This window comes from Biomphalaria glabrata, chromosome 9 (genome assembly GCF_947242115.1).
Source record: "Biomphalaria glabrata chromosome 9, xgBioGlab47.1, whole genome shotgun sequence".
NCBI classification, from domain to species: Eukaryota; Metazoa; Mollusca; class Gastropoda; family Planorbidae; genus Biomphalaria; species Biomphalaria glabrata.
This window is the reverse complement of record NC_074719.1, coordinates 9,193,693-9,319,043: the sequence shown is the minus strand read 5'-3', so window position 1 is coordinate 9,319,043 and position 125,351 is coordinate 9,193,693. Positions and strand designations below refer to the sequence as shown.

Here is a 125,351-nt window from a genome sequence, read left to right as displayed (position 1 = left end):
CATGTAAATTTCTTTTATAGGGGTGTTTTGGGGCCAATTTTTTGTTCGGGCCTTTTGGTAAAGGATGCAGTTTTGAAGGACATGGTCACCATTCTCAGGTGTTATTCCACAAGGACAGATTTCGCTTATTCCAAATTTTAGCTGGCGAAACATATGCTGTCTTATTCTGTTGTGTCCGTATCTGAGGCGAAAGATTAGACGTTGATTATGTCGGAATAGTCAATAGCAGGCGTCTTCTTTCTTGTGATTCGGATGAGAGGTTGTCCATTTGTCTCGTTTATTCTATTCACTATTACTTTTTTTCATTTCTTCCAGAGAAATTACAATGTTCGATTGTGAGTTTGTTCTCACACTCTTAGCGAGTGTGTCGGACTTTTCATTTCCCTCTAGTTAAATATGTGCTGGTATCCATTTAATTACAATTTTTTCTGTTGTTGTTGACCTTTTATTAGTGTTTTATAAGTGTTTTCATGAGTCGATCAATTTTTACTAAGGTTTTTTTTTTAGCGGTCTAAGAAAAGATAAAAGCCGCTACTCATTGAGGTGGAATTTAAGGGTTCTACTTCTTCCCGGACATGAGTTAATGATTTTACGATTTAATTGACAAAATAGTTATTTAAAGTTATTAAATTTTTACTACCTTACTATTTTAACTGTGAATTGACCTTGTTTTTAATAACTTAACTAAATAAAAATTAGCTTTTGTGAAATGAAGGGAGAGTAACCCTTTAGGGATTACGGGCACGACGTAGCCTAAAGTGTGCCGTTGTGCCAAAAACTTAAAATTCAAACAAAATAGAGCAGGAAAAATAAGGCCGACAATATAGCGAGGACAAAAATGCGCACAAAATAGCGATAGATTTGTATAAAAAGAAATAAAGTACTTTAAAAAAGAAAGATATAAAATATACTTTTTTAAAAACTTATATGAAGCGTAGTCGTGTCAATTAGTATGGATCAGTCATGTCATTCAATTTGTAATAGATCTAGATTCACAATCGTGATGATAAAAAAAATACACATGATTGTCAAGGTGCTGTTAGTCCTTTCATTTGTTTCAACTGCCGATGTAAATACTGCCTTTGAAGAGGTATATGATGGAGTTTCTACGATCTCTTATGAAAGGTAAGGCCTGTGCCAATAGTGCCAATCTCATCTATAGCACTTATTGTCATTCAAAGTGGCCCGTTCGACAGCTCCACTGATGTCTCATTATTTTGTTTCTACATTTTAAAACAGTGCTCATGATATCCTATTTACTGAATCGATTTTTAAACATGGATTTACAGGGGCGTAGCTAGTAATTTCCCATCGTTTGGCGGCCCCAGGGGGTTCGGCCTCATTGGCTCCCCTGAATTTATACCTTCAAGTTACTATAGGTACAGATATTTTGTTGGTTGAAAAAAAAACGAAAAAAAAAAAAACAGGACGGTGATTGAGTCTCCCGTACAAACTAAATGAATCGAAGAGACATGGACGACCTCGGAAAAGCCGATTAAACAAAACTTAAGATTTGCAAACGATTAGGGACGCCTAGTTTACTTTAGCTTACTTAACCACCAGTTACTCCCCTTCGTCCCTTCTCCTGCTAGTGAGAACAGTTCTGCGGGACTAAATCTTGGAACCAGACGTGAAATATACGAGAAACTGCTCTCTGCGAAAACTTTCACAATGATACTTCATGCAAATTAATTATTTAATTAGGGCCTAATATTTAATGTTTAAAGGACGACTTAATAGAACATCAAACACCTATTTGAAACATAATATCCGTACTAACGGGTGATGAACCTGCAATTAAAAAAAACATTTCCAGTGTGTCTGGTGTGTCCAGTAAAACATATTAATTGTTATTTTAATTGGTTAAAATTTGAATAAAGGTAAATCACTCTAACTTACAATGTTGCTTTGAATTACTTTTTCACTCTCGCCTCAAGCCAGTTAGAAATTGGTGCTACAAACATGAAACTGATAAATAAGCAAAGGTGAAGTAGGGGGATCTAACGAAAACAACACAAAAACATGGCAATGGGTCTACAAGACAAACATGTTTGGGAACCACTGGCCTAGTCTCATAGTCGCTTCATGACTGAAGGGGGCCATATAAATATCTATATATATACATATATATATATATACATATATATCTTATATAATAAAGACGTTACTTCAAAAAAGATGATGTTTACGTCCTACGCGTCATGCATTCAGTCATGCATATTAACCAATGACTTAAACTCTGCCTAGTCACTGGTTTTCCTGGCTAGCTCAGGCAACCCATTCCATGCTCTAATAGCGCTAGGGAAGAAGGAGTATTTGTACAAATTTGTACTAGCATATGGAGTCAGTATTGTGCCTTTATCTTATCTTATCTTATCTTATATAATACAGACGTTACTTCAAAAAAGAAGATGATTACGTCCTACGCGTCATGCATTTAGTCATGCATATTAACCAATGACTTAAATTCTGCCAAGTCACTGATTTTCCTGGCTAGCTCAGGCAACCCATTCCATTCTCTAATAGCACTAGGGAAGAAGGAGTATTTGTTCAAATTTGTACTAGCATATGGAGTCAGTATTGTGCCTTTATGTTTGATTGAGACTGTTTATTGGGTGACCGGTCACTTCATCCTCGGTCACTTCATCCCCTGGTCACTTCATCCCCCGGTCACTTCATCCCCGGTCACTTCATCCCCGGTCATTTCATCCCCAATTAAATATTTTATATATAAATATGATTATCTAGAATGCTTTTTGACATTTTATGACTTGTTACTAATGCGTTTATAGTGTTTCCTCTTCCACTTTGTTTTCTAAATGAGAAATCTTATATTATATTGTAAATCTGGGTGTATACTTGGCTATAGCGCTTTTATTGGATGTGGGGGTTGTAATATCATAATATTATCCGGATCGAAGGCCAAAGTTTGGTGGAAGTAGTAAAAATAATTTGAGAGATAGAAGTGCGATTACTATAATTATGACCGTGCCGCTGATAACTTATCATCAAACGCCAAGGTGTGGTGCAAGTAGTGGAAATCTTTTGAGAGATTGAAATGCGATTACAATAATTATGATCATGCCGCTGATAACTTATCAACAAAGGCCAAGGTGTGGTGCAAGTAGTGGAAATCTTTTGAGAGATTGAAATGCGATTACAATAATTATGATCATGCCGCTGATAACTTATCATCAAAGGCCAAAGTGTGGTGCAAGTACGACCATGTTTCACTTTATTTTATTTTTCAATCGCTCTTTCTTGAAAATGGGCGCGTCATTTTTAGCCTTGAAATAAGGTTTTATTTTTTTCTAATAAAGGCGGAGTTCACCCATCCTCGTGATATCATGTCGCCTGTATAAGTTTTGCTTTAATTCCTTTTAAACATTAACGTGTTACAATTTTGTCATTTAAATAAAAAATGAATACATTAAATATTGCTAATTTCATGATTTTTTAAAATTACAATTTGTTAGATAAAAATGATCAGATGATGACAATATCAGGAGTTGTTGCGACTATGGATGAAATGACCGAAAATAGCTTATTGCATTAAATGTTGTTTTTGTTTATATATATATATATATATATATATATATATTCAAGAAACTAGTTTAATTTATTTGATATCCTTAAGTTTCTTTCCTTGCGTTGTATATCAGAATGCTAGACGTTTGTTTAAACGCTTTTTTGAAATTTAATGTTAAGATAAATATTTAGGCATCATTTCTATTAACTTTTCTTAATATTTTTTTTTTATGTTCCCTAAGCTATCTCCCCCTGAACGCCAAGGTCTTAAAGCTAAGAAGCTAGGCTTTATAAACAAAAGAATAAACGAGCTTAAGATTTCATTCATTTTAATGTCATCAACATTTTGATCATGTAATGCAAAAGTTCACAATCGCGTTAAAAAATGTTTTATCATTTTCATCTTATATTCTGTTAGGTGACAATAATTCAGGGGCAGTAATGTTGGATAATTTTGAATTCACGAGTGATCATCTGCCAACTACAGGAGAAACAAAACCTCTGAAAAAAAAAATAGAAAAGAAAAAGTACTCTAATAATAAAAGGCAGTTACATCGATTGTTATAATCAATAACATTATTTGTAATAATTAGAATCATTTGGATACTTCAGTGCGAGAAAAATGGCATTTAATTATTATTAACAAAAATACAACAATTTTTTTTAATTTGTATAGGATAGGAACAACAATACTTCCTTATTACAATGTGTAAAGTTGTACACTAACAGAGCGATTGTTTTTCACTTTATGATTAATAAATGTTGGGTTTAAAAAAGGTGGAACATCTCTAAATCCACTCCCACACCCCCCGCCCCCCCCCCCCTGAAAGAATAAATGTTAAACGAATGTAAAGATGCACTACATGAAATAATATTTCAGTGATAGCCCTTTAGATATACATTTAGAAGACGATGTGCACAATGTTCCTGAACATTAATTTATTCAACTCTTAATGACTAGGGCCTACATGCAGAGATACCCGAAGACGTGGACTCTGTTCAAGATAAATAATTCCTAGTTCTTTGGCCAAATTTAAATTTATTTCCTTTTTTTTTTTTACTTTGAAGAATTACAATGGTCAGACTAGAGCATTTACCAGTGTGGCTAACGAGCTAGTAATTCTTTTCTCAGCGATATAAATCTAGTTATAATTTTCTAGTCAACTCGATTAAGCCGTTTTCGAGATCCGTGCCCGGGTTCCAACCAAACAACCACCCACCCAGATGTTTGCACGAAGTTACAAGTCGATTAGAGCTATAGTAATAAAAAGAGTGCCAGGTGAATTTCAAATGAAAAGATTTATATATAAACTATAGTAAGGAGGAATAATATGGAGACTACATATCAATGTGCAATTGTTATCTAAAATATTTTTTTTTATAAGTCTATTGCCGAAGCAGGTATGGATAGCCTTGTGTGTGATCAGCTGATACTTGTTACACTGGCCTGCAAACTGTAAACAGACTTATGTTAACACTTCCCGTATAAATATATCGTGATATGGCCATGGGGTCATCTCGACTGGCGTTTCTGTCATTTTTAGGAGGACTTAATGGACCCTCTATAAAGAGTGAGATCGTCAGGGTCACACAATTCAGTCCAGTACTGTGAGCCCTGTGTGAAGCCAGTCCTATACATTAGAGTCCTAGACGAGTCTAGTAGAGTTTAGTACAGCAGTACGGTCCTCTGCAGTGAAGCAGTCAGTGTTTCTAGTTGTTAACTGTGCAGTATTGGCTGTGAAGGTATTAGACTCATTCAACAATCTCTTGATTTGGAGTTGTCAAGTTGTTGAGTTAGCTTTTTTTTTCTGTGCAGTGTTAGCATTTTGCCAGATACGAATCCGCAGCAATATGATGGAAGTGCTTATGAGAAGTTTATCAAAGTAAAGTAACAATGTACCTGTCGTGACATCCTACCAAACCTCTTCCTCCTCCCCCCCCCCCAAAAAAAAAACAACAACAAAAAAACAAAGAGCATATCGCGTTAGATTTGCCGAATTAGAGACAAGATCCGAACTGACTTATAAAGTTTCAACACACTCGCCATTGCGTAAAGAACAAATTTCAACGAGAAAAGTTGGCAACAAGTTATAAGTAAAGTCCATCAGTGTAGGCAGTATCAGTGCACTGCTTCATGTTCATCTTGTGTCACGACTTTTCATTACTTGATAAACATTATTAGTAAAAACAAATTAATACTACACTACCTACATGTGACCAAGAATAAAGATTTAAAAGTCACGAAAGCTAAGCTTACAATAATAAATAACATAAATTATAATGCTAATGAGTGACGCCTGTCAGTAATAGCATTTGATGAGAACGAAGTCTAAATTGTTATTACACGTCCACTCACTTGCAGTATTCACAGCAACCATCCATATTAGTTGGACACATTAGCTCCCTGGGAGCTTTGTTACACCCTAGAAATTTATCGCCGTATTCACAGCCTGAAAAATAAATCAAGAGTAAGCACACAATATATATTCACATCATACTGGAGATTTTCAATCATGTTAGAAAAATACAAGTATCTAGCTTGTTCTTGTATAAAATAGAGGAAGTGCTGTAAATCTATTTTAAAAACAAGATATATAATAAACTGTGTGCATCTTTTTGTATCGCAGAAACTAAGCTTATCTGTTTGTAGCAATAGATTCTGTCAACATAAAGGAAGCATTGGACTTTTACTCTATGATATAAACTTTTCGAAAAGAAATAGACAACTAGCTTGTGGTAATAACGGAGATTTGATACGAAACTAAACTAACTGCAACTTTGTTGAAATTAGAGCTCAATATCTTTCTTTTTTTGTTAGTTTGCAAAAGTGACGTTTGATTTAGCGTCCTTGACATTGTATAGTTTACGGTGAAAATTTCCAGTTGAATCTGATTGATTTCTAATTATTTTAGCAGAGATTTCCAAAAGGCAACCAATTTTATGTATAAAAAAACAACAGTGAAGTGTCAATCTATATACACAGGCTTCCACTGTAACATAGTTGACAAGAACCAGTAGTCATGTTACTTTCAAATAGATTTTATTTGAAAGCAATAAAATTATTTTGTTACAAAGTAAAAATATCTGATAAATAGAATAAGCTTGAAGACTATCGATGTTTTACAAGAAACTGTATTGTATCTAAAATATACTGTAAGTGTATTGTATCCAGAACGTATCTATTGTCGTCAGAATATGCGATCTCGTTTCCAAGTAAACATTTTACAATTACATCAAACTGTGTAATGATGTCATTTACTTATCTGTAAGGCCAGTATAATGATCAGTTATATGCCTGCATGACCTGTGTAATGATCAGTTGCATGCCTGCATGACCGGTGTAATGATCAGTTGCATGCCTGCATGACCGATGTAATGATCAGTTGAATGTCTGCATGACCGATGTAATGATCAGTTGCATGCCTGCATGACCGGTGTAATGATCAGTTGAATGTCTGCATGACCGGTGTAATGATCAGTTGCATGCCTGCATGACCGGTGTAATGATCAGTTGCATGCCTGCATGACCGGTGTAATGATAAGTTGCATGCCTGCATGACCGGTGTAATGATCAGTTGCATGCTTGCATGACCGGTGTAATGATCAGTTACATGCCTGCATGACCTGTGTAATGATCAGTTGCATGCCAGCATGACCTGTGTAATGATCAGTCACATGCCTGCATGACCGGTGTAATGATCAGTTACATACCTTGCAAAAGCTGTATAAGATCAGTTCCATACGTTCATGACCTGTGTAATAGTTAGTTAAGTTCCTGCACCACCTATGTAATAATTAGTCACGTACCTGCACGACCAGTATAATGAGCTTTGCAGGTATTACAACAGCTGTGAAGTATAAACGGCTGATAGCAGTATGAGGATCCTTTCCTTGCTATATAATCTTGGCATGTTCCACTGAAGTCTGTAAACTCCAGCTTCCTTTGATCGCCAAACAGGCAGACCGCTAAAATTACATTGAGGTCATTAAATAGTTGATTTAGTCTAGAGCTCAAGACACAGAAAAAGCTTTGTTAACATATAGTTCATTTGGTATTGACAGGAACAGTCACAAAGAAGTCCGATTTGGTGATACAGTACTAGTATTGCTTTAACGTTGTGATGCGTGCTTAAATATTGTTATTTATTGTTCTTTTTTTACTGTTTGAAATAATTTGAGTATTTACTTTTTTAAATAAAAGCATTTTAAATATAAATTAATGAACGTCTTCAGGATATTTAAAATTAAGAATCTTTCTCTGTTTAGTGTTACACGCCTAGTGTATATGCGAAGTCCTCGAAAAATGGAGTTATCTATATGTTAAAACTGAACCTTACCTGGCCAGTTGTTTTTTTATCTTAAGCCCTTTAGTATTTACTAGTATTATTATTATTATAGCTTTTACATAGCGCTACTTTCATGCTTATAGTATGCTCAGAGCGCTTTTGGTCCAATCTCATTTGTGGACCAGTGGGGGGGGGGGGGGTGAGGGGGTATCTAGGAGTTGGTTTTCCCTTTAGGCGCTCAGTAAACACAACTCTGCCCGAGTCGGGTGTCGAACCTCGAGCCCCCTTCTAGGTAGCCAAGCCAAGCCAACTTCAAGCGCACTCGGCCACGCTTCCCAAGAAGATCAAAAAGATATTGGATTAATAACTAAATATTTCTTTAAGACCATGCCGCTTGCCTTGTGAATGTGTCTTATGTTGACGGTAAGCGAGGATGGCTCCAAGGATAGCACAACCACCACTTCATTGGCATTCCCCAACTCATGTCTGTTACCCAATAGATATTGGAGAGGTAGCTAACACATAGGAGTTCAAGCTAATGACTCCTCAGTTTCGTGATGGTATACTTTACACAGTGATCCCCCAAGCTTCTGTTAATGATTCAATTGTTGGTAGAAAAATGTTAGAAGTTTTCTAATTAGTTTCCGCCACTGCAATACTTTTTTCATGCAATTCTTTTTCAATATTTCAGTTTAAAAGGTTAAGATATTCCGGACTTAAAAACTATCTGTGCGCCGAACAATTATATCTGTGTCAGGGTCCAGTTCTAGTGGGAGTAGGATGTCTATCTGTGTATTGGCGAAGCAGGACGTTTTGGTGCCGCCGTTTTGGCACGAAGGTCGTTTTGGCGCCGCCGTTTTGGCGCAAGGGACGTTTTGGCGCGAAATACATTATGTACGTTTATTGTATTATTTAGTTAAAAAGAATTATGCATATCTATGTTTTGCATGAGTGTTTGTGTTAGGACATATTTTTCACGTACAGAAGAAGAAATATTTGTGTCCGCTTTTTTTGGTATTTAAGTTTGTTGTGTAATTATTGTTAAATCTCTACAACTACACAACACCAGGCTGCCATCGATACTTCACAGTATGCACGCATGAAATAGTCAAAATTATTAAGTTATTAAGACTTTTGTTTCGTGAGAGCGGGGGGGGGGGGGGGGTAGAATATATATATTCTGTTTGTCTCGGCATAAAATAGTGTAAAATTCTGTTTGTTATATTTTTTAAACATATTTTTAAGCGAAAGACATTAGCAGCTTTCGTACATTATCCTATACTCTTAAATGAGCAATCCAAATTTTATTTCAAAAACGTCACGTACAGGTGTATTGGATATTAATCTAAAGATAAATCTTTTGTTTAAGACAGAAACTGATGAAGAAAGTTTGAAGGTAGGCCCCTAGTGATTAGTGGCTGAAGGTTACCAGTAAACAATGAGGATATAGTGTCCCCTGTACAGAATAAACAAAGTATTATCAGAACCTGGTTAAGAACTATTCATGGTTATGGCCGAGCAGCTCTTGAATAGTGATTGTAATTGAATATGTTCTAAAGTAAGTTAACATTTCCAGACAACCAAAACATACATGAGATTTCATTTCTTAATATAATTCATGTTCACATACACTCGTTAAAGCTAGAGAGTTATCAAAAAAAAACTTACAGTTAAGATTATGTGGAGCTGTACTGTCTGGCAAGCATTTTCCTTTTTTACATCTCTGTAATACAACACACACTTGTACTACATATAATTTTTTTTTCTGCTTGAGAATCACTGGCAGGTTTTTACCATAATCAGCAGTGTATTTTTTTTTCTTTTGATAGCTAAGTACTTATAAAAGTTTTTACATTTGCAAGTACAATCCGTTGCGCCAGAATCACATATGAATTTAAGTACAACCCTGCAGCTGTTCTAATAAATCTAGATTTTATTCATATCCTCGACACGACTCCAGCATGATTCCTTATCTTGTGACTTTTAACAGGGAATCATAAGGAAATTAATGCATTTACAGAAAAAACAGTACACTGATAGTAGGTGTGAAATGTCAATCAACTTGTAGACTAAAACTGAAAATAACATCTAAAAACCAATATCCTATTTAAGAACAAACTGAGAGTATTGTCATCTAAATTTGAATTAACTTGCCGACAATGCTAGGTTTAAAGAAACATATTTTAGCTGCTTACTATTTACCTTATTTGTGTCACAGACCATACCGTCTGATGGAAATGCAGTGTAACACAAATTGGTGCCAGGTTTCTTACAATGTATTACTGAACAAATTCTGTCTCCACTTGGGGATAAATTATTGTAGAAACTCCAGTCCTAGAAAAAAACAAGCAGAATATAAAAAAAATCATTGTAAAAAAAAAAGCTTATCTAAAGAGGGATAACTTCGCCCTTAAAACTATATATATCAATAGTTTAAAGTTATCTCCCTTATTCAATATTAAACAAAAGTATTAATTTCAATTTTTGGATTAATTGGATTTTTTTTTGTATTGGAACATGTTTTGTTAGATACAAAACATAATTGTTTAAAGTATCAACTTGATCGGAGAAAGTGTGGGGGAGAAATAGCATCGGAGAAAGTGTGGGGGAGAAATAGCGTCGGAGAAAGTGTGGGGGAGAAATAGCATCGGAGAAAGTGTGGGGGAGAAATAGCGTTTACGGTTTTTTAAGAGGACTAACCCTAACAAATTTAGCCATACCTATGAATACTGAAAAATTAGTTTCCCTTGCTGGTATAAGCAGAAATTAACTAATTACCAGTAATTAGTTGACTAATTGGTTACTTTTTATTTTATTGATTCATGTCTTGTCTTTGCCAATGATTAATTATGCGAAGTTTCAACTTGATCGTTGAATGGGTGTGGGAGAAATAACGTGTACAGTCAGACAGAATGAGTTGATACAAGCTTTGTAAAAAAAAATTGCAGAAAAATTAAAGCTTATGGATTATGGTCTTTATAGAACTAATATTCTATTCCAATGACGTCGAATCCAAGGCCCATACACATATGTACGCCAAGGCATACACGCCTGCATACACACACACATGCATTAATGAAGTAACTATTCTTGAAATGTATTTGATATATGAAACAATGAAATGGATGACTTACTAGACACATGTATGAGTTTGAAATATTTAACGCTCTTTGACAAATGACATTAGGGTCCAGGATATGGCCAGTATATGCTCCATAAGTGACTGCTGGTTTTGTTGAAGCAGGATTTGTAGTCAACAGGCAGTTACTCCTAGTGTGCAATAAAACATTAAAAAAAAATTAAACCAATGTCAACTTAAAGTTTAAATAAAATACTTAACTAAGCAATCTTATTTTATTTTAAATGAAAAATAATGACTAGCTAAATATAGCATTATGGGGGAATCGAGCATCGAACCCACGACATTCGAGTAATTAGCATGATGCTCTAACAACTTAGCTAACCAGCCTTGTAATTAACAGTTTAACGAATGGAAAATAAACTGACGTAGAGAACGGCATATAACATTCACAGCTACTGAGATCGAGTGCCAGTCGAGGTGAAGACCGAGAGTTAAAGTTTCTGATTTTCAGAACGCCACTGCTTCGCCAAACATTAGCATGAGAAAGTTAAGGTGTTTGGTACTTGTGCTGGCCACAGGACAACCTCGTTAACAGTAGGTATAAAAACAGATGGGAGATAATAAAACCTGCCCTATGTATCGTAGGGTCTAAAAGGATAACCAACTGTTTATTTTACAAGCAGGACTGTATTAAATACTGTGCTAGAAACAGTGACTTATTAAACAGTCTGTTGTCTGTTTAGTTATACATTTTTTACGTAAAAATATTGCCGGGGGTGGAGGGAGAGAGACGAACAGGGGGACGAACTAAGGCCCTGCTCACGAGGCTGCATCGTAATAGTAATAGTTTGTCACTTTTCAGCATACCATCCGGTCCATCTGTCACAAAGTCTATTGTATCTTACCAATCCGGTATTGACTGAAAAGCAGTGTGATAAATATCTTCGCCAATTGTTTCCAGATTTTCATGAACCAAAGACTTGTTAGTCATTTGGTGTCAGGGTTTATCCGCATATGATTCATCTAAGGCCCTGCGTGACGCTACAACCGTATTTTTGTTCTTTCTCTATTTCAATAAATAGTTGAAGCATGGTTGAAGTGCTTTATTTAATTTTTCAATATAACGCGGATAATTCTAAAAATAAATCGTCTTTTTCTTTCCCTTCAACATTTCTAGAAACATTCATCGACTTACGTAAGAGTTGCCAAATAATTCTTTATAGCAGTCGCCGAGATACTGGAGAAAGACCATCGGTTAATAGCCGAGGCTCTGGAGACTGCAGCCATGATGTAGTTACTTTGTGGGCCATCGTGATCTGAACCTAGTCTGTAAGGGATTAAATGTTACACGAGATGAAATACAATTGAATGAATCAAATGACTATCAATGATAAGCTCACCAGCCTAACACCACATGGAAGAGGGGTACACTGGTATTAAAATTTTGGGGTCTTGTGGTGTTATGACTCGAGAAGTCAACCTCGAAAAAAAAAAAAATTGGGAGTTTAGCACTTTATACGTTCAGAGATAGCAACTATGACATTGGTGCCAAACCTTTGACGCCCCTGGGGGAGAGAATGCATTTCTGACAAAATTACATTGGCTGCATCTCAGCCAAAAATGGGTCCACTTCAAGGGCGGGCGACGGCATGTGGGACTTAGTAAGGCCATCATTTAACTATGGTAATAGAAAGACAGATTAAAAAATAAATGGACTTACAATGTCTTCGATTCCGAAGATTAAAACAAAATAGATAGATAGATAGATAGATAGATAGATAGATAGATAGATAGATAGATAGATAGATAGATAGATAAATAGATAAAGACAACATTAGGTTCTAGTATCTACCTACATGTGTCCTATCTCATGGGCAGTAGTTATTGCTGTGGCGTAGGTCTTGTTAAACTCCCCAACACCTGAAGCTGTTCTTGAGTTGCACATTGCCCCCAAGTGAGCATACCCTCACGAGAAATAATAATAGACCTTATGTCAGTCAGGGAGACACGTGTAGTGGCGTAGCTAGTGTTGGGGGATGGGATCCAAATGTGAAAATCCCCCGCCCCCCCGGGAACGAGTGTCTGAAATTTGCTTGTACATCAAACATTACGCATTATCTCTTGTAATGATGTCGAATGTCAAAATGCAGGGGTCCCTAAAGAGCTTCCCGGGCCCCAAATCCCTAGTTACGCAACTGGACACGTGCCTATATTTAAACATTCTAAATGTGAATATTAGCGATTCATCTGTCGGAAAAGTATAACTAGCTGATGATAGCGATGATCACGTTGATACAGGTATATCATCATTATTTGTGCACTTTGTAGCACTCCCAAATCAAATGTTACAAGCTCTTACTTCTAGAGCTAATACAAGAAGTATCTATTTTGCAAAGATACTGAATATGAATTCTAATAGTACATCCTAATTGTACATCCAAACAGTACATCCAAAAAGTACATCTTAATAGTACATCCTAATAGTACATCTTAATGGTACATCCTAATAGTACATCCTAATAGTACATCTTAATGGTACATCCTAATAGTACATCTTAATGGTACATCCTAATAGTACATCCTAATAGTACATCTTAATGGTACATCCTAATAGTACATCCTAATAGTACATCCTAATAGTGCATCCTAATAGTACATCCTTAAAGTACATCTTAATAGAACATACTAATAGTACATCCTTAAAGTACATACTAATAGTACATCCTAATAGTACATCTTAATAGAACATACTGATAGTACATACTAATAGTACATCCTAATAGAACATCCAAATAGTACATCCAAATAGTACTTACTAATGGTACATCCTAATAGTACATCTGACATTTAAGTTCTACTCTAATTATTTTAATCAAATGAAATATTTTTTTTTAATTATCTGCATCCGTGTACTCAGTACTCAGTGTATACATTTATAACGTAGAACTACCTTCTGTCGAGTCATCTGTTCCTCCATAAAGGTCATACCTACAAGTTGCAACAATGGAAAAAACAAATTGTTTAATTAGATGTGTATCCTTCTTTATTCATTATTCAAATCATTACATTAACTTCATACTTGGAAATTATACATTTCATCTTACCCAGTCCATAAAAAGGCGAAATCATATTTTAGCGTATTAAATGAGTTGTGGGTTGCAAGCCAATGATCGAAGGTTGACAAGGCGACACCGCGATCTATCCCGTTAACAATACCATGTTCTAGAGAGGTGGCAGGAAAAACATTCGTCGTCTGTGGGAAGATAAAACATTTTCCTGCATTAGAAATTGAATTGTAGGATTTCACGCCTAAATCAAAAGAGGAGAAATTAATAATAATTATTATTAATTATTAATAACTGATAGACTTGAGTCATAAGAACAAGCTTTATTCGAAACTTTACACACGAAATTAATGAAAAGCGCATCAGATAGTATTATAAACACATTATTAGAAATTAATGATAATGATAATAATAATTAAGAAAAACGGACCAAAATGTCCAACTTTCTAAGATGAATCTCAACGCTGACACCATTAGCAGTGAGTGAGCTCAATAAATTGTTGACCTGTGGCAAAAAAAACAACAACAACAACAACAATAAAAACTGGTCACGTTTTTTGACAAAGGAAAAAAAAATACATAAAAATTGATTCGATACAAATATATCTTGTAGATAAGATTTTACTAGTCAGCTACAATCAAGTGTAATTCAGGTAAAGGTGAATGGATTTAAATGTATTACCTCTGTTAGGGTATAGACAATATCTTTATTCAATTCTGCAAGAGCCTGTGTGCGTTTAGTAGCTAGAGTTGCTGTTCCTGGAATGCTCCTAATATATCTTTAAAAAAAAAAAGAGCAAGGACGACTACACATGGTGCCTTGTAAAATAAAATTATAAATAATTTAAACAAATTTATTGCATAAACTAGCTGGATATTACCCGCGGCCTGCGGGTTTAGTTTATGTATTGCTAATTTAGTGGACTGGATTTAGATCTATGTCAAACTTGACTAATGTTTCTTCTAAAATGTTCTTTTGAAGTTTCTCTCTTTTGCCATGTATGTGTGTGTAATATATATCAATAATAGTTTGTTACACGTTTCTTAAATATAGATACATTTAGTTATTAAAACAGGTTTACCCATTTGTCAAAAAGTTTCGTACTTTAATAGAGATACGATCAGGTACTTTTTAACTGTTTTAGGGGCCCTGTGGTTGTGATATGGACATGAAACATACACTACGATCTTCGCTATGATCTAAGGAACATATATGCCAATATCAAGATTTGGTGAAACTGTTTTTATTTCTATGCCGGAAATACATACATACATACGACTTACTTCCTACTTTATATTATATAGATATATTTATTTATTTTAATATCAAAGGGAACTCAAAGCATGTTAGTAGTTAGTTTACATACTGCAATGAATTGGTCAAGGCAGTAGTGTCATAGCAGTAGAGTGGCTTGGAGATTCAAACCCTAGCTCGCACCATTTTTTGATTTTCGACATGGTCTGATTTTGTTTCTTCTTAAATAAAGACAGGACGAAGATTTGACATTGTAAAAAAAAAATATTTGATTATTTTCGCAAGAAAAATACTGAGAAACGTCTTACGCTTTAACAGTCTCATCATCTACAACGAAGTATCCTTCCGCGACATACTGGGCAGCTGGAAGCAAAGGAATGTCAGTAATCGTTTAGAACTTGTGTCTTCTCTTTCTACGTTCTTCAACTCTCTTTTGATCTTTATTTCTTCCCTCTTTCTCTCTTTCCTTGTCCTCTCTCTCTTTTTCTCTCTCTCTCTTTCTCTCTCTCCCTATTTATCTCTCTTTCTCTCTCTCCCTCTTTATCTCTATTTCTCTCTCTCTCTTTCTCTCTCTCCCTCTTTATCTCTCTTTCTCTTTCTCTCTCCATCTCTCTCTTTTTTTCTCTCTTTCTCTCTCTCTTTCTCTCTCTCTTTCTCTCTCTATCCATCCCTATTTCTCTCTCTATCTCTCTTCTTCTTTAGTGTATTCTTTCTATTTCTTTCTCTTCCTCTATCAAATAAAAAAGAAATAAACATATTTGAATATTATTGTATAGGTGAATATTTTGTAAGGTAAAGATTACAACATCACAATTTAAACCTAGATCTACTTAATATTGAATGTTTCTCTTCTTCAAAAAGTGTATATCACCTGTGGCCGTGTTCACTAACAAAGTGATAACTATAGCTACCAGGCAGCTGTTGATCTTGTCATCTGAGATAAACATTGTCTGAAAAAAAAAGTAGTGCCGTTTTGCGGCGTATTAATACAAGTTCATCTGAATAAACTCAATTGAAATCTTTTGGATGTAAAAGATTATTTTGTAGTCAAAAGCTCAGGTTGAATGCTTGTTTTGTTATTACAAAGCTTATATCAACTCACTTTGTCTGTCTGTCTATCTAGTAGAAAGTTTGAACATGTTTTCTCTCCCATTTTGCGTTCTTGGATCAAGTTAAAACTATTCATAATAATTTATAGTTGATGACGATTCACGAATCAATCCAAACATTCACAAATTAACTTATCATGTAGTACTAATTAATTAATTTTGTTATTTATAGCAGAAAGAGAGCTTTATCCTGTAATGTTCAGATAAATGGCAGTAGTAAGAGTTTTTTTTTCCTTGCATAAGCTTTGTTTTTTTAAAGTATTCTTTTTTCTATTGCTTGGTTTGAAATGCTATATGAGGTTATGAAATTATATTGTAATCTTTCCTTTTGGCTGATCATTGAGCAGACCCAAATGATAAATCTGTCTTGCGGTAGAGATGATCTGCTCTGTGACACGTTAAGGAAGAAGTCTTGTCAGTCTTGTCCCCATGTAATAGAACCGGACATTTTCCGTGGAGTCCTTTTTCTTCACAAAAAAAATCGAGTTTCATACCCTGCGTCGTCTAAACCAATATTAAAATCTGTATTTTTCAGGTTCAGAGGAGTTTTGTCGGAGTCGTACTAGCTAAGGAAGGAAACTAGTTGTTTGCTTTGGTCCAATCTCTTTGGTGGAATTGTGGGAAGAGGAGCAGTTAGGGGGAAGGTTTCCGTGCTGTAATTTATGTCATTCTCATAAAAAAAAAAAAAAAACTTGAAGAGTTTTAGCATAATTTATGACATTTTGAAGAGGTAGACCAAAAGTAATTCTATATCTCCCTGACACCGCAACAATCCTGGACTGCCAAAAAATAATTGACAACTACCACATTTCCCTTCAGAACTGCAACAGCTAAAAAAAAATGGCTTCTTATTCGATTCAAATGAAGCATTCAATAGGACAAAATAAAAGATTAGAGCTTGGACTATTAACGAGATTTCGTTTTGAATTATATTTAGTTTATTGAAATTAAAAAGTATAAACAAAATTAAAACACAAACCTTGTAATTGTTAAGCTTTCTAATTCTTTGACTCCAACTCTGAAATTTGGTCTCAAAATTGTACACATTAATTTGGCCACGATTACATATAAAGATAAGAAAGCCTTGAACCAAAGTAAAAAATATTTCTAGTTTTTTTAAGCCTGCTCTTAAATATAGACCACAGCAAAAAACGAAAACATTGTATATATACTGTTGTGACTTATTTTTTAGAATTACATAAGATACAATAGTTCATTTTTTTCTTTTCTCATTTACAATCTATATGATATTGATATATATATGGAACAGTGTCGGTTACATTATAGGAATATGAGACAATTTTCCCATGGTGAGTGCTCCTCTCGGCCACTTATAGCAAAAGGGTCCAGGAACGGGGGCGGCGCGCCTTGTACGCGGTATGGTCGGCTTAGCCCATTCAGTCACAACGGCCACTACCGCTGGAGGACCTCAGACAGGACAGGGGTGAAGAGCCCCATGCCCAGGCCTGGTTGTTGGATAAAGGCCTTTATATTAATCAACGGGATAAGGGCGCCTTTTAGGCGCCGATTCCCTACTGGACTTCTTTTGAAGGTGACAGATGTATACTTTAGTCTTATATTGAAGAAGTTTATCATTAAAAAACTCGGAGGGGCTTTTGAAATCAAAATCCCCCTTAGCTATCCCCTTGGAATTTGGGCATTGTCGTTTGCATATTTTTGTTGTTGTTGTTTTATTGAAGAGATGGATTTAACTGCAAAACCCACAGCAAGGCGATTTTAAGCTCAACCCCCCCCCCTCATTTGGCTGAGCTGGGGCAAGTGTTGGTTTAATATTAAAATATCAGATATAATAAACAAAATAAAAGCAAAAAATTAGACACAAATTTCAATTTTGGGAGGTGGGGATCGAACCCCAAGAGCCCCCCTCCCCAGGCTACGCCCAAGATACACATGAAAAAAATCTTATCTTTGAGTCTGTAGTTTCGAGACCTAATACTTTTTACTACGCCGTGAGGATTTGTAAGTGCCGTGACCTATATACGTTTTTGTTAGACTATCTAGATTAGCTAATACCTGTATAGAGGTCAAGAGGGCAAGGGCAAGTTAAAAGTATCTTTCGGTCGTTTGAACTTACCGGTTGACCTTTTCTTGGACAGAAGCGTTCTTTTGAATTCTTTTGTTTTAATTGTTCTGTCATTACTGTAGTGAAAACGTCGTGGAAGTAATTACAAATCAGTGTTATAGTAGATAGTCACTCCATATGAGTTGATAACATTATTTTGAGATCCTTATAAGAGTTTTTTTTTTTTTATCACTGCATAAATAATGTAGGTATTTAAATGGGAAGTTATTTTATATATTTGAAATAAACAATCAAACAAAAGAGCTTTTTTGTACTCCCCCACCAAAAAAAAAAAAAATAAAGTTTATCTTTTTTTTTAATCTTTACCTATTCCTTAGTCTCTTGGACAGTTGGGGCACCATGCAAGATTTGTTGACCGTCTTTCTCCATTCCCCTCTGTCTTTTGCCTTAGATAGAACCTTTTTTAATGCTGTCTCCCTATCGCTTTCTCTGTCTGCCTCTTCTTCTTTTTCCTGGTACTCTGCCCTGAAGGAAGGTCTTTGCAGGCCCCGAATTGTAATATTTCCATAGATTTTTAGCTTGCTTTTTTTTTTTCCTCGTGATGTTCAATCGCTGAAGTAATCCTAACTCCAGACTTTTGGTTTGTTTAAATTGAAAGTTGATCTAATATTGATGATGAACGTATATCTAAAAGTCCTGTTCCTCTCATAGGAGACTCAATATTTCGTCTTACTGTAGCAATGGTCGCATGGCCAGAGTCTAATGATTCATTCTATGACATCGCTAGAAGTCGGAAACCATTGCCCATTCTTATATCATCAGCTCATACACATACAAAGTTATGCAGACACATGAACAAATATATATAAACACTGTAAAACACTCGCACACACACACACATACAATTATACACATAATGAAATTTAAAAAAAAAAAATAATTTCAGGTAGAAAGTTTTATTTCATTTCAGCGGTCTTTAGAAATCTCTTTCTCTTGCGAGCTGAAACAATAAAACAAAACAACAAATATTTAAGTTTGATCCCATAAAGATTTATTGCTATTCACTTTATTATATGGTAAACGTAAGCTAGAGGCCTAATTATATCTCTCTCCTTTCGCATATGGTCTGAATCTGACTCTGCAGGGGCTATTCTTACCTTACCTTATCTTATAAAATACAGACTTTACTTAAAAAAAAAAAGAAGATAATTAAGTCCTACGTATTACATGTCAATCTAGTAATTGTTATTGTAATATATGTTTCGTATCTATATTTCTTTCTTGCTATATGTTTCTATCTATCTATCTATCTATCTATCTATCTATCTATCTATCTATCTATCTATCTATCTATCTATCTATCTATCTATCTATCTATCTATCTATCTATCTATCTGTCTGTCTGTCTGTCTGTCTGTCTATCTCAGATATATTACATAGATAGATGATGCTCAAAGAATGAGTGAAATATCAATAAAAGGTATTCGAACTTGAAACCCCTTGCTTTGATGACAAAGTGTTTTACAACTTGGCCACTTCAATAGACAATAGCATTCCTAAATATTAAGTAAACGAAGAAAGGCAAACAAAAAGAAAAGAGTTCGCACTTAAACCTTTATTTTAAAATCTTGTCTGTGTCTGTCAGGGACACCTTAACATTTACATACAAACAGACATTAGGAAATCTACTTGGATAATGTAGAAAACACATACATATAAACAGACTTAACATATACTTGAATAAAGCAGAAAACACATGCATATAAACAGACATAACATATACTTGAATAAAGCAGAAAACACATGCATATAAACAGACATAACATATACTTGGATAAAGCAGAAAACACATACATATAAACAGACATAACATATACTTGAATAAAGCAGAAAACACATGCATATAAACAGACATAACATATACTTGGATAAAGCAGAAAACACATACATATAAACAGACATAACATATACTTGAATAAAGCAGAAAATACATACATATAAACAGACATAACATATACTTGAATAAAGCAGAAAACACATACATATAAACAGACATAACATATACTTGAATAAAGCAGAAAATACATACATATAAACAGACATAACATATACTTGAATAAAGCAGAAAACACATGCATATAAACAGATATAACATATACTTGGATAAAGCAGAAAACACATACATATAAACAGACATAACTTATACTTGAATAAAGCAGAAAACACATACATATAAACAGACATAACATATACTTGGATAAAGCAGAAAACACATACATATAAGCCAGTGATTCCCAAAGTGGTCTATAGAGACACCCTCCCCCCAGGGGTCTACGAAGACTTCCAAGAGGTCTACGAAAGTGAAAAAATAAATTGGGGGTCTTTGAAATGTCTACGGGGGTCTACCATAATGGATTTCATTTAAGTAGGTCATGACTTTAATTTTCACATTCCATTATTGTAATCATTTCATACGCTATATATATGATTTGCACCTTAGTTACTCCTTTAAATATTTATTCTGCTAGTCAAACGAAATGATTGTTGTATTTAATTTCAAGACTTATTTAAATAGATCAATTTTGTCTACGTGTAAGAAATATAGATTGTACAGCATTGATTTTTTAAAAAAAATGGGATTCAGTCCTTCCTTGTCAAACAAACTGTTTCCTAATATGTTTTTTTTTATGCTGATATGAAACTAATTACGCTGGAGGATCATTTGAGACGATGCCAATCTGATAAAAAGATAAAGGTTTGAAAAACTTTTGAACTCTCAAAGACCCACAAAATCTCTTTTCAACATCATTTAGAGAAGATGCTGGTTTCTGAGTGTCTTATTGTGTTATATTTTATTATACCCAAATACGGAAAACACTATAGATAATACATTGATTTTACCAGCTGTTGAAGTAGTTTTAAACACTTGATTACACAGACCTACATCTGATATTATTAAACGAATTTTTTAAGCAACGTTATAATTCATACCCGGGTACCACCGATGTGCCGGCAACTTATTTTTTCTCAGGGTTCACCCACGAAACCTTTCACGTCTTTGGGTATAACTGCAAGGCAGCAGAGGTTTGAATTCAGTTTTCCTTCTGCTAGGTGGGTTGCATGCCAAGGCTAACGAGTCCCCCTCGCCCAAAGCTTACTGGTTTAGGCGCCAATTACTCGCCTTTGCACCTTCTCCTGTTAATGAAAACAGTTCCGCGGTCCCAAACTTTGAGCCATGACATGAAAGATCAAGAAATACACGAGAAACTCTTTGCGAAAACATTTACACGGCACATAAAGGCGAATTAATTAGATAATACTTAATGTTTGAAGGACTACTTCATAGAACAAGAAATTCCTATGTGAAACATAATATCCTTAGCAACGAATGATGAACCTGCAAAAACCTTTTAATTTCCAGTGTCTTTGGTGATTTCAGTAATAAATAATGTTATTTTAATTGATTTTAATTTGAAATTTATCAATAAAAAAGGGATAGATCGCTATAACTAAACTGTAGCTTTTAATTACTTTTTTTTTTCACTCTTCGATTTAAAACAGTTAATAATTTATTTAATTAATGGAGTTGATGAATTGGTAGAAAGGAATTATAAGTTAAGTACGGGGTCTACAGAAAACCAGAAAATATGTCAAGGGGCTTACGAGACAAAAAAAAGTTTGGGAACCACTGATACAGACAGACATAACATATACTTGAATAAAGCAGAAAAAAACAAAACCAACCTGTTGTAGAGACGTCTACATGCTCTCACAATAGCCAAGTAAACTACTACAAGAAGAGAAAACGTAAGGAATGTCTTTACTCTTATCTTATCTTATATAATACAGACGTTCCTTCAAAAAAAGAAGATGATTACGTCCTACGAGTCATGCATTTAGTCACTAGTTATTTCATTTCATAGTATAATTATAAGTATGTTATTGCCAGCACACAATATTTTTAAAAATACATGCCATTTCTGAATGGTGCGTTTATTTTCACCATAAACAAAAGAATGCTAAATTGACTTTCAATGCTGGAACTAAATCAAAGCTACAAACGGTAGATCTTTAATTGACAAGAAAGACATAAAAATACTTTTTTTGAAAAAAACAAAACAACAACACAAAGCTTATATTAAGTGTGATTAAATTTTTTATAGATATAGACAAACAATAAAAAAAAAACAATACAAAGCTTATATTAAGTGTGATTAAATTTTTTATAGATATAGACAAACAATAAAAAAAAAGCATTTATAAAAATAAAGGGAATGACCTGAATTCGAACTTGTCTGATAATGTTTTCTCAAGCTTCTCAAGCCAACGCGGTAACAGTTGTGGTAGTGGAGAGTCTATGAACATTGAAGATTGTACCTATTGTTATCTCTTGTTTCTAGTTCATGGTTGTTTTCGATAAGCCTGAGACGGCAGCCTAATATAAAGGGCTCTAATTCAGCTTTTACCACCACTTCAGTCCAGTACTATTTCTTTCCCTTGTTTGAGATACCGAACAAAGACTTTTTTTCCAAAAGTTAACTAATTGGTTACTTTAAAAAAAAAAATTGATTCTTGTGTTGTCAGGTAAAAGAAATAATTTTAGCTTGAAATTGGGTGTCGGAGAAATAACTTGTACAAACTTTTGCCAGACAGACAGACAGAGGGAGTTGATATAAGCTTTGTAAAAATTTGATTCTGTAGTGCTAAAAAGTGGAACAAATATTATCACTAGTTTAAAAAACATAGCTATTCAACACGCCCTTTCCACTCTGATTCACAAATACATCAAAAAAAAGTTACAATTAATGGATTTGCCTTTTTTTTTTTAACGAAAACCATCAAAAAGTAACATATAATAAACAAATATTGCCATAACATTTTAATTATATTCTACACAAATAATAACAGATATGCATATCTTTTCAAGCTAGGACTATGAATGTTAATACGGACATGTCTTTATGTTTTATACTTACTGGCAGAAATAGCCATGACAACATTGTTTGTCGTTTGAACATGAGTGAATACAATGTGACCTACATCGGTTCCGAGAGGATAAAACCAGGGAAAAAAATGAAACCCAAGATATGAATATATATATATATATATATGAAGTGCAATGCAATTTTAAAATAAAATTAGATAAACAAGATGCTTCAGCGGCAGGCACACACAAACACATTCATACGCACACATACACACACACAGAGAGAGAGAGAGAGAGATGTAGAGAGACAGAACGAGACGTAGAGAGACAGAGACAAAGAGAGACAGAGACTCAATAAGCTAGAGTTATTTCAAAAAAACAACAAAAATAGCCACATCTTGTGTTAGCTTTCAGGAAGCCTTTGGCTTCCAAATTCATTGTAAACGAGGCCAATCGTCATACTAGGCAGGAACACCGTCCTACAGCGTCACAACCTGTGGGCATTGGGGAACAGTATCTCGTTGTCATGTCACGCCGGTACACTTTACGAATAAAGAAATATATTAATATCAATAGTGGAGTCATATATATATATATATTTATATAATGCTCCTTCTGCCTCGAAAGTCAATGAATTCGCCATGATGAATAAATGGTTTTAGTTTCTTGTTGAGTCGAGGCAGAACCTGGTGTCTCATTATCTACTTAGTAAATCTGTATTTTATTTTTTTAAATCTTATACTTTAATGAACAGAATATACCTGTGAAAAAATGAGTGAATGTTGATCATATAAAAGTATTATATCCTAGTTTGTTTATGCAAATGTACAATAGATAAAACAAAACACAAAACAAAATCTATAATTTGGTTTATAAATTAACCAAAGTACAGAACGAAGTCACAATATAATATTTTTATTTTGAAATGAAATAAGCCAGTGATGCCCAGCCTAATTTGCCCGACGGGTCATTTTAATTTCCAACAATCGCGGGCCATATTACAGAAAAAGTAAGAAAACTGAACGAAATTGACCTGTAAATATTTTTATTTAGAAATGTGTGTATCTTATACTTACATTAAGTCATGTGATATTTGAAGTTTATATTTTTCTTTGTCCTTTAGAAAATGGCTTCGTTTCACAACTTAGGCTAAAATGTGAGCAGCAACTCATTGTCTTGTCTTTATTTCGGTAAATATTCTCATCAATCCTACCAGCTCTACGCATAGTTTAACTATCTTTTATTCGCAGCTCAGACCAAGAATACCGTCATAGTTATTACATAATGCCTTTTCTAAGTTTTTTTTTTTTTTTGAATAGTCAGACTTTCTTTATAAAATAATCATTTGGCTTATTAGCATGTTCCACAAAAAGTAAAGATCCGGCTCAACTTTTGCTAGTAAATTCTACATTCAGTCCCATTTCATAAACACAAATGTTAAATGTACCAATACATAAGAGAAAGATTAAGGGTCACGTCATAAGTAAAGAAACATTTGTCAACCTTTTTTGTTTTTTTTTTGGAGAAGAGATTTTCGACGTTTTGCGAGCCGGATTGAACCCCGTCACCGGCCGGATCAGACCCGCGGGCCGTACTTTGGCATCACAGAACTAAGCAATGTGAAGATAAAAGTGACTTTATATCATACCGTCGCTCAACGCTCAATATTTCAATCACAAGCATCAGAATCAAGCAGATAATAAGTAGATATGTTACAGCATTCATTGTTGTCTTTGTCTAATACCTTATAGAGATATGATAAGAAACGCATTATTTGTAAAGTAAACCACATTTTGACCAACTTTTTCTCTACTGACACTATTTAGTTATTAAAGGAATAATTTTACAATATCTAGAGATTACATAGGACTAGCCCCATGATACCTTAAGTAAATTAAATACTAATACACGATTTAAAGAAATATGTCAGAATATAAACTATTTTTAATGGAGTAGTGTAAAGCTTAACTTTTGTAGCAGTGTCTATAATTTAACACATTTTAACATTTACGCTCATAAAAAGCTATTTTACATCTAGTGTCTCTAGTGCTAGTGACGGGCTCAGATCTTTAAAATGTGTTTCGACATTGGCACTAAAACTAGGAAACTTGATGATGTAGAATATTCTAGATCTATAGTAGAAAGTTAGAATTAGACATCATAGTGCAATGAGGAAGGGGAGCAATCCAAGCGGGTTTAAGCTCGCTCAGAATTGTCTTTTCCTCTTCTAATTTAAGTGTTTACTCCAGCGCTTGTTTTAGTTTCAAACCAAAAGCCATTAGGCTAAATTGTTGACTATGACTAAATGCTTTAATATAAAAACAAAGACCATCGCGAATGAAGAGATATAGAACCAGGGTTACAACAGCAATGGAACCGCACGTTGATCTTCAAACTACTGTCATAAAATGTAAACTCAATGTCCACATTACGTCATCCTTAGGGCTCGTGAAGACCTTCCTTCAGTGAACAGTTCCAGGAAGAAAAAGAAGAGGAATCGATGGGTAGACAACATCAAGGAATGGACAGGCCTGTCAGCGAATGAAATTCTTTCCAAGGCAAAGAACAAAGAGAAATGGAGAAAGACGGTTGAGAGGTCTTGAATTGTGCCCCAAAGGTCCAACAGTTTAAGGGATAGGTGAAGGTGAAAATACAAAATAAAGCATACTCTTATAAAAATACTCGAAAAAACTCAACGATTAACGTACATTTCTTATACATTATGCATTATACCATTATGTATGCACTTCGTCTCGAGTGCAATGAAAGCCTGGAAGGGTTGCTCGAATAGTGAAAATAATGACATAACAGTTTAAGTATCTAATAGATATACACATGGCTAGATTAACACACGAGAATACGGTGGACATTATTGAATTCTTTTTTTTTAACACGAACGTCTGTATTTAATAAGATAAGATAAGATGTAATATATAATGATCTGAGCTCACCAGTAAATATTTGCTTAAGTCTACTTGGTTTGAGTCTCTTCAAAGTACGATGCTGTAAGTTAAGCTCCCTAAGCTCTTCACATTATATAACCCCAGGTCTTTAATAGCTATCTCATCAATGACATGTTTGGTCTTGCACCGAATCACAGGATCAAGCAGACGGTACGAATTGACACGTCATTAAAAACTAATTGATATAATCTAATTACCTCTCAAGCTGGGCTGGAAAAGTCGGATAGTCTACCTGGCCATTATCACAAGTTCATAACGAATCCAATTTAATGAGGAAAGAGGATATCAAGAAGCAGACATAGATTTACGGCAGTGCAGCCTCCCAGGACTTCATCATCATAGGGGAGGCTTTCAAAAACGAATCGATTAATAAATTTCTGAAGCTATGCATAATCAATATTTTAAAGGTTCCCTAAGGTTGTTATTGTCGAAAGTGACATTCCACTATCTATAAAATGCTTCCAACGGCATGCGTCTCAAATGGCCTCTGACAACTGGCCTTCACGTGTGGCTCAGATATTGAGTCCGGCGGAATTTTTTTTTTTTACTAAAAGGAGAAGGGACAAACGCGAGTAACTGGCTCCTAAACCAGGAAGCTTCGGGTAGAAAGGGGCTTGTTAGCCTTGGCTTGCTACCTACATAGGAGAAGGAAAATTCTGAATTCAAATCTCTGCTGCCTTTCAGCTACACCCAATCATTGGAAAGGCTTCGGGAGTCAACCTTGAGGACACATCAGGAGATGGTGCGACACACAGTGCTACATCCTGGCAGAACCTGCGAATCCGTTGAGCCCAAACTGTATCAGCACTGTTGTGATTACAAGGACTCTTTTCTCATTTAAAGACAACACAAAACATACATAGACATAAATGGAACAGACACAACATAGATTTCATTGAGCGACTACACACAGACAATTTGATCCTGTTCGTGTTTCCTGATCAACGAGTGGCGTTGATAATGTCTGACCTAGAAATATTGTTTAAATCGTGTTTAGCAATTTTTTCGCTCACTGCATCATGCTCGAGACCTAGACAAGCTCTCTACTGGGACCCACAAGGAAAAGAAAGGCAAGAAGACCAAAACAAACATGGAGGAGGTCGGTAGAGAAACAAAGATGGCTGAACGGATATGGAATTCCTAGAGTCCGATGGCGAAGTACTAGCCCTTTGCTCCACCTGGAGTTCAAAGGATTAATTAACAAAAACAAACAAAAGCACATAAAACAGTTTAATATGATAGTTTTTTTATACATATTTCTATAAAATAATTATGTAATACATTATAATAAATATTATATCAGACTATTAAAATTACAATGAATATAAAAATCATAGTTTGTAACACAAAATCCTGCCGGCAATGTCTACCTGTATAGATCTAGTTCATACTTTTCACTATATTTATCCACTGCTTCTAAAAGTTTTAGTTTCTAAAAAAAAAAAATAGCATTTCTCTTAATGTTAACATGTTTCTTAGCGATTTAAACCAATGAGATCCAAGCCTGACAGACAAACGAACAGACCAATACCTTAAAATAATAACGGTTTTTCCCAAGTAAGCCTTGAAAAAAAAAACACAGACAAAACATTACAAATATTTTTTAAGATATCTTTGTCTTACAAATCTATTGTACCCTTCACAAAATAAAATAGCGCTACTCTTAATATTAGATCGCGGGTTTTTCCAGCCCGTCAATTTTTCTTAAGGCTATTTTTAGTTGCTGTTGTTGAGAACATCGTAGTTGGCAACGAAACTGGATCTTAAAGTAAGACGCAAAAAAAAAACACAAAAAAAAACACAGACTTCAAGTTTCAGAAAGAAACAACAAACAACAGACAGACAAAAACAAAAACAAAACAACGTCTCATTCTCTCCTGTTTCAAAATGTCATTACGACATTGTGATAAAAGTACCAGTCAAATTTAGTCCAACGATAAGTATTTTTAGACCTTGACAAGAAATAATGCACTCATTAAATTAAATCCATACGAAATTAATGACTGTCGGGGTAATTGGATATTAAAATAAACAAACAAATACAGCTAATACTACTACTAATGATAATAATAAATTAAGGATAAACAGCGAAAAAATAAAATAAGACAATTTAGTTAAAACCTAGTGTACTCCAACAATACTAGTGGGTACAAGATTGGCTATTTCTTCTTTGAAAAAAAATTGTCTAGAGTTGTACCTGGTTTGCCTTGGCCTAAGGCCGGCCCTGGTTATATACACAAATGCACGATATGTAACATTCTTAGGATTCAGTTTAATACTGTCTTTTTATGTTTATAAGTCTGGATCTACATTACCAAACTAGAATTTTATATACATTGAGTAAATTTATACGAGGGCGTTACTAGGATTTATTTCAAAAAGGGGGTGATAGGGGCTAGTTAATAAATCTTTTTTTTTCTTTTATGTATAATTATGAATTAAAAAGTAATCACTTTTACAAAAAAGTCACCAGCTATTTTACAAAGTGGTTGATGTCACTCAACAAAACATCCTATACATTTTGCGCTACAAGGAATCTTAAAGATAAATAAAAAGAAATTTCAACCAACTGATTTAACCATACACTTTAAATATAGACCTACTTTGCTAAATTAGGATGCTCGAGTAGAAATCCTAATAAAGATAGGAAATGTTGAACTCTAGATTTAAAGCAGCGATGAAACAACTCAGGTGCCTTTTCCAAACAATCAGACATGATGAAACACCTCAGGTGCCTTTTCCAAACAATCAGACATGATGAAACACCTCAGGTCCCCCCTTCCAAACAATCAGACATGATGAAACACCTCAGGTGCCCCCTTCCAAACAATCAGACATGATGAAACACCTCAGGTGCCCCCTTCCAAACAATCAGACATGATGAAACACCTCAGGTGCCCCTTTCCAAACAATCAGACATGATGAAACACCTCAGGTGCTCCCTTCCAAACAATCAGACATGATGAAACACCTCAGGTGCCCCCTTCCAAACAATCAGACATGATGAAACACCTCAGGTCCCCCCTTCCAAACAATCAGACATGATGAAACACCTCAGGTGCCCCCTTCCAAACAATCAGACATGATGAAACACCTCAGGTGCTCCCTTCCAAACAATCAGACATGATGAAACACCTCAGGTGCACCCTTCCAAACAATCAGACATGATGAAACACCTCAGGTGCCCCCTTCCAAACAATCAGACATGATGAAACACCTCAGGTGCCCCCTTCCAAACAATCAGACATGATGAAACACCTCAGGTGCCCCCTTCCAAACAATCACACACGATGAACTCCTCAGGTGCCCCATTCCAAACAATCACACATGATGAAACACCTCAGGTGCCCCATTTTAAACAATCACACATGATGAAACACCTCAGGTGCCCCCTTCCAAACAATCAGACATGATGAAACACCTCAGGTGCCCCATTCCAAACAATCACACACGATGAACTCCTCAGGTGCCCCATTCGAAACAATCACACATGATGAAAGAGTTGGGGAAATACAAAATTTGTAAAAGTAATTATAGCTTTTGAGATCTAAACTTGACAGACAGATGGACGGACTGACATCTTAAAACAATAATGTCTATCCCTCCCCCCCCCCCCAAAAAAAAAGGAGGGGCCTTGAAAGCAAATAAAAGCATGTTATTTTACAGATCTTCATAAAAGATTGGCTCAGAGCAAATTAGCAAGCTGATTACTGTTATGACACAATTAAAAAAAAAACATGTGTGTGTGTTTTCCAAATATACACGTTCTAAAAATAGTCTCGGCTGTGTAACATGTATATTTGTTACATGTATTTTTGTTGTGTGTCTGTTTCCCAATAAAACTCAGGTAGATCTATATATACATTATTTTGACTTAAAGTTTATTGCACCACGTAAGCACTCTCATTAAACTCTATTTATAGAACACTCAGTTCCGAAAAAAGCACACAAGTAGCGTGGAGAAATCAACTAATTCTAACAACCGGCACGTGCTGAGGTATCCCATTTCATCTCTGCGTGCCAACTTTCTTTTCACTACTGACAGCCACTTTGACATGCCTGACAAGTGCAGTATGTTACAACAAAACAGAAAACCCCATTTCTTTTAGTTCTTGCCATGAGTCTTTCTTGTCTCTAGTGTTCATTCTTTGTTTCTCTATGTCTAGTTGAGCTCTCATCTTCGTCTTTGATAAAGTGCTTCATTCTTTAGTGCCAGTGAACTAAAATGGATTAACGCTCTAGTGCGAAGTGATTCAATTAAAAGTAGATCCTGATTATGACGTAAATTTTGAAGAAGTATTTTTGTTTTGTAAGGTCGAGAATGAAACTAGTTACGTTTTATAGTCACGTGACATCAATTTTTGTGAAATGCGCGGTGACATTGTTTTTGTTGTTGGTTGTGACAGCTCGTGCACAAGATATAGGTAAGTAAGCGTGATTAGGGTTTGAACCTAGTAGCAATGTCGTGATTAGGTTTGAACCTAGTAGCAATGTCGTGATTAGGTTTGAACCTAAAAGCAATGTCGTGATTAGGTTTGAACCTAAAAGCAATTTCGTGATTAGGTTTGAACCTAGTATCAATGTCGTGATTAGGTTTGAATCTAGTAGCAATGTCGTGATTAGGTTTGAACCTAGTAGCAATGTCATGACTAGGTTTGAACCTAGTAGCAATGTCCTGATTAGGTTTGAACCTAGTATCAATGACGTGGTTAGGTTTGAACCTAGTATAAATGTCGTGATTAGGTTTGAACCTAGTATCAATGTCGTGAGTAGGTTTGAACCTAGTATCAATGTCGTGGTTAGGTTTGAACCTAGTATCAATGTCGTGATTAGGTTTGAACCTAGTATCAATGTCGTGAGTAGGTTTGAACCTAGTATCAATGTCGTGGTTAGGTTTGAACCTAGTATCAATGTCGTGATTAGGTTTGAACCTAGTATCAATGTCGTGAGTAGGTTTGAACCTAGTATCAATGTCGTGGTTAGGTTTGAACCTAGTAGCAATGTCGTGAGTAGGTTTGAACCTAGTAGCAATGTCGTGAGTAGGCTTGAACCTAGTAGGTTGTCCTTTGGGTGAAGATTGATCATATGGTGTGTGGCATAAGCAGCATGATTACTTCAATGAGGGGATCGAGTTCGAGTTTCTAATTCGACATTTGATTCAGCTGAGTTTATTTTGCTGAGCGCGCATAGGCAGTAAAGAAGCTCTGGACGCTGTCTCTCAAACAGCCCTTTCCCTACCATCCTTCTCTACAAACAGAAATTGAGCATGCATTAGAGCATGAACATGGCGCCATACACAACCAATAATAATAATAACAGAACATTCATAAGTAGGAAGTGATAAAGGAACTACAATGAGTTTGGTTTCTCTTTAATGACCCTGGCAGCGACAGAGAATGAATACTCGTTCGTTTCTAGCTTAATAATAACACTGTCTCATAATATAAAAAAAAAATTAAATGAAAAAAAAAAAACAAAGAAAGTTTGGGAACCTTGGCTAGGACAATCAGCGTTTATGGAAGTTATATAAGATAACAATGTACCCCATTGTTACATCAACCGAGGGGATAATGACAACTGACCTCACAGATACCTTCAAGGCCCTTAATATTCATAAGAAGAATCTCGTTGCCTCCCAGAGGGCGGTACTGCTGTACTGCCACATCATCAGAAAACTCCTCAGTGGAAAGTGATAAAGGAACTACAATGAGTTTGGTTTCTCTTTAACCTTCAAGGCCCTTAATATTCATAAGAAGATTCTCGTTGCCTGTCAGAGGGCGGTACTGCAGACAGACCTGCCACAATTCCTCAGTGGAAAGTGATAAAGGGACTACAATAAATTTGGTTTCTCGACCCTGGCCGGTGCCAGAAAATGAATACGGGTTCGTTTCTCACAAAATAACAATAATAATAATATAAATAATAAGAATAATAATTCTTTTAAAATTTCCGATTTTTTTACATAGGGACAAGTTTGACGTAACTCAAAGCAGGTCATCTTTACCATTAAACAGAAGGCTTTTTCTCACGGCAATACAAGACCGAACTGTCAGTACTAAAATATGAAAAGCGTATCTTTCCGAAAAGCAGGTGGATGAGTCAATCGAATGCATAATGACAGGATGTTCATCTTGTCAGATTATGCATACCTGGGTCGCCATCACTAAGTACCCTAACCCTAACACATCATAAAAAAATCGGGTTTGAATCCTGGTGAAGACTGGGATTTTTACTTTCGGGATCTTAGGGCCACCCAGCTATCTATAATGGGTACCTAAAATTATATGTGGAAAGTAAAGATGGTTGGTCGTTGTGCTGGTCAAAAGACACCTTAGCTAACCGTTGGCCACAGAAACAGATGACCTTTACATCATCTGCCACATAGATCGCAAGGTCTGAAAGGGGAACTTTTACATTGACATCGCGGTAACACTATCTTACCGAACAAATAATGAAAACATTAGCATGAAAATAAATTGAGTATGTAAGTTAACTTAAATGCTAAAATCATATCATTATTGAAATAGCCGTGCAAGGACAGTTAACAAACTTCCGTAAGCTCTAGTTGTAATATGTTTTAGTCACTTCCTGTTCCAGATAACCAGACGCTGTCATGTCTGCCTGGTTACCATGGAGAGGATTGTAAACTCGAGTGTAGCACTGGCTGTAAGTTCTTGGAATGTGAGAAAACCAGCGGTGTGTGTGACGACGGATGTAAGGATGGCTACATCGGACACTTCTGTAATCAAAGTAAGTCTCTATGTTGATAAACCAAGATAGTTTTAGGATAAGCATTTATGATAAGTAGACTAGTAACGACGCGATCAACTGTTATATATATAAGTGACATTTTGAGAGTTTCCGTACTATCATTTGTATAAATACTTTTTGTAGAATTATTATGTATTAATGCAACATGAATGTGGTGAATACGTAATAGAATAATAAATAAATGAGATTCATAAAGATAAAATCTCAATTTGATTAGCAATTTAATTATCTGCAGAAAGTTCTTTTATTCAAAATATAATTACACAAATCTTTGGCGATAGTCAGTTTTTTAAAAGGAAAATACATAATGCATATCAGTTATATACAATGTAAACATCAATTTATAACATTAGCAAAAGCACAGTTAATTAGGCATATGGATGAAAATACTTTTACTGTTGGGCAGTGGCGTAGCTATGGTGGGGGAGAGGTTCCAAATTTGAAAATCCCCCCTGGCCCCTACTTGAGAGCAGGGGGGCCAAATGATTGTCCGAAATTTTGTTTTTACATTTAATATTACGCCATTATCTCATGTCATGATGTCGAATATCAAACTGCAGGGGTTCCTAAAGAGGTCAAGCCCCTTGGCCCTAAAATCCTTAGCTACACCACTGTTGTTGGGGGCCGCCACATAGAGGGAAACTGCATTAAAGGTTGTGGTCAAAAGGTTGAGAACCACTGCTATAGATATCATAAAAATAATAATTATATATAGTCATTCTAAATTATCTTATCTTATAACTGACATATATTCATTTTAAAAGAGTATTGTTCTTTCTCTAACTCTTGTTTTGAAATATCGGCAGCTTGTTCCAAACATTATTATGGCACCAATTGTTTGACCGTCTGCCCAACCAACTGTGCAGACGATGTGTGTTATCACGAGACCGGAAGTTGTACCAATGGCTGTAAACCTGGATATATTGGGGACCACTGTAATGACGGTGTGTATTAATATTGATTTTTGACCAGCAACTGTCAGGCTTGCATTCAGAGTTGTCAGTTAATAAAAATACAGGACAGTTCATCTTCTCAAGAATGATTCATAAGTATAGGCTAATTACGTATTGAATACATGCAATTATTTTTGAATTGAAGGACTAATTATAATGAAGATGAGATTCAATACATTAATATGTCAACATTAGGTATATAGTTCTACAAAACAAACATGACATGTTAACTCTTTCTCTCCTAACTGACGATACCAGCGTTGATTCCACCAGTATGTGGTAAATAATGACGGAGAGAAATAGTTAATGACTAAATCCATGATTATATTAATATTATAGTTCTGTACATTGTGATGTCATGTCATCGACCGGATAACTAATAAACAGCTACACCCGCTACTCATCTACATTGGTTCTGACTTAACGTTGCTGTGTATACTAACTCCAGATTCAACTCTAGCACTAGCCCCCCCCCCCCCACCCCTACCTGTGGAGACATTAAGTACCAAGTCGTAGTAACACGGTTCTACAAAACTATAACGGCGAATCGATAAACCCTTTGAAGTATGGAACTCAAATAGTACCCTAAGCAGAGGTAAATTAAACTGCACTACACTGAGACAGACAGAAAGCGCAAAAAAAAAAGAACAAACAGACAACAACGAAATTGCCGGAAAAAGACCAAGCAAAAATAAAAACAAACAATTTTTTTAACCTTCAAAACTGCGATGAATAGCCTACATCATAGCTGATACTGGTGCTACGCTACGGTGGAAATATTTGTTATCTGTTTATTTTGCCAGAAACACGTTTCCATGCTTCAATAAAACTTCCCGCAGAACAACGCTCCCCTGCCCCCCCCCAACACAATGTTCTGGTGCTCAAATTCTATAAGACCCCTGTCTGACTCGTTCATCTTTCAATCAAACGACCCGCAACCCCTTAAATACAAACACTTAAATAACGCATTTCTGGTTTGTTTGACCTAAACATGCAGACAGAGAAAGGGATGGGATGACAACATATAAGAATGGACAAGCATGTAAATGAAAGAGATTCTATTCAAGGCAAGAAAAAAAAAGAGACAAATGGAGAAAGACGGTTAACAGATCCTGTGTGGTGCCCCAATATTTCAAAAGACTAAGAGATAGGTGAAGGAAGGTGGTCAAAAGCTGAAACTTTGTAAAAAAAAAAAAAAAACAATTAAAAAATGGAATCCCTATTTTAGCATAAAAGTTGCACATAGTAGTTATAGACCAGCAAGGGAATAACGCAAATGTCTTGGGTTCGATTCCATTCTGTACGAACATTATATTTTTCAATGAGAAATATGAAAATTCTGTTTATTATATTTTTTTAACATAAAGTGGGATTAGATTTTATTATTCTTAATATATGGATGCATACATTTTGACTCCATTTTTTATTGTCACACTCCACTTTGAGAGTTTCTGTTATAGAGAATGTGAGGCGCACCCTCATAATTTTAAATCCGGACCTAAGGGCAGTGTCAGCACCCTGCTACGCCAATGTATATATGTTTGTGGGTTAGTCTTTGTGCACGCTTTCATATCAGCCTACTTTAAAAATTCCATTTTGTGCCTATTTAATTTTGTGTTTGCTTTCTTCACAGAATGTCCAGGGGGCTATTACGGAGAAAATTGTCTACTGACCTGTCCATCATCCTGTGCTAGTGGGGTCTGTTCACACATTACAGGACATTGTGCTGAAGGGTGTGTAGCCGGTTTCAAAGGCCCTCTTTGTGAAACACGTAAGCACAACACTTCTGAATATTGTGTAACAATGAAGATCTATTTTAACGAATGTTGTCTAATTAAAACAAGAAAACAAGTTCCCCTTTCAGACCTTGCGATCTATAGGGTAGGGAGCTCAGGATTTTAAGCTCATCTGTTTCTTTGTCCTACAGTTAACAAGCAGGGTGTCACGTGGCCAGCATAACGACCTACCGCCTTTACTTTCCCCAACTAAAGTCAGGTACCCATTAGAGTTGGATGGACTCAGGGTCACCATAAAAATCCCGAATTAAAAATTTCAGTCTTCACCAAGATACAACCCAGGACCCCAGGTTCGGAAGCCAAGCGCTTAACCACTCAGCCCCTTTTATTAAAAAGCATTTGAAAAAAAGGAATATATATTTTCTATCTGCTACCGAAAGTTTCATTTATTTATATACAAAAAAGAAATATACATGAAAAAAAACATACTAATATTCATAATCTCTATTAATTTTGTTGTAATTATAAAGTTATTATAATATTCATATATATATATATATATATATATATATATATATATATATATATATATATATATATATATATATATATATATATATATATATATATATATATATTGCTTTTTTGGTAAAAAATAATAGGTGCCGGTACTCAGTAGTTGATTGCCTAACTTTTAACTACTAAAAATTAATAATATACGTTAAAATACAAGAAAAGTTTCTTTTTTTCAAAAGGTGCCTGTACGCCGTATCGGTGCGTACCGTCACAAAAAAAACAACCTGTAAATATATGTGTAAATGTGTATAGACTTGGACATTAGAAAAATGTCCACATTTAGTGTTAGCGAATAGGCCTTGGCGATGTCTTATCACGCTCACATCTGCAATATTTTAATTTATTAAGATCTCTGCCTGGTATGGCAATATGAATATTAAAAATAAAAATAAATAAATTTCATAAAATCCAAAATGCTACTGGTAATGGCATTAGCAAAAAAAAAAACCCATTAAACTCCATTTGGGCAGCAGTTTGAAAAAGATTCATAAAAAAGCTAACAAGATTTTAGAAAATAAAAAAAAATCAACCTTTGGTCATACACCTTTGTGTATATAGACATAAACATCTCATAATGTATATGTTATGCAATAAATATGTTCCTAGTTCGTAAGCCCCAGAATTTAATTATTTAAAGATGTATACATATTTTGTTTATATCATAAACCTTTTTGGCTTCTCAGATTCTTACCATTGCAAGACTCAATGTTTCAAATACCTGTCATATTTCTAGATATAGTATTTTATGGGTAGACAAATTGTGTTTGAATCAGTTGTCACACCGGTGTATGAAGATAAATACAGACTCTCTTAAAAGCTCAAAACCAGAAACAATTTAATTCCATAAAATAGAAATACGAAATATTAATTTGATGTGTTGTTAATGCGCGCGAGTGTGTAAGCGTATTAAGCTCTTATGCAATAGAAGTTTGATTATTATAGTTTCCTTGTTTCAGCTTGTGAGACAGGAGCCTATGGAGAAAACTGTCACCTCTCCTGCCATAACAACTGTGACAACTATGAATGTGATCATATCTCTGGTGTTTGTAAACAATGCGTCAGTGGGTATTATGGCGATAGTTGTGATAAAGGTCAGTGATCGCAGTCAAACACGTACTGTGTAAGATTGTTTGATCTCATATGCATCGATGCCCTCTAGTAACACATTAAAATAAACACTATTGTGACACTAGTGACACATTGAAACAAACACACTAGTGAAAACACACTAGTGACACATTGAAACAAACACACTAGTGAAAACACACTAGTGACACATTGAAACAAACACACTAGTGAAAACACACTAGTGACACATTGAAACAAACACACTGATGTCTCATTGATACACTTAGGTGATAATTATATATATAAATACACACAAGCCATACGTTAATATACAATATTGATACATTAGTGAACACGAATCATATATTATAGATATAGCATAGATATACAATGATAAATACAAAGTGATACACTGATATAAATAAGTGATACACTGATATAAATAAGTGATACACTGATGTAAACAAATTATACACTGATATAAGCAAATGATACACTGATATAAACAAATGATACACTGATATAAGCAAATGATACACTGATATAAAAACGTGATACAACTGTTATAAACTAATGATACACTGACATAAACAAGTGATACAACTGATATAAACAAGTGATACACTGATATAAGCAAATGATACACTAATATAAACAAGTGATACAACTGATATAAACTAATGATACACTGATATAGACAAATGATACACTGATATAAACAAGTGATACAATTGATATAAACTAATGATACACTGATATAGACAAATGATACACTGATATAAACAAGTGATACAACTGATATAAACAAGTGATACAACTGATATAAACAAGTGATACAACTGATATAAACAAGTGATACAACTGATATAAACAAGTGATACAACTGATATAAACAAGTGATACAACTGATATAAACAAGTGATACAACTGATATAAACAAGTGATACACTGAAACAAACTAGTTTTACATTTATAACAATTCGATAACAACGTTATACACAAAGGGATATATTTAGTTCAAATAAATGATACTGATGTAACTCCTCCTTGACACCACTAACAGAATGTGAGTCCGGTTCTTATGGAGATAGCTGTCAATCGAACTGCTCCACCAATTGTCTCAACAGCGAATGCCATCACATAACAGGAGAATGTAAAGACTGTGTTACAGGACTTCAGGGTCACTACTGCGATGAAGGTAAAGCTTACCTCGTAACTTAGCAATCTATTCAGAACAATAAAAATGACCCTATTTTCATTGTTGGGAAGTTTTTTTCTGTCATATTATCTACAGACTAACAATTATCTTATCTTTAAAAAAAAAAAAAAAAAAAAAAAGATGTTACTTGAAAAAAAGATGTCTACATCCTATAATTCTAGTGTTGCATAATTATTCATAGTCGATGACAATACACGAATTAATCCAAAAATTAACCAATTAGCTAATCAGTTAGTACTAATCTATTAATTTTGTTTGATATGACAGAAAGGGAGTTAAAACCTGACTTATCTTTTACAATAAGTGGCAATAAATTAGCGGTTCGTTCCCTTTAATAAGCTTTTGCTTTTGTTTTTTTGCTAGTTTGTTTTTTAATGGCTTCCCAGCTCTTTCCAGTCCACTAGGCTTCATCTAGTACACTGCGTCGCCATGTTCTTTTTGGTCTTCCACTACATCTTGTGCCATGGGGGTTCCACTCTAAGGCCTGTCTAGCTCTGTTGTTGGTATCTTTTCTAAGGGTGTGACCAATCCATCTCCACTTCCTCCCTAAGGCCTGTATAGCTCTGTTGTTGGTATCTTTTCTAAGGGTGTGACCAATCCATCTCCACTTCCTCCCTAAGGCCTGTCTAGCTCTGTTGTTGGTATCTTTTCTAAGGGTGTGACCAATCCATCTCCACTTCCTCTCTAAGACCTGTCTAGCTCTGTTGTTGGTATCTTTTCTAAGGGTGTGACCAATCCATCTCCACTTTCTCCCTAAGGCCTGTCTAGCTGTGTTGTTGGTATCTTTTCTAAGGGTGTGACCAACCCATCTCCACTTTCTCCCTAAGGCCTGTCTAGCTCTATTGTTGGTATCTTTCTAAGGGTGTGACCAATCCATCTCCACTTTCTCTCTAAGGCCTGTCTAGATCTATTGTTGGTATCTATTTAAGGGTGTGACCAATTCATCTCCACTTTCTCTCTAAGGCCTGTCTAGATCTATTGTTGGTATCTATTTAAGGGTGTGACCAATTCATCTCCACTTTCTCTCTAAGGCCTGTCTAGATCTATTGTTGGTATCTATTTAAGGGTGTGACCAATCCATCTCCACTTTCTCTCTAAGATCTGCATCTCTATATTTCTCTGTTCACCCATCTTGAAACTTTTAAAAGAATTCATAAAATGTACTTTAGCAAGTTTAGTACATACACATCAATAGCTAAGTGACTTGTAAGGGATCTAACGATAAATCTATTGCAGATTGTGACGATGGTTTCTATGGAGACAAGTGTACCAATGTCTGCTCATCTGACTGTGTAGAGAATAAATGCGATCCTGTGACTGGTGTCTGTAAAAGCTGCCCAATCGGATCTAAAGGAGATTTATGTGACAAAGGTAGCCAAGTTGTAATGGATTACATCATTAATTAAGACTTGAGTGAATCCTTTTTTTAAAAAACATTTTTCAATAAACTTACAAACTCTTCATGGGTTCAACGTGGAAACTGGACACTAGGTGGACACGGATGTCGAAATCGGCTCTAACGATCTTCCCAGTAATATGAAACTGTAATTTTTTTTCTTTGTGTAAAAAATATTAGCTAATGAACCACACGGGGATAACTCTGAATTGACCATTATAATTTTTCAAAATATATGCATCTTAAAAGTAAATCTGGTCTTGAGATCTATATTATAATAATAATAATAATAATTTTATTTATAAAGCGCTGTTAACAAACAAAATGTAGGCTCAAGGCGCTGTAACAACATTACAAACAAAAACACGAGAGTTGAAATGACAGTTAATCTAAAAAAGTTTTAAACAGATAGGTCTTAATGTTCTTCTTAAAAGTGGTGTAGCATTCTAAACACATGCCAGGTCTAAATGCGGCCTAAATGCGGCCTTATGTGTACATGAGATCATTAGAAATTGAAATGAGTTTTGTTGTGATTATTTAAGTACAAAAGTATGTATACTGGTGTACAATACTGTACAAATGATTTAAGGCCAGAGAGATTCACTTAGATATGTACTAATTGATGTGTCCAAATGTAGTCTAGAAGTTTTGCTGTATTTCTGTTTGTAGAATGTGACAAGGGTACTTATGGTCAAGGTTGTCTTCAACTGTGTTCTGTCAGGTGTACCAACCTAACATGTGATCGAAAAACAGGACGATGCCAAGTTGGTTGTGTTGATGGTTTCTATGGAGATATGTGTGAAAAAGGTATTTGTTTTATTTTCAACTAATACAAACTGTTCTTCTTCTAGCCAGCTTTTTTGCTGCTGAGCTGTGTGCTTTTTTGCAGACTATGCCTAGGAAAAATAGTGTGCTGCTTTCTTCAGTTGTTCAGCACTGCCGTACAGGGTGTTGGTTATGTTAGGCTGTAGTGGAAGTAGGGTCTGCCTAAGGAGGGTTAGGAAGGGGCATTCAAAGAGGATCTGGTTTACGGTTTCATTAGGGTGGGTGCAGTGTCTACAAAGGGGGAGTTGTGTGGAATTTATTGTGTTCAGATGGTAATTTAATAGAGGTGTGTGTCCTGTTCTTATTTGGAAAATTGTAGATTGTTCTTTGCGGGGGAGGAAGTTAATACTGTCCAGTTTGTTAGGCGTAGTCATTTCTCTGTACATGGCTCTGCCTGTGTTTCCTATTGCCCATTAGTTGAGCCACTCCTTTATGTGATTGTTGACTAACATTGATCTTAGGGTGAGGTAGTTAACAGGTCTATCTGGACATTATCTGGTTGTTCCATAGATGATCCTGCCTTTGATAGTTTATCTGCCTTTTCATTTCTCATGATGCCAATGTGTCCAGGGATCCAGTGTGATATTGATATTTAATTTTGATATCATCTGATGGATTATCACAATTAGTGTTGTTACCTCTCTTGGGCTGTTTGAGGTGCTGCTGTTAAGTGCTTGCAGAGTAGATTGGGAGTCTGTAAAGACAACAATATCTGATGGTGGTTGCACTCCTTCATATAATTAGTTTTCCACTGTATATAGTGCTATGGTAATTGCCTCAATTTCGGCTTGGAAGTTTGAGCAGTAATCACCATAGGGTGCACTTATTTCAAAGTGTTTTTTTTTTTTTTGGGGGGGGGGGAAGACCAGAAAGGCACCAAGACCAGCACTGATGGTGGCTTTGAAGGCCGATATGATTTAACTTGAATCTAGTCAGCACTGGATATTTCTCTGTAGTCCAAATTAAGAGGTCATCTGCGTAAAGTGCCTTATTGACCGAAAAGAGGTCCGAGAGGTCATTCATGAAGATTAGAAAGAGGGTGCAGCTAAGGGGCTGTTACAAAACGTATCTATCTATCTATCTATCTATCTATCTATCTATCTAATCTTAGTCTATATATATTCATCTATCTACCTTTTTTCTTTCTTTCTTCTATTCTTTGTTTCTTCTTGTTTTTCTTCCATTAATCTATAAATGTATATCAAAAATGCTTGGGCCAATTAATAAAACATTATAACAAATAATTATTTATAACTTAATATATTTGTTTGCTTTACTTTATTATATAGGTTAGTGGCGTCACTAAGCTTCGTATTTCCCGGTGTGGCCCTCACCCGCCGCACTCCCTATACTAGTTTCGCCGCTGATGTATGTTATAGACATTCTGAAAATCTTCACCTCTCCACCGAACTCGGTTCTGAGCAGCTTTCTTCATCTGCTCCCATGTCATTCCGGTATTCACAGCTTCACTGATGACTGACCTCTTTCAGGTTTGCTTGGGCCTGCCCACTTTCTTCTTTCTTTGCCAAATCCAATCCTTGCAACATTGGTAGCTGGTTTTCGCAAGGGTGTTCTATCCAGCTCTATTTTCGCAAGGGTGTTCTATCCAGCTCTATTTTCGCCTTTTGATGTCTTGGGCTATGTTTTTTTTGTCTCGTTCTCTCCGACAAATAGACAGTTGTTTTCTTTTTTGCCCACTTATTACTAATATTCGACGTTGGCATCTGTTAACAAAGTCTGGAGTTTTTCCATATTTGTTTCAATGACTCTCCATGTCTCTGAGCTGAACAGAAGGACAGACTGTATCAGGAAATATATTTTTTTGTTTTACTAAATAGAATGTGCGAAAGGTACCTTTGGTCCACGATGCAGTAAATCTTGTCCAGGTGGCTGTCAGAACTCTGTGTGTGATCATGTGACCGGAAACTGTACACTTGGATGTTTGCCAGGATACCAAGGTCGTTTATGCAATGAAAGTAAGTATGTTAAGTTAACAAATAGTACCAGAACATTGTCTTGTATTCCAAAGTTTAGGAATAAATGAAATATTTACGTGACTAGACTAACCCATTAGCGACCTGCTTATTTTGACTCACTTGTCGCACACAAAACCATTGTCCGAAGGAGGTCTCTGTACGTTCAATTTTCGTCTTCGACGCCTGCTTTCATATTGGACTTTTATTTTGGGACTCATAAGGCCCCACATGTTTGCCTCTGACCTTAGTGAGATCTGTTTCAGAGACCTTTCAGAGACTTTCTGCTTCCAGCTGATTTTCTTGATGTCTCTAAGGACAAAATGGCGCCAGAGTTGACGTTTCTTAGACACACACACCACTCCATACCACTGCCATGAATAGGGCTGCAGCTTTGTTGGAAGAAATGGCAATTGATGAGCCTCTGAGCCTATTAAACATGATTAGAGTTGATAAAGGCTTATTCCTTGTTCCATATGCTAGGACAAATTCGTACAAATGCTCCATCTTCCCTAGTGCCATTAGAGCATGGAATGGGTTGCCTGAGCTAGCCAGGAAAACCAGTGACTTGGCAGAATTTAAGTCATTGGTTAACATGCATGACAAGATGCATAACGCGTAGGACGTAATCATCTTCCTTTTATAAGTAACGTCTGTATTTTATAAGATAATATAAGATAAGCTTGTTCAAAAAAGATCGCCATTGGCATGCTATTATCCTCCACACGAGATAGGTGTTCAAACCAGTGAAGCGGGTAATTGGTGCCTCTAAATAGAGAAATGGTAAAAACATTTTCTACTTGATATTGTAGGAAGAAATTCTTTGAATATGTTAGAGAGAGGATTGGCTGGTCAAATTTTCAAATAAAACTAAAAGATCGTGAGACCATTTCTTTTTTCTGAAGACTGTGCCTAGCGGCTACCTTGCGTGTAGGAATTGACCAGGTTGGAGGTCAAGCTGTGTGCATGTCAGCTATGTTCAAAATATGGGTCATTGTTTGTTTTGTCGTTGCTGTTGTTGGTGTTGTTGTTTTTGTGAGGCTCAGACCTAAACTTGAGGAAGCTCTTGAAGAGATATATTAGTAAGTAAATAGTGGTCAACCCCCTAACCCAAAATAAAAAATATCGGGGTCATAGAACGTTGACCTTTTGGTCAGTAACTGTTCCTTGTTCACTGTACTTAAAATGTAACATTTTTGTTAGTCAAGCAATTCTATAACTCGAATGCTTTGTACACGTGATTTATATTTTATATGAATTTTGTATAATACCAAAGTAGTAAATATGTTTCGGGATAATAAGTTTAACGAAAATTGTACCTAACACTGTAACTTTTCAGTGCGTTATTGTAAAGGCACCACAGTACCTGCAGTTGTTCCATTACTTTGAGAGATAGAAAGTTTAATGGATACACAACGCTCAACAACAAAAATCCCTGACAATTACATGACTTAAACACAATATATACACATTCATAATTCTCTTTGCTTTTGTGCTCAGGACAGAGAAAATAGCCTGGATAACTACACTAGTATTTAGCGAAGTTAGTTATAATAGAAATAAAAACGATGCTAAAATGTACATGATAGTCTTCTCAATACAATGTGGCAAATTTCAGCTTGTATGCTGGGTTACTATGGCGACCGATGTGAACTTATCTGCCCCAAGAACTGTGCCGGCAGTGAATGTCACCACGAGACGGGGCAATGTTTGAAAGGATGCAAGGGGAACTACTGGGGATTGGATTGCTCATCCAGTGAGTATCATAGAATTTTAACGATTACCTCCCTTTGATGCTTTCGCCCTTTTTGTTTTCTTGCGATTTTCTATATTGTAACGTACCCTAAACGTTTCGTTGATTGCCTAAACAAAGTTTACATTTAATAAGAGGGTAACTATGGAAAAAATGCTAATTATTTCTGTTGCGTAGTATATCATTCATCGTCATCTTCGTTACCTATCAAACTCAGTAAAACAGAAAGCTCTTTCTCTTTTTGTTCTCACAGCATGTAAAATTGGTTACTTTGGAGTCGGTTGCAAGACTGTATGTCCCAAAAATTGTGAGTCAGCAGTGTGTCATTATGAAACAGGGAACTGTCTTAATGGATGCAAGGACAACTTTTGGGGAAGTGATTGCAGTTTATGTAAGTAGCTTGTAGTACTTTACAATAAAAATACCTGTACAAGATACTTTCATAGTAATAACTATTTCTATTTTAATCTCTCCGATCAAATGCTATTCCCACAGGATAGTTTGGTTGTACGAAGCTTATATCCACTAATGCCGTCTAGTACACATTTAAAACACTTAATTTCTCTCACTACCCATTCTCAAGTTTAAACTTTGAACTATAATTCATTTTTTTCTAACTAAACATGAATCAATGAACAAAACAACTACAATTAGATCATTAGATAGTTGTAATTGATACATCTTGTTTGATGTCAAAAGAGGGAATTAAATCTTCCAGTATTAAGAAATATGACTGTAAACGTGAAGTTTTTCCTATATATATATATATATATATATATATATATATATATATATATATATATATATATATATATATATATATATATATATATATATATTTATTTATTTATTTATTTATTTATTTATTTATTTATATATATTGCTTTATATATGTCAGATTTACCATTAAATACACATATTTGTTTACACCAGCTGGAGATTTCAACGATAATTCAGCTGATGAGAAACGCAAATTTTATAAAGGTCTCTCAGGTTAGTTTTAATGTTTATAGAACCATACTTTCATAACTGATCGACTCACATACAGAAGCTCTAGTGTCTAAATTTTGCGTTGATTTCCACTTATTGTATTTTCTGTATCTGAGGAATGTCTCGTGTTTGTATGTTTCGTATCCTGGAGATTATTTTGAACTTATGATTAAAGGCTTGATATCGAGTCATATATTATTTCTTTGTATTAAGCATTGATATATAATTTTTATTACAAAATAAATATAGGCATGTCCACATCTACTGATACAGATATAGATAATTAGATACATAGTACTAATACTGATATATATGCCTATAATTAATTAATTTAATTATTGTCCAGCTGAAAGCCGCAGTGTCCTGCTATATCTACTCATGCATGAGTACGACCGGACTTTAGAACGAGCTCAGGTGGAAATTAAGCGAGGGCGTCGACAAAGGGAGGAACTAAGGCACTTACTAGGAGACCCCTCCTGATGAGCATTCTTCGTGCCAATGAAGAGCTTTAAATATATATATATATATATGAATGTCACATTAATATAAGTTTCGTGTGTGTGTGCCTGTGTGTGTGTGTGTGTTTCAATCATAGTGACCGTGTAACATTTTGTGATGCTCTTTTATTAAGATTCATGTGTAAATTAAATCATTGAAATTAAAAGAAATTAAACAATGCGATTTGTGTTCACATTTGTTTTTATTTATTTAAGGTTTCTAATTGACGAGGTTAAATGTTTTATTCTAATCAATGTCAAGGTCACTTGCATTTAAGAAACATTAGTTTACTTCACACGCATAAGAGCTTAGGACATATATATATATATATTACTTTGTTTAAAATTGCACAAGAGTTATCTCTAACTTCTAGATACATAACTTCTCAACACTGCCTGCTTTCTGTACTGCGGATACACCTTATAGTTAGACATTTATCGCTATTTATAGTTACTCATTAATCTCCAGTAAATATTTACTTGTTTTAATTACTGCACTAACCGAACTTATATTTCGATATAAGAAATATGCATTGGAGTTTTTCACGACAGATTTAAAGACAAGAATGGGCTCTTAATTTGCAAGTTCTTATTACATTCTTTAAGCAACAAATGCAGTCCTCGGGTTACGTCTGTCCCTTGTTTCGACGTAAGTGGTTTTGGGTCGTAAACTTCTTGAAGATAGATAAGCCGATATGGAGGAATCTAGGAGACAATAAGGCAATCTAATGGAAAACTTAAGAAAAGAAAAGAGGAAGTTTGGCAGCTTTTCCTAAATAAATAAATGAAGAAAAAATTTTAATGACACATTATTAAAAGGTCATTGATGCCAACTTAATAATATTAATTTCTTTTCACGGCAAGTGTCAAAAGTTTGATATTTAAACTTAATGTTATAAAGTGCACTTAATTTTTTAAATAAAATTAAACTTCATAGGTAATCAACATTTTATACCGTCTATACACCAGATACACTGAATAGTTAGGTATTTATATTTTCCCCTAAAGATAATAAATCCCCAATAAGTAAGAACGAAGTGGTAAGCAGATAGAAGGACTCGAAGCGCGCACCACACGACCTCTAGTGTACAGTGCTGCCAACGAAACGTCCCAATACTACGTCATAATTACAACTTCAAAATGTAAAGGTTATTTTTTTAAAGCGAGAATTCCAGTGAATAAAATTTAGAGTTAAATGAAGCGTGGGAAGTGGTCCAGAAGTTCCAGAGATCGAATCCGGCAAGTTGTCATCCTAAGCGGAAGTTTGGCCAAGACGTGATAATCTTTGTTTTTCTGGCTACCCGGTCGTCCGGTATTCCCGCTGGACTGCTGGTCAGGCGTCTCGATCGTCCCTGGTTCATACCCTGACCACTGTCATCCCCCGTCGTCCTTTGGAGGTTTGAACTAGGACGTAGAGTGTCTTCAACTCTGAAGTAACATCCGAAACATGTAAGCCGTTTTACAAACATTTTACAATAACATTTTACAAACAACATTTTTACAAACAAGATTTTACAAACATTTTACAAACATTTTGCAAGACCTGAAACTTACATGGCATTTGTCATAACTTCTCTGTTACCTTAAGGCGCAATTTTTAAACAATTTCTACAAACCTTTAGATTTATCTTAAAATCACGACATAAAATGAACTCGTGTACATGTTCTTAATAAACCCACATTCCTGTGATATATTGTTCCCTGAATTAAATGCATGTATTCAAATATTTAAAAAGGCACGTATTATAGATCTACATACTTTTTTTTTTAATTCAATACCAAAAAATATCAAGTGAATAGAAAAAGTTAAATAAATCTCTTTTAAATGGTAATCGATCGCTGCTATGCCAGATCAGCGTGAAGTTATGTTTACAGTACAAGGTGTGGACCAGGATAGACTATTCATACCTCGCGATATCTGGATTCTTTCTTCATATAACCTGCAGGCATGATTGAGTGTATCCCAATGCATCGATTGAATAACTAAATAGGACTTCTATACCTCAAAGAAAAACCAGGAATCAAAACGACTGAGATGAACAATGTCTTGAATGGAATATGTTTATTTTAATACATATTTCATTTTGTCTTTTCAAAAGTGTCCCTATTGATTTCTTATATTTGCTTAAACTCAAATGTCTCTTTAAAATTTAATAAGGTCTTTTAAAACATATCAAAAGTAAGAAGTCAAAAGTGTAAATACACAACTATAATATTTGAAGGGGCCATTATATCATATTTTAGCTAAACATTGCTCTTTGTCAATCAAATGTATAGGATTAAAATATATTTTTACTTTTGACACTGAATTATCAACTTAAGTTCCTTTAGTATAACTGTGCCATGTGGTTTAATAATGTGTGAGATCGATAACATTGTGTATTAATCAATGTGTTGGCCTGAATTGATATGGCAAATATCTGAGCACAACAATGTGTAGAATGTGTGGAATTGCCAATGTCTGGGATCCATAGCTAATGTGCGACATCTATATAATAATAATATCTTAATGACTAAGATTGATATACATGCTGACTATTTCAATGTAAAGAGTTAATAAAGTGTGCGATAATTGTGGGGGAGGCTGAGAATGTGTGGGTGATGTAGTGTGAGAGTCAACTAATGTACACTTATATATAAATTGATCATTTGTGGGATTTTAGAATAGCTTTAAATTGTCTACGTATTACGTGTATCTCTAGATACAATATTTTAATATGAGAACAATGAATTCACTATAGAGAACAAATGATAGGAAGGATTGTTTTGAGGAAATCTGTAAAATAGTTTGTTCCCCTCTTCCAGTGTTGCTTGCCGGAGTTGTGGAATCACAGAGTCGATGGTTCGTGACTTGTCAGAACTGTCCATTATTTCTCTATAGTTATGTCATCGTATTCTCACATTAAAATACAGTACTGCCAATATATATGTAACATGTATACTTCATTCACTGGTTCAGCAGCAGGGCCGGTCTTAGGCAGTGGGCCCCGCGCTTTCATAGGCCCGGCGCTAATTCAGGGTGTAATTATTAAATTGCAAAATATATACGAAAAACTCCTGGAAATCTCCTGACTTTATTAAAATCTCCTGAAAACTCTTTAAAATCTCCAGAAAAATAGACAAAATTGTCATTTGTGAGTGCCATTAATTATGGAAGACGCCAATCCTACGCGTGATAAAAGGACAAAAGGCATTGTCAGCTTTCATGTAATAATCGGAAGTTCCAATACTTTATTTACTTTTATAGTCACTAGCATATAAATATGCTATTGGTTACAAGGCTCGTAAAGTACAGATCGCAATTTTTAACTTAGTCAAGTCTTATACAAAATCTTAATTTTCACTTATTATCCTTATTCCCACAGAGACTAGGCCCCGCGCAATCAGTTTCGCATAGGGCCCCACAATTGCTAGGACCGGTCCTGTTCAGCAGATTTAAATTTGTTATTAGTTTTACGTTTATAACTCATAATTAATAATGATAAGCTTATATTAAGATATCATCAGACATATTTATTTATTTAGAATTGATATGATTAGTATCAAACTATCTATATTATAAAGTAGAATGTGAGGAGTATGTATGTATGTATGTATGTATGTATGTATGTTACTTATAGACATCAAAACCGCTTGACCAATCTTGATAAAACTAGGCAGGAATGTTCCTTGGGTACCAACTTAGACCTTAGTGAATGTATTGTAGCCCTAAAACAAATGTAAGACCCTCAAAAAAAATAAAGTTGTCCGACTCTATTACAGCTATAGTATTTTATGGATCTAGGCCATGTCTACAATGTTGACATGAGAAAGATAGAAAGGATTTAGACCTAGATCTAATTTTAAGAAATACACTTTGCGCAGATAGTTTTTTACTTTGACACATGAAAAGACAAAAGAAGATCCATTGATTTCATTATATAATAAAATTAACCTTCAATTTTGTGTTTCAAAAGCATTTTTTACATTAATTAGTTCCTGATATCTGTGACTACAGATTTCCTGACGAACATTCTTTCATTAGACAATTCAGTAATGAATCGCGTACTAAATATTAATTCGTTTAATTGTTTACTTTATAATCCCATCCCTAGATCTAAAACTCTAATTCAACTCTAAGATGATAAAACTTCTCTTCGCACAGATAGTTTTATACTTAAACACATAAATATATTAATTAAAGTCCATTCATTTCATATTTTGATCAAATAAACATTCAAATTTGGTTTTCTAAAGCTACATTCGTTTACGAAAGCTGCGAAGCCGAGTTGAGATAGGCCTAGATCTATATTCATTCATGAATCGCGTACTAAAAATTATTTCGTTTAATTGTTTACTTTATAATCCCATCCCTAGATCTAAAACTCTAATCCAACTCTAAGATGATAAAACTTCTCTTCGCACACATAGTTTTATACTTTAACACATAAATATATTAATTAAAGTCCATTCATTTCATTTTTTGATCAAATAAACATTCAAATTTGGTTTTCTAAGGCTACATTCGTTTACGAAAGCTGCGAAGCCGAGTTGAGATAGGCCTAGATCTATATTCATTCATGAATCGCGTACTAAAAATTATTTCGTTTAATTGTTCACTTTATAATCCCATTTATTTAACAAAGCTATCGCTCTTTTTGTTTTTAATAGATAAGAATGTATCGACTTCGGGTAAACCATTTTCGCAAAACTAATTTTATTTTCGTAGCGAAAGAGAAATAACGTGAAAAGATCATTAGCTACGTTTAACATACATCTAAATCCAATCCACTAGATTATTCAAAAGCAAATGTTTTAATTTAAAAAAAAATGGATTTAAGCCTATTAGCTATTTTTACATTGACACATTCGCTTTACTTATTACATTATTATTTCGTTTAATTGTTTACAAAACACTCTCAGTGACTATATCGAAAGTAATGCGCAAATAAAGACCCGCGGGTCGCGGGTAACATATGTCTAGTGTAACATAAACAAGGACAGACAAGAGGTCGGACGAAAAATCATACTCAAAATACCATGGTAGGGAATATTGTATTTTACGATATCTGTGACATAATGATTAATCCATTAAAAAAAAGACATAAATAAGTTTATCATATGACATAACAATAAGTTAATTACGACAAATAAATGTTTGAAATGCATAGACCCATGACCTAGTAGATAGCCAGTGGCGTAGCATCCATGGCGAGAAGGGGTTCATTGAACCCGGGCCCACGACCATTAGGGGCCCACAGCCTGAAGCGTAGTTTGTATAAATGTTTCAAAGTTTGACACCTCGAAGTGTTTTAGGAATGTCAATGTGTAGAATGGGAACAGGAACTCATAAAACATTTCTTTATATGTTTGAAACTCCGTTAACTCGTTTCATTCTATTTAAAAAATTGTACAAACATTGACTTTTAATTCGTGTTGGAGTTCTGCTTCAAACGTAATAAGATTATTAAACAGCTACTCTACTTGCATTGGAATGTCATTTGGTAAATATACCGATACATTCAGATCAATCAATTGTTTTGTCACACATTACATTCGTCTTATTGGGGGAGGGGGGCTACCAAAATATTCTAGAACCCGGCCCACGGGTACCTTGCTACGCCACTGTAGCCAGCAATGTATAAAAATATTTAGTATTATACAATTATGACTAATAGTAATATGTGATCTCTATGTATTCCCAAATTTTACAAAGAATTTACTATTGTTTTCTTAATAGGAATATTGTTTTACAAAGACTTTCTAAAAACAAGAGTAACTTGTCAGATATTTAGTAAAATCAATTTTTCATGTTGTAACGTAATGAAGTCAGTCTGCCATGTTTCCGTACAGAGTTCTAGTTCGTCGCATATTGAGGTTGTCTTTCTTCAGAAATGACGTCAGCTCATCTAAAGACGTCAGCTGCCTAATCGTCGTGAACCTCACTGGTTTCTGCGTAGGACCTTTTCTACTCTCTGTCTGAGGAGAGCTTTCACGCCATTGGCTGGGATCGTATTTCTTCTTTCTGCGTTGCAAGCTTCCGGCCGACTGGCTGTCCCTCAAATTCTGCGAGCAGTATTCTATCACTGACCTTAACATTTGAGATTTGCTTGTGGAGTAGAAAAGTTGCCTCGCTATCTCGTAACAAGCGCTAACAAATCCCAGAAAACATAAGCCTGGAGTGAAGTAGTAAATAGAAAAGTTTTTACTCCAAGTAAACAGAGGGCAAGTCCAAACAGAACAACACAATTACAAGCATCAACAGGTATTGGAGATTTTCATGTTATATCTTTGTTTACATTTTCAGTACATACAGAAAAAGTGCATAAAATGTTATACAGTTTTAAAAATATATATGAAATTAAAATTTAAATAATGATATTTATATTTATAGATTTACTTCCATTTTTTTGAAAATCTTCAATACATTTTTTTAAGAAGCCAATTTCTTGGCTATCAAGTTATAACATATATGAAGCTCGAGATTTTATATGTAGAGATTACATCCAATTTCCTATTTCGTTTTACTATTATTTCAAGGTTTCAACAGCTAACAACAAACAAACAACAAAAGATATAGTGAAAGAGAATTTAGACTTGAGTGAAGTTTTAAGAGCAAACAAAAAGGGCAAACAAATAAATGAAGATAAAGTGAGCAGTGAGATGAGATAGTCAGTGTTTAATGGTTTGCAAAAAGAACATCTTTGAAACGATAGCAAATGTTTGTGATCATTATTTTACAAGCGCACAGTGTTTGTCAAAAGTCTTTTATAAAAAGTATAGATGTTGTTTTTTTTTAAATAATGATACATGTTTTATAATTTAAATAAAATATTGCATACAATGTTTCAAAAGATTATACAAAAATTTAAATAAAATTAAAAAAAACAAAACATCAATGTGTAGAGAATGAAGAGCATCTTTCTTTGTGTGGTCCATGGACTTATATATCTTGTATCTAGACTGGACATGGAGATCTTTTAAAACCACAAAAAATATCGTGAATTTTATTTTTAAAGTTGAAACAAGGTATATTATGTAACATACCGCATCCTCAATAGCAAAGTGTTTTTCTCAACCCTAACCTATATAACATATAATTAAATTTTTAGATCTAGATCTAGTAATTGAACATCAAAAATAAGAGTACTCTCTTCTCATATTTATTATTTTGCAATTTTTAGATACATAATCTAGAAAGATCTAGATATTCAATTTATTTAAATGTACATAAGATGATTAAAATCAACAAACATGAATTATTTCGATCTAGAATTTTTGAAACATTATCTCAATGGAAACTAACAGGAAATGGCTTTGTTTCATATATTAGCGTGAATATATAGTTCTGTGATCAATAGCCCATTCTAAAGAAAATCCGAGAAATGATTTTGCATTATTTCTAAACTTTGAAAACTAAAGATCATTACTTTTCAAAGACAGAAAAGATTTCCCTTAGAGCTCCAAAAAGAGTTACGTACATAAATATATATATATATATATATATATATATATATATATATATATATATATATATATATATATATATATATATATATATATATATATATATATATATATATATATATATATATATATATATATATATATATATATATATATATATATATATATATATAGGTCTGTGAATCGATCAATCGCGGATAAGAATTTGTTACCAGTTTCCGGTCTAGATAAGTCCGTGGTCTTATAGACTGGATTATAGTTTTGGATGTGTTTGTAACAAAAAGAATTGCATTATCTTTGAGAAAAAAAAAAGGGAAAGACTTTCTTTGGGTAAGTTTTCACATTTTGTCTTGTTCTTTCTTTATTCTTTTTCTTTACGAACAGCACTACGATGCAAAGCGTTCTATCCCGCCCCTACTCAAGGACCTTAAAGATGAGATTAGAGGCCCCTAATCAATTTCTGCTTGTGAATCAGATACATTTTTTGACACTCGTGTCCCGGGATGGAATTTTGCATCATTAAAAAAAAAAGTCATCAACTCAAAAGGGATTGAGCTTCTGCGGTTTTAATATTTACTGCGAGGAAGAGCGGGGCGATGTTTGTAGGGCTGGAGAGCACCGAGTCTTCTTGGCCCACCGGCCTTACAGCACGGGTTTAGAGAACATCGCTTAACAAAATGTGGCCAAATTCTGCTTGGGAACCTATTTGACAGAAAAAATAACCAAAGGTCAATAGGAATGTGTTCCACTGGGCCAAGTTCTCACGTACCGACGTTCTCAATACTTGATGTTAATCATGAATAAGGAACTCTATTTATCTCGTTGGTGGGGTGAGACCTTTCTTCTCTAGAATATATTCCTAAACTTATCTTATCTTCTTATCTTATATAATACAGACGTTACTTCAAAAAAGAAGATGATTACGTCCTACGCGCCATGCATTTAGTCATGAATATTAACCAATGACCTAAATTCTGCCAAGTCACTGGTTTTCCTGGCTAGCTCAGGCAACCCATTCCATGCTCTAATAGTACTAGGGAAGAAGGAGTATTGGTACAAATTTGTACTAGCATATGGGACGAGGACTTAAGAGATTGAACAAACAGGGAATGGAGAAGGTCGGTATTTCAAGGAGTAAAGACGGCAGGATGGACAAGGACCCTGCTGGGGGGAACGGCCTACAACAGAGTCCGATTTCGAACTACTGTTGCGGCCCAATGCTACGGTGAGAGTCAAAAAAAGTCAAGTCAAGAGATTTCGTCTCCATGTTTGTGACCGACCAATTTTAGAACGTGAATATTGTGTTAAAGTAAACAAAGTCAAATTTCATCAGACAGAGCGTCAGTGTAGCCAGAAAATAACTGTAATGAAAAGAGAAAGAGAGAAATAGTATACAAGTTTTAAATTGTGTATAAAATAGAGAGTCTATTGATATACAGATTTTTTTTAAAAAATACTGATAGCAATAGTGAAAGACTTTAAAAAGTACAACCAAATGTTAAAATGGAAACATTGCACATGGGAATATAATAAAACATATTTGATATCCAACCCTTTATGTTTTTTAGTTATACAAAATCTCCGTTTCTACATTAAGGGCACAGTGCTGCTGCTCGATTATCTTTGACTTGATAAAGAGATATAGTTTATACATGGATACATATTTGATAGCTTAAAATGCAATAAAATGGATCAAGAATAACAGATAATAGAGAAGAGAAATATGCAACCAACTGTAGACTTTAAATGATTACAAATAAAAAATTTCATAATAAATAAAGTGAAACAGGCAAACAAAAGTGCAGCCGGCGCCATTCACACCTTTTTTTTTCATGATTTAAACAGTCTTAAAATATTTTGTTGAACATTGTGTCGGTAAGAGTATAACTTTACAAACACGCATTGATTCATACTTGTTGACCTACTTGAAGATTCTGTTAGAACTAGAGGCACACAAAGTAATCTCTTGCAGGTAACTCTCACGTCTTGCATTAAATTGCACAAGCTATAAATATATACGAGTTGCGCCCCATTGCAAATTGAGTGTACTGCGTTATTTATATAAAAATAAATATAGTAAATATAAATAATATACTTGAACAATTCATCAAAAAGAGATTAAAGAGTTAACTATAATGAAATAAACAACAGAGTTGGGGGAACGTTTTTGGTTCAATAATAGATAAGTTTAAATAGGTTGTTAATTCAACATCCATCACAGCCTTCTTAAACTTTGCAGTAGACTAAAAATACTGGTGTGTTTTTTCTGGGGATTAGAAAATGTCCGATCTGTGTATTTTTCCTCCAACAATGTCGGCCAATCGTCTGGGACTTGCGTCTTTGACCTCTCACCTTTGAAGGATAGCTCGTAGATTTCTTCCGTTCCATCTTCCAGCATGCCTTCTCTCGCCCTCTGGCTGAACCTCTGGCGTGCTTTGAGCACCGCTTCAGCCTCCCACTCGCTGGGTATTCGCATGAAGGTTTGACAGTGCTCCAAGAAGTTTCGGAGCTGCGATGTCAAGGACGAGCCGTTGAACAGTGTAGCGAGTCGAACGCATCCTCCAGCAAAAGCGAAGAAACAGACACCTAGTCAAACGTAAAATGTAAGAGACATCTAGTCATACGTAAAAATATGTAAGAGACACCTAGTCAAAGGTCAAAGTCTTGCGTAAAAAGTATAAGAGACACCTAGTCATCCATAAAATGTAAGAAAAAATATAAGAGACACAAAGTAATGCGTACCAAATGTAAGAGACACCTAGTCATACATAAAATGCAAGGGACACCTCGTCAATAACAGTCGAATGTCAAAGTAATACAGATACTAGATAATAGGGACTCCTATTAAAACTTTAAACTATACATCATTTTACTAATAAAATGTTTGAACTCTAGAAAAGTGTGTACAATTTGAATTCAACCTGATCACATAAAACATATTTTGACATTTTGGTTTTGAAATGAAACAAGAGCTTTGAATTAAATGATTTGATCACAGCCTAAACAATCCCAATGTGCAGAGAAAAAAAAAAGAATCAATATTCATATCGACAGAAAAAAAAATTAAGTGAGAGAGAGAGAGGGCAAGAAAGTGGAATAGGGTTATATGGAATAAGAGAAATGAAGAAGAAATGGAGAAGTTAGAGTAGAGAGAAAGAGACAGAGGAGAAAGATTTGAGAAAGAAAGGGGTGAGATAGAGGAGGAGAGAGAAATGTGTAAAAAGTCAACAAATAAAGAATGCACAATCTAAAAAGAAACATTATCTACACCCCTCTCGAGGCTTATGCAAATAACATTCTTGTCAATAAGTAATCTTCAGTAGCAATGCGTGCATAGCGATTGAGACACAAACATCTCTTCATCTTCTGCAATGTATGTACACCACTCGTGACCGACTTTTTTTTTGTCTTTAGACTGGGTGCATATACAATTTTCGGCCTGGACCCTGGGTACATATACATTGTGGTCTAGGCCCTGGCACAAAATTTTTCATCTTGTGCCCTGAAACCATATGATTTGTCGGCATAGGCCCTGTAACCATATTTTTTGGGCCTAGAACATGTAAAAATATAAATATTCAAACACATTTTTTTTACATAAGCCCTGGAACCATATAAATCCCAGGGGCCACATCTCCCACCCTTCAAAAAAAAAAGACCTTCTGGGGTTTCATCGATATCATCTATGCCCATAAGTTTCAAGGAACTGAATAGCAGCGTGTCTAAGACCGGTAAGGCCTGTTGCCCGTAGTTTGGTCATCACTGACCTAGTCCAATGCTGCCCAGCCATATACATTTCTTACACTGATCTAGACCTCTACTTGTTAGCTTTGTTAGGAATTGAACTCACCTGCCGTCCTGTCAGGGTTCAAGTACTCAAACTTCCTTTGCATGTCAATGTACAGAATGTCGATAGCTGCATTGGTTATGCCCCTTTTGTTCAGGCGACACTTTCTGAAGAGTGGAAGGGACATTGATCACACAAAGAGACACACTACAAGTATTTTATAGAACACATGTCTACCTCTATTTACAGCCCCTGGTATTTACTATATGGGAGCAAAAATAAAGGTACCCATTTTACACCTTGCAATATATGGGGACAAATGATGTAAAGATCATCTTTTACTATGGCCTGGACGACGTTTAAAGAGATTGTTATGTGGTCAGTACAACGACCATCCATTCACCTTTACTTCACAAACATATCCCAGGTACCAATTACAATTTGGTGGGCTCAGGGAGCCATAACCGCACTACAAATATTGAAGATCGAAATTTCAATCTTCACTTAGATTTAAACTCTAGACCCCTCAGTCTGTCAGGAAAGTGCTTGACCACTTGGCCACCACACTCCGCATTTACTATATGGACTAGCTTATAAAGTTTGCTAATGGGTTGGGATGAGGTTTCCAGTTCCACGCTAGTTATAAAACACAATATCAGAATTGAATGCATTTCTATTGTAATATTATTTTTTAACTTTTTAAAGCAGTGCAATATGTCAATGTAGTTCAAACGAATAAAAAAATAAATCGCATAAAAACTCAAAAGTGTATTTTGCGAGATCGCCACATAAAATGAATCTATAGTGTTTAAACATCATAAGGAGGTGCTGTGCCTGAGCAGTAAAGAACTTGGCTTTCGAACCTGGGGTCCCGGGTATGAATCCTGGTGAAGCCTGGGATTTTTACTTTCGGGATCTTAGTGCGTCTTTGAGTCCACCCAGCTCTAATCGGTACCTGAAATTAGTTGGGGAAAAGTAAAGGTGGTTGGTCATTGTGCTGGCCACATGACACCTTAGCTAACCGTGGGCCACAGAAACAGATGAACTTTACATCATCTGCCCCATAGATCTCAAGGTCTGAAAGGGGAACTTTGCTTATAGTGTTTAAACTACAGTGTTTTCGATAGATATGTTGAGAGTAAGACTAATTGTGAATGGGTAATGCAGAATAAATAAAAGGCTACCTTGCAAACAGTCGGAACATTGTTGGTCCCATGCGCATGGATCCTTTCACACCAAGACATGAAATAAAGATGTCCGCAATCTTTTCCAGGATTCTCTCGTCCTCAAAGCTCTTCCCGTACACAGCCGGGAAAATTTCCCTCAGACAGGATTCTTCCTCTTCGTATTCTTCCTCGGATGATTCCTCTTGAGAGTTCTCCGATGTCTCGTGAGGAGCATCCACGTTCTGGTCGTCCTCATCCTCCGTTTTGACCTCCTCTTGTTCCTGTGAGGGTATCACCGGGGGAAGGTGGTCAGAGGTGTCCATTCTCTCGGGGTCTCTGTGTTTTCGCTTGTGTTTACGGTTTTTGCTTCCGTGTGATGAGCTCTTCCGATTGCGATGTCGGCTCTTGTATTTCGAATTGGTGGGGCCTTGCTCTGTGAAATGCACCTCCCCTTCGCCCTCGATGAACACTCGGCAGGTCTCGGTACGGACGAACTTCGGAGACTCGTCAAAGATAGACTTCTTGCTGTCTCCGCCTTCGTCTTCGTCGTTGAATTTGATGGAAATGGCTTTTTCCCTTCGGCGATGACGCCTATGCCTGGATCTACTGTCAGCAGTGTCCACGTCCATTTCTTCTTCCCCTTCTCTTAGCTTTCTTCTGGTGCGTTTACGTCTGACAATAATAAGATAATAGAAAACAGATTTTATTAGTACTTAGACCTTATAGCAGTGGTATTCAAACTTTTTACGGACTGGGGGCCATGCCACTTTCCACCATAATGGAAATTTCGTTGAGTTCAATGTAAAGCACTGCCGGCAAATATTTTAAGATCTGGGCTGCACCGCATCAAGGGAGTATTAGGCCCGCAGTCCGTAGTTTAGACATGACTTAATTATACATTTTGACATTCTATTCTACACATATTTATTCATTTATTGTAATTTGTAAAATATTTTTGTAATAATTTTTACAATGGTTACAATCAACCAATGATACAGGGTTCAAATCCTGTTTATACTTGGAAAGATGACAATGGTTTGAAAAAAATGTTTAGCATAAAACTAAAATAACATCAAAACATCGATTAAGGACATAATGCTAATGGTCTGTTTTGGTGAGACATCCTTTACATTTGGAATTCTATAGAAATATTAAAATAAATGGGGCTTTTCTATAGACCGTTGTACATTGCAACAGATTTCTTGAGGGTACCGCTGTTTCCGAATTTAACAAGAAGGTGTTGGTGAACTTTTTATTTCAGATATTTTGAACACAAAACAGGTCTGAGTTAAAATTGTTAGAAAAATATTATTTAAGATTACGATCCCTTCAATGCTAAAGAAAGTTCCCATTTCTAAATTGGGAAAAAAAAGAGTTAGCTATAAGGCATATAGAAAAAAATAAAGTATCTTTTTGATATGTCGGTATTATTTAATATACCCTGATTATCTTGTCCAGTACATGCAATTACGAAACATTATTGATGACAGTATAATAACTGGCATTTCAAACGTAAGTGACATTTAATGTGTACAATGATAATACATTTAAGAAGGTCGATTTTTTTGTTTTGTTTTGTAAAATAAATACCTACTTTATTCGTGAGTACCTTGCTATATCCTACTGGGGAGCTAGACTAACGCCTTCATTAAAATAATAAGTTTCACATTGCAAGAAGTTCGATTATTGGCTTGAACTAGAATTGCTAAAAAAAACTACGTCAGAGTATCTCCCTGTTTGGAGAGTTAATCAACTAGAAGACCAAACTGGAAACCAAAACAGAATCAATATCGCCATTATGGTGTTTATTTCGTATTGATAATGCAGTTCCACTCACTGAATAAAACCCTCATTTTAAACTTCTTAATGACCGAAGACCAATTCAAGCGTATCTGACCTTTTTCTTGTGTATTTATTTTTGGGCGCTATCAAAATCAGAGTGTCTCGGATCAACTTCCGTTTGATTTCTTCATCCTTGGAAGAGATTTTGTACTCAACGCCACCTGTCGGTGTCTCGTGCTCTTCCGTTATGCTGAGGCTCGGGTTAGAGTTCACTTCAAGTAAAGAGGGTTCCAAGTCTTTCAATAGAAGGATATCGAAGCCCAAGATCTAAGGGAAAAGAAAGAAATAACAGAAGTAAATATTATTAAGTGGTTTGGAGGCGCGGTGGATGAGTGGTAAAGCGCTTGATTTTCAAACCAGAGACCCGGGTTTCTATCCTGGTCAAGACCGTATTTTTTTTTATTTCGGGCGCCTCTGATGGGTACCTAACATTAGTGGGGGAAATTAAAGGCGGTTGGTCATTATGCTGGCCACATGACACCCTCGTTAACCTTGAGCCACAGAAACACATGACCTTTACACCAACAGTCCTATAGACCGCATAGTCTAAAAGGGGAAATTTATTTTTTACTATTCCCAAGTTTCTGATACAGAATAACAAGAATTCGAAATATTGATAAGATAAGGACTTTACGACACGGACTGTCAGTTCTACTCCCTTAACCACGAATCAAACGCCTCGTATTCCTTCAATGAAAAAGCCCATGGTTAGTAACTACAACAAATCCAGCAGTTCTTTGTGCGGAAAATACAATAAAATAAAACAGTTGCAATATGTTTTTATATATAAATGGACGAACCGTTCAGTATTTCAAAGAAGTATACAAAACTACACATTGTAAAAAAAAATGTAATACATGTTTCGGATGTCGCTTCATAGTTAAAGATAGTCTACTTCCTAGTCGAAGTCTCCCGCAGGAAGAGGAAAGAGGGCACTACCTGGCAGACACTCACAATAATAATAATAATAATAATAATAATAATAATAATCTTTATTATCAGTAAGGAAATTTGTCTTACAATTTGTGCATTACACCAAACAAAAAACATTATAACTATAAGAAACCAAAGTGTACATTCACACCAGACTCACTCATAATTTACATGTGACAAAGTTTATACCAGATTGTTCTTATTTAATGATTTGATTGCCAGCGGAACAAAAGAGTGTTTGTGTCTGTTTGTCTTTGCTATCGGTGTCTTGTATCTCTTTTGTGATGGTAAAATCACAAAATCCTGACACAAAGGGTGATTCTTTATTTCGAGAATCTTGTTAGCTTTTTTTTTATAGATGTTTGTCTCAAACAACTGCCCAAATGGGGTTTGTTTTTTGCCAATGATTTTGCCAGCAGCATTTAGGATTCTATAAAGTTTATTTTTATTTTTAATGATCAGATTGCCATACCAGGCAGTGATATTGAAACTTAAAATATTGCAGATGTGAGCGTGAGCATAAAAGAAGGATCCCGTATTGCAGATACCATACACAACAGTATTAGAAAGAAGGGAAAAATTGCAACGACGCCTGATGATTGCATATGCCCAACCCGTGACTGCAGATGTGTATCAAGGATTGGCCTCTTTAGTCACACAAGAAGTTGCAAATGGAAGAGATCATCTCTCGAGACATAAAATGCCACAGCATTATTTTTTTTTCTTATGGATTGGAGTGAAGATTTTAAAAAGTTTGGCTCACTATCAGCTGTCGTTGCCCGGCCGTGTGGTTGGTGCTATTGATTGTTGTAACGATGGTCCCGAATTTAACCTCCCCTCTCCCTCTTTGCTGTCATCCCCTACAGCCCTGCAGGTTTGGACTTGGGAGTAAAAATCGTTCCTTCTAAAAGAACGCCTAAACTGTAAATACAACCATAAGAAGTAAATCTACCGTGTTAATAAAAGTAATCTAATATGTGTGGCGATCACACATTATTCTCGTACACTAAATATCGTTGGCTAAAACTAAGTTTTTTTTTTGCACAGACAAATTATGTAAACGCCTAGGGCCCTTACTGCGCAAAAGGGCATCCGAAGTTGTATTTTATCCACATATACTTTGTGATAGGGGAAAGAAGATCTTTTAATTCCAAGCGTCTCCATCTACGCCTAATGCTTACGAGCAGACGATAATTTTACGATAATTCTATGTTGAATCTCTTCCTAACTATGACACTGTACCTGGAAGCAAGTGGGTCCCAGTTTCCCAGGGGGTATAGCTCCCTGCAGCTCCACTTTCAACTCTCCTGCCACTGCTATCAAAGTCAACGTAACCATCTTATCAATCTTCTCCCAGAGAAGGTCTACGTCATGACCCAGTTTTTCAATGACCTTGAACACAGCAGACAGCTTTCTCTTACTGCCTTCGTCATCCTGGTTGGAATGAAATGAATAATTAAGAAGCCCTGTTGGTGTATAATGACGTGGGTCTTAATTTATTCAAATGTAGAGAGTAGTCTGAAGTTAGTACTACTCTTCTACGTTAGAGGCTATTTTCAGAAACGCTTAAAAACGCATATCGTTTATCTAGAGTCTAGGCTCTGAAGCAGGGTAGGTGCTAGGAAATGTATGGTTTTACAAAATAATAAATGGGCCCTTTAATGGGGTGGCCTTGGAAACCATCTATCATAGTACTGGTACAGTGCCTGTTATTATGGAGCGCTATTAGAGCACATTCCTTAAGTCGATCGTATTAAGCGAATCCTAGATATGATTCCATGGCGTCTACAAAATATTTGCATACAATTACTACTAATTAGTGTGCTCTAGAGGAACAATTTGAATGGAAATTAATTAAAAGTAGTACATTTTGTATATTCTCTCTCTTCATCTTTTATCTCTCTCTCCCTCTCTCTTTACCTCTCTCTCTCTCTCTTTCCTCTAGCCACCATGAATAAAACTGACGTTGATACTGGTTAAGATGACATGGGCGAAGAGATTCGCCAATAAGAAGAAAAAAGTACTACAATTAGATGATTAGAAATGAACTCCTATATCCTAATTCAGAGGGCCTTCTTACTGAAATGTGAGACTGTGGTATTATTATGGAATGTGTGTGTGTATGTTTATATGGTGATGGTGGGAAGAGGTTAGCGATTGTCAATGATGCTACATAAGTGGCGTTGTCGTCACTTGGTCTTAGAGGACACGCCTCTAGAACGTAAAAATGAAAAATTGTGTTAGATTTTGTTTAAAAATATTATTACTAAAGTCTACTACAGTTGTTTCATCTCATTTCAACTTGATTTAAATATAAAAATAATATAAATAAAGTTCTATTTAGTTTTGTTCACAAAAGGAAGTTATTAAAGTTATTTGACGTTTTATTAGTTAAGATACATTACGCCTTCAGCGGTTTAGTTGTCTGCTATCAGTTTGGTGCTACAAGTCAACGACTAGTAACAACAGTCATCAAGACAAAAAATTACTAAAACATTAACAAAAACTTGATCAGGAAATGAGGCCATGAGAGCCAGAACTATGACATCAACTAGGGGGTGTATGTCTCTTAATATGCGTTCCTGTAATAACTCATGTAAACAGTCGCATTTCTATTCACTCAAACTACTAACCTTGTCAGAAATTTTAAATTCCGAACTTTTCTTATTGAGTGAGTAGTTTGTTAAGTGCATAAAAGTCTCAGCCATATTTTTGTTATTTGGCTGCTCATACGGGACTGTCGAAAATCTGGCCAGCCCTTCTCTGCAGATGTGAAACTCCAGAGGTTCTATAGATTTTAGGACAACATAGACCCTGAGATCAAATTTAAATCTGTGGATAAAATATACATCTACATTGTTAGCAATAGAAACAACTGCTATAACATTATGAGACAAACTATGGTCACGACTAAGACGAGATTATCAAGTGGATATTTGTTTCCCGCCTTCTTTGACTATATCTATTAGCCATCTAGCTCTAACAAAGCGAGACCAGTCGTCATAGAAGGCATGAACGGGATCTGCGATGTACTGACCACAGGTTGCGAAGTCCAACGTCGGTATTCAGGCCTTCTGTGACGACTGGCACAGTTCAGAGTTTAAAGGATACTCAGTTTACTTTTTCAACGCTTATATTTACTCGTTTTGTTTCTTTCTTATTTATGTGGGTTTTTGCAATTGGGTTTTCGACTACTTCTACTCATTCGATTGTCATCGAATTTTGCATACAAGCTCATGCTGGATGACAACCCTAGTATCAATAAACAAGGTTACAAAGACAGTTTGTGTGGAAACACAAACTCAAAATCGGCCCCCGATTTTGTCCCCCAGCCAGGTAGAAAGCCAGGTAAAAAGGCAGGTTTCAATATTTTCAAAAAGAATATGAATGAAATTCTATCAAAGACAAATGACAGAGAAGAATGGAGAAAGATGGTTGACAGATCTTGCGTGGTGCCCCAGCGGTCCAGCAGACCAAATGATAGGTGAAATTGAATGTGAAGTCGGATGTGAACCTGACCTAACTAATGTCTTATAATGAATATATAATTGATCTAATTGTTTTGTAAAGGGCCAATCTCTTATTCCTCAAGAAAAAACATTTTCGTAAAAAAAAATAATTTAAAACTCCTTTAGTTAAGTGTTCTATAGCTGCAGTGTCGCTCTGCAGTTCACGCGATTATATGAAAAACATGTTATTAATTGTTGTTTTAAATTATGTCCAACTTACATGCATACTAAATAGTTTTTTTCTCTTTAAAAAAAAGTAAAACATTTTTGTGTGCAAATGTAGTGGTTAGTATAACAGAATTTACAGAATTTACATAACTTAGCAATAGAAATGTAAAAAGAGTCATCTAAAACCGTTTGCGTAAATGTGTTTATAATATGATATGATGTTATTACTAAAGAGACTCCCTTGTCTCTTACTATTTATATTGAATAGTTGTAAAAGTGGTGTACTTTTATGAAAAAAACTTCTTGCATCAGTGTGATTTTAAAAATGAAATTTTTCGCTTTCAGAAAAAAAAAGTAGCCTTTGCATCAGAAATTTGAATGGTCTAAAATATTATGATGTCGGATTTTCACTATCTCTTCTAAACGGGACGGATGGACAGACATTCCACACAAAACTAATAGCGTCTTTTCCCCTTTTGGCAGCTAAAAATCAACCAATTAATTAATCAGGTAGTCGTGATTAATTAATTTTGGTATCTAAAATATATTCAAAACGCAATGAGTTAATGGGAGATAATCTTTGGGTTAAGAATCTAGCGATTAGAATTGAAAGGTATAAGAGTAAAATAAAATAATTAAATATTAATTTAAAGTTTATACTTATGACGGTATGTATTTTAATCAATTATAAAGACAACTTTGTTATGAATTTGTTAATTAACATTGACTTAAATCCTTTTTTTATAAATAATATCTCTCCCATAAAAATACATTAAATTAAATTCATTAGTTCCAGAGAGAATTGATATTAACCCATGTTCATACTGGATATCATTATTAAGCACTCTTTTAAATACAAAATAATGCAAGAAAAAAGCCTAGGCCGCAAGGATTCCTATGATGAAAAAGCTAAAAATGAATAGCACTAATGCTGAGGTTTCCTTACAAAAAAAAGACTTTAAAATTAACATAATAAAAATTACAAAACAACGATTATATTAAAAGGCACTACCGATGACTCTATAAAAGGCCAAGTGTGCGAATTTTACATTGAAAAAGAGTTACGTACAAAAAAAATCTATATATATAGGTCTGTGAGTTGATCAATCGCGGATGAGAATTGGTTTCCGTTTTCCAGTCTAGATAGAATATATAGGTCTGTGAGTTGTAAATTATTTGCATAACCGAATCAAATGTCCATGAAATTGCGCTTGATTGATAACATTTTATTAAGTGTTTTCTATGGCCCCTCATGTCATAAAATATTCATAAAACTCATAAACCTGAAAAAGAAGAAGAGGCAGACAGAGAAAGCGATGGGAGGACAACATAAAAGAATGGACGGGCCTGCCATTGAAAGAGGCTCTAACTAAGGCAAAAGACAGGGAGGAATGGAGAAAGACGGTCGACAAATCTTGCATGGTGTCCCAACGGTCCAATAGACTAAGGGATAGGTAAAGGTACAAAAAAAAAATTGTAGATATAGAAATAACTATGTTGACATTTGCTTACTTTTGATTATACTAATCAGTGAGGAAGACATATTTGTTTATAGTCATACTTATCAATGAGAAAGACGTCACTCAGATACTCCTGGATCACGTGATTGCGGCCGTTGTAGTGGTTATATTGTCTGGGGTCACGTAATAAATAAATGCCTTCACCTTGGGAACCTTCACTGGGCTTGACTATAAACATGGGCTTATTTTGGGGCTTCTTTTCATTCATACTTCTAACCTGAAAATGAGCAAAAAATAGTAATATAAAGTCTAAAATTTTAATCCTTTTAATATGAAGAAAAACTAGGATGGTAAAATATCTCTTTCATCTGGAAGCAGCGGAGGGGTGCGGATCGCCCTGGAAGACCCCACAGTAGTAAAGTAAAGTAAAGTTCCCCTTTCAGACCTTGTGATGTAGAGGTCATCTGTTTCTATGGTCTACGGTTAACGAGGGTGTCATGTGGCTAGTATAATGACCAACCGCCTTTACTTTTCCCCAACTAATGTCAAGTACGCATTAGAGCTAGGTGGACTCAGAGGCGCCCAAGGATCCCAAAATTAAAATTCCCAGTCTTCACCGCCATCTGTCCCAAGCCCGGGTGAGAAAGGAGGAGGGTTTGGCGTGGGGCTAGCGATCCCACCCTGTAAAAACACTATTGCTACAGAAACGGCAAACAGCTTGCCGCTCAATACGCCGAACGGCGCTGGAGGACCTAAGTCGAAGTCTAAGTCACCAGGATTAGAACCTTGGACCCCCGGTTCAGAGCCAGGCGTATTCAGTAGTGTCAGCACACAAATTGAACTGTCTAAATTACAGTGGTTCTCAACCTTTTATGTTCGGCGACCCTTTTTACAATCCCCCACTTTACCGCGACCCCCCCCCCTCTCACACACACATACAGCAATAGAAGAATAGACAATAACAATCCATATTTTCAATGGTCTTAGGCGACCCCTGGCAAATCGTCAAGGGGGTCGCGACCCACAGGTTGAGAACCCTTGGTCTAAAACAAAGTAAGGTTCCAAGTAACTTTCTCATTAATTAGCTCCCTTTATTGTGGTTAACAGAAAAATAAAAAACACAAATAATTTAATAGGGAAAGAGTTTTCATTTAAAGAAAATAATGATAGGAGCTTGACGCCAATGGCTTATCGCACCCGTTGACACCAAGTTAGCGACAACTTTACTTACGAAAATGTACATCTTCATTAACATAAAGACAGTAAAGAATATTTTAAAAAAAAAACAGTTATCAACGTAATTTCTGTATTGGAAGTAATGCATACAATGGAAATAATTCCTAAAGTTACTGCCACTTCCTGTACTAAGTGAAAGTGAGCGCATGTTACATGTTATTACCTCAGTAACGAAATCATTATACTGGTGTGGTAGAAACCATGTTCTTGGGAAAAAGTTATATTTCTCTGGGAAGACAGATTTCATAAATTCCAGCCATCTAAAGAGGTTGACTTTGTGAAATATTTCTAGAGATCCTGTAGATGTACATCAAATAGATATATCGAACTTAATCAGCACAGCACTTTAAATAAATAAGACTCAAATGTAAATAGGCTTGTAAGTACTCAATGCATTGAACTTTGATGCAGACACCTTTCAATTTAAAACAAAATGTTAAAATAGTTATTGTATAAATAGTTATTGTTACGACAGGACAGAAATAAATGTATACCTGGAAATTTGTTAATTTGTCCTGTAAAAATATCACTTTGATCAAAGTACGAGATGGCGTGCCACGTGACGTCACAGTTCTGATCACGTCGCGGAAATGTGTACTGTGTTGACAAAAATAAATAAACAATAAATAAACAGATCTTTATGATGGGTATATTGGAGTAAACATTACCACTCCGAAAAATAAAAATCGTGTCCCGCTAGTGCCTTAACCAAAATATTCATGTTATTGAAGAGTTTATGTAGTAGTTTTAATTGCATATTTTTTTATTTCTAAGTTCTATGTTGCTTAATATCTGCATGTATCTACCAATACCAAACAACACAACGGAGATTTCACCTACCTCTCTCCAGCCCAGATCTCGTATGACTAGCCTCAAGACTTCACTGTTGCTGCGTGCTTTGTGCGTGTCTATAGTGACCAGACTTCTCGATGCAGATTGTCTCTCTTGCTGACCTTTGTTTTGTGTTTTTTCAAAGCGCAGCAATGCATTCGTGGTCAGCTCCCTCCTTTTCAGGATAGCCTCCTGTCTAAAGTTTGTCTTGTACGGACTGTTCTTCTGCTGATACATCTTCAATTCTCCATCTCTGTCTATCTTGAGTGAAGTCATTGTCTTAAGATTATCGTATGAACACTCCTAGATTGGTCCGTCTCTAGTGCAGAAGAACGTGTCGACTACATTAAGATACCTTTTGTGATCCATTGAGCACTAATTGGTTTGATTGTATGGCTGATCTGTTGAATGTCTCGATTGATTTATTTCTGAATTAGGAAATAGAAAATAAATGTATTTAACCCTTAAAGTGCTGAGCTGTTTTACAATGAGTGCATACCAAATGGAATTACAATTCTGACGTTTAGAGGCTAATATAGCACACTCATTTTAAGGGTTAATGCGTCAAGCGTTATTGGAGGGGCTTGCAATAAAACAAAGTGTCCAGGACGAAGTAGCGCTAAACAAAAATAATTGGTAAAAATATTTCTAATCGCACAGATTTATGTTTGTTAGTCTTGAATCTAGTTCTATAATAAATTTAATCACATGACTGATTTAAACTAATTAATACAAGTAGGCCTACACGTAATATAAGTTGTTGTTTTTTTAAGTTTAATATTTCTTCTTGTTATCGTTTAGTTGGACAACAGTGACCTTTCAATATGTCATGTATCGACAGGAATAAGCTCCCTTTTTTTTATATAGGAAGTAATCATTTTCTCTTTGAGAGTTAACTTCTGTAATTTATAATATTAGATAACACATAAAACAAAATTAATAGATGACCACTATTTCTTGATTAACTAATTTTTTTTATTGTTTCAAGTGTTAACATCGACTATAAGAGTGTTTTTTTGTGTATAAAAATTGGGTTGGTAAAAGCTTTGTAAAAATTCAAATTGTATTCATTAAGTTCAAGATTGAATTGAGGACTTACATGTTGACATGCCCAAGTTCTAATGAGACTTTCGTTAGGCCACACAGGCGATACAACATGCATGAGCTACAGACTCGATTCTTCCACAGGAATGCGTTGGAGATCCTAGAATGAAAACATTAATTATTGCAACCATCGATCGACTATTGGTATTGATCCTTTGAAATAAAAAAAAATATTCTGTTTAGATGTTTTAAAAAGAGCTCATGAATGCAGAAATGATTTCATTGTAACAATTTGATTAGTCAATCACTTGGTCGATATGATATACATGAATGATACATTTAAAATCAATAACAAATCTATGTTTCTATAGAGCCAAAGTAAAGACTTGTGCAACTATTGTTTTTAATTTTTCCTCATGACCAATGACTTGCTATGTTACACAGCAATTCAAAGCATTCATCTTATTACAAAGCTTATATCAATTCATTCTGTCTGTCTGTCTATCTGTCTGTCTGTCTGTTAAATATTGTGTACACATTCTTTGTCCCACACCTATTCTCGGATCAAGTTAAAACTTTACACAATTATACATTGGCATAGAAAAGACACGGCTCAATAAAAACATTAACCGATTAATTACTTGTGATTAATTATTTCGTTAGATACCAACAAGTGAAATTAATCCTTCAGTATTCACAGATATTGCTAAATATGTAGGGATTCGTCTCTTTAGTAAACCAAATACGTTATTACTCCCATACCAATTGTCAGATCAAGTTTTAAACTTTAAACAGCTATTTATTGTATCTAACAAAACATGAAACAATTTGTAAAATAAAAATCAACGACAAATAGTCAATTAATTATTGGTAATTAATTATTTTTTTTATATCGAATAAGGAAAATACCATTTACATTATTGAGAGTATAGTTATATGTGCGGATTTTTTATATTTTGCTTGTTGTTAGTAGTTTTTAAATAATACAAATTTGCGTTTTTTTATACCGTACCTGATAAACATATGTTTAGGCCCTATCGAGTGCATTTTGTGAAGACACCTATTCTCTTGTCGGGGGCGCGGTGGCTGAGAGGTTAAACGCTAGTCTTCCGAACCTGGGGTCCTGTGTTCGAATCTCAGTGAAAACTGGAATTTTGAATTTCGGTATTTTTAGGGCGCCCCAGAGTCCATCCAAACCTAATTTTTACCTGACTTTAGTTGGAGAAAGTAGAGGGGGTTGGTCGTGGCGCTGGTCACATGACACCCTGCTTTTTAACCGTTGACCATAGACAGATGACCTTAACATCATCCGCCCTATTGAGCGCTATGTCTGAAAGGGAAACTTTACTTTTACTTTACTACTTTTTTTTGTAAGGAATTAAATGACAGTAGACTTAACTCTTTCTCTCCGTAATTATTTACCACATTCTGGTGGGATCAACGCTGGTATCGTCAGTTAGGAGAGAAAGAGTTAATGAATAGAAAATGGACTTAATTAATTCTGCGGTAATGAATGCAGATATATTATGCATGTTTAAATCGTTTTTTTTTTATTCGTCGAGTCCCCCCACCCCTTGAGAGTACACCCCAGGGCAGGCGAATTGTTTATTTAAATATAGTTCAAATCCCACCCTCCCTTAAAAGCTAGAGGGCTGAGGTATGCAAGTAATGTGTAACGGAGAAAAAATGATCTTTATTTGAAAAAAAAACAACACAATGCGCCAATAGCTTAGTGATAGTAACAATGGAGATTAGGATGAGACAACAGTAGACAATAGATTAGGCTCTACTTATACTTACAATCAAAACATTCAAACTACCTGGTTATACAAATTGTGTTTTGTTAACTTTAAGTCGCAGTGAAGAACACTATCGTCTCTTAGGGCTTACTTCTTCTTATTTTGTAAAAGCAACAGCACCAACAACAACATTATAATAATAATAATAATAATACCTAGGTCACCATAACCAAGTAGCGAAACTAATACATCAATACCTGGCTTTTGGCACATAATCTGATCAAGAAACATTCACCTCTTTAGTACAAATATTCGCCACAAGAGGTTCATGAGTTAACCCATTACCTACTGAGATAGACTGACTTGATGGTGGATTGTAATCACCTAGATTTACTGTTTATAGACAATAGAGTTAAATCACCATTAACATCGCCGTGCCACTGTCTCACACTATAAGGAAAACTGACATTGAAAAACATTGATAGAAAGTGGAATACTTAAGTTGAGAGATTAAGTGACTATGGAAGCTATCTATAGTAACAATACGCCCTATTGTTTTACCAACCGAGGGGATAATGACAACTGATATTGCAGACACATTCCAAGTCCTAAGCATTCCTAGAAGGATCTTCATTACCTTTCAGAGATACGAACACAAAAGCCATCGCCTTGTTTCAGATGCTAGGACAATTCTTACAAATGCTCCTTCTTTCCTAGTGCTATTAGAGCCATGGTATGGGTTGCCAGAGTCAGACAGGAAACCCTAGTAAGAGTCGTTAATTAACATGCATGACAAGATTTATAAAGAGACACGTGTAGGACGTAGTCGTAGTCATCTTCATTTTTAAGTAAGGTCTGTATCTTATAAGATAAGATAAGATAAGATAAGATAAGAGGACAGTAGGCCTACTGCTGCAGACCTTCCACGTCATCAGTTAATTTCTCAGCAGATACTGTTGAGGAGGCTACAATGAATTTTGTTTCCTTTTAACGAAGCTCGACCTTGGCAGCGCCAGAGAATGAAAATTAATTAATTAAATTAAGTATGTGGAGACCCCTAAACTATTTTTAAATCTTTAATACAGATCTACTAATGAATAAAACGATCGCATCACAATCGCAGAGACATAGTTACCACAGACAGAGAAAGCGATGGTAAGACAACATACAAGAATGGACGGGGCCTGCCATTGAAAGAGGGTTCTATCCAAGGCAAAAGACAGAGAGAAAGGGAGAAAGACGGTCGACAATCTTGCATGGTGCCCCAACGGTCCAAACAGACAAAAGGGATAGGTAAAGGGAGTGAAGGTGAATAAATAAACATACTTACATCTAAAAAAAAAAGCATACTATATTTAAAAAGAAAAAATTGACTACTTTTAAATTTTATCTCAATTTCCTTTTTTTATATATTTAATATGCATATTTTAGTTTTAAAAAAAGTGTATATGTTTGAGTTTGTGGAGGGTAAGGTATTTTGGTAGACGCATTGTCGTAAATCCGGAGCTGTGCCGATATCTTCTTATCTTATATTTTTACAACAAGCGGAGACTTCTTCATTACGACATTGGTTCTACCCGACTTAAGATTTAAAGTGTTAGCGTTAAAAATGAGAAAAAAAAAAAAAGAAGTTTCTGACCCATGGAAATTTCGATATATTTTCCTCTCTTGTGGAGGCTCCTTTCTTGTGGAGACCCAGGCGCTGTAGCGCTGCCTACTCTCTCTTTAATCCGACCCTGCCTACTTGAGACCGACACGGCCAATACTGTTTAAATGTATACAGTGCGCGAGTGAAAAATATATATTTCTACACCTAGGGAGAAATTACTCGAATTATTTACAAATATGTTGTCTCCAACGCCAACACTGTTCTCTATAAGTACTGTGTGAAATATAGAATAAAAGGTTCATTTTTTTTTGGTTACATTGGAACAATTAACAATGTTCTGGTGGTGCGGTACTTTATGACCTAGGTCAAATACACTTACTATTTGTACTTACCGTTGATTAACATTGCTATCCAAACTCACGATAAAAAGTACATTGAAGAAACAGAGGAGAATTGATACAAAATGTAACGTATGTACAACTTAGAAATTATTTCACCATTTCAAATGTAAACATGTTCCAGAGTATCAAGAAACAGACGGTTAGAACATTGAAGTCTAGATTTCCATATATCTCTAGTACTTTATTCAGCACACTAGATATAGTCTGGAATACAAGTCCTGTTTTGAACTAAACTAAGTAACAGCAAACTTTGTTATTCAACAGACTCCCCACGGGACTCCCCCTTACACACACACACACCCACCACTTGTCCTAGTCCTTAAGAAGGTCTATCATAAATAGGAACAAACACAAGCCCCTTATCCTAATGACTGTTTAAGAAAGACTTCATGTCAAGACAGTCTTAATGGAGCGTTTCTAGTTTCGGGTGATCGGTTCGGTTTCGTCGATTCACGGCGTTGAATCGCATATGTTTGTCAGCAGACGATAGAGCTACTGCCAAGACAGGTACATACATTTTTTTTCCCTTCTTTGCTCTACCGATTACATGTCAATGGAATAAGGGGGTGGGGGACGAAATGGGTCCGTTACAGGTGGTATTGATTGGTTCCCCGAGCATAAACCTGGGTGTCACCGTACAGCTATCGATCTGTTTGAATCAGTACAATCTTGCGTCGTCAATAGGGACTGAAGGAGAGGTGTGACGTCATATTGAGCTGTCGACGGTCTGCATGTTTAAATGAACTTTTTTTTTTTTTACAATCATAACACATTAATAATACACTATTTGTGAAGCAGCGCATTGATATCTTGGTTCATGCAATCAATAGATCAAACGTTGTTAGTGATGTTAAAGAACTATGGTGTCAGAGCCAGGGTTATTTCGAGTTTGGGTACACGCAGGGCCGGATATACGCAAAACTGTGCCCAGTGCTTCAACTTAAATGGAACCCTCCACATTTCAACAAAGTATATAATTTTTAACAAAATATATAGGTTATCTCAAATACAAGAAAATACGGAAAATAAGATACAATTAGCGAAAACTCTTTTTCTTTACAAATATGCCATTTGTCTACTTATAGATTTATGAATAATACTAATTACCTCTAAAGAAGGATTAAAGAGTCTAACTAAAATATTGCCCATGGCCTTCACTAACTAAGATCGGGGGGGGGGGGGGATTTACCTCTTTGGAGGCCCCTTGCATTTTGACATTCGACATCATGATGTGAGATAACGTACTTAATATTCAACCCTGCATTCAAATTGGTACAGAATATTAAGACTCTTTTTTATGAAAAATACCGTTGTTATTTGGCGAAATAATGCACAAGTGACAAATTTCAATTGATATCGCTTCACGTCGTGATTTCTGTGCAGTAAAGGTATCTATAACATCATCTACATCGATACTGCCTATTATTTGTGACTCCACTGACATGCTTAGTCTTTCTTGCGTCATTGTGCTCCTGAGATCGTTTTTAATTTACTTGAGCTTTGAGAATGATCTCTCACATGACGCAATGGAAGTGGCCTGAGTTAGCAGTATTCGAATGGATGATGCAAGATTTGATCACACATCATAACCATATGAAGCTAGCTTCCTCAATATGTTAGTTGTTGATTGTGGTACTAGTTTGTTGATGGAAAGCGCTCGTGCATCAATGACATCATTGAACAAGCGATTTGCCTGTATTTCGTCAAACAGGAAAAAAGTGACACAGTTTGTCATCAGAGTGTCATCATCTGCAAGAGGTGTCTTGTCTTGGCTCAAGAAGAGACCCCAAAGGTGTCCACACTTCAGATGTTTTCTCTGACTGTGGTAAAGGGTATTCCCCTGGAGTTTCCTTAACACTACTTCTCTCATCAAGAGACGTTTTCACTTCTTCGACTGCTATATCTTTGCATGAATCATCTGAATAGTGATACTTTTCTTCGACACATTCATGGTCTCTTTTGTTTTCAGTGCTCTTATCAGGTTTCCTCTTAAATGATAAGGACCATGAAATAAACTACCCTATATACTAAATTACTTCCTGAAAGTAACATGGCGCTAGTCACCGCTATGGAAGTTACTCCTTGAAATTGAGAGTAACTCCGCACGGATAGTGTTAATAATGTGAAATACATACAAACGGGTAACAAAATTAAATAACAACCGTGAAAAGCAAGATTACATGGCAGTGACGTAATATTTAATTTATTTAAAAACTAATTTCGGACACTCATTTGGGGCCCCCTCAAGTTGGGGCCCGGGGGGATCTTCAAATTCTCCCCCTCCTCCCCCCACCCTAGCTACGCCACTGCACGGGCATCAATGCACCTAATAGGCCTACTATTTGCGCTCAAAATGTATACTAGAATGAAAATAGATACGAAGGTCTGAAAGTGCTGTCAATCATCAATGCAATATTCTTATGTCTATAAATTATGTTAGTAATTACATGCATTGCCATCTACAATTTTTCTTCTATTTGTGCGGAACATTCGAGTGGAAACACTTTAGTCGTAAGCCCGCTCCCCCCCCCTTTTTTTTTTCATTTTGTAGGCCTAATAACAAATAAATCCTCGGTTAGCGGAATTATCAAGGGTCAGTCTGTCTCACTTGTCACACGACCAGGCCAGGCAGCTAAGTTTTTATACAGACTTTACTTGCTTAAGACATTTTCCCGAAATAATAAATCAGCCTTTACCCAGTACTGTAAGCCTGCTTATTAAAATATGTACAAAACTAAAATCCGCAATGAACATGTGCTTTGTCAACTTTCTATGCCTCTGAAAAAGTAAGAGGCTCTATATCCATAAATGAAATTGTGGTGTCTTTCGGCCATAATGAAGTTATTGTTATTTTGTATGATATATCCGTGATGGATTGAATGGATTTAGTCCTACCTGCACGAGCAATAGGATAGGCCTACTGAATACTGGTGTGGGAAACAATGAATATGTACAGACTATTATTATTTGGTGCATGACCGTCCTTACAAATTGCGGGGCCCAATGTAATGGATGCTTGCGAGGCCATTCCACTGATTATTTGTTTTACAATAACAACTATTGTTATTAATTAGATTATTATATCAACATTTCTTAGGCTTATAGGCCTACAAAATGCATAGGATGCAACTTAAATGCAATAGGCTCAAGCGGGTTAATTAAAGTTACGTCAATCAAATATGTTAACCCTTAAATTTATCATAAGCCCTATACATTTGTGACAAAAAGCCATGATAGTGATATTATTGCCTATTAAATTTAAATTGCGGGCGCGTGCCAGGAACGGGATTCAATTTGGAGCGATCGGTCAATCGGCTTAAGGTCGTCCCTGATTTGGTGATAGAGATATTAAATTTGTAGGTGAGAGAAAATTGTGAAGGAGCGACAGATAGGCTACCTACTAGAATTCACTGGCTATAGCCTAATATAAAAAGTACGCCTATAGCCTAATATGTTATGAGTAGAGGGAATTAAAGCGTTAAAATGCGGGTCATTTTATTGGAACTGCAAAAAAAAAAAAATGAGGAGAGGTTCCGGACAAAAGTAAACAATAAAGGAAAACTTGGTAAGAAATAAACGCGCGTTGACGGTGTGTAGATCAAGTGCTACATCTACATAGATCAGTGGAGGAAATTCAAGGGGAAAACACTCTAGTTTAATTTGTTGTTTTTTTTAAAACATGGCGACTGTCGGAGGTGATTCGCTATCGGTCTCAAGAGTATGTCTTTAATTTCAATAATATTTGTTAATGATAATGTATTTGTTAGTAAAAGTAGAATCTACTTGTCTAGATATTGACGTACTAGATTCTAGATCTTCCAAATGTGTCTCATTTTCAAATGTTTTTTAAATTATCATGATTGACATGATCAGTCACAATGCTTTTTTTGTAAAAAAAAATAGGTGCCGGCGGTACTGAGTCTGAGAGTAGAGGTACTCAGGCGACTCACAGACTCACTCTCAGTGATAGATTGCCTAACATTTAACTACTAATAAATTAATAATAAACGTTAAAATGCTAGAAAAGTAATAATTTTTTCCCCACATTGAAAAAGGTACCGGTGCGTACAAAAATATGAAAAAAGCACTGGACATGTTTAATCTAGTCAATCTAGATCAGTCTGATTTAGTCAATTTAGATCCACTTGCTGATAGCCTCAGGTGACCCCTGGCAAATCATTCGACTCCCAAGGGTGGTCATGACACACAGGTTGAGAACCCTTGGCCTTGGACTATATAGAAGAATAGATCCTTATTGTAAACCTCTGACAAGTCTTTCTGGTTGCTGCTGTTCTTTGTTAGTAGATTAGTTCTACAGCTTCAGTAAATCAGTTTAAAAAACATGCATTTCTACACTCCTTGGCTTGTTGGTTGTTGAGTAGAATTAAGAGATGATTAAAAATAATTGCTCTTTATTAGATAAAGACTTTATTGGCTCACTACTTTTAAAGAAAAATGACATTAAAATGATGTTATTATAGCTGATTTTGGTTAGTGTCAGGTAAACATAGATCTATATTTAAAACCCCAAAAATTAACAATAATACATATTTCTACCAGGACTTGAGAAGACAATTGAATCAGTTTTTACAAGGTAGCATCACTAGTGGCAATATCAGTTATGAAACCCTTTCCAACTCTGCCCTATACCTGCTACGAACTGTCCCGGTGGCTCGTCATGCTGTGCTAGAGCATTATGCGCTCTCCTTTGATGAAGCTATCAACACACATTTGAGCTTTGCCGATCGTAACTCATGGAGTGGCCAAGGTAACAAACTCTTGATTTTAATGAAAATGTTTTGAACAAATATAGAATATTTGGTATGATTTTCCATTGTACCTCATTATATTCTGAATTATAAATTTCAGATCCAGAAGCTATACAGCAAAGTCAGCTTTCAGCCTTGCAGGATGTTACTGGAGTACTACTTAGTTTTATCAAATCCAATGCTGAGGCTTGGGCACCTGTAGTCTCTTCTGTAAGTTTAACACCAAGTTATCTTTATCCAGACTATTTCTTAATTCTTCGGACGCTTTAACATTTTCTATGACTTCTCTTTAACAGTTACCTCTTAGTAAAACTTATTAAACATGTATACTAAGGCTTGTAGCGGCCTGTTATACTTCTTAAGGTTCACGATTCTGTGTAAAAAAAACAAGTGAAGAAAACAGCACACTTTTTTTCCATGGCAGAGTCTGCAAAAGAGCTCACAGCTCAGCAGCAATAAAGCTGGCTAGAAGAAGGAGAAGAAGTGTAAAAAACAAAATGCTTTCATGAACTACCATTAATGGCTGCTCTAAGACTATTTTTTGTTCTTAGCATAATAGTCTATTATTTAGGACTTTGGAAGATTGAATATTAAAATGATTTTTTCTTTACATTTTAAATGGTCGGAATGAATAGTCGTTTTAGAAATGTGATAAACTGTTTGACATAATTGTTTCAGTGGGCACTGTCTTTGCTCGGATTAATGAGCAGTAAGTATGCTGCTAAAAGAGGTGTCCAACATGTCACATCTCTTAATGAAGTCCTTCAAATGTGGATGGCCTGCCCTCCAGCCAAAATGTTAATGGAAATAACCACTGAATGTTTTGCTGCAATGTAAGGGAATGCAAGTTGGTGTTCTTGCTTGAGAATATTTCTATTTTAATAAATCATTTCACTTTTAGTTTCTTTGTTTCTCTTTGTAGTTAGTTTGATTAACTTTTTTTTTTTTTCAAGCATCTAATTTAATAGTTGTCAACATTTTTCTATCACCTAAGTTTACCCCAATTCATTTTTTTGCCTTTATTCTTTCACTTCCATCCTTACTCAGAGTTCCCCTGCTCTTTAATGTCGCCTGCTTTGACCAATAGACATAGTGCAGGCAAACTTTTCTTCTTGAAACTATATCTTTAGATAAGCAGCTTTTTTTTTTATAGAGATTGTTTTTATTTTCCTTCAGGGTTGGTAGTGCCCCTGACATCTGTGTGGATGCACTTTTAGAGGCGTCAGTGAGATACTCTCCACATTTTGATTGGGTAGTTGCTCATATTGGGTAAGTTGATTCTAAATTAATAAATTATTTTTTCATCATCGCGTTGCATAAACTTTTAAGCCATTTGTTTTTTTGATGAGTCATAGAAACATTAACATAAAAAAGGAAGCTAATGTTCATATCTAACAATCATCTATACAATTTGCATAAACTTTTTTTTAATTTTTACATTCTCTAGGTCTTGTTTCCCAAGAACTATCATTACTAGAGTACTTAACTGTGGTCTGAAAGATTACTGTACTGGTTCAGTTGATGGTTCAGACAAAGATGCAAGTAGCAGCAGAATGAAAGTGCCTAAAATGGCGTCAGTTGTAGGAATATTGGGACATTTGGCAGCCAAACATAGTCAGGATATTAGGAAAGCTTTAATGGCATTGTTTGAGGTTTGTGCACATTCAAATTAAATCAATTTAATTGCTGGATATGTGACTGTCTGAATGTGTATTACCATTTTTGTAGAACTAAGTTGTTTTTTTAATTGAAATAAAACCTTTGTGTACAAGAGCTAGTTCCAATTCAATTACAAACTTCAATTTATTTTTAGTATGTGAAGAAAAATGTACTTTTATGTGCTAAGTTTATTAAAACTTTATATTTCATGATACAGGCCAGTCTCCATTCAGATACTCAGAGCTCTAGAGTGACAACACTGCCATTTTTACTGCAGCTGGCATCAATGTCAGACTTGTTACTGAACATTCTAACACCTGACCTAGTTTCTGTTTGTAAGTCATTAAGTTTTATGTGAGCCTAATGTTTTATTAGGACTATGACAAGTGAAAATGTGGCACATGCATAGTTAAAAAGTAACTAGAGAGAAAGGCAGTAAATACAGACATTACTTTAAAGGAAACAAATGTCTATACCATTAAAACAATAGTTTTGAAGTATGCATCTGGGTGTCTAGGCTTTCTTTGTAGAGTAATGCAAAGTTGTTTTTTTTTTTATTATTTCTAAACTGTTAATTTGTCTGAGTTAAAAGTGTGGTAAAAAAGTCAAAATTCAGTAAAGGGTGTTATAATAATAATCTTTATTGTCCATATGGAAAATTGTCTTACAATTTGTGCATTACACCAAACAAAAAAACATTATAACTATAAGAAACCAAAGTGTACATTCACACCAGACGCACTCATAATTTACATGTGACAAAGTTTATATCAGATTGTTCTTATTTAATGATTTGATTGCCAGGGGAACAAAAGAGTGTTGGGGGGTATTAACAAAAGTTAACTACTTGATTTTAAGTTTTAAGACATTTTATCATTATAAAATGTACTGTTAATATATTCTTCGTAAATGTATATATTCACCATTTTAAAGTATTCTTTACAAATTGTGAAAGTTATTTGTCATTAAGAATTCCTGTTTAAGTGTCTGCAGTTGTACTTTTTATAATCAGTATTTTTTATTCATCTCAGTGAGCTCATCTGTAGTGAACCAACTACACAGACAATTTACTCACTGGAAACGATCTTCACCTTCAGATTACAACAGGTAACACTCATTTGAAGTAGTTTCTCTGACCAAGTGTTTTATCCCTTAAGTCTTTTCAAATGTTTGTGAGATTTTACTTTCAACACTTTCTGGAGCCATTTTGTACTACGGCGACCCTATAGTTTTATCTCACATCACTCAATATTGTAAATGTACAATGCCATTCTTAAGTGTATTGCTAGGAAAGGAAAATTTGATTGATATATCACCTCTGCAGTATGATTTTTTAAAATAATTAGTTAATTAATAATTTTATTTATAAAGTGCTGTTGACACACAAAATGTAGGCTCAAGGTGCTGTAATAACATTACAAACACAAACACGACAGCTAAAATGACAATTAATCTAAAAAACAGATAAGTCTTAATGTTCTTCTTAAAAGTGGTGTAGCATGTTGTCTGTCTGAGATCAATGGGGAATGAGTTCTAAACCTTTGGTCCGTGCACTGAAAAAGGTCTCTGGGGGACATATAGAGTAATCAGTTGGCTAAGGTACAAGGGCATCTCATTTTTATATATACACTGGAAGCCAATGGAGCGTGCGCGAGAGCGTAGTAGCAGAATCTTGTCTTGTTTTTCTAAGGACTATTCGTGCAGCATTGTTCTGAATACGTTGCAGCTTGGCTATTTAAAAAACTGAACTCCTATTAAAATCAAGGATTACAGTCAATGCTTTTTAACTGCATATGATTCAAAATTTCTTATTGAGTACATGGCTAATGAAATGATTGTTGCTTCCCAAAGATGACTTTTTGTCTAACTCCAGTGACAAGAGGAATCAAGTCTTATAACCTTTTTTTATTTACAGTCATTAAAAAGGCTTTTGTAAATTTATTTTATGCATAGAGTACCAAAAGCTGTGGTAATTGGCTGATGCTTCATTTTCACTTCTATTATAAATTTTTAAGCACACATTTTTTCCCATTTTCTTATTTGTTTAAAAAAAAAAAAAAGCATATTTAAAAATGACACTTTACACATTAATCTTACATAATATAAAGAAATCTTCCTTGATATTTATCACTTGTCACCTTGTAGTTAATATTATTTGATGTTCTCCACAGTTTTCTAAACCTTGTTGTCCACCTTATTGCTAAATGTAAAGTTGGCTCCTGTGATATCATCAACTTTTTATTGCGGACTGCATTACCTCAAGGTAGGAGCATGCTAATGTTTTGTTCTTTGAATGCTTAAGCATGCGTACTGAGAAAATCAAAATCAAGCAAATTATTAAGTTATTATTAAATCATATTAATGACTTAAGTTATTATTGATTTGTTTTTTTTTTTTTCATTGCACAGAAGAGAGCGCTGGAAGTGAGTTGCCTGTTGATGAAGTGAGAGATACATGTATTGAAATAATGGTCAGTCAAAAGTTCATTTATCTTATCTTATATAATACAGACGTTACTTCAAAAAAGAAGATGATTATGTCCTACGCCTCATGCATTCAGTCATGCATATTAACCAATGACTTAAATTCTGCCAACTCACTGGTTTTCCTGGCTAGCTCAGGCAACCCATTCCATGCTCTAATAGCACTAGGGAAGAAGGAGGGATTATTTGTACAAATTTGTCCTAGCATATGGGATGAGGAATATGCCTTTATCTTTGTGTCTTTCTAAGTATTTTATTAAATTTTGTTTTTGTATATTATGGTTCAGTGTTTTATGTATCATCATTTCATTAAGTTACATTTAAGACTTTTAACAAAAATGAATCAATTTTTGTCAATTGGTTACTTATGAAGTTAAAAAAAAAAAATTCTTTTTAGTCAGTCTTAGTGTGTACATATTAAACATTTAGGAAAACAAAATAGTATGCATTTTGATATGTTTATGCATCTTTTTTGTGCATTTGTACAAAATTGTAACATTTGTATGATTTTTCCCTTAAAAAAATCATTTGGATAATTTTTTAAAGACAATATTTCACTTACAATAAATAAAAGTACATATATTTTGTCTATAATAATAATAATAATAATAATCTTTATTGTCCATATGGAAATTTGTCTTACAATTTGTGCATTACACCAAACACAAAAACATTATAACTAGAAGAAACCAAAGTGTACATTCACACCAGACTCACTCATAATTTACATGTGGCTTTCATTACTTGTTCTTCTTGTCTGCCAGGTGCATTCTTTAATTTTTGTTTTCTTTGTGGTTCAATTTTGTGCAATATTTCTTGACTGCGAATGTTTCATTTCATACTTTATACATGTTAGCTTTTTTTTTTTTTCTCCTTTGAAAAATTTAAGCAACAGAAAGGTTTTAGGGACAAATAGGTGTTTTCCATATTCTAAAAAAACTTTTCTAGTTGTTTTTAGGCTTAGTTCATAAAAGAATGAAAAAGAAAGCTTTGTTTTTTCATTGAAAGAAACAGTATAAAAAGTGATTGTTAAAGAGATTTTTAGAGAATTTTACTAAGTAACAATGTACATTTTTTGTCTCCAGCACATTCTGTTATTTGAGCTTCAACGTGGTGTCCTGGCCAGGAAAGGGAATGCAGTTGTTGTTGATCTTCCTTTGCTGTCAGGTCTGGCAGAACAAAGTTCCAAATTAACTACCCTGTTGTTACAGAGTTATGGCAAGAGGTTAGTGCTTTGATAGTTAAATTTTTTTCAGCCCAAATATGCTTTAGCCACATATAAAAATGCAAAGAATCAACAGTCTTATTATATAAATGTGCAATGCATCGTGTTAAAAACAATATACAGCTCTGTAATTCTCAATGCAAAATTGATTGTAAACAATAACAACTTTTAGAACATTGATAAAGAACAAGGTCCATTTTTTTAAATTATCAAATTTCTTAGAGAAATAACATGAACCAAACCAATTTGGTATATTTTATGACTCTATTGATTCATTTCAAGTTTTGTATTAAAGATTTTTGTTTCAATTTTGTATAATGTTTAATTATTTGAAAAAAAAACAACAAAAAAAAAAGTTCACTATATTATTCTTCTAGACTATTATTTTTTGGTCATGACCAATCCTTTTGTGGCTACTTATCAAATAGCTCAACACTTCTGTGGCTACGTATGAAATAGATACCTATGTTTCCATTACTTAAATGTGTTTTCCTTAAGGATAAACAATTGTTTTTTCAGAGTGCCATGGTTACAGAAACTTTTGACCTATACCTCACTCCAGGCTGGTGAGAACTGTTCAGCCTCAATGTTAGCTAACATTGTGTTTAGTGCCAACACCCCACAACAGGTATTTCTGTGTTTGTGTTAATTATTTTTGTTGTATTTTATGTAAGTTGTTAGAGTTGAATAAAGCAGACATTCCTTCCATTTCCCATAATGTGTATTTATTACGCGAAATTTCCAACAAAAAAAAATGACACCTAATCTATTCTTAAGTCTCTTTATTGTCTAGAATAGTCTAGTTTAAATAGTAAATCTAGAGATTGATCTAATCTTGATCTATATATAGTAATCTAGTCAATCTTGAGTTTGATGACTAGATTTCTTGATCTACTTTTGTTCTTTCTGATATATATCAAGATCAGATCTTTATTATATATGTCTAGTAAGACCAGGTACATCTAGACTCTAGGACTCTGCTACTTAAATTCTAAATTTACTGTATATTGACAGTTGTGATCCTTGGATTTGACGCCCTGTAATAATTAAATATCTTTAATATGTAGATCTAAATATTGTTATTTTGTATGTTTTTTAATACATATATATTATGTCTTTATATAATAATTAGTGTTTGTATATTGCACTTTACAAAATAGTTGATGACACAAGTGTTACATATTTTGTTGTCAAAATGCACGTTTTGACCATCAGTATTACACTTTTAAATTTTTTTTTTGGTAGACAGGTCTGATAAAGAAAAAAATTTAGAATAAGACACATCTCTCTTTCCTTACCCAATTGCAAATAGTCATTTGAAATATCTTTGTTTTTTCTGACTATTGTATTAGCTAGAGTTATCTCTACTATTACATTTCATAGATACAGGAATACAAAAAAAAATTAATACTTTAAATTAAAAGATAATACAGGTTTTTTGACTTGCTGTTGCCAACAAAATTTTTACTAAACCATCCTACTTCTTTATTCATCAGCTGGGAACATTTTATAAACTTAGGCAAGGGAGTGAACTTGGTATCCCATCAGTTATCTCCTCTACTTTAGTTCACATTTTCAACAAGCTCACATCAGCCACAACGTCTCAGCCAGAGTCTACAGCCAACAGCAGCAATGTGCTGCGTGCGTTGAGAAACTTGGAGAAACTGGTCAATGTGGAGAAAGTCAAGATCAAAAGGAAAGCCTTGACCTGCAGGTGAATCCATCTTTTCATACTTCTCTAATGTAGGCCAATAGAGGTGATGTTATCAATGATGTATCAGTATTTAGATTTTGAAAAGTGTTTAGGGCTAAAAATATTTTAAAAAATTATAAGTTTTGTGACAAATGTGACTACACCTAAATATTTTATAAGGAAGTTAAAAAAAAAAATGTCCCCTTTCAGACCTTGTGATCATCTATAGGCCAGATGATGTAAAGGTCATTTGTTTCTATGTCATGTGGCCAGCTAACGACCAACTGCTTTTAAAATTTTCCCCCACTAATGTCAGGTAGCCATTAGAGCTGGGTGGACTCAGAGGCGCCCTAAAGATCCTAAAAATAAAAAATTCCCAAATTAGAACCTTGAAGCCAATCACTTTACAACTCAGCTACTAATGTCAGGTAGCCATTAGAGCTGGGTGGACTCAGAGGCGCCCTAAAGATCCTAAAAATAAAAAATTCCAAAATTAGAACCTTGAAGCCAATCACTTTACAACTCAGCTACTAATGTCAGGTAGCCATTAGAGCTGGGTGGACTCAGAGGCGCCCTAAAGATCCTAAAATAAAAAATTCCAAAATTAGAACCTTGAAGCCAATCACTTTACAACTCAGCTACTGCGCCACAAAGAGTGTACTTCAGTTTGTTTTATATACATTTTACTAAAATTATAAGACAAACAAAAAGAAAACAATGAATAGATTATTGTGCTAATTGAAATATAGTCAAGCTAGTACTAACAAACTTGTATGAATGTTTTAGATAAAATATAGTAAAATTTGACAGAGCACAGACAATTTAGCATTCATTGGAATATCTCAATCCTTCAGGAACTTACTCAATTTTCTGACCTCTCTTTCAGCACTATACTAGAAGGTCTGAAACAGCGCCATTCAGTTCTGTGTGACCTGCTGCTCTCAGCCAATGAAGACATCAGCATGTGTGCACTAAGGCTAATGACCTTAGTCGGCTTTCCAGATGACCTTAGTATTTCTCTTTTGACAAGATTGTGTAGTGTGATAGCCATCATTTTCTTTACTTCTTTACATAAGAACACTGAACAAAAGGGTAACATTTTTTTTGTTCTCAATACTGTGTTGTTGTTTTTTTTATTAAATAGAAATTTTAATTTTTTGAGATCTTTGATTTCTTGTTCAAAATGCATAGACCAGTTTCTGTGATTGTGGTAAACTTAAATTTGTGTATTTATGTTTCGTGTTATGCGTTGTGAACTGATCTGTACTGGTGCTTCCTAATGTCGTGGTGTACAGGTCAGCTTGTGTGTGTGTGTACTGTGTTATTTTGAACTGTTTTGTCATTCTTTTACAATAAAGCCTAGGATCAAGACATGTCTTCCTGTAGTGTTTTATTAGGATACTACAATGTGGTCTTTCCAATATCCAGTTCTGTATTATTTCATTAAATACCAAGTGTAGAAGTTGGTCAAACTAACATTTAATGCAATGCTTTTTGTTCCCAATAAACTAAGTTATTGAAATAAAACATTGCCATGTTTCCTTAAGTGTTTTTCAATTGGGAGACATCCATACATTTCTTTATAACATAATTATAGTTAAATTTCTATGACATAAGCCAAACACAAAAAAGAAAACACTTTTTAGTATATTATATATATTTTTAATGATATATTTTAAAAATATATTTCCATATGATGTATAATTTCTCTGTCTACCTAGATGATGCCAGTAAAGCTGACAGAATGACCCAGTTATGTATGTCCTGTATTGAACAATTAAGCCGTTATCCCTTCACAAAAAGTTTATTTATACATTACTTATTGGAAGGAGCTGTACAGAAGGTTTGCAATAAAAAAAAAAAGAAAACCAGTTATACTGAACTATATAATAAAACATATATTTAAACTAACATAGTTAGCATTCAGTTAAGTTAACAATTTAAAATAATAAAATAACTATTAAAATATTATTTTCAATTAAAATCCTAAGTGACTAAAGAAAAATATCATTGGATATTGCTAATAAATGTATGTTAAAGTTTTTCTTAAATTGGCAAGACTTAAAATCTAAATGACTAACCATGCTTAAAATAAATTAATAAATTAGCTTATTGCTGTTGAATAATTGATAAAAATATATGAAATTATCAACAACCAATTTCTTTTTTTGACTTCCAGGAAAATTGTCATCTGTTTGGAGGCAGGTGGCAGCCTGCCACATCGAACTCCCCACATGGCAATGGTGTGGACACTGTCTCATTGTTAGAGGAGAATCGCCAACAGAGTTTGTCTATAGCCCTTCCCAGATTCCACTCTAGTGTCTACCATGGTGGCATCATCAGACAGATTCCTAAAACTCAGTTGCCAGTCAAACCTCTACAGAAGGTATATTTACAGTGCTTTAAACTTATGTTACAATTGTCCTTATCTTCCAAGATAAATGATTCAACTTTAATACACTTTTCAAGCCCTTCTTTTATTTCACATCTGTAATGTATTAAAAAGGCTTTCAGATTCTGTAACCATTCTTGGCTTTTTAAGATGTTGACATTTTTAAAACCTACAATACAGTGAAGTTCCCTGGGGATGATATTTAGTAATTTAGCAAAAACTATAACAATCAAATGGGAAAACCTCAAAAATAGGCCATTTTGTAAATAATGGTGTTGAGCTAGGCTTGATTTGGTTGAAGGTTAATAAAGAACTGTATGTCAACATCATCTATGTCTCAGTGTCATGCTATTTTGTAAGAATAGAAACATTAGGATGAGAAATTAAAAGTATTACCAGAACTAAATATATTGTATATATTGTCATCAATTCTTCTTCTTACAAATAAAAACATGGCATATTAGTTGTATAATAAAAAGTCAAGGCTATAACTGGTAACTATACCAATATTGTTTTTTATTTTGATTTGATCACTAAACCTTCCAACTTTTTCACAGAGCCAGGTCGTCAGAAATTGTTTAATTTTCACTGAAACACTTTGGCTATGCTGCCGAGAAAACAGACAGAGGTGTAGACAGGACCTTTCAGGTCAAGTCAATAGTGATACAGGCCATGAGCCCATGGAGACAGACCAAGTCAACAGACATATGACTGTAAGTGAATATTCTAACCCGTCTCTTAACTGTAAAGTTTTTGGCTGAGCCTAGAAAATATATTAGATTGCAGTAGACTTAACCCACAAAGCAGCTGAACATACCCAGTGATTTAGAGTATTTGATATGTATAAAAAAAAACTAGTTAGAAATATTTGTATTCTTCACTCCATATGAGGTTCATTATATTGGAATAGTTCTCCCCTGCACTGGTACTTATGGTGCGCACAAGTGCATTATTTAACACAGGCATAGACAATGTGTTGATAGAGATAGAGTTGACTTTCACATAAGTATGGCAGCTGAGAAGGAGGCTGTGTACAACAAATGTGTATGGTCACATTTGTGCATATCATGTGGTATTAAACTTTTGTCATTGTTTTCTACTTGTTATTGCAGACCTGCCTACCGTTACGCAAAATGCGGATTCGTTACGCAAAATCTCCCAAAAATGACCGTCAGTACGCAAATACGCATTTAACCCGTCGCGTTACGCATTTCGTATCCTTTTTTTTTCCACTCTCTTGACTAGCTTACGAGCGGTCACGGAGGTCGCACTAAGGCTAAGCCGTCCTGTTGGCGGAAGGGGGGGGGACAGAAAAGGTGGGGGAACACATTGTGTCCAGATCTATACGTTGATTGGTTCTTAAAAGCAATTAGATTTAGTCTAGAAATGAAGAACGCGAGTGTGAGGGAGTGGCGGGTTGGTACCGTCAGTTAGCAAACGTGACTTTTTTTTGTAAGTTCATTAGTAGAAATTAATTATGTTGAATCCCTGATTCCCGTATTCATTGTATAGAAATAAATATCAAAGTGCTATCGATTAAAAACACATTGAGTGACATTGTAGATATCTAGTCTAGATCTGGATTCTAGATCTAGAATCTAGATAACTTGTTATACATGAATCAATAGATCTAGCAATTTTATCTAGATGTAGCTAGAGTCTAGCTAGTCATTACGTTATGTCATGATTCTCTTACATTATTCTACAATCTAGATCCAATTTAGTTGTATGATTTAGATTGACTAGATCTAGATCGATAACATCTACTACCATCTAGTCTAGATCTAGACTAGATTCTTAGTCTTAGTATAGACTAGATCAAGGATGAAGAGTAGACCTAGACTAGATCTACGTTTGTAGCGGATCCACGGCATCGGTAACACTCTTAAGCCCAGATCTAGAGTAGATTACATTCATTCCAGTCTAGATTAGATATCATCTCTATTTTCGTATTGATCTAGATTTAGATTGTAGATCTAATCATGACATCTAGATCTAATATTATATATATATATGACAAAATAATGGATCGCGTTACGCATTCTGGTGCCAAAATACGCATTTTGACCATCAGCGTTACGCATTTGGACTTTTTTTGGTAGGCAGGTCTGTTATTGAAATGTTTGCTGAAGACTTATTTCAATATTCCATGAGAAACTTAAAATGTAAAAATGGACCAATTGTTTTCAATACCTGACATTGAGTTTGCAAACATTGTTTTTATTTTACAGACAATCAGTGAAAGCTCAGCTCGAACACTTGGTTGTGTTATTGTGGACATCTTGACCCTTGACACACTGTACAATGATGTCCACTGGCAGGATCCAGATTTTCGTAAAGTGACAACTGAAAGGTTAGATCTTGTTACCTTTCATTTAATTTAGACCCATGAAGCTAATGAAAATTAATGTTATAAACTTGGTTTTGTTAGTCATGAATAGTCTTTGTTGGATGTTGGTAAGCTACCTTTGTTGGAGCAGGTGGTTGCTTCATATCTTTTGTCCATCTCTTCTGCCTTTGTTGGAATGGGTTCAACTTTTCTGCCTTTGTTGGGATGGGTTCAACTTTTCTGCCTTTGTTGGAATGGGTTCAACTTTTCTGCCTTTGTTAGAATGGGTTCAACTTTTCTGCCTTTGTTGGAATGGGTTCAACTTTTCTGCCTTTGTTGGAATGGGTTCAACTCTTCTGCCTTTGTTGGAATGGGTTCAACTCTTCTGCCTTTGTTGGGATGGGTTCAACTCTTCTGCCTTTGTTGGAATGGGTTCAACTTTTCTGCCTTTGTTGGAATGGGTTCAACTTTTCTGCCTTTGTTGGAATGGGTTCAACTTTTCTGCCTTTGTTGGAATGGGTTCAACTCTTCTGCCTTTGTTGGGATGGGTTCAACTCTTCTGCCTTTGTTGGGATGGGTTCAACTCTTCTGCCTTTGTTGGAATGGGTTCAACTCTTCTGCCTTTGTTGGGATGGGTTCAACTCTTCTGCCTTTGTTGGAATGGGTTCAACTCTTCTGCCTTTGTTGGAATGGGTTCAACTCTTCTGCCTCTGTTGGAATGGGTTCAACTCTTCTGCCTCTGTTGGATTGGGTTCAACTCTTCTGCCTTTGTTGGGATGGGTTCAACTCTTCTGCCTTTGTTGGGATGGGTTCAACTCTTCTGCCTTTGTTGGAATGGGTTCAACTTTTCTGCCTTTGTTGGAATGGGTTCAACTCTTCTGCCTTTGTTGGGATGGGTTCAACTCTTCTGCCTTTGTTGGGATGGGTTCAACTCTTCTGCCTTTGTTGGAATGGGTTCAACTCTTCTCCCTTTGTTGGGATGGGTTCAACTCTTCTGCCTTTGTTGGAATGGGTTCAACTTTTCTGCCTTTGTTGGGATGGGTTCAACTCTTCTGCCTTTGTTGGAATGGGTTCAACTTTTCTGCCTTTGTTGGAATGGGTTCAACTCTTCTGCCTTTGTTGGAATGGGTTCAACTTTTCTGCCTTTGTTGGAATGGGTTCAACTCTTCTGTCTTTGTTGGAATGGGTTCAACTCTTCTGCTTTCAATTCTTTCTTCTATCTTGTTCTAAACTTAAAAAAAAAAAAGCATTTCTTTAAATAATCATTGGAGGCGCGGTGGCTGAACGGTAAAGCGCTTGACTTCCAAACCAGGGTTTCCAGGCTAGAATCCTGGTGAAGACTGGGATTTTTAATTTCGGGATTTTTGGTGCCTCTGATTCCACCAAGCTCTAATGGGTACCTGACATTAGTTGGGGAAAAGTAAAGGCGTATGGTCATTGTGCTGGCCACATGACACCCTTGTAAACCATAGGCCACAGAAACGGATGACTTTTAACATCATCTGCCCTCTAGACCACAAGGTCTGAAAGGAGAACTGTACTTAACATTCAATAAATTCTAATCTATATGATCTATTTATCTGTGAAACTATTCATTAAGTGTATGTACAGTCTACATTCAATGGTAACTTTTTCATTCTGTTTTTTAATATTATAATTTATTACAATATCACAAAATTTCCTCACAGAGATACATTGGTCTGGAAAAGACTTGAAGATTTGCCTGTGGTGTGGAATGTTATTCAAGAGTTTAGTTCCAGTAAGTGTTATCTATTATTAATTTAGTCATTGGAACATGTCTTTCCACCCAAACAGAATGCTAATTATTAAATGCAACAAAAAAAAGTTTTCATGGTAAATCAGTTACTGTAATTAAAAACTCTTACCTAGCTAATAAATGACAATCATGGAATTCTCATATTGAGGAAATAACTGAAAACAGAGTTTGACAAATAGACAAACATCGTTGTTGATTTATATTCATTAACTACTTCAGAAAATTAAATATGAACATATCATATCAAACTTCAATCGTATAACTAAGCACACACAATAGTTTTACAAGGACACAATATAAATCACTTAATCATTCACAGTCTATTTATAAAGTCGAAAAAAAGCTTGATTTCAGATTACTTTTTAAAATATCTGGATTATAGTTACCCAGAGTCTAAGTTTATTTGTAGCTTCCTTGGGCATTTATGAGCTAGTTAGCTCTTCCTCATGTTTCCAGTGAGTCCCTGGGGAAATATTTTTACCAAACATTTGTAACCTTTCTCTATTCTATGTGACACGAAGTGTTGGAGGTTGAAGTGAAATGTTTATTCGACCAATGTAAACAATGAATCAGTTTTGTAATACATCCTTTCAATGTTAGTTTTCGAGTGACATTGTGTCTATGTCACCTGCAAGCAAATGATAATTTAATTTATATGATAATGCTCTTTTTAAGTTTGCAATTATTTTATACTTAAAAAAATGTTTATGATTATTATAACAATAACCATGTTGATTACTATTTTAAATTGGATTTTTCTTAGTTACATAACATGGACATGTCATTCATTGCATACTGAAAATGTTATTTCGAGTGAACTAGTCTAGATTCTTTTTGAATATGAGTTTACAGCAAATAGAGATAAGATAGAAATATGAACTTAACATTGGGCTAAGATTTTGTTTTTTTAAATCTCTTTTCAGGTTGTGTGTTTGTGTATTATTTGTCACCTGTGTTGAGGTCATTGATGGCAGTCATTATGAATCATTTAGAGGTGTCTAGAGACACACGCATGAGGAACTGTCCCAAGCAGTTTGAAGGTGCAATTAAACTAGTCCATTGTCTTACAAAGGTGGGCACCAATGTCTCAATGTTTTGTCAGTTTAATGGTTTATTTAAACAGAAAGATGTTGAGTGTAGTGTCAATAGCCTATGTATAACCTATGTACTGTAATGATAGCAGACATATCTAGTCACTCCATTTACATATTGAAAAAAATAAAATCTTTTTCAGGGCTCAATGATACCACCACCTTTGTCAAATGTCGCTGAATTGTTTCCGTTTGTGTCACCCTATGAAGGATATTTGTTACTGCTGACTTTATGGAGATATATAAAGGTAAGGGTTTATTTGATTGGCTTACTAAATCAATAAATAAATATCTAAATGAAAAACCAAATTTTATATTTAAATAAATTTTCAGATTTTTTTCTATCTTTTAAACAAATTTCCTTTTTTGTTTTTATCAATAGGAAAATCCTCCCACAGAGTTTGAAAAAGAGCAATCTAGTCGAAGTGAGTTTAAAAAATTTTTTTTTTCATAATCTTAAGACGTGTAGATTGATACTGTCAAGTACAAGTCTTTGTTTTCGTCTTACCTAAATTCAGTCAGAATACAATCTGTGGAATTGTGGGATTAAACGTATGCTAGAATCTAATTTTAACAGCTTCTCATGTCAGTGCAGGAGGCCTTGTTGTCTCTTAGACATCAAACATTAGTTCTGATGTGTCATCACTGAGTTTTCTTTTCTACTGCCAGAACATCATGTATCAGATCCTGAGTTATTTGGTCTAGATCTCTTTTTTTTTTTTTAACTTGGCTTAAAATCTTTTCTACTTATTGTGTGTTTATTCTTAAATACACTAACTTTTTGACTTTTGTTTTTTCAGCTTGTGATACTTCCCACATGTTTGTGGTTCACTCGATCCTGCATGCCAACATCAATCACATGGGACACCTGTGTCCAAGATTCTTCAATATGTGAAGCATCTAGTTCACTTCTCTTGAGATATCCTGTGAAATTCTGCTGTTCAGCATCACTTCAGTTTTATTGTATATTGTAATGAAATAACTGAACTAGAAAACCATTATCTTGGGCTTTATTCAATAAGATTAGGCTACAGTAAATGGTGAACGAATACAAACAGGTTTCACATTATATTTTTTAAGTTTAATGAACACACACACTGGGCATGACCTTCTGAAACGCTGGACAGATGCAGAAAATAAACAACTCAGTTACACTGTAATCACCCTGCCTGAAAGTTATAGGAACAAAAACATGCTAAGAATAGTAAATGAACAAGGATAAATTCCTAAGGAGGCCTAAGTCAGACCTGCCTACCGTTACGCAAAATGCGTATTCGTTACGCAAAATCTCCCAAAAATGACCGTCAGTACGCAAATACGCATTGAACCCGTCGCGTTACGCTTTTCGTATCCTTTTTTTCCCCCCTCTCTTGACTAGCTTACGAGCGGTCACGGAGGTCACGCTAAGCCGTTTTGTTGGCCGGGGGGGGACAGAAAAGGTGGGGGAACACATTGTGTCCAGATCTATACGTTGATTGGTTCTTAAAAGCAATTAGATTTAGTCTAGAAATGAAGAACGCGAGAGTGAGGGAGTGGCGGGTTGGTACCGTCAGTTAGCTGATACACCAACGTGACTTTTTTTTTGTAAGTTCATTAGTAGAAATTAATTATGTTGAATCCCTGATTCCTGTATTCATTTGTATAGAAAAAAATATCGAAGTGCTATCGATTCAAAACACATTGAGTGACATTGTAGATATCTAGTCTAGATCTGGATTCTAGATCTAGAAAGCTTGTTATACAGGAATAGATCTAGCTAGTCATTACGTTAAGTCGTTAGTCATGATTCTCTACATTTCTCAACAATCTAGATCCAATTTAGTTGTAGTATGATTTAGATTGATTAGATCTAGATCGATAACATCTACTACCATCTAGTCTCGATCTAGACTAGATTCTTAGTATAGAATAGATCAAGGATGAAGGTAGGCTTACGAAAGTTTGGAGTAGACCTACGTTTGTAGCGGATCCACGGCATCGGTAACACTCTCGAGCCCAGATCTAGGTCTGGAGTAGATTATATTCATTATATAGACATAGATCTAGTCTAGATATCATCTCTATTGTCGTATTGATCTAGATTTAGATTGTAGATTTAAACATGACATCTAGATCTAATATTATATATATATATATGACAAAGTAGTGGATCTCGTAAGTGTTACGCATTCTGGTTCCAAAATACGCATTTTGACCATCAGCGTTACGCATTTGGATTTTTTTTGGTAGGCAGGTCTGGCCTAAGTATCCCTACTGAATACTTACAGTATAACTGTATTGAAAAAGCATTATATAACTATAAACAAACAAGTTATACACTATAAAATGATTAGTTCCTGTCATATTATGCATATAAATATTAAGTTAGATCATTAGAAATTGAAGTCTAGAATAATAATGTAATCAGTTATACAATATAAAATGTCTAACTAGAAAAGTTATACACTACAAAATAATCAGTTACTAAGTGTGTTATATTATGCCTATAAATATAGAGTTAGGAAATTGTTATATAGAAAAAATAACTACCTTGTAATTAGGTCTGCTTGTTCTTGGTCTTAGGACCAATGCTGCTGACACTTTGAATTGGTGACATCGGCAGATCTCTAACTGGAGATTCAGCCCCTGTACTTACTTCTTGCTGTCCAATTTCCCCCTGTTGTACCTGTGTGTTGGGAGTAGCCATTGGTTCTACAGTCACATGATCAGTAGGCACCTGCATCTGTGTGATAGGGACTGTCTCCAGCTCCAAGTCTTCTTGTTCCATATGTTAGTATACTTTCGATTCTCCCTGTCTGGGAGCGGGGGCCAAATGTCGCAGTGACACTGTTTCTTCTCTTCCATCAGGAAGTCTTACAATGGCATACTAAGGGTTGCATGTGATCAAGTCCACAGCTATTGTACCATCGTCATATTTTGATGCACAGGCTCCCTTTCTTAATAACACTTTTCCTGGTTGAGTTAACCATGTCGGGAGTGATTTGCCGAAGGTGGACCTGCGATAGAATTTGAATATTCTCTCGTGCGGTGTCTCGTTTGCAGTGGTACAAAGTAGAGAACATAAAGAGTGCAGGGCTTGGTTTAACACCTGCTCCCATTTGGAAACCGGGAGTCCTTGCTTTCCATAATGAGTCGTTTATCCTTTCAACTTGAGAATTTCCACTGGGAATATAACGGGTTTTCCTGCTTGTACCCAACCCTCTCTCTTGTAAAAAATCCTGTACTTCTATGACATTAATGACGTATCTCTATCAGAGTGTACATAGTCAGGCATTCCGAATAGTCCAAAATAAATTATCTAGACATCTGATTACTGTTGAAGCCGACATATCAGAACAGCCGTATGTAAACGTGAACCTTGAAAATGCGTCCACTATTGTTAGTAGGTTTGTGTTCCGAGATGTAGGAGGGACTGTTTCAGTGTTAAATAACACGCTGCATATATTTATGTGTATATATATATATAATTTGTGGTGAGCTACCACCATTTTACTGTGGTATTTGGATTGACTGTTTTTAAAAGGCTTCTAATCCATTGTTTGAGAGAGAGTCTGAAAGATTGATCTTTGTGTGCTTGTTATCTCAGTGGATAGATTTTTTAATTTCAGCGCCTAATGTGAGTTTAGCAATTTTATTAGTAATATATTGAGAATATATTCATAGGATGAAAGTTGAGGAAGTCCTACCAAAAGCTAACTGACAATGTTGTGCTAATGTAAATTAACATTCTTTACTTGGAAGAAATTGTTTTTTTGATGGTATATACATCAAGCTACAAAGAAAAATCTTATTTGTTAATATTTTTTTCAAATGTGGATATAATTCCATAAGAAGCACGTATTTTGGTTTTAGTTTATTGACTTTGAATTTATTTGTTGGTACAATATGTACTTTAATATTTCAACATAATGAAGAAAAAGAAATTCTCCATTATGCTTTGTGTACATAGTTGTCAGTATTGATTTGAATTCTCATTAAACTGTTATTTTACAAGGAAATACTTCTTGTCTTTATTTCAATATATAATATATGTCTCAATCAACAGTTTTATTTATAAATGTATGTTTTTAGAAAAGAATTAAATCTACAGGTTATACATTTAATTTATAAAGTCATTTTATTTTAAACCAAAATATTTCCCCCCCCCCCCCCCCTCTTAAAAAAAAAAAAAAAAACAACCCACAAATGTCAACAAATCTATATCAGAGAAAACTGTCTAGATGTACATCACATTGTTAGCTTACGAGTTTATAAATGTGAATACAATGACATAAATTCATATTTATCATGCTTTTTTAGTGTTGAATCAATTAAAAAAGTGTTTTTTTTTTTAAAGTCTGCCTATATTGCAGCAGACGATAGATTAACGTTTTATTTCATTTGTAGAAAGAGTAAAAAATAAAATCACTAAAAAAAAACAACACTTTTGTCTTTGAAGTACCAGCAAAAAAGAAAGTCTATTACTAGAGTTGAGTGTCACGATATAGGATTACCTGTAAATTCTTCCTTCAAAAATAGTATTTCCCATTCTATCGTTTATGAAGTTTCAAGAGATAATCAACTTTTATAGTTCCACCATCATAATTGCAAGTAGTACAGTTAAATCCATTCATCCCAGTGGCACTACAGCCCATGGAGGACTCGGCCCTGCCTCAACATATCTCTTCTTTCTGATCTCTCCTGAGCCTTTCGTGTCCAGTATATATGGTGACCCGTCAAAATAGCGCAAGACAAAATAGCACGAAATGTCCCGACAAAATAGCGCAAGACGAAATAGCGCGAACTTATATATGATGTGTATACAAGTACAGGATTATTAGTAATTTAATGTCATGGGCAGCATTTTTGTCGATGTCTCTGTCTTTTTTCAATATTTATAGTTCTGAATATATGCCATTTTTGCAAAGAACTTTAAATTTTATATCATTTCCCTTTTTCACCTTTGATTAAAATGCAAAACTTGCTAAAAATAGGATTTTGAAATGTGGTGACCCGACAAAATAGGATAGGAAAATATGAAAGTGTGTTCTACTAGAATCATTTCCTACAATTTAACTTTGTGTATGTATGTGTGTGTAAATTTGACAAGTAGGCCTATCTTTGCGTGTTTTAGAAGTACACTTTTATAATGTAAATTAATGCTATATTTTGAAATCATTCATTTTATCTTATTATGATTTTGTATATTTATGTTTTAAGATATCTAAAGTGTTTCCTGCAAAATGACAGAAAAATTATGATAACATTAAAACAAAACAAAAAATATTGCCTCTATTCATATTTTACGATATCTAAAGTATTTCTTTCAAAATGACTCAAATAATTTTTTTTTCTGCGCTATTTTGTCGGCGCTATTTTGACGGTGTACAAGAGATTTAAATTTAATTAGATTTTGTCTCTCAGTAGGTCAACACCTATGCGTGATCTGTTACTACATTGCAGTAAGACGGTGTTGAAATTAAATTGGGTAATGTCTTCAAACTGAATCTTAGTAAAAAAAATACATTAATATCAATCAAGTAACATCTCGTACACAAATTATACAAGTGCCAATAGAACTGATCTGTAGCTTGACTAACTGAATGGTATGAATAGAAGTAACATTGAATTACATTGACTAATAAACCCTGAGATCTGTATTTAAGAACACTTACATGAGCTGAATAAACATATAGACCTAATTTAAAACAATGATTCTCAACCATTTCTGTGTTGGGGGCCATATAATTTCTTCACTAAAGTATTAAGCCAAACGTTGTATCCCGGGATAAAACGACAAATACTCTATGGTTTCACTATGTACTATCTGAGGTCTCGAGCAGGATATGGCTACAAGCGGTAGTTATGGCATTACTGATTTAAATTAATTAGAAAATTATCTTTAATATTATTTTATGTTGTTGTGTTGTTTTTATATTAGAAAAAGAGTCCTTGTAATCACAACACATTTCTATAAGGATCAGCAAAGAATTCTTAGTCTTATTTACATAACATGTTTATATTTGAATGATATTAGCATAGATTCAGCCTACATTTAAGCTTGCGTTAACGGCATTGGTGGTCAAGTAGGGATGGTCACTTAAAGGAAGACCTTCGCTCTACTAAAAAACAAATGGACAACAAGACTATAATTACGATGTGCTCGGATAAAATGTTCTGAATTCTCAAGTGGCCCATGGCTTCACAATCATCACCCTCAGCAACATTTTGTAACAAATTAGCGAACATATATTCATGACTGTAGTTATTGGCTATGTTTTAATCTCCAATATTCAATACAGTAGTTGTATTTTTAATAACAGATATCTATTACAACATTTTTTTTTTTAAAAAGGACATGTGCACTATTAAACTAAATGCAAAGAAGTCTTGAAATCAAGCCTATATAGTAGCTTATATAGTAGCTTATATAGTAGCTTATACAGTAGGCTATATAGTAGCTCAACTTATATACGTGATTTAGACATTAAAGTTGTCTTTGTTTTTTTCTAAATAAATCCACGACATCTCTCCGTATTGATCTGTTTAAACAATAAACTAAAGGATTAATTGCTGCATTCGAATACGTAACCCACATTATCGCCAATATTAGTTCCCCGGACACAGACAACTTTGTTAGAAACTTTATACCAGAAAAAATGACCAAAGGTAGCCAGCTGACGACAGATGATAATATAATGCAACCAATATGGCGGTAAGCTTTCACGTTTTTATTTACCGCCTTTTGCAAAGAAATCTTTGACGTTTGGCTCACATGTATTTTTGTTGGGAAAACATGTCTGTCAGTTTGAACTTGGGATGAAAGAGCTGCCGCCTCAGTTCCTGGCATATTGGATTGAGAGTTACAGTTCGACATTGATTCACAGTTAACAGACGTTGTCGGAACTGTGCTAGATCTTTCATCAACTCCCAGGTTAGTTATTGTCGGTTCATCTGACTGATCAGAGGATCTGTATTTAAGGTTTCGACGGTGAAAGCTTTGGACTTCCACAAGAATGCGAATGTAGAGAAAGGTGATGAGCATGATGGGAAGAATCATCAAAACGACTAAAAGGAAAATGAAACTTTTCAAGTCATAGTACATGCACGTATGTTGAAAGCCATTAGTCCGACGTACATGTAAATAATTATTAATGGTAATGTTTGAGTTTACAAGTCCAGGAACACCCCAGGAAAGCGCCACAATGACGTAGGCGTGACGTGACGTCAGCAGACGGTATGTTAACGGATGACATACTGCCATATACCTGTCCACTGCCATGGTCACCATGTGGACCATAGTTAATGCGCAGATGAAATCGCTCAAGAAATCTTTCAACTAGATGACAGGGGTCCCCAGCGTCCACACCCCGAGGTTGGTCTTGATGATCAATAAAGGCATGAGGAACAGCCCCATCAGGATTTCCACCGCCACGAATGACGTCATTGTGCACTTTGAGATCAAGCTCCTGTGGCCAAGACTGCTGTGGCTCTGACACAGAGATTTGACAAGGGCGATAAATATGATACTATTCATTGACACTGTAAACACGGTTATAATAGATGTCACAACGTTAATAGCAACCATAGCAGAAGTGGAAATGTTTACCTTTGAAACTTCTGAGTTTAAACAGTCAGAAAGATTCATTGTAATCCAAAAAAAACAACAACACCAGTTTCAATGTAAATAAAAATCTCTGAAATTTTACTTGTCAAGAACAGCACGACCTTCCAAGAGTTTAGAGTTAACAGATCACTTTGTACATCTCCCTATGCATTGCTTCTAACAGAACTAAAGTGTGTCCTGAATACAAAGAGGACAAAAATTGAGATGGAATAAAGTCAACACTTTTATCACTGAGCGTCTGATTGCCGTTCAACCCAAAGTGGTGTCTGCCTGGACAAACATTTCATGTCGAAAGCTGAATTAATGGGTTGAGAGGAATCGATACGTCTATCATTGGCACTAATTAGTGAATAACAAGGCGTTGCTTTATATCGATTGTTTCAAAGTAATAGACTATCTGTATATTTCCTAATTCGTGAACCAAAAATTCCACGAAGATCAATAAATATAGCAAGTGAACTAGTTGATAATAAATATTGACAGAGAAAACAATGCTAGTCTTTTATCATTTATAAATTATTGTGCATTTTCAATGAAGGAATAATATTTCTAGTCTAGCAGTACAAAACAGAATGTGATGACAATAAGAATTCAACTACACACAACATTCAACAATAGTACTTTATACAATCTTACATTACCGATAGCCGATAGATATTTGTGACACACATATTGAATTCAATTAATTAGCCCCTCCGAGGTATTTGAAGCTTCAAATACCTCCTAGCTTATGTCTCAGTTGAGGGAACGTAACCTGAACTGCTAACCCGAATTGCACACTCCACAGCAGCCCTTTCAAAACTTAAAATAATATGGAAGGATAAAGGCTTAGCCCTCGACACCAAAATCAGACTGATGCGTTTCCTGGTCATGGCCACATTTTTAAATGCTTGTGAGTCTTGGACGCTGACTGCAAAGCTAGAGAGGAGTATCCTAGCAATGGCAACTCTCTTGGGCTGTTTCAGGTGCTGCTGTTAAGTGCTTGCAGAATAGATTGGGAGTCTGTAAATACAACAATATCTGATGGTGGTTGCACTCCTTCATATAATTTGTTTTCCACTGTCTGTAGTGCTATGGTAATTGCTTCTATTTCGGCTTGGAAGTTTGAGCAGTAATCGCCACAGGGTGCGCTTATCTCAAAGTGTTTATTTTTAGGGAAGACCAGTAAGGCACCAAGACCAGGAAGGCACCAAGACCAGCATTGATGGTGGCTTTGAAAGCCGATCCGTCTGTATAAATATGGATAGCTGTTTTTTTTGATAGCTTTCGATTGTTTCAAGCGTGCTTACTTTGAGCTCCAGTGGATTTGATTTTTTTGTTAAGGTGTTATTTAGTAAATGTGTTTTGATGGTTGGTTGTTTGTAGTTTAGTCCGGGCGTAATGTTTGAAAATCTGGTATTTTTTTCTCTGTTGTTGGGTAGAAGCTGTTTTAGGGGTAGTTCGTCAGTAAGTTGGATCAGAGTCCTTTGCTTTTTTTTTTGGTTGTTTTTCCTATTTCTCTGTGTTAATAATTTATTTGGATGATCGTCCTCCAACCTTCTGTATCTCTCAATAGCTTCTAATGCTGCTCTGTTGCGCCTTAACTTAAGAGGTTCAATATTGGAGTCTATTTCACAGGCTGCTGTGGGAGTAATTCTCATATAATTAGCCGCAAGGCTTGGTTTTAGATTGTGTCTAATGATGATTGATAGGTTTTGTTGGCAGCTACTTGTATGGAGAGACAGTTATCCATTACTGATCTGACGTATCCAGTGTATAACTGTCTTAAGATTTTCTTTTCAGCTCCCCAGGATGTTCCTGCTAGGTGTTTTATTATGTTTAATCTTTGTGATGCCTTTTCTTTTAAATCTGCCATAAAGTGTTTTAGAGACAGCCTTTGGTCTGTAACCATAAACTATAATACTTCGATAATGTTTAAGCTTTAAAAATCAATAGCTGTAATACGGGAGCTATAAGTGTGAAGGTAAGCGAATCATAATTAGCTAGCAATAAAATTAAAAAAAAAAAGCTTTTTTTGCAATGTTTGACTCAAAGAAAGAGAGAGAGAGAGAGAGAGAGAGTTGTTAGAATATAAGGACATCATGCCAGACAGTGAAAATGAACGCGTCCGGACTAAGTTGGTTACCCAAAGATAAGATATAGGCAACATTACACCCCCGCGGTGACTACCATTAGCAAAGCAACAAGAGGTCACTTTTATGTAGGAGCAAATGAAGCAAAAGGAGTCATCGAGCCATTTTACAGTTCATGATGCTCCTCTTTCGTTCTTGTTTAGAAAAGTGTCTCTTTGCAATTTTGCATTCACTACATGGCTTTAAGTTTCAATCACGTCAGACAAAAATACAACTATATCTACTGCCACGTATTGATAGCTGCTCGTCTATGATCTTCATTAAGGCGTAATGCAACTTTTTAATAAAAAAAACAACATGCAGGCAAAAACTTAGGGCATCTAAGACAAATAAATATTCATGATTTCATTTAAACGCTTTATACACAAGAAAAACATACACAATACTTTAAGAAAAAACAAAGCTTATATTAAGTGTAATTGTATCAATTAGTTTGGATCAGTGCTGTATTTAAATTTCTAATAGATATAAACAAACAACAATACATCTGTGCGATTTTTTTTAAAATCGTATGTGTTTAGCGGTATTTCGTGCTTTTAGCTTTTTTAATATGCCATGACCTATCACTTATCTGGACTACAACCATATTGCTGTGCTGATCAGAATTTTAAATTGTTTTATGCTTATTATTTTGCTCATGTATTCAAAATATACCAAATATAATATCATAGCTTACTTTTTAAGCATTTAGACATCTTTTTAAAAAAATTGATGTAATAGAAAGAGAACAATCAATTTTCTCAAAACATTTTATTAGACTTATCTTGCAATCCTAAACTTCAATTAAAATTAATTACGGATTTTCTTTCTTATCTAAAGCCTCGTTTCCAATTCGCAAAATTTTATTTACTACCGACCTATGAAATATACCATACATGCTCGTATTGCTCATCATCTCATATAACCACATAGACAGACAGAGTATGCATTGTAAAAGTGCCATTTAGTAGAGCTGTAATGTTATTAACATAGTAGCGAAACTATTTTGAAAGGCTCAGCTTAACAAATGAACGCAAAAATTTACATTTAGATAGATACATTGTAATACTGATATGAATGTTTTGTGAAGTATTTTTATGTCAAAACACGTTCAGCTGTGACCTAGGCTAATCGAATTGTCATTTCGCTGATGTAATGGCTACGAACATTATAAAACCTTAACGCTAAGTTTCTTAGAAAAAAAAATGGATAAAGTCCTACTTTGATAATGAAACTCGAGAAACGCTGAGATTGGTTGATTATCAGATAACTATGAGCCGTCGGCGTTCACAAAAGTGGGCGTGAAAGCTGATGTAGGCTATTGTATTAACCTTTTAACTGTAAATCAATTTTTGAATACCAATCAAATAAAAGCGACATTAGTATAGACGTTGAAGAAATTATATAATTATCTCAATTTTGAAAAAGACATTTCTTCGCTAATATGATCATAGTGTTTGCCCTTTTTTTTTTTTAACTTTCTAACGTTCTAATTTTGTATTGAGTGACTTGTCGATCCAAGAGTATTTACACTCTGTACCAAACAGGCCCGCTACATGTTGTTTAACGAACATGAAGGTTATCCTACGTTGAGCTACAAGCTTTTTTTGCCTCAAAGTTTCTATCGATATTCAGCATCAGCAATATGCCGGTCACACGGGCATCAAGAGGTGACGGCTTACACATTTAAAAGTATGCAATAATGAACTATTTCCCAGAGATCTTCAGTAAAAAGTTTTTACTATGTATATACACAAATAAACACAAACGAAATGTAAACAAAGCATTTATTTGTTGTGCTTCTTCATTTATCTCGTATCACATTTCATCTTATATGTTGCTTGAGCTTTGTCGTACGGGTGATGTGACGATTCGTGCAACTAAATCCTTCCATTTTTCACGGCTGTTCTAATAACATTAGAGAGAGAGAGAGAGAGAGAGAGAGAGAGAGAGAGAGAGAGAGGTCCGTTCTTTTATGTTATTCAACCAGATTTTCTTTTACACCTTGAAGGATAACCTGTCAGGTCTTTTTATTGTTTAATTACTGAATATTACTACTTTAATAATGTTTCTAGGTATTAAAGTGTAATGTAAATTATAATGTGTGCATGTGTTGTAATTAGTTTATAAATTATTATTTTAGGCCCAAGTTCAGCCCGACAGTCACACCATACACACTCATTTGTGCATAAACTAATAAACGAAGTGTATGATGATTTAAATAAAATTATGAATTTAATCTAATAATATGTAGTAACCTAATAAAACACTACAAGAAGACATGTCTTGATCCAAGCTTTATTGAACAAGAATGACAAAACAGTCCACGATAACACAGTACACACACACACAAGCTGACCTGGACACCAAGACATTTTGATACATAAGAACAGATCAGTTCACAACACACAACAAGAACATAAATACACAACATGATATATTTACAATGAACAGATATATGAATAATAATAATGATATGAATAACAGTAGATATATAATCTGATGTAGTTCACTTTAAATAATTAAAGTATTTATAATACAAATAATATATCACCTTAACTTATAAGGTTTAGTAATATTGTCCACACAATCTCTCAAGACAAGAATTGTACATACAAGTAGTATGTCTATCTTCTATCCAAGATACTGTTCACAGACAATCCATAAGTAAAACTTCATAGTAGCATCAAAGCTCACAACTTCACACAACACCAACACCTCTGGATAGAGCAACCCGCAGTTTGGAATCTGGAACCTCAGACTCGTAAAAACATACGTGAAACGTCACACAGACTGAGATGAACCTCAGCCCTGTAGTCTAAAACTGAGATCTTAATACTGAAAACTGAGATTGGAAACTGAGTCCCTATAGAAAGATAAAAGAACAGATTCTTCTAATCTTCTAGTCTAATTATAAAAAAATACAAATACGATCGAAATCAAATAGAATTAACTATACAATGAGAAAGTAAAACTCACCCTAAACAGGGTTCAAGATAATCCAAAAAGAATAGATCTATATCCAAGGCAAATGCTAAGGCTATCCAGTAACAATCACAAGGAGAAATTCACGAGCTCACAAAAACACGACTTGTCTCTACAGCTCAAGATGGAGAGAATGAAACAGACGATTTATGACGAAAGTCATAGTGCGTGATCACTTTACGTCACAAGAAATTATGACGAAGTAACAAGGGGAGAATACACAAAAAATAAAATAGTGCTAATGACGTCATCAACTAGTGATGAACGCGGCGCTATTAGAATGTGAAAATTTTATCATGTAAATAACGTCATCAAAATAGACGAAAGCGGTGCTATTAGAATAAGAACACATCTTTTTTTTACAATGCAACTAATTCAATAGTTGCGACAAACCTTAGTTAGTGAGTCATATATTAAATTGAAAACCAGCTCAGTTTTTTGTCTCTTTACAATATTGAGGTATTTCTTTTCTTTTGCCAGCCAGCCAGAGTGTTATGTTGTAAAAGTGAAAACGTATTTGTCTTCTTTTCCTGGAATTTGATAGTAAATTTTTTTTTTCTGTAACATTCTTCGTTCCGTCTCAGCGTTCAGTTTTCAAATTTTACAATCATTTAGGAGTACAGAGACAAGTAGCATAGAATACAATTTTAAGATTACTTTGAAGCTGATTTTACTCTTCCAGATTTTCCACAGTTTGCTCATGGCAGCGGATGCTAAGCGTAAACGGGGTTTATCTCTTTTACTAAACCTCCATATTTTGTTATGTTTGACCCTAGGTATTTAATTGAGTCAACTTCTTCTAATGTTTAGCTATTTTAACTGTATGCAACATATCGTACAATCAGCATCAAAAACAAGAAAAAAATCTTTAAAAAATACCAAAGCTTATATTACGTGTAACTGTATCAATTAGTTTAGATCAGTTATGTAATTAAAGTTGTAATATATCTACACTAATAAATCTTTGTGATTAGAAATATATAGCGCAAATTCATGCTTTTGGATTTCGTATAGCCCTATGATCCTATTACTTGTCTGAACGAGTTGGGAAAATGGGGGGGAGGGGGGAGGGAGAAAGACGGAGTATCTGGATGACGGTTACCGTGATCATTGCATTTAACAAAAAATTTTGTACCCTGAATTCGAGCTCGAGGGCTCAAGCTTTCTTTAAGCCAATACACTAACCAGTGTCAGCAAAGTGCCTTTGAATATAGAAAGTTTTATTGTTAGTTTCAATCTTTTAAGCGACGACTTAATTCTCTACACACAGTATAAAGGGGACTGTTTCAACTCATACCACCACATCTGTCGAATATCATTTCTTTCCCTTCTCCGATGCTAAACAAAATAATTAATTACCAGTAGTTAATTAACTCATTGGTTGATTTGTTTTATTGATTCTTGTTTTGTCAGGTACAAGAAATAGTTGTGCAACTTAATTGAGTGTGGGAGAAAGAACATTTACCAGACATATTTAGTTGATATAAGTTTTGTAAGTAGTATTTTGATTTATTCAGCTCTGATTTCCTTGCCAACTGTTCTAACAGTAACTCCCAGTTTTAAAGCAAGATCTTGTTCCTGAGCTTTATTATCTGTAATAAGGTTTATATGATATACATTTTTTCCCTAAATCGAATGTAAGCTATAGAACATCTAGAATCAAATATACTGGGTCCCATTTCACCTAACTTTTAATAGTTTTGGTCATTTTGCTATTCAAGCCTTTAACACTTGCTGGAACACCAGACGAGAAGATGTTAAGGATAAATTTTCAAAATTATTGAAACTCTTCAGACATTGTCTGGTACTAATTAGAATTTTACTATTAGATCTGAAGCGGGGCTGATTTTTTAGTTTGTATGCAGTTTTTTAATTTTCTCACTAGTCATTTTGTTATCATAACCCAAATTAGAATAAATGGCTTTTTGTTAAATAAAACAGAAGTGCAATGTCATTAAAAAATTTAACTCGTCAAAGTTGAATAAATCTATTTAGTGATTTATTTTTTAGCTTAATGCGAAAGATAAGCAAAAATTAAAACTATTTTAGAACAAAAAACAAACAAACAACGTTACGTCTACCTTATATTATGACTCGCTTAGAGTCTAATAACAATACAGAAAAGATTTTATTAATTACATAGGTAAATGCTACAAAAAGTGCTTTTACTTTTATACTGCTCATTATGTAAAATTATCTGTCACAAATTTGCACTTTATAAAACCAGTGGCATCACTAGGGTGGGTGTCACTCTGTGCGATCAGCCGGCACCTTCGACATGGAGGTCACGGGTCATCCCCTAAAAAATCCAGTTTTTTTTTCGTTTGTTTGTTGCCCTGTAATACATACAGTTTATAATTCCCTACGTTATTTGATTGTTGAACAACTTTAAAAAATGAGTGTCTATTAATTTGTAAAGTTCAGTTGTTTATTACAATTTATCTCTAGTTCACAGTGTTTGTGTAGTCATGTGAAACTCTGCACTCATCCTTTATCTTCAGAGTCGTAGACATTGCCATTAATCTAGAGTTCATTTTTGCAACATTGCAACTATAAGTAAATTACACTGTTTTTATGTTGTTGTTTTTTTGGATTTAAAACTTGAAAACTTCATGAAAGTTAATGTCTTTAACAATTTCATTTTTAATAAAATATTGCGCGTTGTGAAAGTGTCGTCTGTTCCTTTGTCTCAAAAAATTCTTAATTTTAATTTTAAATATCCTTTTACACATGACGTCAAATATATGCAGATGGTAAGAAACGGTTGAAGACTTTGTTAATGATTTAGATATATTTTTTAAGGTCTTAGTGGCATATGAATCATGCACTGTCAATTTTTTATTTTCTTCAAGAATAAATTTTGCTGGCTTTAGATCTTTTCTCAGTCATGGTATTTCTGTTTGAATGTCGGCTTTTGGAAAATCATCACATACGCCAATATTTTGAAACTGACATCTACAAAACTTTGTCGGTTGTTGAACTAAAGAACTTTTCGGTTGGGTTGCTCCAAATTTATTGGCTACATCAGTGATTGCTTCCAGTAGGAGTTTTAGCCCAGAGTTTAAAAATGATCAATGCACATAAGAATGATCCTCTTTTTCTCTTCTTAAATAGTAAGTCCGCCATCTTGTGATTACTCTTCTGACATTTTTTTCTTTTTTTTTCTGAATCACAGTGCTTTCTTTTAGAAGAGCCTTTTTTAATACATAACACTGCGCTGCGCTAAAATGTTTTGCTTTTGTTAAAGAAAATTTTTAATTAGTAACCACTATATTCAAAGATATTCTAAAGATAGGCCCCTCTTGTGAATCTTTGACCTTCTAGTAATATAGTACATCTTAGCCCCCCTCCCCCCCCCCCCCAAAAAAAAAAATAGGTAAAATAAAAGATAGGCTGTGCCTGTAGTGGCTATAACGAAAAAAAAAAGTATTTTCAATTGTATTTTTGCTAGGCAAAAAGCATTTTTTGAAAAAGAATATAGATTAAGTGAATGTTACACATATCTTTTAAATTGCTTATCTGTTTGACCTTAATAATTTCCTGAACTCCTCCATGGCTCCAGACATTAAAGCTGCATTGTCATACCACTGAACTCCACACATAGATTCAAGCACGCCCTTGTTTTCCAATTTTCCAATCCAGATGAATTCTTCATATGTCTTTTAATATTCCAGTTTCGGACTTTCGTTCAGCCACACATTAATTTAAAATACACATTTCTATTTTTCTAAACAATTAGTTCAAAATAGTTGACAAGAAAAGAGAACAGTTTTTCGCTATTATAGGACTAACTCGTCCATGTTAGGAAGCATCAGAACCATTTTTTTTTTGACAGCTGGTATACTTTTACTTTTGATTTGGATAATTTCCTTCGTAAGAAGAAAAATCCCCTAAAAAAAGTATATCATTTGACTGTCACTTTGTAGCATTTTCTTAGTTTTCTTCATCTTAGCTTGAGCGTCATTTACAGAAAAATTAAATTACATTATCATCTTCAGATATCTCAATGGCCACATATAACTTCCAGTTCTACAAAATTTACAAAAATTACATGTGGGATTTCAATAATAGTTTATGCTTAAATAATGCCTTCATTTGTTAAACAGTGACTATTGGTTGGCAGTTTGATATTACGGAGAGCTGCACATTCACATTCGATGGATTCGATTGAAACATTTTATAAAAACAGCAGTGTTTATATTGTTATAAACCTGGTGGTGGCACAGATGGGGGTAGTGGTTTGTGTGTAGTCAGCCGACGCAAATCGCCTCAGGCCAGCGCTAGACGAGCGGTCAACCGTGACGAGCTACGACGGTCAGCCGAGACGAGTGTCAACATGAAGGTTCGGAAAGGATCGCCGTCGTGAACGGAGCTCAGGAGCGTCACGAGGGATGTAGTCATGTGACGAAGCTAGAAACGTCGAGCGATGTTCCGTCCGGTTCTAGAAGGCCATTAGGGACCCTATATAAAGAGCGGAGGTGTCGCAGTCAAGACGGTGGAGAAAAGGGGCTCAATACAGCAAGGTTCACGACAGAAGGTTCACGACAGGGGTCAGAACACGGTCGACTACAGCACAGTTCAACGGTGTGGTTCTGTACGGAGCATTATGACGGTTCAGTGCGGAGTACTGTCAAGTACAGTTGAGACGACTGGCGTCTTGATCTTGGTCTGCGATCGAGTCCGACACAACGAGCCTAGTGTGTGAAGTCAGTCCTTAACTGTTGAGCCCAGTGCAAGCCCGGAACGAGACGGAGAGGCCAGTGCAATAGTTGATACGGCGGTACGGTGTTATCGGAGAGATATTTGTACATTGTACGTGTTGCCAATTGTACAGTATTGGCTGTTATTTATTGACATTAAACTGTTACGCTACTTTGGAGCCCTAAGTTGTCAAGTTCTTTAAGTTGGTGGTGTATGGTGCAGTTTGCAGAGAGCCTGGATAGTGAGATTCGTAACAATATACATATATGCAGCTGGCATACATCGTCTTCTTCTTCTTCATCGTTCTCATTGCTATGTTGGAGTGTTCATATGACTAGACCAATACATGAGATGAACTGCGCAGTGGTTTCCAAATCAAGGAGCTCTCCATATAGTTTTCTTTCTATTGGGGTGATTTGGGGCCAATGTCTTATACGGGCCTCTTGGTAGAGAGAGCAGTTTTGGAGGACGTGGTCGGCATTTTCTGGTGATACTCCACATGGGCGGATTTCACTGGTTCCAATTTTGAGCTTCCGGAACATGTGTTGTCACATTCTGTTGTGTCCGGTCCTGAGTCGAAAGATTAGACGTTGGTCTTGTCGGGATAGCTTATAGTAAGCGTCATCTTTCTTGTGATTTGGATGGGAGCTCGTCCATTTCTCATTTATTTTATCTACAATTAATTTCTTCATTTCTTCTGGATAGAGTGCAGAGTTTACTTGTGAGTTTGTTCTCCCACTCTTGGCGAGTGTGTCAGCCTTCTCATTTCCTGCTAGTTGTATGTGAGCTGGTATCCATTGAATAACAGTTTTTTTGCTGTTGTTGTTGAGCTTTGTAAGTGCTGTTCTGAGGTTTTTAATATAAGGGGAATCAGAGTTTTGCAAGCTTTGGAGGGTTGTTTTCGCGTCTGTTAGAAAGACAATCTGACTGTGAGGGGAACTTGGATGATTTGCTAGTATGGTAGCAGCTAGTGCTAGTGCTTCCCTTTCTGCTCTGTGACTGTCAGAGTGCTCTCCAGTTGCTATGGATTTTTCTAGTTTTCCTCCATCTGGCCATTCGATAAGTATTCCAGCTCCTCCTTTTGTGGTGGATTTATGGTATGAGCCATCCGAGTAAACTCTGATCCACTGATTGCTAGGGTAATTGGTATGTAGAAAACAGTTCACTATTTCCTTGAGCTCTGTTGGTCTGTAATCAGATTTCCCAGTCTCCTTGTAATTTTAATAGAATTTCATTAAAAGTATTAAAATATGTTTGTCGAAATGAAAAAAAAAGTATATATAGATATATTTATTAGATCTATCTGTTAATTGTGAATAACAGGATCCAATATTTAGCCACTGTCGTTTACATTTTTTTTTCAAATGTCAGTCATTTCCAAATTGAATTTTTTAAAACTTTGGTGTTACCCTCCTGAAGGGTGTCATCCGGTGAGGACCCACCCCTGCACCACCCTAGTGACGCCACTGGATAAAACTATACTGTTGTCAAGTCTGTCTCTAAATATGTCAATAAAAGCCTTTATTGTCTGAAAAGAAAAGTGAAAACACGCAATGAAATCTGTTTCTTATTCCTTTTAATTAAATACTATTCTGATATACAGTTTGAGGTCCTGAGTTGTGTATATCTTTTAAATCTTACAGGGATTTAAAAAAAAAACAACAACATTTTTTTAAACTGCAAATAGTTACTCTTTTTTATGTTTTTCAGTGTGTCACAATAAACAGAATAAACTTAAGAATTTGAATTGAGATAATACTAAAATACTGAATTTGCAACAGTGTAGCATAATTTAAAAGAATGTTATCTACAAAAGCAAAACCCATATTTTTTATCAAACAAAACTAGTGCTAAGGTTAAATATCTTCGTATCTATTTCAAACAAATTGATACTTTGATTGCCCAGGTCATGGACGAGGCAGTATAAAATGTTGTACACTCGTTGTTGTAATCATTGGAAGATATTCGACTTAATGTCACTGCTAGATTTATCTTTTTGTAATAAGATAATATAAGGTAAGGTTTCGCTTATTTTATAATTTTATTCTGTCAAATCGTTGATAATATTACCCTCGTCACAACCTCTACATAATCCTTGTAGTAGTTCGTTTTATCGTTGGTGCACCACACATGATCTGTCGACTGTCGTTCTTCATTTTTCTATTTTTCTATGACTAGAATTTATTTCAATGACTGAACCGTCTATTGTTTGATGAGGTCTTCTCGATGTGTTCTCTCTCTGACTCTTTTTCTTTTCTCTGGTAATGTTCCATGCAGAAAGATCTCTGCGAGCTCCTCTTAATACAGTTTTAGTTTTTGACAGTGGTGCTCAACTTGCCATTGTGATGTTGCTTCAATCTTCCTCAATTATGGTGTGGACTTTGCAGATGATACTAAGGATCCTATCATCCTAGCATCTCGTTTCCTAATATTTTTTAAACTCTTTCTCTCCTAATCGACGATACCATTGTTGATATTGACCTCATTAAATTAAATTAATGTATAATTTTTAAACTTGACTTTGAATTATATAAAAAGAGCATGCATTTCCCTTTAAATCTATACCAAATACAAAATTTTCTGATAACAAACAACAAAGTTATTGAAGCCCAATCATAACAGGGAAGTGAAATAGTATTGAGCAAATGTGGAAAAGTAATTACGGAGAGAAAGAGTTAATTACAATCATGGGTGTAGCTGAGGGTTGGGGTTTTATGAGATCCATAACCCTCCTTCCCGCAAAAATGAAATTTTTTGACTGTTATTTTGCTTTAATAATTTATTTTAGAGTGGATTTTAATGGGTATTGAGTTTAAAATTTCTCTGTAGTCACCCAATTCCATGTGTAGATCATTCAAATAAAACATTTGACACTGATTTGTTTCTCTACTAGTTACCGTACTCCATAAATAAAGTGCATTAAATAACAAATTAGACACACACAAAAATAAAAAGAATAAAAAAAAAAGGTAATTCTGCAGGATTTCAAGGGGCAGCCATCTTTGTTATTGTTTAGACTGTAATCTTGTATCTTGGGTTTTTCCTCTGGTTTGGGTTTTTGTTTGTCTTTATTTTTGAAGCTAAATAATAAATAATATGCTAGATCTAGCTATACCGGTATCGTCTAGTCCTAATAAGTCTATTAATTAGACTCATAATCTAACTGCTAGAACTAGACTAATTACTATATTAATATGACAAGGTTCTTAAAGGCAATGAAGGTCAATTAATTTTTGGTAATAAACTGTGCTGATATTTATTGTAGGCCTAGTTAAATTTAGATTCTCTATATCAGAATAATTCAGAAGAGATAGACAATAATTAATTGGTACCTAATTAACAATTAAAAAGGAGACAGAACAATAAGAAACGTATATTATATTGACACCATGGGCGTAGCCAGGATTTTTTTTTTGGGGGGGGTAGGGGGGATATTTTTTCTACCCCCCCCCCCCCCGCGAAAAAAAATTTATATGTATGTATGTGTGTGTGCGTGTATAATCTTTATTACATTCATATTGTGTCCTAAAATAGGTTCTTCCTGGAGTTAGTGGAAAATAGTAGACTCCCGCCATTGCCAGCAAGGGGGTCTGGGGGAGTGCTAGGAGCTCCTCCAGCGCGGGGCGGAGCACCGCTGCCAATAACTATTTCTGATATTGAGAGCCTACAAAATGCATATTCTGTGGTATTAAAAAAGTTTTATTTCAAAAACCTAATGTGCTATTCTTACTGACTTAGACCCTCCTGCGCCGTTCGACGCATTTGCCGTTAAGCTGTTTCCACAAAAAACTGTCACTGGTAATGTCTGAGGCCTCTTCCCACCTGCTCTGAGGACATCCATGAATGTGTGGCGCCAAATTGTACTAGGATGTCATCGCAACTCTTCTTATGCCTAATTCATTTTGTCAGAGAACATGTCCCGCAAACCTCATGCGACGCTCTGTCACAATCTTACTAAGGAGTAATCCCAGTTCGGCAAAGGATTTCCTTGATTTAGACCCGATCTCTATAACTGACTCCTAAAATCTGTCTTAGCCATCTTTGTTGAGCCATTTTTAGTGTTTTATTCACTGCACTTTATTAATTGAGCCCCGCCACTGGTAGAAATGTGTAACCTCTCTTGAATACGCTCTTGGAATTAAGTGACTGTAGTTTGCTTTAAATTTTATATCGAAAAGTGAAATTTTATCGTCAAAATCATCTGTTGGGGGTTTTAAACTAAAAAATCTGTGGAGTTATGTTGTTTTTTTTTAATTCAAAACCCCATTTAGCTATGGTCATAGAATTTAGTAACTGTAGTTTGCTTTAGAATAATATTGAAGACAGAGGTCTTCCACCTCAAAACGCTCTGTATGGGGATTTTAAACTCAAAACCATCTGAAGGGGTTTTAAACTTTGAAGATGTATTTTTTAGCTTCAAACTCAAACTTAAACTCAAAACCCCTTTGGCTACGCTCATAGATTTCTGAGTTTGTAATTTTCTTTTTTTTTTATATTGAAGAGGTATTTTTTAGCTTCAAAGTCCACTGGAGGGGAGTTTAAACTCAAAACCCCTTTGAATACACTCAAAACATGTTGAGTGTATAATTTGCTTTGTTTTTAATATTAAAGAGGTATTTTTACCTTCAAACTCCCCTGAAGGGGGGTTTAAACTCAAAACTGAGTCAAAACCCATTTAGCTACGCTCATAAAATTTTGAGTGTATAATTTGCATTTTTTTCATATTGAAGAGGTATTTTTAGCTTCGAACCCCGCTGAAGGGGGGTTTAAATTCAAAACTGAGTCAAGACCCATTTAGCTACGCTCATAAAATTATGAGTGCGTAATTTGCATTTTTTGATACTGGGTATTGAAGAAGTATTTTATAGCTTCCAAACCCTACTGAAGAGGGAGTGGGGTTAACTCAAAACCCCTTTGGCTACGCTCATAGAATTTTGGGTGTGTAATTTTCTTTTTTTATATTGAAGAGAGAATTTATCGTAAATTTTGGAGGTGGTTTAAAAATCAAACTCTTCCTTAACTGTGAGTGTTAAATTTGGGGGATTGTCGTTTGCATTTTTTTTGTTTTGTGTTATAGAAGAGGGAAATTAAACTGCGAAAACCCCTGGTAGGGGGGTTTTAAACTCAAAACCCCCCTGGTAGGGGTTTTTAAACTCACCCCCCCCCCTGATAGGGGTTTTAAACTAAAAAAAAAACCCTGGTAGGGGGTTTTAAACTCAAAACTAATTTAGCTGTGCTAGGGCAAGTGATAGTTTAGTATTTAAATCTCACCTAAAATAAACAAAATCAAAACAAAAAGTCAGTCACTAAATTCCGATCTCTCTCTCTCCCCCCCCCCCATTTCAGGGGGGGGGGTCCTACCTGGCTACGCCCATGATTAACATCAAGTCAAAATTAAAAGAAAAAATCGCATTGCTTTGAAAACACAGAAGTAATTTTGATTCATGGTATTTTTATGACACTATCTTGGGATTTCTTTGGAACATAAACAATAACAAAATAGTAACAAAGATGGCTGCCCCTTGAAATCCTGCAGAATTACCAAAAAAAAACAACCAAATTAATCTATTATACATTTCTAAGTTATTGATTGTTATTCATTGATCATGAAATATCTTAAACTTTCGTGCGTATTCGCTTGAAATTTCGTACACAGGTTTCCTTTACTTCTAGGTGTTTACTAAGAACGATATTTTTACAGATTCGCAACCTTCCGATAGCTATTCTAGAAAACCGCAAGCGCTCTCAAACCTCTGTATTTTATTTTCGGTATTTTCCCAAAAGGCTGCAATATATATATATTCAACTAATTTTGTTAACAAACTGTGATTTCTCCATAATAAAGGACTGCCCCCCCCCCACACACACACTCAAAAGGTTTGGGTGGGAAGGGCAGTAGATGTATTCGCCGGCAAACAGGGGAACGACATAATATAAAATCGGTTAATATATCTATAATAAGTTTTAACCATATAAATATTTTATTGTTTTTGTTAACAAGCTGTGATTTCTACGAATAAATTGGACCGCCTCCCATTCGAATATTTAGGTGGGAGGGCGGGGCCGAGGGATAGATGCCTTTGACCCCTCCTCACACCAAATTGAACAACATACTAGAAAAGGGGGGGGGGGGCGAAATAATCTAATAATAGGTTGAAATATAAAACAAGGTTACAAAGACAGTTTGTGTGGAAACACAAACTCAAAATCGGCCCCCGAAGTGGTCCACCCAGGCAGGCTTCAATATTTTCAGAAAGAACATCCAAATGAAATTATATCAAAGACAAATGAGAGATAAGAATGGAGAAAGAAGGTTGACAGATCTTGTGTAATGCCCCAATGGTGCTGCAGATCAACGGTTAACGAGGGTATCATGTAGCCAGCACAACGACCAACCGCCTTTACTTTTCCCCAACTAATGTCAGGTACCCATTAGAGCTGGGTAGACTCAAGGCACCCAAGGATTCCGAAGTTGAAAATCCCAGTCTTCACCAGGATTCGAACCCGGGACCCTCGGTTCGGAAGCTAAGCGCTTTACCGAGCCTCTCCTGGTCTTTACATAATATAATATTTTAAAAACGCTTAATCTTTTATTCTCTTCGTTGAAATTTGTAACTATTCAAGAAAATGAAGTTTATAAGATTACTATTCGTTTTAAATTAGATCTAACTTATAATGCATACTAATTAGCTTTTTCTCTTTAAAAAACTACTTGCATAACTGATTTTAAAAATTAAATTTTTCACTTTCAGGAAAAAAAAAAGTAGCCGTTGCATCAGAACTTTGAATGGTCTAAAATATTGTGATGTCGGATTTTCAATATCTTTACTAGTTTACGAGATCTAAACCCGATTTCGGGGTGAAGCAAAAATGGTATTTAATGCCTGATCTTGTTAGGTCTTGTTAGACATTGGAGAGCGAAAGTAGAGCTAGAACTTGTATTGAAGAAGTGAGAGCTTTTAGAACGAATAGTAGAAAGTTTGTAGAAGTCGGAGTTGTACAGAGAATAAAGTTGTAAAAGAATTTGTATAATAAATCTATATTAAAACTGCTACATCGTACACTTGTCCTTGCATTATTGAAGAATAACCAAAAATTTAGAAATCATTAACAGTTAAAAGAACTAGCAACATAACCTTAACTTTAGCCCATCACTACTTATTTCCCCACCAACGCTAGTGTCAAAAACAAAACAAAAATATTTATGGTGTCTTTTTTATTGCAATTTATTTTATTTAATGACTGTCTGATAAGAACCGCAAAAATCAGATTGCATTTCATTTCGTAGCTTTTATTTTCTTTAGGAAATATAGAAATATTAAAATTTTAAAACACATTTATGTTTTATTTACTTTTTTTTTTTCAAAAACTAGAATGATGGAATCAAGGGAAAAAGAAAATATTTCGTCATTCAACATTGTTTTGATAGGAAAAACTGGGAACGGTAAAAGTGCAACAGGCAACACATTACTGAACAGAAACATTTTTAGTACGTCTTCCTCCACAAGATCTTGTACAGAACATTGTCAATTAGAAAGTGCTCAATTTCAAAATGTTATTTTGAATGTCATTGATACTCCTGGAATAATGGATACAAAAGTCAAACAGAAAAAGATCCTTAAACGTCTGAGAAGCATATTGAGTTTATGTAGTGATGGTTTTAATGCGTTCATATTGGTCCTGAGATTTGGAGTAAGATTTACTAAAGAAGAACGTGAAACTTATGACATTATTAAATCCTTTTTTGGACCGGATTTTCTGAATGTTTGTGTCGTTGTTTTTACATGTGGAGATCATTTTGAATTAAATGAAAACATACAAGATGATTTTGAAGCATGGCTGGAAAAAGAAAATGGTCCTATCAAAGATGTGCTTCTGGACTGTTCTAATAGAGTACTTTTGTTTTATAACTCTAAAAAAAGCATGCATTATAATGACAAGCGTAAACAAACATTAACCAAACTAATAAATATGATTCAGGAAAATAAAATGGTTTACACAGATGAGAAATTTCAAGAAGCGAAAAAAACAAGGGAATTATTGATTTTAAAAGAAAATTTGCCTCAACTTGAAATAAAATATCAAAAAAAATTGAGTCTTCTCAACGACAGTTTAAGTAAGGCTGCTGATATAGAAGAAACTTTGATGAGAAAAATGGAAAACAAAATAGAGATAAATAAAGAAGAAAGATTTCAGTCTTTACTAGAAATCGAACGAAGCATACATTTTGCATTAAGCATTCTGAAAGATATTTGTGAAGATGAAAAAGGTACAGAATATTTGCAAAAATTTAAAATGAGTGTGCAAGTAATATTAAATGTATTAAACAATATGAATTCCAAATCAACCCACACAATACAGAGATTAGAGAAAGCCAGTCGTTTAAGTGGATTACTTAAGAATCCCCCAAGCAAGATAGATTTAGCAATAAGGAGTTGTATAACTGTCGGTACTGCGGCTGGTGGTATTGCTGCCACAGTATTAACTTTGCCAATAATACCAGTGGCAGGAGCCATAGCAGCAGGAACTATTGCTTTAAGTTTTGGAAACATAAGTACCTTGGCAGTAAATGCAAAAACGCTTAGAAAATATCACAAAGAAATAAAGGATCTAGAAAGAGAGATTGAAAATATGGATTCTGATTCAGCAGCTGGAACTACTGCATTAAGTGTTACAAGTCTACAAAAAGAGATTGCAAATATGGATTCTAACACACAGGGGCGGCCTTAGCAATGCGCAGCTCCCTGGGCGAGCGTCATGTGATGGGGCCTTAGCCGTAAGGCTAGACGATATATAAACTCATCACGCTAACGCATGGGCGTAGCCAGGATTTTTTTTCGGGGCGGGGGGGGGGTTTGGGGGGGGGGATTTTTTCTCCCCCCCCCCCCGCGAATTTTTTTTTTATATGTATTTATGTGTGTGTGTGTGTGTGTGTACATAATCTTTATTGCATTCTGACCCTTCATTCTTTCGGAAGACGTTTATTGTGCCCTAGAATAGGTTCTTCCTGTAGTTAGTGGAAAAATTGTAGATTCCCCGCCAATACTAGCAAGGGGGTCTGGGGGAGCGCTAGGAGTTCCCCAGCGCGGGGCGAAGCCCCGCCGCCAAGCCCTATTTCTGATATTGAAAGCCAACAAAATGCATATTCTGAGGTATCTACAGTGTATTTTCCTGCTATTAAAAAGTTTTATTTCAAAAACCTAATGTGCTATTCTTACTGACTTAGACCCTCCCTCGCCGTTCGGAGCATTTGACGTCAAGCTGTTTCCACAAAAATCTGTCACTGGTAATGTCTGAAGCCTCTTCCCACCTGCCATGAGGACCTCAATGAATGAGTGGCGTCAAGTTGTACTAGGATATCATTGCAACTCTTCTTTTGCTTAATTCATTTTGTCGGAGAACATGTCCCGCAAACCTCAGGCGTCGCTCTCTCACAATCTTACCAAAGGGTCGACTCCCAGTTCGGCATAGGATTTCCTTGATTTAAATCCGATCTCTATAACTGACTCCTAAAATCTGTCTTAGCCATCTTTGTTGAGCCACATTTAGTGTTTTTCAATTTCGGCAGATGACTATTCACTGCAGTTTATTAAGGGAGCCCTGCCACTGGTAAAAATGTGTAACCACTCTTGAATACGCTCTTGGAATTAAGTGACTGTAGTTTGCTTTAGATTTTATATCGAAAAGAGAAGTTTTATCGTCAAAATCATCTGTTGGGGGTTTTCCACCTCAAAATGCTCTGTAGGGGGATCTTAAACTCAAAACCATCTGGAGGGGTTTTAAACTTTAAACAAACGCCATCTGTAGAAGAGGGGTTTAAACTCAAACCCCCCGATTGGATTGGCTACGCTCAAATAATTTTAGTGTGTAATTTGCTTTTTTTTTTATATTGAAGAGGTATTTTTAGCATTAAACCCCTCTGAATGAGGGTTTAACCTCAAAACCCATTTTGGCAACGCTCATAGCATTTTCAGTGCGTAATTTGCTTTTTTTCTTACACTGAAGATGTATTTTTTAGCCTCAAACCCCCCTGGCGGGGGGGTTTAAACTCAAAACCCCTTTGGCTGCGTTCATAGATTTAAGTGTGAGTAATTTGCTTTTATTTATATTGAAGTGGTACTTTTTTGCTTCAAACTCCACTGGAGGGGAGTTTAAACTCAAAACCCCTTTGACTACACTCAAAACATTTTAGTGTATAATTTGCTTTGTTTTTATTATTAAAGAGGTATTTTTTACCTTCAAACCCCGCTGAAGTGGGGTTTAAACTAAAAACTAAGTCAAAACCTATTTAGCTACGCTCATAACATTTTGAGTGCGTAATTAACTTTTTTTTTATATTGAAGAGGGGGTTTATCGTAAATTTTGGAGGGGGTTTTAAAATCAAAATCTCCCTTAACTGTGCTCTTGGAATTAGGGGATTTTCGTTTGCATTTTTGTTTTGTTTTGTTTTATAGAAGGGGGGGGGGTTAACTGCAAAAACCCCAAGTAGGGGGTTTAAAATTCAAAACCCCTAGTAGGGGGTGTTAAAACTCAAAACCCCTAGTAGGGGGTTTAAACTCAAAACCCCTGGTAGGGGTTTTTAAACTCGAACCCCCCTGGTAGGGGGTTTTAAACTCAAAACCCCCTGGTAAGGGGTTTTAAACTCAAAACCCCATTGGTTGTGCTGGGGCAATTGATGGTTTAGTATTAAAATCTCACCTAAAATAAACAAAATCAAAGCAAAAAATCATTCACTAAATTCCGATCCCCCCCCCCCCAAGGGGAGGGGGAATTTTATTTCGGGGGGGGGGGGTTAAACCCCGAAACCCCCCCCCGGCTACGCCCATGCGTTAACGTGCTCATCCGTCTTTAACGCATTAACAATAACAATACAGTATGTCCGCCTCTAAGCTGTGGGCCTTATTTTTTTACTACAAAACATAGAACATTACGTAGCTACCTTACTTAAATACATCATTTACTGTATTGGAATTGTTTTGCTTTAACAGAAGCAAATAAAAAGGAAAACACTCGCGCACTACTAATAGTATGTCTCCTCTCTCACTCTAAAAATTGAAGGCAATTGGACGTTCTATAAAAGTGATGCCTAACCTAATTTGACCTGCGGGCCATTTGAATTTCCGACACTGGCGTCGCGGGCTATATGACCGAAAAGATACAAAAGAAATGAAATTAACCTGAAACTATTTTTCTGAAAATTCCATAGATTTAGCACTTACATTTGAAGTTTATCGTCAGAAAATAACTTCATTTCTCTATTTAAAATGTGAGCAACAATGTAGCTAGCTTTACCATCGACTCTTTTTTTTGTGTCTCTTTTTAGTAAATATTCTCATATTTTTTTCAAAATGTTGTTTAACTGTTTTTGTTTTTTAAAACATCGACACTACACTTTTTGCCTTAGTTTCGGCTGGCCGGATGGAACCATGTTGCGGGCCGAATCTGGCCCGCGGACCGTATTTGTGCATCACTGTTCTATAAGAACAAAGTGTGCTATAAGAGCTACAGTGGTCCCTTCACTTTCGCTGACCCGACTTTTGGGGAAGGGCTATACCACGAGTTTTCAAAAAATTAATTTAAAATAAATACTCGCGCGTTTTTTTTGTTTTTTTTTTAACACGGTGACAGGTTTTCCTACGGCCGGACGATGTCTATGCACAGTAGCCTTTTGGAAAAAAAAACAAACACCTTAATACGTCATCGCCAAACTTTCTGGAAGCTGATTGGCATAAAGAGCTGTACAAGCACATCAACTGGTTCAATACAGGCTAGATTACAGTACCTAATAAGGAGTCAAAGAGTCCTTCTCATATACCCTCAACCCTTTTTCCCATTGCAGACTCAATTAACAGTATATTTAATGTATACGTACCAATTCTTTGTATACTGTAATGCGATATAACAGTGCTGTGTGACACTTTAAAAAAAATTACTGAACTTTTAATGAGTTTTTAAAAAGAACAGTATGTAAAAGTTATTAAGAAATGGGAGATGGTTATCTAGAAATTTTAAGTACTTGTGGATGTCCTGTGATACTGTTCATATCCGAAAATAATGCACTTAGGCCCTATTTGAAATTAAATACCACGAAACTCTAACCTTCGCCTGCGGTCTTAGAACGTATCACTAGCGAAAGTCAAGAAAACACTAGATTTGTTTTTTAATTTTCATTTTTTTAAATCAATTTTTCAAAAGTTGTATTTATGTTACTACAAATGTTAGAAATGTCTCTTTTATATACAATTTTTCATAATGCAAAGAGTAGTTCAAACTTTATCATTGCGCATTTTCCCAATACATTAAAATACGAAATATAACATTTGGATTGGTTGCTTTCACCTACGTTTTTTTTTTAATTGTGAACAGTTAAACAATGCTAGCCTCGACAGGTCATTAGATGCAGTCTTTACCGAAACTGAACGGTATTTCAAAAACAAAAATGTCATGTTAAGAAATTAAATGGTGACTGGTAATAATTGGTATCATAAGGATACTGTGAAAATATTGAATATATGTCCTAGTTTATGAGAACTGATTTGGTTTTCGAAGTTTGTGACAATAACATCTCCGATCACGGGGCCCTCTTCAGGCGCGGGGCCTGGTAGGTTGTCCCACTTGCCATCCCCTAAGGTCGCTACTGCTAACACAGCAACTAGAGCTTTTTCTTGAAGTGATTTTTCCAATGCGAAAACATTCGCAGTAAATGCGCTTAAGAAACAATACAATATAAAATAAAACTGACAAGAAATTTTAAAAAATCTAGAAAAGATTTTGTTTTCTGATTCAAAATGATTATCTGATAACTTTAAACGGCAGTCAAGCGCGCAGCAAGTCATCCGTAGTGTGAATACTACACTTGTTTTTTTAGTGGACTATCCGCAGAAATAAGAGAGTGATCTTTCCTTTACTTCTTCTTCTCGCTTAAACTGTTGAGGGAAGAAGAGAATTACATGTATGGATTATTCCATAGAATCAGCCTAACAGACATATCCTTCGCATCAGTCGTACATAAACTAGGTGTATGATGACTTAGATTAAAAATATAAATTTAATATTATGATATTTATGGAATGATATTGATATGAATAATGTGAATGAGAAGTAATAACAATTTAATTATGAAGATAATAAAACATAATTACATTCATAATAAATACTTAAATAATATTAAAGTACTAAGCACCTTGTATTATGTTGCTAAACAAAAATGACTAATCATCGTCAGTGACCTCAACAACATCAACTGTTCCACAACTTATACCAAAGATTCGACTCTGTAACAGATGCCGTAGAAACTGTCAATGAACATCAACTCTGAAGTAGCAGCTTTCAAGGTGGGTTTTACGGGTCTACCAAGAGGATGATATAACAAACTGGGTTCCACACCTGGGTAGGCTATTGTATTAATTGAAAAACAACAACATACCAAGTTGCATAACAACCGAACACCATTAAGAGGTCAACGATCGTAGAACAATAACAATATTCAATACTAAATACTGTTGTAACCCTGTTCCTTCCTGACTAACCATTTTTCCTAGTGCAAAGTAGGTTGATTTTTGTTTATGCTGTTGGGCGTAAATGACCTGAAATAGTGTGTAAATGTGTTAAGAAACTTGAGTTATGAGTTTCAATTTCTTGACTGAGGATTGGGGATTATTTTCTTTAATTGGTGTTAGTGAATTGGGTTATGTAAATTTGATTTGGAGATGGTGACATTATTTCTTTTTCATGACAATCTGGAATATTAATTGATCATAGTTGGATTGTGCTTATGCAATCCGAGATTTACCAGTGATCTGAGAATCAGTGAGTGATTTTCTTTAGTTCAATCCCATGTCTTAACAATACAAACAATTAAAATTCAGAATGTGTACAAATCCTGTGATAATAAGTTAAATGCATTATTAACTGTACAAATAAACACTCCTCACGCACATATACTCAGTTTCGGCTGCACGGACTGGTAGCTCCAAAAACTACAACTTGGGGAAGCAAGGCTCAAACTAATCAAGGCAATCAGCTACATTCTAAGGGTGTGCTAAAAACCACATGCTCCATCGTAGCCCAAAGCCTAACAATAGCAAAGAATAACTTAGATCTATTGACGCCGCTAAATCACAGAAATTTCATTAACGACACCTGTACTGAAATATCAACCTCATTACTACATTTTTGTAACTTACGTACATTAACTTCCCCTAAACAGGGGTCAAAGAGTCCTACCCCGAATAGGAAGGAGGCATATGGCTAAGGATGTACAGAAGCATAAGACAACGGATTATTCAGAAACAAAAGAATTACGGCTTGTCTCACAAGACGTAGTTGGCGAAATGCTACCCTAACCAAGAGTTGATAAATGGCGTCCCACTAAATCATGACAAAGTGGCAAGGAAAAAATATACTACACAAACAAATTTCAATTACAAAAAGACGTCAATGACCTAGAAGAAAGCTGCGCAATATGCACATCATATAAGAAAGCGGCACTCTAAATTTCTGAACTAAATAAACTCCACACAAGAACTAACTGCAACAGTAAACATATTGGGCAGAACAAAATTTAAGCTTTCTAATTGGTAGATATAAACATTTTTTCCCCAACTGTCAATTTTGACGACAGTGGATTCATTGAGCGTATATTTCTGAGTTAATGTCACGTGTAAATCATAAAGCATATTAGATTTGACTAGAAGTATGTATTGTTAGGTATTTTTATTGTTTGTTTGTTTTCCTGTAGATGTTTAAATAAAATCAATGCAAAGAACTTGACAACTTAAATCTTAGTTGCACTTAATATTATGTTGTAATTCCTGAAATACCATTCATTCATTCTTCTAATTATATATTATATAAGTTACCACTGGCTGAAATTGATCAAGAGATCTCTTAATATGCCGTGCTGATCAGAGGGAAATTTCGTACACAAGTTCCTTTTACCCCTAGGTGATCACTAAAACCAGTTTAGACAACTTCGCAGCCTTTCCACTGTAATTCGTAAAAACCCACAAGTTTTCTTTCAGTTTTTTCCCCCAAACAATGCTGAGGTATGTAGCATACAAAGAAAAAGAACACAAATTCCGTATTTTTAAAGCAATTTTTTTGTGTGTCTTTTCCCTAAGTCTAGTTATTTCAATATAACTTACATTATTTCTGCTTCCTTTTAGACACGGTCTTAATAAAAACAAAAATAATCCTAGAAGTATAAACACTATGGGTCTAGATTCTTTTTCTTATCATTAAAGGATGTAGATAAAATGTTTAAAACTAACCATAGGTGCTACATATAGATTCAAAACCTGAAAAGTGTGTGGTGATCAATCGGAACATCCTTTAAGGCACC

At 35.1% G+C, this 125,351-nt stretch overlaps 4 protein-coding genes and 1 long non-coding RNA gene across 6 annotated transcripts; 2 read left to right on the top strand and 3 right to left on the bottom strand.

Annotated features, from left to right (window-relative positions):
* Positions 1-3,871: 3,871 nt before the first annotated feature.
* Positions 3,872-15,624, bottom strand: LOC106071089 (metalloprotease mig-17-like). Its single transcript, XM_013231130.2, has 13 exons — positions 15,525-15,624; positions 14,644-14,740; positions 14,392-14,466; positions 14,001-14,149; positions 13,847-13,884; positions 12,753-12,861; positions 12,092-12,223; positions 10,949-11,084; positions 10,017-10,148; positions 9,483-9,537; positions 7,336-7,494; positions 5,885-5,978; positions 3,872-4,029 (listed from the first exon to the last, which is right to left on the bottom strand). Exons 6-13 carry the CDS (start codon positions 12,839-12,841, stop codon positions 3,999-4,001), a joined length of 828 nt encoding a protein of 275 aa, XP_013086584.2. The 5' UTR covers positions 12,842-12,861; positions 13,847-13,884; positions 14,001-14,149; positions 14,392-14,466; positions 14,644-14,740; positions 15,525-15,624; the 3' UTR covers positions 3,872-3,998.
* A 3,685-nt stretch (positions 15,625-19,309) lies between these two features.
* LOC106071111 (uncharacterized) lies at positions 19,310-26,399 on the bottom strand. Its single transcript, XR_008779823.1, has 5 exons — positions 26,248-26,399; positions 24,945-25,040; positions 23,346-23,405; positions 22,114-22,159; positions 19,310-19,369 (listed from the first exon to the last, which is right to left on the bottom strand). It is a non-coding gene; the product is annotated as an uncharacterized LOC106071111 (long non-coding RNA).
* Positions 26,400-30,300: 3,901 nt separating this feature from the next.
* LOC106071119 (multiple epidermal growth factor-like domains protein 10) lies at positions 30,301-46,193 on the top strand. Its single transcript, XM_013231156.2, has 13 exons — positions 30,301-30,683; positions 32,857-33,009; positions 33,837-33,974; positions 35,617-35,754; positions 37,252-37,386; positions 38,427-38,561; positions 39,819-39,953; positions 40,648-40,785; positions 42,642-42,779; positions 44,395-44,532; positions 44,783-44,920; positions 45,463-45,522; positions 45,866-46,193. Exons 1-13 carry the CDS (start codon positions 30,581-30,583, stop codon positions 45,997-45,999), a joined length of 1,683 nt encoding a protein of 560 aa, XP_013086610.2. The 5' UTR covers positions 30,301-30,580; the 3' UTR covers positions 46,000-46,193.
* A 4,840-nt stretch (positions 46,194-51,033) lies between these two features.
* Positions 51,034-68,817, bottom strand: LOC106051774 (tubulin polyglutamylase TTLL11-like). Of its 2 annotated transcripts, none has more exons than XM_056042159.1 (10): positions 68,404-68,817; positions 68,058-68,160; positions 67,727-67,860; positions 66,429-66,604; positions 63,824-64,022; positions 62,433-62,624; positions 60,313-60,524; positions 58,434-59,087; positions 57,313-57,416; positions 51,034-52,171 (listed from the first exon to the last, which is right to left on the bottom strand). In XM_056042159.1, the coding sequence occupies exons 1-10, from the start codon at positions 68,668-68,670 to the stop codon at positions 51,825-51,827; spliced, it is 2,388 nt and encodes a 795-aa protein (XP_055898134.1). In that variant the 5' UTR covers positions 68,671-68,817; the 3' UTR covers positions 51,034-51,824. The 2 variants fall into 2 exon arrangements, with proteins under 2 accessions (XP_055898134.1, XP_055898133.1); XM_056042158.1 differs by lacking the exon at positions 51,034-52,171 and adding an exon at positions 54,829-56,048.
* Positions 68,818-76,837: 8,020 nt separating this feature from the next.
* Positions 76,838-94,356, top strand: LOC106052276 (integrator complex subunit 5-like). Its single transcript, XM_056042429.1, has 23 exons — positions 76,838-76,905; positions 77,748-77,955; positions 78,057-78,166; positions 78,635-78,789; positions 79,133-79,225; positions 79,404-79,608; positions 79,833-79,950; positions 80,647-80,722; positions 81,787-81,878; positions 82,024-82,085; positions 83,184-83,323; positions 83,843-83,951; positions 84,820-85,037; positions 85,903-86,108; positions 86,738-86,859; positions 87,196-87,402; positions 87,966-88,121; positions 89,640-89,761; positions 91,426-91,496; positions 92,438-92,586; positions 92,749-92,853; positions 92,988-93,030; positions 93,406-94,356. The coding sequence occupies exons 1-23, from the start codon at positions 76,867-76,869 to the stop codon at positions 93,498-93,500; spliced, it is 2,901 nt and encodes a 966-aa protein (XP_055898404.1). The 5' UTR covers positions 76,838-76,866; the 3' UTR covers positions 93,501-94,356.
* The last annotated feature ends 30,995 nt before the right edge of the window (positions 94,357-125,351 follow it).

Bases quoted from the DNA above. Each gene is read 5' to 3' on its own strand.
- LOC106071089 (XM_013231130.2), bottom strand. From the start codon at position 12,841: ATGTGCAACTCAAGAACAGCTTCAGGTGTTGGGGAGTTTAACAAGACC. The intron at 9,538-10,016 runs GTAAATAGTAAG...GTTGTATTACAG, and splicing joins TGGTCTGTGACACAAATAAG to AGATGTAAAAAAGGAAAATG. The intron at 5,979-7,335 runs GTACGTGACTAA...TTTATTTTTCAG, and splicing joins TCATTATACTGGTCGTGCAG to GCTGTGAATACGGCGATAAA.
- LOC106071119 (XM_013231156.2), top strand. From the start codon at position 30,581: ATGAAACTAGTTACGTTTTATAGTCACGTGACATCAATTTTTGTGAAA. The intron at 30,684-32,856 runs GTAAGTAAGCGT...TTCCTGTTCCAG, and splicing joins AGCTCGTGCACAAGATATAG to ATAACCAGACGCTGTCATGT. The intron at 38,562-39,818 runs GTAAAGCTTACC...AATCTATTGCAG, and splicing joins GGGTCACTACTGCGATGAAG to ATTGTGACGATGGTTTCTAT.
- LOC106051774 (XM_056042158.1), bottom strand. From the start codon at position 68,670: ATGACTTCACTCAAGATAGACAGAGATGGAGAATTGAAGATGTATCAG. The intron at 64,023-66,428 runs GTATGACTATAA...TTTTATCCACAG, and splicing joins GACGTCTTTCTCATTGATAA to ATTTAAATTTGATCTCAGGG. The intron at 59,088-60,312 runs GTCAGATACGCT...TATTATTGTCAG, and splicing joins AATAAATACACAAGAAAAAG to ACGTAAACGCACCAGAAGAA.
- LOC106052276 (XM_056042429.1), top strand. From the start codon at position 76,867: ATGGCGACTGTCGGAGGTGATTCGCTATCGGTCTCAAGA. The intron at 92,587-92,748 runs GTGGGCACCAAT...AATCTTTTTCAG, and splicing joins TAGTCCATTGTCTTACAAAG to GGCTCAATGATACCACCACC. The intron at 92,854-92,987 runs GTAAGGGTTTAT...TTTTATCAATAG, and splicing joins CTTTATGGAGATATATAAAG to GAAAATCCTCCCACAGAGTT.